The 116,720-nt window shown below is 53.6% G+C and overlaps 4 protein-coding genes across 5 annotated transcripts; all 4 read left to right on the top strand.

Annotated features, from left to right (window-relative positions):
• Nucleotides 36,030-57,914, top strand: ADAMTS10 (ADAM metallopeptidase with thrombospondin type 1 motif 10). Of its 2 annotated transcripts, none has more exons than XM_018050947.1 (26): nt 36,030-36,151; nt 38,241-38,321; nt 39,718-39,903; nt 40,116-40,462; nt 41,075-41,231; nt 42,522-42,739; nt 44,175-44,258; nt 44,369-44,514; nt 44,925-44,968; nt 45,120-45,225; nt 45,316-45,462; nt 45,632-45,773; nt 50,032-50,139; nt 50,485-50,630; nt 50,724-50,787; nt 51,481-51,583; nt 51,800-51,933; nt 52,030-52,153; nt 53,098-53,178; nt 53,265-53,428; nt 53,542-53,668; nt 53,766-53,895; nt 54,196-54,400; nt 54,643-54,819; nt 54,914-55,073; nt 57,089-57,914. In XM_018050947.1, the coding sequence occupies exons 3-26, from the start codon at nt 39,816-39,818 to the stop codon at nt 57,196-57,198; spliced, it is 3,312 nt and encodes a 1,103-aa protein (XP_017906436.1). In that variant the 5' UTR covers nt 36,030-36,151; nt 38,241-38,321; nt 39,718-39,815; the 3' UTR covers nt 57,199-57,914. The 2 variants fall into 2 exon arrangements, with proteins under 2 accessions (XP_017906436.1, XP_017906437.1); XM_018050948.1 differs by having other exon boundaries at nt 40,309-40,462.
• MYO1F (myosin IF) lies at nt 59,700-95,821 on the top strand. The gene is made up of 28 exons (XM_018050949.1): nt 59,700-59,981; nt 69,621-69,758; nt 70,223-70,312; nt 70,399-70,493; nt 70,863-70,950; nt 71,072-71,161; nt 73,161-73,292; nt 73,455-73,589; nt 73,852-73,984; nt 74,189-74,385; nt 76,059-76,139; nt 76,219-76,305; nt 77,287-77,373; nt 77,838-78,005; nt 78,722-78,807; nt 81,346-81,427; nt 82,955-83,061; nt 83,549-83,647; nt 83,824-83,968; nt 90,836-90,950; nt 91,050-91,219; nt 91,860-92,005; nt 92,323-92,469; nt 92,662-92,810; nt 93,717-93,800; nt 94,401-94,596; nt 94,677-94,846; nt 95,354-95,821. The coding sequence occupies exons 1-28, from the start codon at nt 59,979-59,981 to the stop codon at nt 95,428-95,430; spliced, it is 3,297 nt and encodes a 1,098-aa protein (XP_017906438.1). The 5' UTR covers nt 59,700-59,978; the 3' UTR covers nt 95,431-95,821.
• Nucleotides 99,937-103,627, top strand: ZNF414 (zinc finger protein 414). The gene is made up of 8 exons (XM_018050990.1): nt 99,937-100,060; nt 100,758-101,070; nt 101,401-101,508; nt 101,623-101,728; nt 102,276-102,622; nt 102,705-102,755; nt 103,172-103,345; nt 103,443-103,627. Exons 1-8 carry the CDS (start codon nt 100,058-100,060, stop codon nt 103,514-103,516), a joined length of 1,176 nt encoding a protein of 391 aa, XP_017906479.1. The 5' UTR covers nt 99,937-100,057; the 3' UTR covers nt 103,517-103,627.
• PRAM1 (PML-RARA regulated adaptor molecule 1) lies at nt 108,216-115,996 on the top strand. Its single transcript, XM_013965219.2, has 9 exons — nt 108,216-111,962; nt 112,057-112,102; nt 112,183-112,250; nt 114,933-114,990; nt 115,094-115,205; nt 115,317-115,479; nt 115,568-115,601; nt 115,695-115,729; nt 115,848-115,996. The coding sequence occupies exons 1-9, from the start codon at nt 110,498-110,500 to the stop codon at nt 115,874-115,876; spliced, it is 2,010 nt and encodes a 669-aa protein (XP_013820673.2). The 5' UTR covers nt 108,216-110,497; the 3' UTR covers nt 115,877-115,996.

Here is a 116,720-nt window from a genome sequence, read left to right on the forward strand (position 1 = left end):
GTAGTCACGTACAGATGTGCAAGTTAGACCATAAAGAAGGCTGATCATCAAAGCATTGATTTTTTCAAATTGTGGTGATGAAGAAGACTCTTGAGAGTCCCGTGGACTGCAAGGAGATCAAACCAGTCAATCCTAAAGGAAATCAACTCTGAACATTCATTGGAAGGACTGATGTTGAAGCTGAAGCTCCAGTACTTTGGCTACCTGATGCGACGAGCTGACTCATTGGAAAAGACCCTGATGCTGGGGAAAATTGAGCACAGGAGAAGAGGGCGACAGAGGATGAGATGGTTGGATGGCATCATCGACTCAATGGACATGAATTTGAGGAAACTCTGGGAGACGGTGTAGGACAGGGAAGGCTGGTATCCTGCAGTCCTTGGGGTCTCAAAGAGTTGAACAGGACTTAGCAACTGAACAACAACAATAAAAATGGGTTCAAGGGACCCTATCACATGCAGATGTTTTGAGAATTAAATAGTAAGTTGTGTGTACAAGACACCTGGCCTGTCCAGATGGTCTCACACAGAACACCTTCCTGGAGCTGAGCAAACTCCTTCCTTGAGCCCAAAGACATCCCAGGTAAGAACAAACTACAGTCATTTGGGGTCTCAACCACCAAGACAGGAGAGAGAAAAAAGTCTGAAAGGAAAATTTTAAAGATGAGGGGAAAAAAAGATGAATCAAAGAAGAGAGAGTAAGCCCATAAACTCCCCACCCATGTGGTCAAAAGGAGCCCACAAGTTTTCCCCTTGTTCTGTGCTAAGTGGGCAGCTACAAATGACCACAGACTCTCCAGTGGGTGTAAGACTTCTTAACACTTGACGGCAAGAGGTGGCATTCATGTGGGTGACGCACCTCTAGAAAAATGGTTTGCCCCCATCCTTTATAACAGGAATACTCTTTTTTTTTTCATTTACACAATGAGATACTGTTTTCTTCCAACTGAAATTGGCAAAGATGTTAAAAAACGATAAAACCCAATGCTAGCAAGGATGCGGTGAGATGGGCACTTCTAGATCTAGAAGGCGGAGGTGTCAATTGCTTCCTGGCAAAACAATTGGGCAATATGAAACACAGTTAGGCTTAAACCCTGTCTGAGGAATAAAAGTGCCCCTTTCTTCCCACCTGGATCACTGCTTCAAGCATCTCCATATTTTGCCCTCAGTAGCCCCAATATCCCTCCTCAAATACACCATTCCAGCCAGTTAGAACCTCTTTCATTTATTGAAAAGATGTTCTCTCATCTCTACACGCTATTCCTTCTGCCTGAAACATTCTTTCTCTTCCCTCACCAATTCCCTGGCCAAATCTTATTCATCCTTCAGAACTGAGCCTAGATGTTGCCTCATACAGGAAGCCCACCAGACTGATCCCTCTTATCTAGACCAGGAGCATCTTCTGGCTCCCTGTACCCGGGGCTTTCACCATCACCTCCACGGGGATCACTCTTGAGTCTGCCTCCCCGTGTCCACCGATCTCCAGAATTTGTCGTCCTTCAGTTGCCAAGTTGTGTCTGACTCTTTTGTGAACCTATGGACTGTAGCCCACCAGGCTCCTCTGTTCATGGGATTTCCCAGGCAAGAATACTGGAGTGGGTTGCCATTTCTTTCTCCAGGGAGCTTCCCTACCCAGGGATTGAACCTGTATCTCCGGCATTGGCAGGCGGATTCTTTACCACTGAGCCACCAGGGAAAATCCAATCTCCAGAACAGATGTTCAGTAAATGCAGGAGGAGTGAAACATTTGAAGAAGGGGTGTGCTCTGTGTAGTCCCAGAAGGCAGAGAAAGGACCACAGAGAGGGAGAAATTTTTCTAAAAATTCCAGCAGAGGCTATCTCAAGTGATAATGAGCTGCCTGCCACAAGAGCTACGCAATTGAGGGGGTCAGAAGCTGCTTCTCTCAGTCCCTCTCTCTGACGTCTCCACCTTTCCCTGCCCAGATTCAGGGCCTGGGGGTGCCTTCCTCCCCAATCTGTTCATGTGACTCTCCTCTGACTCAGAAGGTGACCCAGGGAAGAGAGAGGACTCACAGGAGCTGTTCCCACGGCCCTAGCTCAACCCAACCCATTCCACCGAAGAGTCGCAAGAGGCTACATCCTCACAGGGTTCAATGCGCCGAATAGCGGGCTGCGCACTCTCGCTCTGAGAGAACCCTGCTTCACAGAAGCTCCAGCGAAACCTACCTCTAAAACCGAGAACCCTGTGCGGGAACTCAGATTTCAAGGCGAAAAATGCAAGGCACTCTGGTCTGCGGCCAGCCCTCCCCTCTGCCCTCCCGGGGCGCAGGGAGTGGCCGGAAGCCGTTGGTACCTCTGTGCCCAGCCCACAAGCCCAGCTAGAGTCCCCGGAGCCAGGAACTGACAGGAAAGCGGGGCTGGGGGCGGGGGGGGGGCGGGGGGGGGTGGGGGAGGGGTGTCAGGAGCCAGGCCATGGGTTCGATCCTTGAGGTGGCAAGGCACATATCCTGACTTGACACAAATTCCTGGTCTTCGCCAAGCCTGTCTTTTCACCTGTCAAACGGGTACAAGGTTGGTGCCTGGGTTGGTAAGTAACCCAGGTACACACTTAGTCCCAAAAGGTAGTGGGTGTTGCTTGTCAATGCCAAGAGCTTCAGGGAGGCACCCAGGGCCCACGGGGAGGGGCGGTCTGATCCAAGGGCATGTTGGCTGCCTGTGAGTCACAGCCCAATGGAAATTCACCTCCTGCAAGTCACATGGAAAAAAAATCCATCTGCGGTACCTAAAGCCTTCCGCCCCTGGCCAGACAATTCCCTCAGGCTCTGCCTCCCCATCTCTCTAGCCCAAACCAGAACAACCCCCAAAACAAGAGGAACCCCAGCTTCTCAGTGCCTGGCAGGCTGGGGTCTGGCTGCCGGGCAGAAGCTCGAGGCGCCCTCCCCAGCCCGGAGGTGGTGTCACTGGGAGGGGCTGAGGGCACCTGGCCTCAGTCACCACTCACACCATGTCCAACCAACGCCAGGACCCAGCCAGCCCCTGGTCCCACTCAAGTCTCCTGCCAGGAGGAGACTCAAGTCTCTCTTCCAGGCAGCCAAGTCTGCAAATGACTCTGCAGGTGGCCAGACCCCATCCAGGCCCACCAGGGCCTACACACACCTACACCGAGCCTAGTAGCTCTGGCTCCCCTGGCTCACCCTGCTCTAGCCGCACAGGCCTCCTCACTTGTTCCCCCAACACACCAGGCCCAGTTCTGCCTCAGGGCCTTTGCACAGGCTGTTCCCTCTGCCTGAAATGCTATTCCTCCAGATACACACGTGGCCCCTCCCTTACCTCCTAATAGGTCTCCGTTCCTCAGCAAGATCTGCCCTGACCCCCCCAGGCTAAACTGCCCCCCACACCCCCATTCATCTTCCCTCTTGCTTTGCATTTATTGGATGAACTTTTTGTTGTTATTCACTCGCTCAGTTGTATGCAACTCTTTGCGACCCCATGGACTGCAGCACACCAGGCTTCCCTGTCCTTCATCTCCAAGAGCTTGCTCAGACTCATGTCCACTGAGTTGGTGATGCCTTCCAACCATCTCATCCTCTGTCATCCCCTTCTACTGCCTTCAATCTTTCCCAGCATCAAGGTCTTTTATCACTCCCTTATTATTACTTGTTTTTTTTTTTTGGCCTGCCATGCAGCATGTAGGATCTTAGTTCCCCAACCAGGGATCAAACCTGTGCCCCCTGCGTCTTGCCTTGGAAGCATGGGGTCTCAGCCGCTGGATCACCTAGGAAGTATCTCCCTTACTTTTTCATTACTGACTTATTTGCTTAGTGTTTCTCGGTTTCTAGAATGCCAGCCCCTGGGCACCCTTCTCTGTCCCCACAACAGCACCTGGCGTGCAGTACGTGCCAAATAACGATTCATATAGCTATTTATTGAGTGAATGAACCAACGTGAACAATCTTGTTTCATTCTCATAGCTTCCCTGGAAGTCAGGTTCTCCCTTTTTTTCCACAGAGGCTCAGAGAGGTACAGCATCTTGCCCAGAGTCACACAGCAGGTCATGGGTGATCTGGACCCTGGAGTCCACTCTCTGGAGCCTAACATACAGCTGGAGGTGGGGCATGGGAGGTCTCAAGACACCTTGAGGCTGTTACCCAGCTCCTGGCTCAGGATTCAGTGTCTGTGGAGCCCCAGGACCTCGGTCTCCCCGCTGAGCCAAGCCTGGGAGCGTAATGAGAGTAGCGGCTTCCAGCCCCGGGAGACCTGCCCTCCAGGCCAGAGGCACCGCTCCTCCGCCATCTCTGCAGCTGCCCTCAAAGCAGAGACACCCCACTTTCCCAGCCCCCACCCAGAGCTGGATACTCTGTGGTTGCCCGGGACAGGCTGGAGCTGTCCCTAGGGACCTTGACACAAGCAGTGACTGGACCCTGTGACTTCTCTGGGTTCCCCAAACCCTCACTGGCATCAACAGGGGCCCTATTTGGGTGCCCAACCCTGCCTGTGCTAAGCACTTTACAGTCACTATCTGTTGGAGCAATCTCTTTCACCACACAAATCAGATTATGCCACTTTCCAGTGAAAAACCCTCAACGGATCAAGACCAAAGCTCCCACGCCCCACCCAGTGGACCCTGCGCAGTCCAGATGGAGCTGGTCCCCTCTAAGCTCCCACCACACTGGCCTTCTGACCGCTCCAACTCACCACAGGGTCTTTGCACATGCGGCCCTTCTGCCCGGACCACTCTGCCTCGGTTCCCCTGGTTGCCCTGTTCTCATCCTAGGATCGCAGCCTCTCTGAGAAGCCCTTGCTGACCTCCCAGGATAGTTCATGCGCCCCTGCTCTGCACCTACTAAAACAAGGTGTTTCTGCCCCTTAGCATTCATTACGTTCACTTGTATAATTCATTGACTCACATCTCTCTTTCTCCTTCGAGACCAGGGCCTGGGTTTCTTCACCCCAGTGTTTTCCCACCCTTGGGCCAGGCACGCAGTAGGTGCTTGATAAAAAACTTGGCGAATGAATGAGTGCATGTACTGAATCCTGGCATCTCTCCCAGGCTCCCATTCTACAGGTGAGGAGACCAAGGCTTGATCACCTGAGGCGGTACCAGGACTCCTGACTTCTCTTCTGCAGAGCCTGCCCCACCCCCAACCCCACAGCATCCTCTCGCCTCCCACTCCTGCTTTAGGACAGTGGTTCTAAACCCAGGGGATGTTTGTCAATGTCTGGAGACATTTGTGGTTGTCATCACAAGGGGAGGGTGTCTCTGGCATCTAACGGTAGAAGCCGGAGATGCTGAACGTACTGTGATACGCAGGACAGAAGACTCTCCAGCACCAGTGTCAGTAGTGTGTGTGGAGAAACCCTGCTTTAAGGGAGGTGCCCACACCCAAGCCTGATTTATTAAGACCAGGTAGGTCTGGGACTTCTCTGGTGGTCCAGTGGTTCAGAATCCACCTGCCAACTCAGGGGACACAGGTTCAATTCCTGGTGTGAGAAGATCCCACGTGCATTAGAAGCCACAACTACTGAAGCCCAGGCATCTGGAGCCCGTGCTCTACAACAAGAGAAGCCACCACAATGAGAAGTCTGCACGCCACAGTGAAGAGCAGCCCTTGCTCGCCACAACTGGAGAAAGCCCGCACACAGCAACGAGGGCCCAAGGCAACCAAAAGTTAATTAATTAATTTTTAAAAAAGACCAGGTCTGGTCCCAGGGGCCATTTAATTGGGTCAGAAGTGGCACTGGTCTGGTTGGAACCCTGTGCTGTGCCAAGTCGCTTCAGTTGTATCCGACTCTGCGACCCTATGGACTGTAGCCCACCAGGCTCCTCTGTCCATGGGATTCTCTGAGCAAGATACTGGAGTGGGTTGCTGCGCCCTCCTCCAGGGGATCTTCCCAACCCAGGGATCAAACCCATGGTTCTGACTGTCTTCTGCATTAGCTGCTGCTGCTGCTAAGTCACTTCAGTCGTGTCCGACTCTGTGCGACCCCATAGACGGCAGCCCACCAGGCTCCCCCGTCCCTGGGGTTCTCCAGGCAAGAACACTGGAGTGGGTTGCCATTTCCTTCTCCAATGAGTTCTTTTCCACTAGTGCCACCTGGGAAGCCTAGGTCCCCAAGCTAGAGCTCACCTGGCCCCAACTTCCCAGGTGGCTCAAGTGATAAAGAATCTACCTGCCGATGCAAGAGACACAGGTTCAATCCCTGGGACAGGAAGATCCCCTGGAGGAGGAAGTGGCAACCCACTCCAGTATTCTTGCCTGAAAAATCCCAGAGAAGCCTTACAGGCTACAGTCCCTGGGGGTCGCAAACAGTTGGCTACAACTGAGCACATAACAGTGGAGCTAGTGATAAAGAACCTACCTGCTAAGGCAGGTTAGACATAAAAGACAGAGGTTCGATCCCTGGGTCGGGAAGATCCCCTAGAGGAGGAAATGGCAACCCACTCCAGTATTCTTGCCTGGAGAATCCCATGGACAGAGGAGCCTGGCAGGCTGCAGTCCCTAGCGTCGCACAGAGTCAGACACAACTAAAGTGGCTTAGCGTGAGCACACAACAGCACACACATGCACCCAGCTTTTGTGTATCAAAAGACACTATCCACAGAGTAAAAAGGCGACTCACAGATGGGAAAAAACATGTGCAAATCATATATCTGATGAAGGATTAATATCCAGAATATAGAGAGAGCTATGATTCAACCACACTCGATTTAAAAAATGAACAAAGAGCTTGAAAAGACATTTCTCCCAAGAAGATACATGAATGGTCAATAAGCACAGGAAAAGATGCTCAGCATCAATCATTGTTAGGCAAATGCACAGTAAAACCACAATGAAGTCTGAAACTAACACAACTTTGGAAATCAACTATACACCCATAAAATTTAAAACAGGAGAAACCACAATGAGATACCACTTCATACCCATTAGACTTCTATCGAAAGACAGAAAATAGTAAGTTGGCTAGGGTGTGGAGAAACCGGAACCCTTGTACCCTGTTGGTGGGAATGCAAAAGGGTGCAGCCATTGTGGAAAACAGTCTGGCAGTTCCTCAAAAAATTAAACGTAGAATTACCATATGATCCAGCCATTCCACCTCCAGGTATCTATCAAACAGAATTGAAAGCAGAGTCTGGAAGAGATAGTTGTGCGCCATGCCCATAGCACCATTATTCACAATATCTGAAAGGTGGGAACTACCCAAGTGTCTACTGATAGATGGATGAAAGCGTGAGATGGGGTCCATGCATGCAATGGAATACTATTCAGCCTTGAAAAGGGAAGGAGATTCGGACACTCGCAAAACATGGACAAAGCATGAGGCATGATGCTCAGTGAAAGAAGACAGACACAGAGGGACAGATGGTCTGATTCCATTTACAGGAGGTGCCGAAAGAGTCAGAGTCATCGAGACGGAAAGTAGGCTGGAGACAGGGGCTGGGGGAGGAGACCTTTCATACCGCGAAAAGAGTTCTGAAGATGGATGAAGTTTATGGGACCAAGCTTGCCCCGGGGTGGGAGAAGGTCTCTCAGCCACAAACCTCCAGCCCATTTGCTCCGGATGAACACGTGACTCCGCACTCCGTGCCCACCATTAGCCCCCAGGCGCCCACTGTGGCCAGATGGTAGCCGCATCATCAAGTGTGTGCATCAGTGTGGACTGCGGTGGGACACAGAAAGAGGAGGAGAAAGAGATGGACAGAGGAAGCAGAGACAGAAGGAGAGACAGGGCAAGTCAGAGAGCTGATGGCCACCAACCACACTCCACACACCCACACTCCGCAGACCCCAGCAAACAGCCACCCATATCTGCAAGCCGCCCGTATCCATCCTCCACGGCCGCCTGAACCTCATCGCCAACAGGCCAGAGCCCAGAGACCCTCAAATCCTTACAATAACTGGCTCCCCACGGTTATTACCTAGTCAGACCCCACAGCACACCAACCCTGAGCACAAATACCCACAGGTCTGCACTGAAGCTGGAGCCGATTCACCACCAGGTCCCAGAAACAGACCTGACGCTCCCCTACGGCTAGACCCCTTACAAGACCACCCAACAGCAGACCCTCCCTGGTCCCTGAAGCAGCCTCTTCTGAGACCTCAACCCCCCACCCAGTCTCCCGGCCACCCACCCCCATCCCCAGGGGGCTGCAGCCTCCCTTCAGGACCCACGTTCTTGGGTCCTGTATGGATATGCACCGAGCCTGTGTTTTTTCATCCCATTAGAGCTGACCAGGCTACAGCTAGCCAGACGTCAGCCATCAGCAGTTGCACCATGTGGGGGACAGAGACTGTGTTTTGGGAGGGTCGGCAACACCCATTGAAGGAGCAGAGACACACGACAGGAGGTCAGGAGCCCTGTGATGGGAGAAGCGGCAAGACGCAAGGAGAAAGGTGGGCTTCGGGGAAAGATGGCTGCAAAGTGGCCCCCTGAAGCCTGATGCCCCCACACCCAGCTCCAAGGGGCCTGGTCCTGGCGCCACCTGCACCAGGCAGCCGTCCTGGCCCCGTCACCAGGACAGCACCCTCCACCTTTGCTCCCCTTCATGGGCAACATGGGCAGAGGAAGCAGAAACTAAGAAGGGAGAGGAAGGGGACCCTAGGATGGGGGGAAGCCTGTTCTTCCCCGCCCCCACCGCTGGAGCGTGGGGATTGGATGGGACAGAAGGGTCAGAGGCAGAGAGAAACGCGAAGGGCAGGGTCAGGGTCACTCAGAGAGAAACGCGAAGAGCCACAGACCCTCAGATCCAGAGACCCAGAAAGAGAAAGCGTGCTAAGACGGGGAGAGAGACACATGAAGTGCCGGCTTCAGGTAGGAAAGCTGTCAGAGGGAGAAATCTCAGCAAGAAAGGACCTTGTCGAGAGAGAGGCTGAGATGCCAGGGGGAGGTGGTCCCGGTGTGGGTTCCCGAGCCCCCACCCCCGGCCCCCGCCACCAACCCGGTCCCGGGACGTTCACCAGCCTGGCTGGGCCGCTACCTGCCTGCGAGGATCACCTCCGGGTCGCAGCATCCGCGGCGAGTCCCCTGTGAGCCACATCGGCCGCGTGGGGCCTCAGACTCCTCCGCGGAGGAGTCAACCAGGGCTTCCGTAGAGGCGACACTCGGCCCCCGCCTGTAGTTCGTGGCTTTCCCTGCAGGGCTGTGCTCCCCCACACACCTGGTGTTTGCCCAGAGAGCAGGTGCTGTGGGCTGGCTCAGGCTGGGGTTGGGGGCAGGGGTATCACCAGGGAGCAACAGCCCCACCAGAAGGGCACATGGGGAAGGGGCACCCGCTGATCTAGCCACTGGGCGCCAAGGTTGGGGAGAGTATCGCGCTAAGCAAAGTTATGGCCTCTCACTTTCAGCCCCTGATGACTCTTCTAAGTTAGATCAAGGGGCACTTGATCTACCCGTGGGGACACTCTCCTGCTCAAGCACCTTCTATAGCTCCCCAGTGCCTGCAGATCTGATTCCGCCCTTTGGACGTAATTTATCTATCCAGGCTTCCCATCAGAAGAAACTGAGGCACAGAATACCAGGAGAAAGTGGGTCTGGAGACTTTACTGGCAGTCCAGTTGGTAACACATTGCTTCAAATGAAGGGGATGCAGGTTCAATGCCTGGTTGGGGAGCTAAGATCCCACATGACTCACAGCCCCAAAGAGAGAGAATATAAACAACGGAAGCAGTATTGTTCTGCATTGAAAATGGTCCACATTAAAAAAAAAAATTTTTTTTAAGGGAGTGGGAGGGGGCCTTCCCAGGTGGTAGTCCAGTGAGGTTGGGGAACTAAGATCCCACGTGCCACAGAGCAACTGGGCCCGGGTGCCACAACTAGGACCGGATGTAACCTAATTCATTAATTGTGTGCTTAGTAGCTCAGTCATGCCCAGCTCTTTGCAACCCCATGGACTGTAGCCCACCAGACTCCTCTCTCTATGGAATTCTCCAGACAAAAATACTAGAATGGGTTCCCATTCCTTTCTCCAGGGGATCTTCCTGACTCAAGGATGGAACCTGGGTCTCCTGCATTGCGGGCAGATTCTTTACCATCTGAACCACCCAGGAAGCCCCAATTAATTAATTAATTAATTAATTTTTAAAAAGAAAGTAGGTCTAAATCTTTTCAGTATGAGTTTTCTGAGTGAGCATCAATAAACAAGAATAAAGAACATTCCAGGAAGGGGAAATAGCTGAGCAAAGGCTCAGAGGTAAGGATCAGCAACTATACATTCAGAGAGTCCTGCAAGGTGAAGGGAGGTGGGCAGAATTGCTCGTGGGAAAGATCTCGTACGTGGCCTCTGGAGGGGAATGAACAGACTGAAGCAGGATGGGGACCTGGAGGGGGCGACCAATCGGAGGCTCCCTCTGCATTCTACGTGTGTGTATGGTAGTCGCTCAGTCACGCCCAACTCTGACACCCCAAGGACTGTAGCCCGCCAGGTTTCTCCATCCTTGGGATTCTCCAGGCAAGAATACTGGAGTGGGTTACCATGCCCTACTCCAGGGCATCTTCCCTACCCAGGGATCGAACCCGGGTCTCTTATATTGCAGACGGATTATTTACTGTCTGAGCTACCAGTGAAGTCCCTCTCCACCCTCCGTAGGAGCCCCAAACCTGGCCTGATAAGGCAGAATCATTCCGCGGTGGAATTAAGCAAGTCTTGATTTGGAAACAGCGACACCTGGTGGGAGAAGTGTGAAACTGCACCCTCATTCATGGGTTCCTTCACAGACCTTTGTTGCAAGCCTAGCGGCCTTGGAATGAAAACTGACATTTTCCAGTCCTGTGGCCACTGCTGATTTTCCCAAATTTGCTGGCATATTGAGTGCAGCACTTTAGCAGCAGCATCTTTTAGGATTTGAGGAAGCTCAGCTGAAATTCCACTAGCTTTGTTCATAGTAATGCTTCCTAAGACCCACTTGGCTTTGCACTCCAGGATGTCTGGCTCTAGGTGAGTGTCCACACCTCTGTAATTTTCCAAGTCATTAAGATATTTTCCGTACAGTTCTTCTGTGTATTCCTGCCACCTCTTCTTAGTCTCTTCTGATTCTGTTAGGTCCTTTCTGTCCTTTATTGTGCCCATCTTTGCCCTTGGTACCTTCAATTTTATTGAAGAGGTCTGTAGTCTTTCCCATTCTATTGTTTTCCTCTTTTTCTTTGTACTGGTCACTTAAGAAGGCTTTTTTTATGTCTCCTTGCTATTCTTTGGAAATCTGCATTCAAATGGATATATCTTTTCCTTTCTCCTCTGCCTTTCACTTCTCTTCTTTTCTCAGCTATTTGTAAGGCCTCCTCAGACAAGCACTTTGCCTTCTTGCATTTCTGTTTCTTAGGGATAGTTTTGGTCACCACCTTCTGTAAATGTTATGAACCTCCATCCATAGTTCTTCAGGCACACCGTCTACCAGATCTAGTCCCTTGAATCTATTAGTCACTTCCAGTGTATAATTATAAGGGATTTGATTTAGATCATACCTGAATGGCCTAGTAGTTTTCCCTACTTTCTTCAATTTAAGCCTGAATTTTGCAAAAACGAGCTGATGATCTGAGCAACAGTCAGCTTTAGGTCTTGTTCTTGCTGACTGTATAGAGCTTTTCCATCTTTGGCTTCAAAGAATATAATCAGTCTTATTTCAGTATTGACCATCTGGCGATGTCCATGCGTAGAGTCATTTATTGTGTTGTTGGAAGAGGGTGTTTGCTATGACCACTGTGTTCTCTGTTAGCCTTTGCCCTGCTTCATTCTGTACTCCAAGGCCAAACTTGCCTGTTACTCCAGGTAGCTCTTGACTTCCTGCTTTTGAATTCCAGTGCCCTATGATGAAAGCGAGCAAAAGAAAGAAAGTGAAGTCGCTTAGCCATGTCTGACTCTTTGCAACCCCATGGACTGTAGCCTACCAGGCTCCTCCATCTATGGGATTCTCCAGGCAAGAATACTGGAGTGGGTTGCCATTTCCTGTGATGAAAAGGACCTCTTTTATTTGGGGTATTAGTTCTAGGAGGTCTTGTAGGTCTTCACAGAATTGTTTAACTTTAGCTTCTTCAGCATTAGAGGTTGGGGCATAGACTAGGATTACTGTGGTGTTGAATGGTTTGCCTTGGAAAAAAAAAGAGATCATCCTGTTGTTTTTGAGACTGCACCCAAGTACTGCATTTCAGACTCTTTTGTTGACTATGAGGGCTGTTCCATTTCTTCTAGGGGATTCTTGCCCACTAGTAGATATAATGGTTATCTGTACTAAATTTGCCTGCTCCCATCCATTTTAGTTCACTGATTCCTAAAATGTTGATGTTCACTCTTGCCATCTCTTGCTTGACCACATCCAATTTACATTGATTCATGGACCTAACATTCCAGGTTCCTAGGCATATCTTTTTGCCTTTTCATACTGAAAAGAGATGGAAATACCAGACCACCTTACCTGTCTCCTGAGAAACCTATATACAGAACAAGAAGCACCATTTAGAACTGGAGATGAAGCAAGACTGGTTCAAAACTGGGAAAGGAGTATATCAAGGGCGTATATTGTCACCTTGTTTATTTAACTTCTATGCAGAGTACATCATGCGAAATACCAGGCTGGATGAAGCCCAAGCTGGAATCAAGGTTGCCCGGGAGAAATGTCAACAACCTCAGATATGCAGATGAAGTGAAAGTGAAAGTGAAGTTGCTCAATCATGTCAACTCTGCAACCGTAGTGACTATAGCCCGCCAGGCTCCTCCATCCATGGGATTTTCCAGCCAAGAATACTGGAGTGGATTGCCATTTCCTTCTGCAGGGGATCTTACCAACCCAGGGATCACACTCAGGTCTCCCACATTGTGGACAGACTCTTTACCATCTGAGCCAACAGGGAATCCCTCAGATATGCAGATGATACCACTTTAATGGCAAAAAGTAAAAAACTAAAGAGCCTCCTCATAAGGGTGAAAAAGGAGAGTGAAAAAGCTGGCTTAAAACTCAATATTCAAAAAATAAAGATCATGGCACCTGGTCCCATCACTTCATGGCAAATAGATTGGGGAAAACAGTGACAGATATTATTTTCTTGGGCTCTAAAATTACTGTGGATAGTGACTGCAACCATGAAATTAAAAGCTGCTTGATCCTTGGAAGAAAAACTGTGACAAACCTAGATAGCATAATAAAAAGTAGAGACATCACTTTGCCTACAAAGGTCTGTATAGTTAAGCTATGGTTTTTTCCAGTAGTCATGTACAGATGTGAGAATTCAACCATAAAGGAGGCTGAACATCAAAGAATTGATGCTTTCAAACTGTGGTGCTGGAGAAGACTCTTGAAAGTCCCTTGAGCAGCAAGGATATCAAACCAGTCAATCCCAAAGGAAATCAACCCTGAATATTCATTGGAAAGACTGTTGCTGAAGCTGAGGCTCCAATACTTTGGCCACCTGATGCGAAGAACTGACTCATCAGAAAAGACCCTGATGCTGGGAAAGACTGAAGACAGGAGGAGAAGGGGGCAACAGAGGATGAGATGGTTGGATAGCATCATTGACTCGATGGACATGGGTTTGAGCAAACTCAGGGAGATAGCAGAGAAGGTGATGGCACCCCACTCCAGTACTCTTGCCTGGAAAACCCCATGGACGGAGGAGCCTGGAAGGTTGCAGTCCATGGGGTCGCTGAGGGTTGGACACAACTGAGCGACTTCACTTTTACTTTTCACTTTCATGCATTGGAGAAGGAAATGGCAACCCACTCCAGTGTTCTTGCCTGGAGAATCCCAGGGACCGGGAAGCCTGGTGGGCTGCCATCTCTGGGGTCGCAGAGTCGGACACGACTGAAGTGACTTAGCAGCAGTAGCAGCAGGGAGATAGAGGACAGGCAAGTCTGACGTGTTGCAGTCCATGGGGTCAAAAAGGGTCAGCACAACTTAGCAACTGAACAACAACAGCAGTCTTCCTTGTGTATTAAATTTTTTTTTTAAGTTATGAATTGTTATAAATATTGTTGTTCAATAAGTGAAGGCTAAATGATATAATGTTCAAACAGACTCTCTTTGGAAGGAAACACACAAGCTCTTGAAAGTGCAGCCGCTAACTGTCTTATAATGACCACACAAAGACATCAGTGTTGTCAACAGGTTAAGTTTCAGTGCCAGAAAATCTACTTCTTTCATCATATAACCATTCAGTTCTGTTCAGTTCAGTCGCTCAGTCGTGTCTGACTCTCTGCGACCCCATGGACTGCAGCATGCCAGGCCTCCCTGTCCATCACCAAATCCTGGAGTTTACTCAGACTCATATCCATCGAGTCAGTGATACCATCCAACCATCTCATCCTCTGTCGTCCCCTTCTCCTCCCACCTTCAATCTTTCCCAGCACCAGGGTCTTTTCAAATGAATCAAGTCTTCGCATCAAGTGGCCAAAGTATTAGAGTTTCAGCTTCAACATCAGTCCTTCCAGTGAATATTCAGGACTGATTTCCTCTAGGATGGACTGGTTTGATCTCCTTGCAGTCCAAGGGACTCTCAAGGGTCTTCTCCAACACCACAGTTCAAAAGCATCAATTCTTCACTACTCAGCTTTCTTTATAGTCCAACTCTCACATCCATACCTGACTACTGGAAAAACCATAACTTTGACTAGACAGACCTTTGTTGCCAAAGTAATGTCTCTGCTTTTTAATATGCTGTCTAGGTTAGTCATAACTTTTCTTCCAAGGAGTAAGTGTCGTTTAATTTCATGGCTACAGTCACCATCTGCTATGATTTTGGACTCCCTCAAAAATAAATTCTGTCACTGTTTCCATTGTTTCCCCATCTATTTGCCATGAAGTGATGGGACCAGATGCCATGATCTTAGTTCTCTGAATGTTGAGGTTTAAGCCAACTCTCCTCTTTCACTTTTATCAAGAGGCTTTTTAGTTCCTCTTCACTTTCTGCCATAAGGGTGGTGTCATCTGCATATCTGAGGTTATTGATATTTCTCCCAACAATCTTAATTCCAGCTTGTGCTTCTTCCAGCCCAGCGTTTCTCATGATGTACTCTGCATATAAGTTAAATAAGCAGGGTGACAATATACAACCTTGATGTACTCCTTTCCCTATTTGGAACCAGTTTGTTGTTCCATGTCCAGTTCTAACTGTTGCTTCCTGACCTGGATACAGATTTCTCAAGAGGCAGGTCGAGTGGTCTGGTATTCCGATTTCTTTCAGAATTTTCCACAGTTTATTGTGATCCACACAGTCAAAGGCTTTGGCATAGTCAATAAAGCAGAAATAGATGTTTTTCTGGAACTCTCTTGTTTTTTCAATAACCCAGCAGATGTTGGCAGTTCGATCTCTCTGATTCCTCTGCCTTTTCTAAAACCAGCTTGAACATCTGGAAGTTCACGATTCATATACTATTGAAGCCTGGCTTGGAGAATTTTGAGCATTACTTTACTAGCATGTGAGATGAGTGCAATTGTGCGGTAGTTTGAGCATTCTTTGGCATTGCCTTTCTTTGGGATTGGAATGGAAACTCACTTTTTCCAGTCCTGTGGGCACTGCTGAGTTTTCCAAATTTGCTGGCATATTGACTGCAGCACTTTCACAGCATCATCTTTCAGGATTTGAAATAGCTCAGCTGGAATTCCATCACCTTCACTAGCTTTGTTCATAGTGGTGCTTCCTAAGGCCCCCTTGACTTCTCATTCTAGGATGTCTGGCTCAAGGTGAGTGATCACACCATCGTGATTATCTGGGTCATGAAGATCTTTTTTGTACAGTTCTTCTGTGTATTCTTGCCACCTCTTCTTAATATTTTCTGCTTCTATTAGGTCTATACAATTTCTATCCTTTATTGTGCCCATTTTTGCATGAAATGTTCCCTTGGAATCTCTAATTTTCTTGAAGAGATCGCTAGATCCTATTCTTTTGTTTTCCTCTATTTCTTTGCACTGACCACAGAGGAAGTCTTGCTATTCTTTGGAACTCCGCATTCAAATGCATATATCTTTCCTTTTCTCCTTTGCCTTTCGCTTCTGTTCTATTCACAGCTATTTGAAAGGCCTCCTCAGACAACCATTTTGCCTTTTTGCATTTTTTCCTTGGCGATGGTCTTGATCCCTGTTTCCTGTACAGTATCACGAACCTCCGTCCATAGTTCATCAGGCACTCTGTCTATCAGATCTAATCCCTTGAATCTATTTCTCACTTCCACTCTAGAATCATAAGGGATTTGATTTAGGTCATACCTGTCGGTTTAGTGGTTTTCCCTACTTACTTCAATTTAACCACTAGGTGGCAGGAATTCTTTATCTGACCCAAACTTCACTTAAACTAGAAGTACAGGCTAAGGAATCAATTTGTACATTTACTTCAAAATAAAAAATACTATTATCTTTATCTTGCAAATCATTATCTCAATTTTGCAGATGCAGAAACCAAGGCATAAGGAGATTACATCTCTTGATGATAAGGGATGGAGCCAGGGCTTGCATCCAGGCAGACTCTGCAATTAATAATTACATTGGACTGACACACCGAGCTCTATCAGGTTTTCTGTGTAACCCTGAGTAAGGTTGCTATGCTCTTGTGCCTCTGTTTCATTTCATATAAAATGAGAGAACCAAACTAAAATCAAAAGTTCCCAACCTGGAATGAGTAATCATGATAACATAACTGTCCAAGGGACACAGATGTGGATGCCAAGCGGGAAAGATGGGGGTGAGATGGATTGGGAGACTGGGCTTGACATACGTGCATTACTGATACTACGTATAAAATTGATAACTAATGAGAACCTACTGCATCGCTCAGGCAGCTCTACCCAGTGCTCTGCAGTAACCAAAATGGGAAGAGAATCCAAAAACAAGGGGATTTATGTATGCGTAGAGGTGATTCACTTTGCTGTACAGTGGGAACTAATATGAGCTTCACAGGTGGCTCTAGAGGCAAGGTACCTGCCTGCCAGCGCAGGAGACGTAAGAGATGTGGGTTCTCTCTCTGGGAGTAGCGTGGCGACCCACTCCAATATTCTTGCCTGGAAAATCCCAAGGACAAAGGATCCTGGAGGGCTACAGTCCACAGCGTCGCAAAGAGTTGGACATGACTGACGCGACTGAGGGCACACACACGGAAACTAACACAACACTGAAAAGCAACTATACTCCATATATGTATGGCCAAGTCTCTTCATTATTCACCTGAAATTATCACAATATTGTTAATCGGTTGTACCCCAATACAAAATGTGTTTGGTGTTTAAACAAAATATTTTAAAAACTAAAAAATAAAGCAACTATACTCCAATTAAAATGTTTTTTGAATTTTGGAGTAAATATATTTGGAGGTGGGGGGAGTTGGGAGGTCAATGGATTGGAGGTGGTCTTTCAATTCAATTAGATTTCCAGATATGTCTGTGATCCAGAGAAGGTTCAGAAAAGCTGCATGATATCCTCTCCAATTCTTATTCCAGGTGTCAGCTTCCTATTCGAGTTGATACCAAATGCTATAATTACAGCTGTGCAGAAACCAAGCAAACCTTACAGAGAGCAGTCTCAGGGACAATGAGGTCTGGCCCACGACACAGCAGCACTGAACGGTGGTCAAGACCAGGCATGACCCTGGTCTTAATCTCAGCCTTGAGTCGAACGCTTCTTTCTAACACACCCTCTGTTCTTACCTTGGACCTTAACCAGTTCTGGGCTTGTCCCCTGTGTCTTGGTGGGGGCAGGGGTTCAGCGAGGGGGGTTGTTCTCACCCTGCCCCATGCAAGGTTCTGTTGCTACAGCTTTAACCTCTGAGCCCTACGTCCGTATCCACACCCAGAACAAGCAGTTAGTGATGATCCGTGCTGCAGGCGGAGTCGCTGTAGGCCACCAGGCTCTTTCGTCCATTGGATTTTCGAGGCAGGAATACCGGAGTGGGTTGCCGTGTCCTCCCGCAGGGGATCTTCCTGACCCAGGGATGGAGTCCACGGCTCTTACATCTCCTGCACTGGCAGACGGGTTCTTCACCACTAGCGCCATCCAGCAAGCCCCAGCGATGATCACAAGAACTACCAAAAGAGTCTACAGCAGATTCCGTCTGAAGCAGCCCTTGCCTAATCTTCCAGGAGTCTGAAGTGAAGTGAAGTGAAAGTCACTCAGTCATGTCTGACTCTTTGCGACCCCCTGGAGTATGCTGCTGCTGCTGCTAAGTCACTTCAGTCGTGTCTGACTCTGTGCGACCCCATAGACGGCAGCCCACCAGGCTCTGCCGTCCCTGGGATTCTCCAGGCAAGAACACTGGAGTGGGTTGCCATTTTCTTCTCCAGTGCATGAAAGTGAAAAGTGGAAGTGAAGTCGCTCAGTTGTGTCCAACTCTCCGCGACCGCACGGACTGCAACCTGCCAGGCTTCTCCGTCCATGGGATTTTCCAGGCAAGAGTACTGGAGTCGGGTGCCATTGCCTTCTCCCGCATGGACTATACCGTCCATGGAATTCTCCAGTCCAGAATACTGGAATGGGTAGCCTTTTCCTTCTCCAGGGGATCTTCCCAACCCAGGGATCAAACCCAGGTCTCCCGCCTCGCAGGCAGATTCTTTACCAGCTGAGCCACAAGAATGCTGGAGTGGGTAGCTTATCCCTTCTCCAGCAGATCTTCCCGACCCAGGAATCAAACCAGAATCTCCTGCATTGCAGGTGGATTCTCTACCAACTGAGCTAGCAGTCCTGGAGTCTGACTCATTGTAAATGTTTCTGGTGGCTTGATGTTTCCCCTGAATAAGCTGCTATCTCTCACAGCTGCTCACCGCCCACCCTCACCCCCACCTCCGCCAGCCTCCTCTCTTCTGTGCCTGCTCCCATCTGCCCCTGCCTTGACTTCCGACAGCCCACTTTGGTCTTCCTACCTGCCTCAGGATCCTCACACCCACCTGACATCAGAAGCACCTACAGCTGTTCACAGCCACTGGCCTTAGGTGTCCCCCGCGAGATTCCCCCTCTGCCATGACAGCCCAGTTCACTGTAAGTTGCTCACAAACTCTGCTGTGTGGTGCGAGAAGCGTGCAGACGTTGGAATTTTTGCCAAGCAGTGTCTTACCGGAAACTCAAACCCTGCAAAAGGCTTTGGGATGGCAGGATCCCAGGGAGAGCATCCCATCTTGCAGGGGAAGGGGTGGGGCACCCACAGGCCATCAGGTAAGTATGCAGAGATCCCACGTGGGTGGTCTGTGAGAAATCATGAAAACAGAACTCATTCCCCTAAAGTGCTGGCCCCGGGGAAGGTGGGTTCCGTGGGGCAGAAACTCAGGCCAAGAAGCAAGCAAGAGAACACAGGTCCTGGGAATTTGCAGAAATCTACAGGGTGGGCTTGGACTCCCCGCAGGTTGTGGGACTGAGGCAGGCACCAAATCTCTGAGGCCTGAGTAACCCTGGCTGACATCTGGGTAACAGCTGTTATACAGAAGAGCCGGTCCCAGCCAGAGAGCAATAACCCCAGCAGGGCTTTCAAACACCCAGTATGGTGTGCGGGTTTTTTTGGTTTGTTTTTTGTTTGTTTTTTATAGGTTTAGAGAGATTCTTTCACAACAACAAACTCACTAGGAGCCACTCAGCTCAGCTGCAGGGTAGACACGCCCCGAGACACACATGTCCACCACGTATAATGATAACCTAATGTTTCACTTGTGGGCCGCGTGCATCAGATTCTGCACTATCTCTTTACAAGTAGTAATTTATGCAATTCTTTTTTTTTTTAAGGAACCATTTTTTAAAATATGTGTTTCTTTATTTGACTGAGCCGGGTCTTCATTGCAGCACATGGGGTCTTCAGTCTTCACTGGGGCATGCAAAGTCTTAGTTACAGCAAGTGGGATCCAGTTCCCTGACCAGCAATCAGACTCAGAGTCCCCTACATTGGGAGCAAGGAGTCTTAGTCGCCACTGGCTCATCAGGGAAGTCCTTCAATCATACAATTCTTTTTTTTAATATTTTAGTTTTTTTCTTAATTTTATTACTTTGGGCTGTGCTGGATCTTCATTGCTGGACACGGACTTTCTCTAGTTGTGATGAGGGGTGAGGGGCTACTCTTCCTTGCAGTGTGCAGGCTTCACATTGCAGTGGATTTTCTTGCTGCAGAGCATGGGCTCTGGGCTTCCCAGGTGGCTCAGTGGGTAAAGAATCTGCCTGCAATGCAGAAGACACAGGTTCAGTCCCTGGGTTGGGAAGATCCCCTGGAGAAGGGCACGGCAACCCACTTCAGTATTCTTGCCTGGAGAATCCCACAGACAGAGGAGCCTGTGGGCTGCGGTCCATGTGGTTGCAAAAGAGTCGGACACGACTGACCCTACACACATGGGCTCAGGCGCGCGGGCTTCAGTGGCTGCGGCACACAGGCCCATGGCTTGCTGGCTTAGTTGCTCCACAGCACGTGGAACCCTCCCAGACCAGGGTTCGAACCCATGTCCCCTGCAATGGCAGGAGACTCTGAACCACTGAACACCAGGGAAGATCCTAATTCATATAATTTTTATAACAACTCCTTAGAGTCAATGCTGTCATCATCCCCATAGCAGGCAGGGGACTTGCTTCAACACCCTCCCAGGGTGAAAGCCCAGGCCGCTCTTCCTTTCCCATAGAGACCTGCATGACCTGCCATGTCCCCTCCCTGCCCTCACCTCCTTGCACTTCCCTCCTCGCTCATTCTGTTTCACCCACAGGACTCACGGAGCCCGCCCCCTCCCTCCAGGTGTCACAGAGCACCAGCTTTGGGTGCCCTGGTCATACATCAAACTGTTGAGTTCTCACTGTGTTTTAGACCAGGTGTCGAGGATAGGGGATGAAGAAGAAGCAATCATAGTCTCTGCCCTCTTGAAGATAACACTCCAGGGGAGGGACAGAAGTGCAATGAACATGGAAGAGACAAAAATCCTAATGACAGATTGAGGTAGGTACCACCAAAGAGAGAAACAAGGATCAGTGCAAGGGAAGACAGGTGGCTGTAGCCCAGAGTCATCTTCTCTGAGGATGGTAGAGCTCACGGTTTAAAAAGCCAGAGGTGGGGCTTCCCTGGTGGTCCAGTGACTAAGAATCTGCCTGTCAATGCAGAGGACACAGGTTCAATCCCTGGTGGGGGAACTAAGATCCCACAGGAAGGGGGCAGGAGGTTGAGAGGGGTCTAGGGGGAGTGGGAGGGTGGGGGCAACTAGGACCACGCCCCACAATTACTGAGCGCACACGCCCTAGCGCTTGTACTCCACAGCAAGAGAAGCCACCACAGTGAGAAGCCAGACCACCGCGACTAGAGAAAGCCAGCCTGCAGCAACGAAGACCCAGTGCAACCAAAGACTAGAAAAATAAACAGCTAAAGGTGCTTCCTTTAAAATAAAATAAGAAGGAATGAAATGATGATACACCAAGACCAGCAGTGAATCTCCAATGCGTTCTGCCAAGGAAACCAAGCCAGACTCAAAAGGCTATGTATTGTATGATTCTGTGGGTACAGTATTCTGGAAAAGGCAAGCTGTAGCAACAGAGCTCAGACCAGTGGTTGCCAGAGGCTGTGTATGGGGCCATATTCTGTATCTTGACTGAGGTGGTGTTTTTGCAACTGTTGTTGTTCTGCTTCTAAGTCATGTCCAGCTCTTTGCTACCGCAGGGACTTCAGCACGCCAGGCTCCCCTGTTCTTCACTCTCTCCCAGAGTTTGCTCAAACTCATGTCCATTGAGTCAAGGCTGCTATCCAACCATCTCATCCTCTGCCACCCCCTTCTCCTCCTGCCCTCAATCTTTCCCAGCATCAGAGTCTTTTCCAATGAGTCGGCTCTTCGCATCAGGTGGCCAAAGTATTGGAGCTTCAGCTTCAGCAACAGTCCTTCCAATGAATATTCGGGGTTAATTTCTTTTGGGATTGACCGATTTGATTTCCTTGATGTCTAAGGGACTCTCAAGAGTTTTTCCCAGCACCACAATTTGAAAGCATAAATTCTTCAGCGCTCAGCCTTCTTTTATGGTCCAACTCTCACATCCGTACATGACTACAGGGAAAATCATAGCTTTGACTATATGGACCTTTGTCAGCAAAGTGATGTCTCTGCTTTTTAATACACTATCTAGGTTTGCCATAGCTTTTCTTCCAAGGAGCAAGTGCCTTTTAAGTTCATGGCTGCAGTCACCGTCCGCAGTGATTTTGGAGACCAAGAATATAGAATCTGCCACTGTTTCCACTTTTTCCCCATCTATTTGCCATGGTACAACTCTATGTATTTGCCAAATATCAGAACTATATACTAAAATGGATGGATTTTACTGTGTGTAAGTTATTCTTAACTTTTTCTTCATGAAAGGGGGGTGGGGGGAAGAGCCTATAGGCAAGGCACACTATCCAGTGAAAATAATGGCTGGATAGGAAAGGAAAGGCTATCTGTACTCCACAGACCCACTTCCTCTCCCCCATCGCCTTGTCCAGGCTCGCAGTCTATTCCTGATCAGACCCTGTTACCCTGACTGGTTGTGCTTACGCTTAGTCGCTCAGTCGTGTCTGAGTCTTTGCGACACCATGGACTGTAACCCACCAAGATCCTCTGTCCATGGGATTTTTCAAGGAGGAATGCAGGAGTGGGTTGCCATCTTCCTCCTCCAGGGGATCTTCCCGACCCAGGGATCGAACCTGTGTTTCCTCTGTCTCCTGCACTGCAGGTGGATTCTTTACCCGCTGAGCCATCGGGAAAGCCCTCCAGCGAAATGGCTAGGGCCATCCCCTCTCCCTGCTCATTCTCCTTGCCCCTCTTGTTGCTAAGTCCCATGGATGCTGGTGAATACTCTCTCCTGCCTGAGACTCAAAGCTCTCTAGGGTCCTTATGCAACTTCTCCAGCTTGCCTCCTCCATCATTGACAGCTCCTGTTGTGTCTCCTCCCCCAGCTCCTCAACATACACACCACCCCAAACCTGGGCCATCCTTTTTGTGGTTTCACAAATTACCAACATACCAACCATACCCAGGTCCTCCACACCCCATCCTGGTGTCTCTAGAGTTTAATTTGTACTGACATCACCTCCTTAGTTGTCCATGACATATTTCTATTCATACGACCTGGGATCCAGATTTGACTCACATTGTGCCTTGTGGTTGGCCAAACTCCAAGCCTGTTTCCCACCTAATCTGTGCTTTGAAGTTTCAAGATAATGTTTGCCAACGCTTCCCTGAACTTTCCTTGCTCAAAAACCTCTCATGGGATTAAAGACCTACAGTTAAGAGTTAAAACGATAAAACTCCTAGAAGAAAATATTGTGGGGATTCTTAGTAACATTGTGAGAAATCACGATGTTGAATTTGGCAACTGTTTCACCTATCAATGTGCCTGCTCAGTTGCTGAGTCCTGTCCAACCCTTTGTGATCCCCATCAGGTTCCTTTGCCCATGTGATTTTCCAGGCAAGAATACTGGAGTGGGTTGCCATGCCCTTCTCCAGAGGATATTCCCAACGCAGGGATCGAACCCTGGTCTCCTGCACCTCCTGCACTGGCAGGTGAATTCTACACCACTGAGCCACCTGGGAACCCCAGTGTGTCAAAATATGGCATTAAAAGCACAGGTAACAAAAGGCGAAAGTAGATAACTTGAACTTCATCAGAACTGAGAACTTCTGTGCGTCAAAAAACGCAAGAAAGCAAAAAAGACAACCTACAAAATGTGAGAAAATATTTCCAAATCACATACCTGATAAGGAATTAACATCCAGGATATATAATGAACTCTCCCAACTTGACAACAATAACAAAAATTCAAAACCGGTCAAAGAACTTGAAGAGACATTTCTCCAAAGATGGCCAATAAGCACATGAAGAGATGTATAACAGCATTAGTCCTCGCTGCTGCTGCTGCTGCTAAGTCGCTTCAGTCGTGTCCGACTCTTAGCAACCCCGTGGACTGCAGCCTACCAGGCTCCTCTGTCCATGGGATTTTCCAGGCAAGAGTACTGGAGTGGGGTGCCATTGCCTCTTCCGGCATTAGTCATTAGGAAAATGCAAATCAAAACCACAATAGGATACAACCTCACATCTACTAAGACGGCAATTAGAAAAAGAGAGAGAGAGAAAGCAAGTATTGATGATAATGTGAAAGAGGAGAGTGAAAAAGCCACCTTAAAACTCAACTAAGATCATGGCATCCAGTCCCATCACTTCATGGCAAATAGATGGGGAAACAATGGAAACAGTGTCAGACGTTCTCTGGGGGGGGCTCCAAAATCACTGCAGATGGTGACTGCAGCCATGAAATCATAAGACGCTTGCTCCTTGGAAGAAAAACTATGACCAACCTAGACAGCATATTAAAAAACAGAGACATTACTTTGGCAACAAAGGTCTGTCTAGTCAAAGCTATGGTTTTACCAGTAGTCATGTCTGGATGTGAGAGTTGTACCATAAAGAAAGCTGAGTGCCAAAGAATTGATGCTTTCGAACTATGGTGTTAGAGAAGACTCTTGAGAGTCCCTTGGACTGCAAGGAGATCAAACTAGTCAATCCGAAAGGAAATCAGTCCTGAATATTCATTGGAAGGACTGATGCTGTAGCTGAAGCTCCAATACTTTGGCCACCTGATGCAGAGAACTGACTTCTTAGAAAAGACCATGATGCTGGGAAAGATTGAAGGCAGGAGAAAGGGATGACAGAGGATGAGATGGTTGGATGCCATCACCGACTCTATGGACATGAGTTTGAGCAAGCTCTGGGAGCTGGTGATGGACAGGGAAGCCTGCTGTGCTGCAGTCCATGGGGTCACAAAGAGTCAGACACGACTGAGAGACTGAACTGACTGACTGATGTGAATGTGGAGAAACTAAAACCCTCACACATTGCTGCTGAGAACGGAAAACGGGAAACTATGGAAAACAGTTTGGTGGTTCTTCAAAGAACTAAACTGAGAGTTACCCTCCTGCTGCTGCTAAGTCGCGTCAGTCATGTCCAACTCTGTGCGACCCCATAGACGGAAGCCCACCAGGCTCCCCCGTCCCTGGGATTCTCCAGGCAAGAACACCGGCGTGGGTTGCCATTTCTTTCTCCAATGCATGAGAGTGAAAAGTGAAAGGGAAGTTGCTCAGTCGTGTCCAACTCTTCACAACCCCATGGACTGCAGCCCACCAGGCTCCTCCGTCCATGGGATTTTCCAGGCAAGAGTACTGGAGAGGGGTGCCATTGCCTTCTCCGAGAGTTACCCTATGACCCAGTAATTCTACTCTTCAGTATATACCTAAAGGAATAGAGAGCAGGAACTCAAAAAAAAAAAAAAAAAACTGGGGACTTGCCTGGTGTTCCAATGGTTAAGATGTTATCACTGCAGAGGGTATGGGTTTGATCCCTGGTCAGGGAACTAAGATCCCTCATGCTGTACATGACCGTGCATAGAAGCATAACTCACAGTAATCAAAAGGTGAAACAACCCAAGTGTCCTTCAACAGATGACTGAGTAAATAAAGTGTGGTCCATCCATACAATGGGATAGTATTCAGCTTCCAGAAAGAATGAAATTCTGACACATACTACATCACGGTTAAACGCTGTAAACGTGTAAAGTGGAAGAAGCCAGACATAGAGAACAAATATTATATGATTCCTGGTGCTAGTGGTAAAGAATCTGCCAGTGCAGGAGATGCAAGAGGTGAACACTGATCCCTGGGTCAGGACCATCCCCTGGAGTATTCTGGGCTTTCCTAGTGGCTCAGATGGTAAAGAATCTGCCTGCAATGCAGGAGACCCGCGTTCCATCCCTGGGTCGGGAAGAGCCCCTGAAGAAGGAAATGGCAACCCCCTCCAGTATTCTTGCCTGAGAAATCCCATGGACAGAGGAGCCTGGCAGGCTACAGTCCATGGGGTTGCAAAGAGGCAGACACGACTGAGTGGCTAACACACACACCACTTACACATGAGGCCCCGAGAAGTGTCAGGTTCACGAAGATAGAAAGTAGGATGAGGGGACCAGGGGGTGGGGGAGGGGATGAGGAATCAGTGTTTAATGGAGACAGTTTGAGTCTGGGAAGATGAGAAAGTCCTGGGACCGTATGGTGGGGACGGTTGCTTGGCACTGAAACTGTGCATAACACCAGTGAATTGCACACTTAAAATAGTTACGATGGTAAATGTTAAGTTAAAATTGTTAAATGCAATTTTACCACAATTTAAAATTTTTTTGATTCCCTGGAGGTCCAGTGATTGAGACTCTGCCTTCTAAGGCAAGGGGCACTGGTTCAACCCCTGGTTGAGAAACCAAGGTCCCACCTGCCTCGGTGTGCAGCCAAAAGAAAAACCTTTTTTTTAAGAGCCTGCTGTGACTCCTTCTTATCACTTCATTTACTCTTAAACACCTCAACCCTCTGCTCCAGCCAGCTCCTCGTCTTCCCTCTAACACTGGCTCCCCGAACCTTTGCCCACGCGGTGCCCCCCGCCCCCTCTCTGTCTTCCCAGATCAACCAGCCCTGCCTTGCAAACTCACAGACCTGCTCCCTCCTGGGAAATGAGGGCAAGGCAGCGAAGCGGGGGCTTGTCCCGGGATCTGAGAGGGGGTAGTAGCGACACTGGTGTCGGGGCAGCAAGCTGAAGCAGGAAACCATCCTTGGTGTATAGTTAGGCTGCTCCCCAGGACGGCCGCAGGTGCAACTTGAGAAGCCAGAGGTGGAGAAGGCAGAGGCAGGGGCAGGGGAGGATCCTCCGAGCCCTATCAAGGGCCCCCAGGTCAAGGCATCCCGGAAACCAAGCATTCTCTCTGCATCCTGAACTGTGTCCCAGCATCTGTCTCACTGGCAATAACAGCGACGACAGTAATCATAACAACAGCCCCGGGGCAGCCAGCCCTGCATCTGCCTCCACTTCCCTGTGCCTTCCTGGATGGCGCTCCTCGGGGCCACCCAGGGGGGAGACCTGGAGTGGCTGAGTCCCCGGGGTCCCCACAGCCAGAGATGGTGGGAGACGCCAGAGTGGGTGGGCAGAAGAAGGCGGAAGGTGAAAGGGGGTGGGCGGGGGGGGGGCTGACCTGCCAGAAGGGCTGCAGAAGGGGGCCGGGCACAGGTCTAGAGGCTGGACCGAGCGGGGAACCAGGCCAGCAGGGCGTGTTTACTTTCTGTGGCCTCCCACTGCCACCCGGGATTGGGGGCCCGCAGGGGACCAGATGTTTCTCTCCTGAGCTAATCTCTGGGCTTCATCCCAGGGGACTCTGCCGGTTTCCCAGAAGACACGCCCACCTGGAGAACCCTCCGACACCCAGAGCCGCGATCCGGTTCGCAATCTTGCTTCTCCGCCCCGCCCCCCAGGGGCCCGTTCCGCCCCGCAAGTCCAGCCCCCAGTCCTGCCTGGGCTGACCCCGTCCAGCCTCGTCCTGAGCTCCTAATTTGGCTGCCCAGAGTTTGCAACCCCGCCGGGCCACCCCAGAGCGAGCCGCGGGATGCCAGCCTTGTTCTCAGGTCCTGGGAAGAAGAGGGGGGGAGGAAAACTTTGATGCTCGGCCAGAGCCTGTGCCTGAAATTCCACCATTCAAGTTTCCCCTTTGGGTTAAAGCAGTTGTTTCCTTTACCTATTTCAGAAAAAAACCCTCCAGTCCCTCCCAAAAATGCTTCCGAGGGGGAAAAAAATGCCAAGGGGGCACATAGGTTGTGGAAAGCTGTGAGTGAATGAAAGGCTCTGAGAAAACCTGTGTGGAATGGCCCCATTTAGCTCTGCTAATCACCACACTTGGCTCCAGTTCCACAAAATATGCTCTGGACGTCCACAGCCCCAATTAAATGCCCATTGTGACAGGCCAGAGGGGTGGAGAGCCATCAAACTGCAGAGAGAGGAGGTCAGTTTGACTGGACCTGGAGGGAGGGAATGTGGGGAACAAAAGCCCCGAGAGCTATCCTCAGTGAGAGACCAGAAACGACCCCAGAGCGCAGGAGAGGGGGCTCAGCCCTCCTGCCCCCACCTTGGTCCTCGATCCAGCCCCTGGCTCTCTGATCAAGCCCTCAGTCCTGCTCCTGAGATCTCAGATTCCCCCAGTGCCTCCTGCTGTCCCTACACCCACGTGGCCAAGGCGGGGGCCACGCTGCTATCCAAGGCAAGCCAGGCGTTGTCAGCGACCCAGACGCCATGAGGGCACGTTATAAAGACCTGACAGCAGTTAGACTTTAATGAACACCCTCATCTCTTATTCCTGACCCCAGGACAGGCAGGTATGGATTCGAATTGTGAATGGAACATGATCAATCAGGGAAGAGTTAGCAGCTGTGTGATCCTGGGGCCGCAAATTAAGTCAGTTGTCAGACCTCATCTGGAAAATGGGGCCAGCAAATGAGTCCATCACTGGATGAGGACGAGGGCTCTGTGAGATACGGAATCTGCTCTTGTGCTATTTCACCCTTCTGTAGAGTCTCCTGTCCCTTCTCTACCACAGCCCTCCAGGGCTCCCACCTCCCTCGGGGTAAAAGCCCAAGTCTTTTCCCTCCTTCCTCTCTCCACCTCACTCACTCGTGCTCCAGACAACTGTGTTAGTTGTTCAGTCGTGTCCAACTCTTGTGACCCACGGACTCTAGCCCACCAGGCTCTTCTGCCCATAGATTTCCCAGGCAAGAATACTGGAGTGGGTGGCCATTCCCTTTTCCAGGGGATCTTCCCGACCCAGAAATCGAACCCCAGTCTCCTGCATTGCAGGCAGATTCTTTACCATCTGAGCCACACATTGGCCCCTTAATGAACCCAGAACAAGTCAGGCACATAGTCCAGCCTCACGGCATTTGCACCAGCTGTTACCTCTGCTTAGAACACTCTTGCCCCAGATCTCCCGCACTTCCATCAGGTCCTGTTCAAATGTCACCTCCTCCAGGAAGCCATCCATGATGTCCCACACTGAAATAGCCCCTGGACTAGGTTGGATAGTTGTTGTTGGTGTTATTTAATTGCTCAGTTGTGTCTGACTCTTTGCTACCCCATGGACTGCAGCACACCAGGCTTCCCTGTCCTTCACTATCTCTGGGAGTTTGCTCAAATTCATGTCCATTGAGTCAGTGATGCCATCCAACCATCTCATCCTCTGTCGCTCCCTTTTCCTCTTAAACATGTGGCTTCCATTTCAGGCCTGGAGGAGGCCAGACTCCCACTGATGGCCAAGACAGGAGGTTTTGCCAAGAGAAAGAGGTAGTAGATGGCCAGACTGGCTGGATGGGGGACAGACAGGCCAGAGGGTGGTCAGGCATGTGGTTCTAGGAGTCTAGACAGACTCCTAGATGAGCAGGAAGGCCATCCCAGCCATTCAAGACACTCACACTGTCACACACTAGCCTTTCTGAGCCTCCGGGTCCCTCTCTGATAATGGTTGTTGATGGAAGTGCCAGTGGGGCAGGATTTTAAATGATCACTAATGTCTGATGATAGGGGTTTTCCAGTTATCAAGGCTCTTCCTTCATTTCAGTAACAGCTAGGAAGATACCTTGGAGAAGGAAATGGCAACCCACTCTAGTATTCTTTCCTGGGAAATTCCATGGACAGAGGAGCCTGGTGGGCTACAGTCTGTGGGGTCGCAGAGTCAGACATGACTGAGTGATTAAATCACCACCATCGCTACTGGGTCCTGTTCTAAGTGGTAAGAGGATGGCGACTCCCCTGGATAAGCCAGGGGGCAGGATGGAAGTCCAGGACAAGAAAGGAGGCTGCATCTGAAGTTTACATCAAAGTGACAAAGTGCTTGAGTAGGATCACTCCCCACCAGCTCTGAAGGTGGCAGAGGAGGACAGCTGAGACTTCTGTGTCCCAGGAGCAGAGGGGAAACTGAGGCCAGCCCTCAAATCAACACTCTAGGATCAAGAGTGATGTCCCTCACATGCATTGCACAGTAAGTTGCTTCTGTTGTGTCCAACTCTTTGTGACCCCATGGCCTGTAGCCCTCCAGGCTCCTCTGTCCATGAGATTTTCCAGGCAAGAATACTGCAGTGGGTTGCCGTTTCCTTCTCCAGGGCATCTTCCCAATCCAGGGACTGGACTGGCAATTCTTAGATCTCCTGCATTGGCAGGTGATTCTTTGCTACTAGCAGAGGGGCAAAGGACCTGTGTTGGGGGTGACTGGGGAGGAGGGCGTGCTGGGGAGGCAGTGGGAGGGAAAACCTCCAGGGCTCATTGGAAACTGAGGGGGAAGGTGGGAGGGGTGTGTCACCTTTACAGGGCAGACTTTGGGGGTTTGGAGTTGTTTTTTTTCCTGAAGCTTTTTAAAAGTATGACAGTGCTTTTTAAAAAAATAATTTTGTTTATTTATCTGTTTACTTTCGGCGGTGCTGGGTCTTCATTGCTGTGCCAGCTTTTCTCTAGCTGTAGAGAGCAGGGGCTACTCTCCAGCTGTGCTAGTTGTGGTCTTCAGGCTTCTCACTGAGGAGGCGTCTCTTGTTTCGGAGCACAGGCTCTGGGGTGCACAGACTTCAGTAGTTGTGACTCTGGGGATCTAGAGCACAGGGTCAACAGTGATGCCACACAGGCTTAGTTGCTGTGTGGCATATGGGATCTTCCCACCAGGGACTGAACCTCTGTCCCCTGCATTGGCAGGCAGATTCTTTACCACTGAGCCCCCAGGGAAGCCCTCCCCCAGCTTTATCGAGATAGAACTGACATGCAACCTTATGTAAGTTTAAGGTCTACAACTGCGATAATGTGATACAATTCTGTGACATTAGCTAACACTTCCACCACAACACACGATTACCATTTCTTTCTTGCAGTGAGAACACTGATGGTCTACTCTCTTAGCAACTTTCAAGTACTCAGTACAGAGTTACCTGCAGTCATCATGCTGTCCATTGCATCCCCAGGGCTTATTCATCTTCTAATGAGAAGTTACCCCCTCTAACCAACATCTCCCCCTTTCCCCAAGCCCCAGCCCCTGGCAACCACTATTTTACTTCAAATCCACGCAGAAGTGAGACTGTACAGTATTTGTCTTTCTCTATCTGACTTTCGGGGAGGAGTTTGAGTAAATATTCACTCCAGACACAGGAGGGATCCAACATTCCCTTCCCTCTCCCACCCCAAGCTCTGAGCTTGCCGTGTCCTCAGCCTGAACTCTCTTACACAGATCTCTTATTGAATGTGGTCTCCAGAACTTCCCAGTGGTAAAGAATCGGCCTTCCAATGCAGGGGACATGGGTTCAATCCCCAGTCAGGGAACTAAGATCCCACATGCCGTGGTGTAATTAGAAAGAAGCCCGCATGCTGCAGAGAAGATCCTGCATGCCATAATTAAGACCTGACACAGCCAAAAAGATACTTTAAAAAAGAAGAAAAAAAAATCAACTTTCAATTTAAAATATATATGAATATGTATGGCTGAGTCCGTTTGCTGTTCACTTGAAACTATCACAACGTTGTTTGTTAATTGGCTATACCTCAATACAAAATAAAAAGGTTAAAAAAGTAAATCTGTATTTTAAAAAAATTGTAGTTTCCTCTGGAAAGCCTTTCCTGACTCTCCAACTTAGGACCTGCTGCTGCTGCTGCTAAGTCGCTTCAGTTGTGTCCGACTCTGTGCAACCCCATAGACGGCAGCCCACCAGGCTCCCCCATCCTTGGGATTCTCCAGGCAAGAACACTGGAGTGGGTTGCCATTTCCTTCTCCAATGCATGAAAGTGAAAAGTGAAAGTGAAGTTGCTCATTCGTGTCCAACTCCTAGCGACCCCATGGACTGCAGCCTACCAGGCTCCTCCGTCCATGGAATTTTCCAGGCAAGAGTACTAGAGTGGGGTGCCATCGCCTTCTCTGAACTTAGGAGCAGATGGTCCTTTTGTCAGTTTCAGCTGACCTTGAGCAGGTGCGATTTGTCTCACCATTTAAGGGGATACCAACCATGTGGCTGGGAAAAATATCTGGCAGGCGAGCTACAGATGGGGGTTCCAGACACCATGATCCTCTTAGGGGAAGCACACTGACTAAAACCATCCACCCTGGCCAGGCACCATAGTAACCATTTGCATAAGTTCACAGGAGGTCCCGGTAAGAAACACGGAACTAATAAGCCTCCACCAACCGGAAGAGTTCGCGAAAGGTCAAAAAGAGACACCACATGTCCAACCACCTCCCAGAATCCTCTCTGGTATCCATCTTGGCTGAACAAGGCATGCACCACCAGGAAGGACTCTGAGTCACAATGATTGGCTAAAGACAACCCAGAAACTAATCCCATCACCATAAAACCCGAGACTTCAAGCCACGTGGCAGAGCTGTTCTCCTGGGTTCCCTTATCCTGCTTCTCTCCACCCGATGCCCTTTCCCAACAAAATCTCTTGCTTTGTCAGCATATGTGTCTCCTCAGACAATTCATTTCTGAGTGTTAGACAAGAGCCCAGTTTCGGGCCCTGGAAGGGGTCCCCCTTCCTGCAACAATCCCTCTCTTCAATCTTAAAGCTCACTTGCCTTCCCTCTAGATGCTGCTGCTGCTAAATCGCTTCAGTCGTGTCCGACTCTGTGCGACCCCATAGACGGCAGCCCACCAGGCTCCTCCGTCCCTGGGATTTTCCAGGCAAGAACACTGGAGTGGGTTGCCATTTCCTTCTCCAATGCATGAAAGTGGAAAGTGAAAGCGACCCCATGGACTGCAGCCTACCAGGCTCTCCCGTCCATGGGATTCTCCAGGCAAGAACACTGGAGTGGGGTGCCATTGCCTTCTCTGCCTTCCCTCTAGGTTGTCAGGTAACTGGTGATTTGTACCTTGGTTCTATTCTGGTTCTGCCACTCCTCAATGAGCAACCTTGAGCAAGATACTCAGCCTCTCCGTAGCTCAGTTTTCTCAGTTGGGAAATGGCTAGGATAATAGTGCCCACTCCCCTGGGCTGATGTGGAGTTAAAACGATGCTTCAGCATCGCAGGCATCATCATTATTTTCCTCTTATCTTCCTGGTTCCTACAGTCCAACGGCAACAACGAGGATCCACTGCGCCCTCCTGTGGCAGCACTGGAGTACTGCATCCCTCCAGGCCCAACTCATTACATCACTCCAGATTCTAAAGGTTGCAAGTTACCAAAAAAAAAATCTTTTAAATCAGTCCAAGCTGGTTTAAATCAAAAGATGATGTACTGCCCATAACAACCTCTGCACTTGCTGTGCCCTCTTCCAAGAATGCCCTCGCTCCCCGCCCCCACTTCCTCCTCTTTAACATTCAAACCACAATGTCAATGCCACCTCCACAGGGAGCCATTTGCCAGCTCCCTGTTTAGTCAGTACTAAGCACCAACTCTGGACCAGATCCTGTTCCAGGCACGACAGATACTGCTGTGGACCACACAGATGAAGATTCCGTCCTCAGAGCTGACATTCTGATGAGAAAGATTGAGAATCAACAAATACAAGTATTCCATAGAGTATGTCAGGCGGTGACTCACGCTGAGAGTAAAATGTCAGGAAATGGGAGAGGAGGAGCGAGGGAGGCTGTAATCTTGACGTGAGGGGGGCACAGTGCAGGTCTCACTGAGGGGGCTACCCCTGAGATGAGACTTGAAGAATAATTGCTGCTGGCTGTGTCCGCAGTACCTAGAACAGTACCTAGCACAACACAGTGCTTAATAAAGATTCCATGAATGGAAGCCCAGCTAGGGGTTTCAGGAACAGCTGGTTCAGGGCTGAAATGAGGGCCCTGAGGCTACTACCCTCCTCTACCTGGTGGCCCCAGTCATTGTTTGTTTGTTTTTAGTTGAAGCATAGTTGATTTAGGCTTCCCAGGTGGCTCAGGTGTAACGAATCTGCCTGACAATGCAGGAGATGCGGGTTCAATTCCAGGGTCTGGAAGATCCCCTGGAGAAGGAAATGGCAACCCACTCCAGTATTCTTGCCTGGGAAATCCCATGGTCAGAGGAGACGGGTGGGCTACAGTCCATGGGGTTGCAAAGAGTCAGACATGACTCAGTGACTCAGTAACAACATAGTCGATTTACAGTATTGTGTTAATTTCTGCTATTCAGCAAAGCAATTCAGTTATACATACATACATTCTTTTTCATATTCTTTTCCATTATGGTTTAACACAGGATATTGAATATAGTTTCCTGTGCTGTACAGTAGGACCTTATTGTTTATCAATCCTATACATAACAGTTTGAATCTAGGAATCCCAAACCCCAATCCTTCCCTCCCCCACCCCCTTCTCCCTTGGCAGCCACAAGCCTGTTGGCTTCAGTCTTCCAAGACGTCTCTCCCATTGTCTAAGATGGGGCTGTTGTTCAGTCGCCAAGTCATGTCCGATTCTCTGCAACCCCATGGACTACAATACGCCAGGCCTCCCTGTCCCTCACGGTCTCTCGGAGTTTGCCCAAGTTCATGTCCATTGAGTTCATGTTCCCTAAGATGGGGACTCAGTTTCAAACGCTACAAAAGTCTGTTTCCCAGGATTCCACGCAAAAGCCCTGACATAGCTTATTAAGGGTGGTTTGCATGCCCATACTCCCATCAGTCCAGGAACCCAGGAGATGGGATGTGGGTGTGGCTTACAGCCAAGTTACACGCCCTACCCAGACCACACCTAGTGGGGAGAAGGAGCACCCAGAGGACATGTGGGCCTGTGGCATGTAAGCAAAGAGCCAGTTTCCCAGATAATTATGAGGTTTTACAGCTAGTAAGTGGCTGAGCCTGGGAGCTCTCCCGGCTGAAAGCAGCTCGGAAATTCTCAGTGCTGTCTGGTGGCCACCCATCAGCAGACTAAGGGCCTGTGGCTGGACCAGACTGGGCTGAAAGGAGGAGCTAGAAGCATCAGGGCCAACAGAGAAGACAAAGGCAGCCACCCCCCACCTCGGATGGAGAAAGAGGTAAACAGAAGGCAGCTCAGGGCGAGCTCCCAACAGGCCCACGAGGGGAACAGAGGGTCAGGCTGGCAGAGGCAGAGAGGGCTCATTTAGACTTGCTCCTCCCTGCCGCGAGTGGGTAGCAAACAGGAGGATGGGCTGCCCCTCCCCTCTGGCAGGGTTGGGGGGGGGCGGACAGGATGGGATGGAGGTGGAAGGTCAACTTGGTGGGAGCTCCAGGAAGACTGTGGTATTTACAGAGCACCTACTGTATGCAGGAGCCCTGATATGTCATTCCAAGTTCAAGGCAAAAACAAGTTTACTATGGGGAGAAACCCTCCCCCAGCGGCCCTGTAAAGGCTACTACCGGCCCCCTCAGCCACCCAGGGATGAGGAAGCTGAGGAGGCCAAAGGCAAGGCCAGCCCAGCCTCTGCATAGCTCCCTGGGGGCCAGGCCTGGAAAATACCTGGAATGGTGAGGTCTAGGGGTCACCGCCTCATCCTGTCCGGGAGCTTCAGCCTCCTGGACGGGCGCCCAGAGGCCTGAAGGGGAGCCCACCAAGTAGGGTTTGAATCCCAACCTTGCTCTGACCTTCACCCCTGTTCATGCATTAGCTCATCTATGGCACACTGACCCAGGGGTATCCAAAACCCACAGGGCCCCTCCTCTCAGAGAGCGTTCACTCTCCCCCCACTGTCTGCCCTCAGTTTCCTCTTCTGTGAAATGGGCCCAGTCAGGCCACGCCCAGGCTTAGGGCTGGTCAAACTCCCAGAGGGGAGAGCTGGGAGGGCGGGAGCAGGTTGAGATGGATCCAGCCTCCCTGGGCACTGTGCCTGGCACACGGGAGGCGCCCAATAAATGCTTGCTTGAGCGAGGAGGAGCCTTCAATAAATAACAGCTGTTGCGGACGCTGTGGATGCTAGCGAGGGAGTGGGCCCTGCCCTCCCCCTCCCTGTTCCCCCTTCCCTGCCTCTGATCCCCCCACCCGATTTTGCCTCCTCCCCCTTGCCCCGCCTCTTTCCCTTCCATCTCCCCCTCCCCCGACCAGCCCGTTGCTCCCCTTTCCCCGTTCCCCTTACCCCTACCCAATTCTCCCTCCCTCCCGACACCCGGACCCTAGTCCTCCTCCCCTCCCCCACTCCTCCACCCCACTCCGCTCGCAGCCCCCGCCCACTGTCCCCGCCCCCACCGTGTCGCCCCCCCTTCCCCCCCTCCCCCCGCCCCCCCCCCCGGCTGGGCGCGGGTCCGGGCGGGGCCGCCGGAGCTCCCGGGGCCCTGGCTCGGGTCCAGCCCGCGGCCCAGGCCGGGCGGCGGCGGGCGGGGTCCTGGCGGCGCGCGGTTTGGGGGTTTTTTATAACCCTGGCAGGCGGCTCAGGAAGTGCCGTCCCCGCGCCCCCTCCCCCGGCCACGCCGCCGCGCTCGCTCCCTCCCTTCCTGCGCGCGGGCCGGCGAGACCGCGGCGGGACAGCAGGCGGAGGCCCGGGCGGGCGGCCGGCCGCGGGTAACGGAGCGGGCGGGGCGCGGCGGGCCGGGGGGCTGCGGGCGACCCTGTGCGTCCGCGTCGCAGCCCGGGGGTGGCCCTGGGCCGCGGGACGGGGGACGTCGGGCCGTGGGGGCCGCCGCGGTGTGTGATGTCCCTGAGCGTGTGCGACACGCAGCGCGCCCCTGAGGTCCTGGGAGCTCCTGTCTGGGTTTGTTTGCTCCTTGTGTGCGTGTGTGTGTGGATGTGAATATCCACGTCTGTATAAATGCCGTGTGTCCGCGCCTGTGTGCCTACGTGAAAATCTGAATGTCTGGCTGTGTTTGAACTTGTGTGTGATGTGTGATGTGGGTGTTGTGTGTCTGCGGAAGTGTGAGTGTAAGCCAATGTGTGCACGGAGTTCAGTGTCTCCTGGGTAAGTGTCCCGATAAGTGTGTATTTGCACACATCTGCCGGCGTGTCTCCCTGTGTGTGTCAGGGTGTCAGGAGTGTGAAAATGCCTGTGGGTACATACATCTGGTGGGTCTCAAGGTTAGCAGGACTGTGTGAGTGTGTTCCTGGTCTGTTCTGAGTGTGTACGTGTCTGTGCACGTAGGCCTGGGTGTGTGTCTGTCTGTGGGGTGTGTGTGTGAATGAGTGTGTATGCACATAGATCTGGGGAGTGTGTGGTTGTGTCTCGGGTGTTGGGATGTGTGCGTGTGTACTGAGTAGGGGGTGTCTTGTGGGTCTGGGGTGTCTGGTTGTTGGTCCCCCTGCTGCACAGGTATGATCACCCTCAAGTCTCTGTATATGTGTGTGTGTGTGTGTGTGTCTGGGTGTGGGAGGGGCGCCGCCCACTTCCCCTGAGTTGGTGACTGGGGCCTCGGAGGTCTGTCTCTGGTATCTCCAGCCAGGGGCTCAGGGCCTTTAATTAGCGGCTGGCTGCGTACCCACCGGGTGCCTGGGTGCCGGCCTCCTCCCGGGCTGGGCCTTTGTCTGCTCTACTCTCCAGGCAGGGACTCTTGCCTGGCCTCTGCCCCCGGGCAGCCTCCATCTCGGCCTTGGCCTCCACTGGGAGGCTCTGTGGCCCTGGCCCCCAGCTCGGCTCTGGAGTCTGGGCGTAGAGCAGCGGGGATCCCCCCCAGGATCCCCAGGATGGGATGGAGTCTCCGTTGAGGCGGTTTCCGTCCGGCATTTCCTCCCCCAGCCTCCAGCGAGCTGGCACCCTCCCCCACGCAGGCCACCTCCCTCCTGCCTTCCAGGAGGAGGAGCTGGGGGGAAGGCCAGGCCTGGGTACACACACACACACACACAAACACACTCCTGCAGCCGCGCACAGGGTCACATGGCCAGACACCACACACAAAGTCACCCAGTCGCAGACGAGTGATCACCCCCCACATGCAGCCTGGGGGAGACACCCTGCTGACCTCCTGTTGCCCCCACCCCTAGAGGATCAGGCTCAGGAATCCTCTACCTGTCCCCAGGCCTCCTCTTTTCCCTGCTCCAGAGCAGCCAATCTGTTCATGCCCCCCACAAGCTGTCCCCCTATTGCAGATGCTGGCCTCCCCCTGGTAGACACCTCATACCTGTACCCTCCTCGAGGTTCCTCCCAACCCACACCCCACCCCACCCATCACCAGTGCTGGGTCCTCTACCCTCTCCACCACACCCCCTTGAGCTGGAGGCACCGGAGGCCAGGCCGGTGAGGTTGTTGGGGAGAGGGGCCCAGCTTCAGAGGAACGAGATGAGGACTGTACCAGGCCAGGCAGTGCTAGGAGGAGGAGAGAGACAGGACTTGGGGGAGGCCAAGCAGCTCCAGCCTCATTTGCAGTGAGAATGCTGCCACCTGGACATGGCGAGGTGGTTCAGGCAGGCAGGGGCTCAGGGGACCCACACACAGGGAGGGCTTGAATCCCAGAGCTAGTCAGGGATGGAGGAGATGGGGGTGGGGTGGGAGAGGGGGACAGAAGTGCGGGAGGAGGGAACTTTGGGGGAACGAGGGCTAGGAACCAAGGGAGGATGAAAGCCAAAAGGAGGTTGACCAGGGCTGGGGAGAAGGTGTCCTCAGTGACCCCTGAACTGCAGCCCCAGCTCCGCTCTCCTCACTGCCCCTTCCCACCCTGTGCAGGCTCCCAGAAGAGGCGCTGAGGCCCAGAGGGACCCGCACACAAGGGTTCGACACCTCGCCACCAACTGAAGCCCCCATAAGGTAAACAAGAGGGAGAAAAAGAAACCCCTGGGGTAAACATCAGCCTGTCTGAAAAGAGCAACACAAAGGCTGAGAGTGAGTTCCCCATCACTGGGTTGGGGGGTGCTCCAATCAGAAGAGGGGGAGAGGTCAGCTTCTAAGTCAGCATCTATCTGGCTTCATCCCTCAGGAGCTGAGCTGCCCTGTTTGGGGATCAACTCTCAGACTTGGCCAGGCTGCAAAGAAAACAAGACAGTGTGTGATTAGAGGGGAAATTGCACAGAGGAGGAGGGCGGAGACAGGAGGGGGTGGAGGGCTTGGCACGGGCGGTGGCCCCGAGCGGTGTCTGTGGCAGGCTGGCCCAGGGTAGATGCTGGAGAAACAGACCTGCCCCGCAGGCCTGGAGCTTCGAGGAAGAATCGGAAATGAGAGGAAGCCGGACTAAGGGCCAGGCTAGGGTAGGGTGGAGGAGAGGTCACGGGAACAGAGACCAGGATGCAGGGTGGGGTGAGTGGTGCTACCCGTGGCAGAGACTCCCAAGGCAGGACCCCTCACCCAAGGTGGGAGGGGCACCAGGCACTGGCCTTGGGTCATCTCTGGGTTGAAAATGCACCCTGACCAACCTTCACGTGTCCCAGGCCAGTCCCCCTCTCCCCTTGTGGTCCTCCTGCGCTGGCCCTCGGGATCGTGGGTCCGCACCAAGCTCCTCCCTGCCCCTGGGACCTTTGCCCCTGCTGCTCCTCCAGACCCTCTCCTGTCTCTTCATCCTCCCACTTCCACTTCCAAGCCTCTCGGTTATTTCTCATAAAGAACATGCCCTGTTCCAAATCATGTGTCTCTCCATTTACTGGTCATCTTGCTCCTGGGAGACTGAGTCCCCTGGGTTGAGGGGGGAGTGGGGCAGGGACTGTATTCATATTATCCATGGACTGTACCCCACCCGGCTCCGCTGTCCATGAGATTCCCCAGGCAAGAATACTGGAGTGGGCTGCCATGCCCTTCTCCAGGGGATCTTCCCAGCCCAGGATTGAACCTGTGTCTCCTGCATTGCAGGCAGATTCGTTACCGCCTGAGCCACCAAGGAAGCCTATATTATACAGTCACCACCTGATGAATGAATCCTAAGGGTTATCGTGGAGATGAATGTGCTTGGCCAGTAGCCAGCACATAGTAGGTGCTTGTGGAGTCAAGATCCTCGGCTGTCCTAAGAGGATAAGGGGGATGCTGGGGGCGTGGGGGGGGAAAGGGAGGGAGTTTACTGAGCTAGAGATGCGTTCAGTCTTCAAACCTGGAGTGGGGAGAGGGTTGGCTACAGGTGCCCTTGTCCACCTGGCAAGGGACCTTGGCACTGCTCCAGCCGGCAGTAGGGCGGGCCCGCCCCCCCCCCGGCCCAGCTCCCCACCCTTTCGCCTCCCAGGAGCCGGTGATGCTGCCCAGGCTGTGAACAGGGAAGGCAGCGCTGCGTGGGCTGCCGGCAGCCGGGGCTGGGGAGAGACATGTGGACACGTGGCCTCTATGGCTCCCGCCTGCCAGATCCTCCACTGGGCCCTCGCCCTGGGGCTGGGCCTCGCATTCGAGGTCACACACGCCTTCCGGTCTCAAGGTAGGCCCAACCCAGGGTGGGGGGTGGCGGTAGGAACTGAACAGGGATCGTGGGGGGTGGGGAGGCCCTGGGGTCCGTGAGGCCAGAGTCTTGCGGCCAGTGACCCAGATTCAGGGGCCACTGAAGCCAGCCTCACTCACCCTGCAGCCAAGCAGGCAGGACACAGGGCTCCTTCCCGGGGCCCACCCCAGGCCTCTGACCCTCACCCATAGATGAGTTCCTGTCCAGTCTAGACAGCTATGAGATCGCCTTCCCCACCCGAGTGGACCACAACGGGGCGCTGCTGGCCTTCTCGCCCCCGGCCCCCCGGAGGCAGCGTCGGGGCACGGGACCTCAAGCAGAGTCCCGTCTCTTCTACAAGGTGGCCGCACCCAGCACCCACTTCCTGCTAAACCTGACCCACAGCCCTCGCCTCCTGGCGGGGCACGTGTCCGTGGAGTACTGGACTCGAGAAGGCCTGGCCTGGCAGAGGGCCGCCCGGCCCCACTGCCTCTACGCAGGCCACCTGCAGGGCCAGGCCAGCAGCTCTCACGTGGCCATCAGCACCTGCGGGGGCCTGGTGAGTGGAGGGTTCTGGGAGATAGGGCGGAACGCCTGCAAGCTTGGGAGTTAAGAAAACACTTATATAGGTCACAGAAGGAATCACAGTGACAGGGTTTTTTTTTATTCCAATTTTTTTTTTTCCCCTCTCTTTCTTCCTCTCTGTCTTTATTCAGCTGCACCAGGTCTTAGTTGCAGCACACGGGATCTTCAGTCTTCATCATGCATGCTGGGTCTCTAGTGGCAGCATGCAAACTCTAAGTTGTTCCACGTGGGATCTAGTTTCCTGATCAGGGATCGAACCTGGGTCCCCTGCCTTGGAAATGCAGAGTTTTAGCTGCTGGACCGCCAGGAAGTCCCCCTCAGTGGGAGTTGTTGAAACATTTTGAGCTAACCAAGAGGATTAGCTATTTTAAAATGCAGCTAAAGCAGTGCTTAGAAGAAAATGTGTAGCCTTAGGTCAGGTTGAAAATTAATGAGCTGAACACCCATCTGAAGAAACTGAAAAGGCAATAGCAACGTAAACCAAGTGAAATAGAAGGAATACAATCATAATGACAGAGATAGGGTCCCAGGGGTCCTGGAAACCAGAACCTGACCGAACCTTCTGTCCCATTTTCCCAACCCCCAGCACGGCCTGATTGTGGCAGATGAAGAAGAATACTTAATCGAGCCCCTGCATGGGGGGCCCAAGGGGCACCGGGGACCGGAAGAGAGTGGCCCCCACGTGGTATATAAGCGTTCCTCTCTGCGTCACCCTCACCTGGACACAGCCTGTGGAGTGAGAGGTACAGCTGTCTGTCTGGGGCTGGGCAGAGGTCCTGCACAATACTGTGCCTCAAGATAGAGGTGCATGCCAGCATCCCTCCACCTGGAAGGTCAGCCGCATGCAGGGAGCAATGCAGATGGTCAGCAGGGCAGTAGGCAGTGGGACAGCCCATCTGTCACTTCCAGAGTCGAATGGCCCAACAGTGAGTTGAGTGAGAAAGGCAGCCAGATAGCCAGCCAGGTGCGGTAAAACCATCCATCTGTGGGATTATCGTCTGATCAGACAGTTAAGCAGCGGGATAGTCGTAGCAGATACTGGAGCAGTTGCGCATTGGAAAATGTCAGGAGAACTTAACCACCGTTTGGAAGATCAGATTTACAACCAGATGTGCAGGGGGACAGTTATAACATCAGATATTTAGGGGATGGGAAAGAAAGTAAAGTATTAGTTACTCAGTCGTGTCCAGCTCATTGCAACCCCATGGGCTATAGCCTGCCAAGCTGCTCAGTCCGTGGAATTCTCCAGGCAAGAATACTGGAGTGGGTAGCCTTTCTCATCTCCAGGGGAATCTTCCTGGCCCAGGGATCGAACCCAGGTCTTCTACATTGCAGGCAGATTCTTTACCATCTGTGTTACCAGGGAAGCCCCAAGAATACTGGAGTATGTAGCCATTCCCTTCTCCAGGGGATCTTCCGGAACCAGAGACTGAACCCAAGTCTCCCACATTGTGGGCAGATTCTTTACTGTCTTGAACCACTGGGGGAGCCAGCTGGACAACAAGGATTCACCAGGATAGTCATAGAGCTAAAAAAAATCATCTCTGTCCAGTGAAAATGCAGAACCACTGGAATGTTTTTGGTTGTATATATGAGTCTCAAAGTAGCATATCGTGGCAGACACACAACCACAGTGGGTTGTACTAACAGAAAAGTGGTGTCACAGTTGGATGACCAGTGAGACAGCTGGTCAGAAAAGACTGTCAGGCAGGGGAATTATTCTACAGCCAGACAGTTGGGCTGCAGGGTGAGTAAAAAGTTGCCCAGTCAGAAGGCCAGGGAGCCGTACCAGCGCATAGTTCTGGCAGTAGAACCTCTATTTGGGCAGTAGAATTGTCGGGAAGCTGTGTGGTCATGTTGACTGTCGTGGGATGCTGGGGCGGCTGTTCGACCAATGAGTTTGGCAGTGGGGCAGCCTCACCATTGTAGAACCAAGAGCAAAAGAATGAGGTGTTTGACAGCCAGATGAACTGTCAGACAGGGACTTGGACAGCTAGAGCAAGCAGCAGAATAACCAGAAATTGCCCATCCAGATGAGAAACCGTGGAAGGGGCGGCCGTGGTGGCTGCGCACCCTGAAACCGCCACCTGCCCGGCCCCTCGGGAATGAAACAGAGCGTGGCCAACCAGGCCTGAAGCGCTCCGTCAGCCGAGAGCGCTACGTGGAGACCTTGGTGGTGGCGGACAAGATGATGGTGGCCTACCACGGGCGCCGGGACGTGGAACAGTACGTGCTGGCCATCATGAACATTGTAAGTGCCTCCCCCTCCCTGGACAAGGACCCCCAAAAATGTGGAGCCCACCTCCAGAGTCAGGAAAAGGGCTGTCACCATCCCCCCATCACTGATCAAATGCCAGTGAAACAGAATGGGAAGGGGACAGGGTGAGTCAGAAAGAAAGCCTGTTAATGACAAGTAGCCTAGCACGGTGGTTGGGAGCATGAACTCAGGAGCTAGCCAACCTGGCCTTAAATCTCAACTTTGCCAATCTTGGACTGTGTGCCCTTGGGCAAGCTACTTTGCCACTCTGCCTTGGTTTACCCACCTGTAAAATGGGTTTAATAATAGTACCAACTTCATAAGGCTACGTGGATGCAGTGAATTGCTAAAGTGCTCACAGATGCACCTAACTCATAGTACTTACCCTATAATTGTTTGTTGTATAAAATTAAACAGGCAGCTTGCAGGTACTTGTTGAGGTTAGCAGTACACTTATGGGCGTGCATCTCTCTGCATGCAAGGCTCACCCGAGCGCCTTCCTGTAAACTCAGACAAGGTGAGCTGGCTGACTCAGACTCAGAGTCGGCGCCCATCTTGGATCTTGATCAAGACTCTGAACCTTTCTGAGCCTCAGTTCCTGCCTCTGTAAAATGGGATTATAATAGTACCTGTCACAAAACTGTGGTGGGAGGGAAGACAGCTAGACAACTTGGCACGTAGTCAGGGTTTGATGAGTGATGCTGTTGTTCCACTGAAGCAAAAAAGGAAGAGAGAAAGTTTAGCACAGACAGATGACCTATTATGTAGACATAATATCATGCCTAACCCCACTGTTTTCTGCCCAGGCTCTGCCTCCCTTCCTTGGGCTTCCAAGTTTCCTCAAACCTGCCAGGGTTTCTGGGGAGTTTCCACACGGGATGGTGATGGCTCAGGGCTTCAGGTCATTGCACAGAGTGGCCTCCGTCATCCACCTCCCCTCTGACCACTCCCTCCTTCTCTCTGACCACTGTCTCCAGAGCTTCCAGCCTCCGCACATCCACTTTCCAGTGGTGATGCTCAAATTGGTGCCTTCAGACAGTATGGAATGAGGCCGGATCTGCACATCTTTCAGGCCGCCTCTGGGCAGAGGCAGCTGTTGGGTGGGCATCGAGGATGGAGGACAAGCAGACAGGCTGAGCTGGGGGCTCGAGTCGGAAAGGCAAACACTAGCAGGCAGGCTTAGCCAGACTGGGGTTCCACTTTGAGCACCCACCAGCTGTGCGTCCTGACCTCTCTGAGCATCGGGTGGCTTACCTGTAAAATGGGAATGCTGATACCTGCTCCTGTGAAGACCTGGGCGGCAGGCATAGCCTGAGCCCCAGCACACAGTAGGCGCTTGATCGATACAAGCTGTTGTCCTCGTTTCTCTTTTTGTCTCCTATTCTGGGCCCCTCTTAAGACTCGGTCTCTCTTGTTTCTTGGAGGTCAGGTTGCCAAACTTTTCCAGGACTCGAGTCTGGGAAACATCGTTAATATCCTGGTCACACGCCTCATCCTGCTCACGGAGGACCAGGTGCGGGGGAGGGGGAGGTTCCGCCACCTTCCACCACCACAGAACTCAGCACTGCCTGCGTTGCCCCCTGGGTGGCTGGTACCCGCGTACCTCACTCTGTCCATCCTCAGCCCACCCTGGAGATTACCCACCATGCCGGGAAGTCCCTGGACAGCTTTTGTAAGTGGCAGAAGTCCATCGTGAACCGCAGCGGCCATGGCAATGCCATTCCAGAGAACGGCGTGGCCAACCATGACACGGCGGTGCTCATCACGCGGTGAGGGGCGAGGAAGGCTCCGGGGGGACCTTCTGTGGGGGAGGGTCAGGGGGAGGAGCGAATGGTCTAGGGAGCTGCCCACGTCCAAGCAGAGCTCACTTCTGCTGCGAGATGAGAGAGACCAGGACTATCCAGTCGCCCTGTCGGGGAGCCAGGGGAGGGGAGGGGCTGCTGCAAGCCTGAGAATGTGGGGAGGTAGGTGGGGGTCTGTTTGGGCACTGACGCAGCCTTCACTCTGTCCTTTGTTCAGTCGGCCACTCATGCACCCCAGCATCTCCAAGGCTGGCTGGGAGAAGAGCATGAGGTTTCGGTTCAGGGGCAGGACTCAGCCGTGAGAAGGGCCGGGTGTGGGGGAGGGCGGCCCTTAGGGAGGCAGCCCAGCCTCCTGACTCCCTCATCTCCTCCCACAGCTATGACATCTGCATCTACAAGAACAAACCATGCGGCACCCTAGGTACCCGGGTCCCCTGGGTTTCAGGCGCCTCTGAAGGCAGTGGGCTGGGTGACACTGGCCCGGTGGGGGTGGGGACCTGGCAGAGGGGACAGAGCTGACAGACACAGCCCTGAGCCCCCAGCCCCGCCCCACGCCCACGCCCATTCCCCAGGCCTGGCCCCAGTGGGCGGCATGTGCGAGCGAGAGAGAAGCTGTAGCGTTAACGAAGATATCGGCCTGGCCACGGCCTTCACTATCGCCCACGAGATCGGACACACGTGAGGCCGGGCTCACGGGAGGCGGCGGGCAGGAGGAGCAGGGAGTGTCGCCCGACACCTGGCGGAGCTGCTCGCTGCCCCTGTCCCCAGGTTTGGCATGAACCACGACGGCGTGGGCAACAGCTGCGGGGCCCGTGGCCAGGACCCAGCGAAGCTCATGGCGGCTCACATCACCATGAAGACCAACCCGTTCGTGTGGTCTTCCTGTAGCCGTGACTACATCACCAGCTTTCTGGAGTGAGGATCTGCCCGCCCGCCTGCCCGTCCCGCCCAGGGTCGCACACTCACGTTGTGGGGAGAGGGGCTGCCTCTGAGGAGGGTGATATGCTGAGGGATGCTCCCCAGGGGCCCCTGTGCGCTTGGCCTGCAGCCCTCCAGTGTGACAGCTGCGCTCTTCTCTCCACAGCTCGGGCCTGGGGCTCTGCCTGAACAACCGGCCCCCCAGACAGGACTTCGTGTACCCAACTGTGGCCCCTGGCCAGGCCTATGACGCAGATGAGCAGTGCCGCTTCCAGCATGGAGTCAAATCGCGTCAGTGTAAATACGGGGTAGAGAGAGCCTTCCTGCTTTCCTTCCTGGGAGGGGAGGGGGCCTGCCACCACCAGGGTCAGGGGTGGGATGGGGACAGGGGGTGGGGATGGGAGAGCTGGGAAGGGATGTGAGCCTCAGTGGCGGGTTCGGGGACAGAGAGGGATGGGAGGGTTATACAAATGTCACACGCAATCTCAGTGCTCAAAGACAGGAATGGGATCCCCTTGTTTCTCCAGACCCCTGTTTTGGAGGCTGAGCTAGGGAGAACCTGGGGGGTACCCCTTCTGTTGCAGTAGGACCAAATTCGCAAGATCCCTAACGGGGCCATTTTTAACCAAACATCCAGACTTGGTGGAAATAGTTTCCCAGGGGATGAACCATCTTCCCCACTTGGCAAAAAAATGGGACAGAGGCTTCCAGGGACGCCCTGTCTTCATTCCCTGCATCCCCCGCTGACTGGTTCACAAGATCTCTTGGCCCCAGTCCTTAGCTGGACAAGCTCTGAGCCTCCTGATCACGCCCCACTCTTTCTTGAGGCTTAGGCTTAGCTCCCAAAGCCCCTTCCACGCAAAGAGAAGCAAGCTGGGGGTGCCCTCCCAGCTCCTCCCAGGAAACTGGTGCCCCACTGGCTTCCCTGTTCAGCCACCAGGGACCCCAGGCTCATCTAGGGCCTGCCCCTCCCCTGCCCACCTTCTCCAATTCCCTGAGCATGCTCCCCAACTCGTTACAGCCTCACCCCAAATAGCCCAGCCACAGCCCTTCACATCTTTAAGACTCAGAAAGATCAGTTTGAATGTCCAAGCTGAGACCATATCAACTCAAAACAGGGAGCAGGGAGGTGTTAAAAGGCCTCACTTTATTCTAGTGCAAGACAGGGAAAGAAACCCTCACTCCATTAAATCTTTTTAAAGATTTAGTTTACTTATTTAGTTATTGTTGGCCGTGCCAGATCTTTGTTGCTGCGTGCAAGCTTTCTCTAGTTGCAGGAAGCGGGGGCTACTCTTCATTGCAGTGTGTGAGCTTTTGGTTCCAGTGGCTTCTCTCATTGCCGAGCACAGGCTCTAGGCGCCTGGGCTTCAGTAGCTGTGGTTCCCGGGCTCTAGAATGGTGGCTCAGTAGTTGTTGCACACAGGCTTAGCTGCCACATGGGATCTTCCCAGACCAGAGACCAAACCCATGTCTCCTGCACTGACAGGCAGATTCTCAACCACTGGGCCACCAGGGAAGCCCCTTTATCCATTTATATTCAACCCGCTCTTGCCACCCAAGTCTACCCAACTTGGCTGCCTCTAGTGAATTCCTAAAGAATTCAGAAGCCACTTGAGCCTCTGCTATGTCCCAGGTGTCCTAACTGTGACATCGGTGGCAGACACTTACTGAATGCCCACTACAGATCCAGCATGCCATACCTATCCTCTCAGTTAAACTCCTGACAGTCCTAACAGCCACACATTGCAGGGGGAGGGACTGAGGAATAGGAGGAATGCCTTACCCAAAGTCACAGTTAGAGAACATGGCGGAGCTGGTATTTGAGTCAAGCTTTTTTTCCGAATCCAAATTTTATAATGAGGTAGGGAGGTGGAGAAAGTGCCAAATTATCAAGCACAGACCATTGCTGGTTGTATGTTGAACAGACTTTTCCTTTTATTTTTCCAAGGAATATCTTCTGGGCCCTCCTGGCAAAGGGATAAGTAACTGACTACATGTAACTCAGTTAATACGTGTAAAGAGCTGGGCCTGAGGCATGGTCCGGAGGTAGTTGTGGCCTTTATTACTCCGTAACAAGGTGTTTGTGCGAGCCCTTTCGTATTGAGTCTGTCGTCCCATGCCTCTCAGCCATATGTAGGCAAGGCCCATCTTACAGGCAAGGCCCAGAGGAGGGGAATGTGTTGCAAATCGGTGGGGGAGTTAAAGTCTCCCAGAGTTAAATGAGACCCAGGACTCATTTCTTACCATGGCACCTCCTTGTAGAAAAGAGGATGAACAGAGCTGGACTAGGCAGTTCTCTTAAGAGGTGTCAGAAGTGGGATCTGTCATATCCTAACAAATGGCCAGGAGAATATAACCCAAGTGAAGCCAGAAAACCAGGCTGAGGTGTTTCTGGTTTGCTTTTTTTAGTAATTTTATTTAGTTATTTATTTTTTGGCTGTGCTGGGTCTTCATTGCTGTGCGGGCTTTTCTGTAGTTGCAGCAAGCAGGAGCTATTCTTTGTTGCAGTGCCGTGGATTCTCAATGAGGGAGCTTCTCTTGTTGTAGAGCACAGGCTCTAGGGTGAATGGGCTTCAGTGATTGCTGCACACGGGCTCAGAAGTTGCGGCTCCCGGGAACAATAGTTGGGGCGCACTGGCTTAGTTGTCCCAAGGCATGTTGGATCTTCCCAGACTAGGGATCGAACCCATAACTTCTGCATTGGCAGGCAGATTTTTTACCACTGAGCCACCAGAGAAGCCCCAGGCTGAGTCTTTAGATGAGAAGTATCCTCTGAGGGAGCAAGTTTGAGGACCACCTTGTAAGCTTTTCATAGGTGTGCAGTTGTCTCTCAGAGGCTGACACAGGAAACGTCCCTTCCTACAGCCACTGATGGGTCCAATCCCAAATCTTCAAAGCTTGGGAGGATCAGGTTCAAAGAGAAGATTACATGTGACTGTAAAATGAGGCAAGAAGGATTTCCATGTCTCAGAGGCAAGACTCTGGGAAATGAACAGGATGTAGGCTAGAAGGTCAGATTTGGCCACACCTGAACCCAGTAAGGCTTGTCCAGGGATATTAATTAACCTGGACCTAAAGGGTCAGAATGGCTCCCTGGGACTGATCCAGCTTCCTGCCATGGACAGGACCTGCTGCCAGAGTCTTTGTGTTGTGTGTTTAGTCACTCAGTCATGTCCAACTCTTTGTGACCCTTTGGACTGTAGCCCACCAGGCTCCTCTGTCCGCGGGATTTTTCAGGCAAGAGTACCAGAGTGGGTTGCCGGGATCTGGGCTAGCCCTAGTAAGACTCAGGAAGAAGATGGGCTGATTTTTCACTGGGAGAACTAGAGCAGCTTTCCACACAGACCCAGCCTGGCCCTATCCCCTCTCAACCTTTCATAGATTAACACTTGGCGGAGCTTCCCCAGTTTAGGTTGGGGAAACAATAAGAACCATCTGCTGGGGGAATAAAAAGTTAGAGGCAGGGCCCTTGACCTGAGCCATCATCAAGGCTGGATTTTTCAGAACCACAGCTCTCGAGGTGGGCTGCTTTGCCCACTCTAAAAAGAAATCCAGCATCCTTCCTCCTTATTGCTCAGCTGGTCCCAAATTTCCTTCTAGAAACTTGGGAAGTGCCAGGAGTTGAACTATCGAGAAGATCCCCCGGGGAAAGAAATGGCAACCCACTCCAGTATTCTTGTCCAGAAATCCCATGGATAGAAGGGCCTGCGTGCTAAGTCACTTCAGTTGTGTCCAGCTATTTGTGAACCCGTGGACTGCAGCCTGCCAGGCTCCTCTGCCCGTGGGATTCTCCAGGCAAGAATACTGGAGTGGATTGCCATGCCCTCCTCCAGGGGATCTTACCAACCCAGGGGTCGAACCTGTGTCTCTCACATCTAACCTGCATTGGCAGGCAGGGTTTTTACTGCTGGTGCCATCTGGGAAGCCCAATCCATGGGCTTGGGCTACAATCCATGGGGTCGCAAGGGTGGGACAGGACTTAGCTTCTAAAGAAGGTGCTGAACTACAGAGGGATTAGATCGTAGACCCAGCGATCGATTAAAGTTCTGGGATAGAATCCAGATTGCCTCCTTAGTAGCTATGTGACCTCTAGCAAGTGACCCTACCTCTCTGATCCTTGGTTTTCCCACAGTAAAATGGGGAATATAGTGCCTGAGGGAGCCTTGAGGGTCTCCTAGGTGTTTGATAGGACTTCCCTTGTAGCTCAGCTGGTAAATAATCTGCCTGCAATGAGGGAGACCTGGGTTTGATCCCTGGGTTGAGAAGATCCTCTGGAGAAGGGAAAGGCTACCCACTCCAGTATTCTGGCCTGGAGAATTCCATGGACTGTACGTATAGTCCATAGGGTCGTGAAGAGTCGGACCCGACTGAGCGACTTTCACTTTCACTAGGTGTTTGATAAGTGCTGCTTATAGCCCGAGAAGAGGTCCCTTCCTATACCCTGCCAGTGGTTGCAAAAAGAAACCCAGGAAAGGAAGGCTGGAGCCCCACTGCGCGGGTCTCCTGGGTTCTCCCAAGGAAGGTGGGAGGGAGGGTCCGAGCCTGAGCGGGCACCTTGGCCCGCAGGAGGTCTGCAGCGAGTTGTGGTGTCTGAGCAAGAGCAACCGGTGCATCACCAACAGCATCCCGGCCGCCGAGGGCACGTTGTGCCAAACACACACCATCGACAAGGGGGTGAGCCTCGACCGGCCTGGGCCACCGCCGGGGCCCTCCATCGGCTTTGGCCACGCCCACTGCCTGCAGGTCCCGCCCCCTGTCCGAGGCCACACCCCTCCCAGGCTACGCCCTGCATGCTTGGCTCAATACTAGCTCCGCCCACTGCTGGGGACTGTGCTTAGGCCACGCCCCAATATTACCCTGTACTATCCCGGTCTACGGACCCCACCTCCATCCTTCCCCTTTCGCCTCACCCCCAGAAGGCTTAGAGCTCCGGCTGTGGGGCTGGGGAGAGGGTGGGAATGATCGCCAAGGCCTCGAGACTGCAGAATCCGACTCACCCCCTCATCATCCCACCGGCAGTGGTGCTACAAGCGGGTCTGCGTCCCCTTCGGGTCGCGGCCGGAGGGCGTGGACGGCGCCTGGGGCCCGTGGACCCCGTGGGGTGACTGCAGCCGGACGTGCGGCGGCGGCGTGTCCTCCTCCAGCCGACACTGCGACAGCCCCAGGTCAGCCTTCAGGCCCTTCTGCCAGGAGAGGCTGGCGGCCCCTGCCCCCTATTCCCGCTGCCCCATTTGTCTCCTGTCCGCCCCCGCTTCCAGGCCGACCATCGGGGGCAAGTACTGCCTGGGCGAGAGACGGAGGCACCGCTCCTGCAACACCGAGGCGAGTTCCCCCAGGACCTCAAGCCGGGTCCCTCTGACACGAGGAAAGAAAGGCATAAGTCAGTTTCCAATGAGGTCTGACCGGGTGGCCACCATCTCTTTTGGAACCTGCAGCGGCCACCCACTCCTTTCCGGGCCCTCCCCACACCTGTCCTGGGTCCCAGCTCCTTCCAGCTCACACATTTGCAGTAGATGCGTCTCCCACTTGGAAATAACTGCTTGGCCCTGACAACCCTCTCCAGCCACAACGGGCCCCTTCCTTCACTGCCCAATTCTGCTCCCCACCAAAGCCCCACCCCTGCCCCAAAGTTGACCCTGTGCTCCTTGCCAATTCAGTGGCCAAGTTTTCACTGCATTCCTTTCTGACCAGGGTCCACTATCTCTTGTCCAAAACTCTCAGCCACAAGTCCCACACACTCATGAAGAGTGTGCTTGACTCCTTTCTAGGCCCTCTCTCTCAAGAAAGACCCCATGGTCTGAAACCAGAAACCAAGGTGTCATTCTTAGCTTGCCCACAAACTCGAGTGAGTCACCTACTCCCATTGCTGAGGCACCTGTCCCTTGGGCCTCCTCCCTGGCTTCCCTGCCTCCAGTCTCAGAGCATGAGTTCTCCAGCCCTGGGGCCTCTGCCCTAACTACATCCCCCCACGTTCTGTACCTGGCCTCCTGACTTCTTCCTTCTGGTGCTCCCCAGGACTGTCCCCCAGGCTCCCAGGACTTCAGGGAAATGCAGTGCTCTGAATTTGACAGCGTTCCCTTTCGTGGAAAATTCTACACATGGAAGACGTACCGGGGAGGTGAGCAGGGGACTGAGAAGGTCGTGAGGTGGAGGGGGCAGCTGCAGGTGGAGGCAGGATCGTGGGTTTTGTTTTGAGCAGCCCGTCTCCCAAGGAACCAGAGTGCCCATGAGTGCCTGAACTAAACAGTGGGGACCCCCACTTCCTCTGTGCAGCCTGCCTATCCTCGTTGGGTCTGGGGTCTGGCCTTTGGTCTAATGGGGCTGTGCCCCCCAGGGGGCGTGAAGGCCTGCTCTCTCACATGCCTAGCAGAAGGCTTCAACTTCTACACGGAGAGGGCAGCAGCTGTGGTGGACGGGACTCCCTGCCGCCCGGACACAGTGGACATTTGTGTCAGCGGCGAGTGCAAGGTGGAGGGGACTCCCAGACAGAGGGCAGGGGAGGCGGGTGGCTGGAGGTGGGAGGCGGCTCCCTGACTCCCCCTCCCCCACCACTGCCCTCCCCAGCACGTAGGTTGTGACCGTGTCCTGGGCTCCGACCTACGAGAGGACAAGTGCCGAGTGTGCGGGGGTGACGGGAGTGCCTGCGAGACTATCGAGGGGGTCTTCAGCCCAGCCTTACTTGGGACTGGTGAGAGATCCCAGCTTCCCTCCCACACTCCCCCATTTGGCAGCTGGGGGCACAGCTCACCCCAAAAGATTCAGGAGTAGTGCCCCAGGTCACAGTCAGGAACTGGCTTGGGCTCTGGTGCCTAAACCTTTGCACTGAAAGCATCCCAGGGGTGGGTACCTAAATCTCTCCCATGCCCCATGGGAGGGTCTCATGCCATCCCGAGGAGCCAAGAGCATGACTCTCCATGGGGCCTGAGGGGCTGTCTATGCTAGACCACAAAGCTTACTAGGGGCAAGGGTAGCTGCAGGGTGTGGTGAACTCGAGGGCTTCCCAGCCTTGGGCTGAAGGAATGAGACCCCAGGGAGTGTTTCGGGGACGGTGAGAGTGGGAAAGTGTTAAGGGCCCAAACAGGCACTGAAGGCCAAGTGTGGCTTCCAGGGGACAATGTGGGGGTCCAGGCAGGAAAACTAGTATGCATGGGGGATGCAAGTGGGCAAGGATAGAGGGTCCACAGGGGCCCAAGATCATCCACGTCATAAGTGATGGAGCCCACTGCAACCTGACTCTGACTGCAAGTCACCGTATGTGGCTCAGGAACCCCATGGTACCCTCTTCCCTCTGCCCAAAGCTCAGTCCTGCTGCTTGTCTTAGGGTGGGGGTGGGTTGGACCATTTTAGTGGTTTGAGAGGTAAGAGAGCTGGAGTTCAAATCCCAGCTGAACCACTTTCTAGCTATAAAACCTCGGCAAGCTGTTTCATCTCTTTGAGCCTCAGTTTTGTCATCTGTAAAGTGGGTATGATGACATGTCTACTTCACAGAGCCAGAGACACAGTGGGCCTCTCTGTCAGCGCTTAGCACAGTAATGGTTAACTGCTGTCATCAGGGACCAGGAGTGGGGGGTGGGGTGGGCAGGCAGGTACAGGGACAGACCAAGCCGGTGACACCTGAACTCCCCTGTCCAGGCTATGAGGAAGTCGTCTGGATCCCCAAAGGCTCCGTTCACATTTTCATCCAGGACTTGAACCTTTCCCTCAGTCACCTGGGTGAGCCAGAGGTGGGGGAATGAGGACTGGGGGTTAGCGGGGGTATCAGTGTGGCTGGAGTTCTGACCTCTCTGCTATTCCCCCAGCCCTGAAGGGAGACCAGGAGTCCCTGCTGCTGGAGGGGCTGCCTGGGACCCCCCAGCCCCACCGCCTGCCCCTGGCCGGAACCACCTTTCAGCTCCGACAAGGGCCGGATCAGACCCAGAGCCTAGAAGCCCTGGGACCCATTAATGCATCTCTCATCGTCATGGTAACGGCAGGGCTGGGAGCATGGTGCAGGAGGACGTTAGCATCCTTTTGGGACAAACTTGGCTTCTATTTGATTCTCCCCCGCCCCCCCATCCCCCACCGCTGCGACCCCAGGTACTGACCCAAACTGAACTGCCTGCCCTCCGCTACCGCTTCAATGCACCCATTGCCCGTGATGCACTGCCTCCCTATTCCTGGCACTACGCACCCTGGACCAAGTGCTCAGCCCAGTGTGCAGGCGGTGAGACCCAGGAGTGGGATGGGACGGGGCAGGTTCTGGTCACCAGGCTGACCTTCTGGGCCAGGCAGGGCTGAGCGGGCCTGTCACCCGCCCCCAGGCAGCCAGGTGCAGGCTGTAGAGTGCCGAAATCAGCTGGACAGCTCCGCCGTGGCCCCGCACCACTGCAGCGCCCACAGCAAGCTGCCCAAGAGGCAGCGTGCCTGCAACACGGAGCCCTGCCCACCTGAGTGAGTGCCGGCGGGGTTGCAGGGCCGGGGCGACAAGCTCCTGGGATCAGAGGAGTCAAGGCTCCCTAAGGTGCAGACAGCGGTGTCCCAGAGTCAGACTCAGAGCAGTGGTGCTCCCTGATGTGCCCCCTGCCCCCAGTGCGGGTCCAGAGTTAAGATGTTCTGAGTTTGGTGGGGGTGGCGGGCGCAGCAGGCATTCGGGGGCCAGTTTCCGTAGGATGCCGGGTGTCAGGAGGACCCAGTGCCCGGCGGGCAGGGTGCTGCCCTGCCTACTGCCTCAGACCGCCCCTCCCCCCACAGCTGGGTGGTAGGGAACTGGTCGCGCTGCAGCCGCAGTTGTGATGCAGGCGTGCGTAGCCGCTCCGTCGTGTGCCAGCGCCGCGTATCGGCGGCCGAGGAGAAGGCGCTGGACGACAGCGCTTGCCCGCAGCCGCGCCCCCCAGTACTGGAAGCCTGCCACGGCCCTGCGTGCCCTCCGGAATGGGCCGCCCTCGACTGGTCGGAGGTCAGCCGCCGCTTCCCGCCCGCAGCCCAGCCTCTACTCCCTAGGCAGAACACGGAGGGGCCGGGGTGGCCCCGCGTCGAGCGCCGCCCCACCGGGCGCCTCCCCACTCCCGCTGGCCCTAGTGGCCCCCCCGTGTGGTCCAAAGTTGGCTATACCGTCCTCCGTTCCCACTGAATCAGCATCCTTGTTCAAGTGGGGAGCAGGGCGCCCACTGAGCATGAAACACCCCCTCCCAACTGCAGTGCACCCCCAGCTGCGGGCCGGGCCTCCGCCACCGCGTGGTCCTCTGTAAGAGCGCAGATCACCGCGCCACGCTGCCCCCCGCGCATTGCCAGCCCGCGGCCAAGCCACCAGCCACCATGCGCTGCAACCTGCGCCGCTGCCCTCCGGCCCGCTGGGTGGCGGGCGAGTGGGGCGAGGTAGGCGCGTGCACCCTGCCGAGCGGGGACCCAGGGCAGGGGCGGCAGGGTGGGCGGCGGTGCCGGGCTTACGCTCATCGGCCACTCCCCACAGTGCTCTGCGCAGTGCGGCTTCGGGCAGCAGCAGCGCCCCGTGCGCTGTTCCAGCCACACTGGGCAGCCCTCGCGCGAGTGCGCCGAGGCCCTGCGGCCACCCGCCACACAGCAGTGCGAGGCCAAGTGTGACAGCGCGCCCCCGGGGGACGGCTTGGAAGGTTTGTGGGGCTGGGGGGCCTAGGGGCACTGGGAGGGCCCTGTCCAGAGGGTGCCATAGACAGGAGAGCTGAGGGTCCTGACCCTTGACCCTAGGGTGCCTCCAAACACTGACATCCCTTTCTCTGTCACCTCCAGACCATCTTTCATCACCTCCTGCCTGCCAACATGTATTGGGTACCACTGTGTGCCGGGCGTTGTAGGAACCTGATTTTTCTGGGGGCCCAAACTCAGGTCATTCCTTCAACCACCTCCTTGGGTCTCATCCTCCCTGTTCATCTCCACCTATGACATTTGCAGTTTTTCACTCACTAAGTTGTGTCTGACTCTTTGCGACCCCCATGGAAAAATTGCCCTCCACTCTTCCCCAGTGTGAGCTTCTCTTGTGGTTCAGACTAGCAGAGAATCCGCCTGCAATGCAGCAGACCCAGGTTCGATCCCCGGGTGGAGAAGATCCCCTGGAGAAGGCAATGGCAACCTACTCCAGTATTCTTGCCTAGAAAACTCCATGGACAGAGGAGCCTGGCAGGCTACAGTCCACAGGGTCACAAAGAGTTGGATAAGACAGCGACTAACCCTTTCACTTCCCCAGTAGCATATTGAATACCTTCTGATGGGGGGGGGAGGGGCTCTCTTTTTGCCTTTTCAAATTGTTCATGGGGTTCTTACAGCAAGAATACTGGAGTGGGTTGCCATTTCCCCCTCTAATGGACCACGTTTTGCCAGAACTCTTCACTATGACCTGTCTTGGGTGGCTCTGCACAGCATAGCTCATAACTTCATGGTTATGCAAACCCCTTCACCATGACAAGGCTGTGATCCATGAAAGGGATCCGCTGCATTATCCGCCTGATGTTTTCTTTCAATCAGTTTCTCAGCCTCAGGCACTATTGATGTTTGGGGCCAGAGGGTTCCTTGTCTTGGGGGCTGCCCTGTGCATTGTCAATGGTTCAGCACCCCTGACCCTGCTAGATGCCAATGGTACCCCTCCTCCCATTGGTGAAAACCGAAAAATGCTTCCAGACATCTCCAAATATCCCCTGGGAGGCAAAACCGCCTCCCTTGGAAACCACTGCTCTAAATATACCCATCTCTTTCTACCTAAGTAAATGTATATTTCATAGAGAGCTATAGGTTACTTACTCCAGGCACTGGGACCAAACTGCCTGGATTCATCTTCCATCTTTGTGTCTTGGTTTTCTTATCTGTCAAGAGGCGGAGGAGTGGTGGTATGTGTTAATATATTCACTGGAGGTAATACCACCTTAAGCTGCTGCTGCTGCTAAGTCGCCTCAGTCGTGTCCGACTCTGTGCGACCCCATAGACGGCAGCCCACCAGGCTCCTCCATCCCTGTGATTCTTCAGGCAAGAACACTGGAGTGGGTTGCCATTTCCTTCCCCAATGCATAAAAGTGAAAAGTGAAGTCGCTCAGTCGTGTCTGACTCCTCGCGACCCCATGGACTGCAGCCTACCAGGCTCCTCGGCCCATGGGATTTTCCAGGCCAGAGTACTGGAGTGGGTCGCCAGTGCCTTCTCTGTACCACCTTAAGGAGAGAGACTAAATCCACGTGGAGGCCTTTATTAGCCCGGGCTCTGTCATACATCAGTGACTGCTAAGTAGGAACCCTGGTCCATTGTCAGGAACAGACTGTCAGCTACCCTTGAACACAGAATACACATATATACCCTGAGAGGAAGGACCACACTGGAGTTCAAGGTCCCCAGTGTGTGACAAAGGGAAACGAACAAGGGTTATATACGCCAAACGGGTAATTGGAAAAGAACACTTTTCTCGTGATTTTAACACAGTGTCCAAGCCCCAGACCTTCACCCTCTTTCAAAATTCTACAAAGAGCCTAGTGACATGGTTACTGTTAGAAGCCCCACTTTGAGAGCTGAGAAGCCAAGGCACAGAGAAGCTAGGAAGCGGTGTGCAGCCATTGGTCGCCCTACGGGGGAGGGGGGAGGCGCTGAGACCAGATTCCCCTCCCCTTCCTCTTCTCCCGCCCCTTTCAGAGTGCAAGGATGTGAACAAGGTCGCCTACTGCCCCCTGGTGCTGAAATTTCAGTTCTGCAGCAGAGCCTACTTCCGCCAGATGTGCTGCAAAACCTGCCAGGGCCGCTAGAGGGCGCTCAGCCTTCGGAGCGAGCCCTGGATGTGCGCGGGCTGGGGGTGGGGGGAACCAGGCCTGCCGCTGACCAGCCTGAAGGAGCCCGAGGGGGCAGGAACTGGGAGTGAATGGTGAGATGGAGCTGGAAGTTATTTATTGGGAACTCCTGCAGGGCTCCTGACTAGGGGCGGGGGAGGGGGGGGTGGGGGGACGGTAAGGGAATGGAGAGGGGCTGGCCACGCCCACGGCCCCTCCTCTGCGCACCTCCCAGTTCACAGAGAGACCCCCCACCTCCAGGGTGAGCTTGAGTTGGGAACAGTTGCTCTCCCTAGAACTCTTGCCACCCACCTTTAGGGAGCCCCCCCCTACACAACACCCGCCTTTGATCGGAATACGTACTGTGAAGAGTGGGGGTGGGGAGGGGGTCAGCCGGTGCCCTGCCCCCCGCAGCACTGCCCTGCCCCTCCACTCTGAGCTGGGGTGGGGGGAGGGAATCTATGTCCGCTATGGGGGAGGGGATTAGCACCACCTCCCTGAAACCCTGCCCCCGACCAGACCAGCTAGCGGGGGGAGGCAGAGCTGGGAAGACCCACCCCATTCTCTGCCTCGCCTGCCCCAGGGGGACCCCGTCATCCAGGCTACCCCCATGATGGTGCTACAGGCCCTGCCCTGGGGCCCACAAACCCCCTCACCAGGAAGCCCTCCATCAATAAAGTTCTGTCTTGTGTAGATTTCCGTGCCTGGCTCTGTGTGTGTGTGTGTCCCATTCAGCTATCCCCCCACCCTGGAAGCGGCCACACCCCCTCACAGGTCAGCCCCAACAGCCCAAAGGGGCCTTGTACCAACACAGACTAGAGCCCAGTAACTTTAGGTCAAAAATACAGTTGCTTCTTGTACTTCCTCGGTGGTTCAGTGGTTGAGCATCCGCCTGCCAATGCAGCAGACACAGGTTAGATGCCTGGTCCGGGAAGATTCCACATGCCCGTGGGCCAGCTAACCCGTGCACCACAATTCCTGAGCCCGGGCTAGAGTCTGCGTGCTGCAACTACAGAAGCGGACCAGCCCCATACTCTGCAAGAGAAGCTACCGCAATGATAAGCCCACACACAGTAAAAAAGAGTAGCCCCCACTCGCCGCAACTAGAGGAAGCAGGGTGCACCAAGGAAGACCCAACAGAACCTAAAATAATCTTTTTTTTTTTTTTAATACAGCTTCTCACAGAGACTCCCAAAGCAACGCAATCTGGCACCCGTTACCCCAGCCATCACACTCCCTGTCACTCTGCTATCTCCAGCAGCCCTGGACTCCTGAAATTTCCTGAGTCCCCGCCAATCCTTCCATCTTAGGGCCTTTGCTAGAGCTGTTTTCCTCTGCCAGGTGTACCGTCCCCTTCCTCCTTCACCTGGTTAACTCCAGCTCACTTCGCAGTCTCAGCAAAAACAGTCGCCTCCTCCCAGAAGCTTCCTCTGACGCCCTCAACAAGGTAGGGGGCGAGGGTGTCGTCCTGACTTCACTTCTGGAGACATTGCTGAGGTTTGCAGGCACCAAGCCCGTCGGTTGAGAAACAGGCTGCTTCCCAGATGTGGCCACTAGGAGGCGCCGCGGCACTCCAGCCTCCGCGCAGGATGCGGTGTGTCGCCTGGAGCGCCGGGATACCCGGGTGTGCAGGCCTTCCTGCCAGGCTCTCCCAGGGTAGGTTTCTGCCTCCGCCCCTTCCCCACTGTGTGGCAGACGACAGCCTCTCGGAAATGCCATTTCCTCAAATGTCAGAAGGAAAGCAGCACATGGCCTACTGGTCTCCCAAACATCAAGCGATGGGCCAACATTTGATGGATGTCATGTGCTTCCCTGGTGGCTCAGACGGTCAAGAACCTGACGGCAACGCTGGAGGCCCGGTTCGATCCCTGCGTTGGGAAGATCCCGTGGAGGCGGGCATGGCAACCCACTCCAGTATTCTTGCCTGGGAAATCCCATGGACAGAGAAGCCTGGCAGGCTACAGTCCATGGGGTCACAAAGAGTCAGACAGGACCGAGCAAATAATACTTATGTGCGCGCCAGGCGCCCCCGGCAGGATCCCCAGCCCCACCGCCGCCGTTTTTAGGATGAGAAAATGAAGAGAGCTGGGGCGGCGGGGCGGGCGGGGGGAGCAGTCATTAATTCTAGACGTAACATCCAAAGCCTGGGACCTTCCAAATGCCCCGGCTCTCGGGACCCTCCACTTCCCCAGCTCTCTCCCTGGCAGAAACGCACCTGATTTCCAAGGTCTCTCCTGGAAGAAGGACCAGTGGAAGCAGCTTCGGAAGTGAGAGTTTGCCCCGGGATGCCCAGAGCAGATACACATCTCAAGTAGGTCTGGAAGACTCCTGAGCAGCCCAGGACAGAGCAATCAGTCCGCAGCCAGCTGATCCTTGTCCCGCCTGCTGCAGCCGCGTCCCGGGGGAGACGGGGCGGGGGGCCGCGAGGGAGTTGGAGACGCGGTTTCCTGGGGTCTGGCAGCTGCTGCCTTCCATCCTTAACCTCTCCCCTCGGGCTCTGGGCCCCAGACCAGCAGCTCCCTCGGGCCCGTCTGGGCGCTCTCCCCGCCCCCAGGCTCAGCTTCCCTCCCCGGTAGCAGCGGCCCCTCCCGCCAAAGGAAGTGAGAAGGGGGCTGTTGTAAGAGGAACTAGGGCCGGGAGTCTGCCGGAGGAGCAGGAGCAGGGCCATGCCCGAGCCGCCCCCAGGAGCTTCCTGAGCCTGCACCCCTCCCACGACCCCTCCAGGCACCTCCCCAGGGACCCAGACACCAGCCCCCACCATGGTAAGTCATTCAGGGTGGGCCCTGAAGTGCAGCAGTCGGGGTCACCAGTCAGATGGAAGTGACTAGAGGCCACCACCAGAAGGTGGGACCATGGGAATGGGCACAGCAGACCCTTTGGGATTCTGCAGTACAGCTCAGGTGTTCCAAGCATCCTACACCGGGCACCAAGCTCCCATTGGATGGTGGACAAGATGCCAGAGTGGGGATAGGGCACCAAGGATGGAGCAGTAACTGGAGGACAGAAAGTGGTTTTGAAGGCTCACACAGTGCCTGCAGGTGCAGGGACAAACCCCTTTCCTGGGGCGTGGGGAACCCAGTTCCTAGTCGAGTTTGGTGCCTCATCTCCCTGTGTGGCCTTGGGCCAGTCACTTCCCCCTCTGTGGGCCTCAATTCCCACGCATGTCATATTTGGAAGTCTCTCAGGATGTGGAAGGTGTTTGGGCGATCCTCTCCATTGGAACCTTCAGAGGGTCTTGGGATTCAGCCTCTCTGAGTCCACCACAATTGGGAGAGAAAGCTGGGTCAAAAGGGTGGTGGGTTGCCATGATGGTGGCATGCTGGCATCCCAATGTGGGTGACAGGGTGGTTTGGCAGTAGTCATCACAGAAGCGGGAGTAGGTGAGATGAAACCTGTCTACCCCACCACGGGTTCCTTCTGCTGGAGGGTGGCAGGGAAAAAACACTGCACCCAGAAGCATCACCACCTGGTGAGACTGAGGTCTGATGATGACCGTGGTGATAAGGTTGTAGAGATGGGCACGGTCCTCGGTCTAGATCCAGGAGCATCATGTCACACGCATGAGGAGGAGACTTGGCTGGCTATAAATGTCACACCTCCGTCCCCCGCAGCCCAAGTTCCATGGCTCTGCAAGCCACTTCAGCTTTCATTTTTTGTCAACCTGTCCATGAGGGCGTGTGGCTGGGGACAGTCACAGAGCTAAGAGTGACAACTGCAGGGTTCCTGGCAGTTGCCGCAATGTGGAGGCAGGGATTGCGAGATCACCCTATTTCAGAAAGCCAGTGATAAATGGGGCACCACGGGCCACGGACCCCTCTGGTTAATCTGCAAGCAAACCATCAGCTAGAGCTCTGGGCTTGAGACGGAAGCCCTTCCAAGACGGAACCAGGCCAGGAAGACTCCTTGATCAAAGAAACACAGGAAATAATTTGCTATTTGAGAGAAAAGCAACCCCTCCCAAGGAAACCATGTGAAATGCTGAGTCAATGATTTGCTTGGCCAACTGGGTCTGGGAAGGGAGAAACTCACTCAAGAGGATCATGAATTTAAAAAAAAAAAAAAAAGAGTGGGATTTATCCATGAGATTAATACCTCTGTCTAGAGGTGCTGACATCTTCCTGGAGGAGTGCTGGATGCCAGAAAGCGTGTTGAAAGATTCAGTGAAATGATGTTCATCAGGTGCTGCACAGAGCACATAATGTGCTCCATACACTCATGGTGGGAGTTAGCCATGGTGATGGATGGATGTGGCTTCACTCTTGGTTCCTGTAGCACTGGGTTGTTGATGTCATTGTTCATGACGGCGGTCGTTGCTGTCCATTGGCCCATGTTGGTGGTGTGGTGGTGGCCGTGATGGCTGCTTTCAGTGCCAGCTAGTGTTGAATATTGATGGCTGGTGGCTGCTTGTTTTCCCCTGGAGGGTAGATCTCTAGAATAATGGCAGTTGGCCAACGTTTGAAGTTGGGTGGTGACGGTGATGTTCGTTTGCTGTTGGTCATTCACTGATGATTTGGGTGACTGTCTTGGGACTGGTGGTGATGCAATGTTGGTTTGGAAAGGGGTGTGATTGAATGCTGAACTTCCTAGGTGGCTCAGAGGTAAAGAATCTGTCTGCCAACAGAGAACACTGCGTTTGATCCGTGGGTCGGGGAGATCCCCTGGAGAAGGAAATAGCAACCCACTCCAGTATTCTTGCCTGGAAAATCCCTTTTACAGAGGAGCCTGGCGGGCTACAGTCGACAGAGTCGCAGAAGAGTCTGTGACCACTAGTGACGATTTAGTGACTAGACAACAACTGCTGTTTCAGCGGTGGTAGGTTACATGTGGTTGTTGACAGCTACTTTTGTGATTGTGGTTGTCGATGGTGACTGGTTGTTATAGGTTGTTGATGCCAGTGGTAATGAGTGCTGATGGTGGTGAGTGATGGTAAGGAAGTAGGTGGAGGAATCTTTCGTTCTTCTGTTTGATATTAGCTGGCATTAAGGTTATCAGCAGTTTCAGTTTGACTTCAGCTCAGGGGCAGGTAAAGGCAGCAATTGGTTGTCCTCAGCTGATAATGGTGATGACGTGAGGATAATGGTGGTTGTTTTGAAAGTACAGATATGAAGCTGGGAGACCAGTAATGTGGCTGCTTGATCCAGGGGCAGCAGTCACGGGGATGGACAGAAAAGGCTGGAGGCCAAGAGAGGGTGAAGGAAAAGGATTCTAGAAGGACAAGGATCCCCTGATGTTGGAGAATGGCCTCTGGTTAGGGCTGAAGAAGCCTGAGACACCCCTCCCAAGGGAGGGGGAGACCTGAGAGCCATTTGGGGTGAGAATGTTGTTTGCATGGGGTAGAGATACAGGGTGTGGCCCCAGAGCCCCATAGAGCAGGACCCAGGCTCCAAGGGCACATCAGGGGGCCAGGGTGGGGCCAGGGGCTGAGGGCGGCTCCAGCAGCCACTGCTGCAGCAGCTTCACCTCACCACCGGCTGGCAACCACAGCACGCAGGACCCCGGCAAGGAAGGAAGTGGCTGTTTCGTTGTTCTCTCCAGTGTGGGGCTCTGCTCATCACCACCCAGGAGCAGGGAGGCCAGAGCAGTTGGAGCAGATTGCAAAAGCCCGCTCCTCCAGACCTTCCTCCTGGCCCTGTGTCCCGAGCCTGCGGGACTGGCCAGCTTAAGGCTGCTGCTGCTGCTGCTGCTGCCACTGGCAATGGGGAGAGAGGCTAGTGTTTCCTCTTGACAAGCTTCGCCTCGTTGAATCTGCACGGCTGCCCACGAGGCCCATAGTCCTCAATATACCCATTTGCCCAATGAGAAAACAGAGGCAGGGAGGTTCAGCTAGCGGCCGGACAACCCAAGATAGTAGAGGATTTCAACCAGTGATCCCCAAGGTCACACTGTGAACAGCCACCTTGATCAACAACCTCTTCCTCCTCCTTCCAACTGAGAGGCCACCTGGGGGTATGGGCTGACTCCTATAGTCTAGTTTTTAATTCAAGCAACTAGAATGCTGGTGTGCCACACACATCCAAGGCCTTCTGGCCCATCGCTCGCGCTGCCACCACTTACAACAATCTGAAACATTCATGTTTCAAGGTCTATCTCCTACAGGAAGCCTGCTCTGATTGCCTCAGCCTCCTACAGGAAGCCCTCTCGGATTGCTTCAGTTCTTCTTTGTGCAGTCTGATTGGGATCACAGTCTCCCCTGGACAACTCGCTTCTGAGCTACTCAGGAGCAGAGTCTAGGCCTGGTCCCCACAGACCTCCATGCACAGTAAGAGTTCAGAAAGTGTTTTCACTACAGGGCTCCAATGCCCCAGCCCTTGGTTCTCCCTTCTTTGGCACCAGGGAAGCTGCAACCCCATGCCTTTACTGTAAGTTGATGGGGGGGAAGCCTCTCTGAAGAGCTGAAGTTAGAAACTATGTTCTTCTTCCATCCCAGTCACCTCGCGCCCCTGACTATCTTTCACAAGAACTCCAGCCTGTTGAGTCATATCTGACTTGTGGTCAACTGTGACCACAAGCTCTCTGTTACAGCCTCACCCCCAAGGGAGGAACAAACAGCTTCAGCCTGACCCTCGGAGACTTGGGGGACACAGAGAGATGGACACCAATGACACAGGATAGGAGGCAGTCTTATCACAAAGATACTTCATTCATTTATTCATTCAACAAGTGTGCCTTGACCAGTTCCTCTATATCATCAAACACTGACCACTTTCACTAAAGGCTCTTGGGGACACTGGCTGCCATTTCCTGAGGCAACCCAGTGGATCTTTTCTCAGCACTGGCTTGTTTATTTTCCCCAGCAAGCCCACAGAGGAGATTTATTATGGCACCTGTTCTACAGATGGGGCAACTGAGGCTTGGAGAAGTGAAGTGGCCTCCCTGGGGTTCCATAGCCAAGTGTCAAGCCAGGCCTCACACCCAGTTCATCCCTTGCCAAAATTCTTGACTCTCCTCCCTCACACTATAACCTCTTGAGCAAAACCTCTCTCTTCGCCACAAACAACTCATGGGTTTTTTGTGTGATCGTGTAGAACTCAGCTGGATCCTGGAGTCCAGGCTTCCTGGGGCTGGACACAGAAGGAGAGGCTGCTAGAGGCAAAGGCCCATTCCACTGGGTGGGGAAAGAAGGGAAGGACAGGAAGAGGAACCAAGTTCTTGAGGCCAGGAGAGCCAGCCAGACACAGCCGGCCTCAGGGCCTCTGATCTCAGAGAAAGGAAGTGGCCTGGAGTCTCAGCTGAGCCCGAGGGGGTCCCAAGAGCATGGAGATCAGGATGACCCCAGAGAGGAAACCCTGGACAGGACCATGTGTGTCTCCTCCACATCCTCATCTGGCCTATAGCACCAACCCTGGCCATTCCCGACGCAGACTTGGCTTCCCTTTCTGCTGTGTGACCTTAGGGAGGACACCTAACCTCTCTCTTTGGGCCATAGTTTTCTCTCTTGCAAAATGGATCTAATCAGAGCAATGACCCAGATGTGTGCCCAGAGGATGCAATGAGATAATTCACGAAAAAAGCTTAGACCAGAGTCTGGCACAAAATAAGTGCCAGTGGGGCGTGAACTTTTGTTACCTATTGTTGTTCCCGGTTACCATAGCTACCACCCACGCCCCACTCTTTGAGGTCTGCAGAGAGAGAATCCACTTCTAGTTCGCCCACCCAACCTCCCCACCCCGACACAGGGAAAGGGCAGCCCCAGCAGGCCCCTGAATGACACCACTTCATCCCCTGTATTTAAAATTTCATCGGCTCTTCTCACCAACACACCAGCTGGTCTCCTTATTTTAAAAACAGAAAATACACTCCCCTGACCCCTCCTTCTCCACAAAGCCTCTTTCCCTCTTCCCCTTCTTGGCCAGACTGTCCAGAAGCAGTCCTCTCTCCCTGTCTATACCTCCTGACCTCCCAAGTTGACTCCTGACCCTGAGGTGTCTCCATGGGGGACCCTCTGAGCCTCCAGTGAGCGTGAAGTTCTTTAGCAGCTGGGGGTCCAGTTGACAGCTCCCTGCTTCTCCTAACCGGCCACCCCAGGTCCTGGCTGCCTCCAAACTCAGCCTCTGCCGTGGGCATGGTTGCTAACCCCTCCACGCTGCTGTTTCCGAAACCTTGCCCTCCCCCACCTACCCTTCCTGCTGTATCCCAGGGCTCTCAGAGCATCACACCCAGTTGTCGTTATTGCTCAGTCGCTGTTTTGTCCATCTCTTTGTGACCCCATGGACTGTAGCCCATCAGGCTCCTCTGTTCATGGGGTTTCCCAGGCAAGAATACTGAAGTGAGTTGCCATCTCCTTCTCCAGGGGATCTTCCCAACCCAGGGAGAGAACCCACGTTTCCTGTACCGACAGGCAGATTCTTTACCACTGAGCCACCTGGGAAGCCCATCACACCCAGCTCCCCCTTCTTGTACCAAACATCTTAGCAGGCCCCCTTGAAACACTGAAATGAAATTCACATGCAGCAAAAAAACACTAACTTCCATCTTTCAGAAACATTGAATGCGGTCCCCTGCAAGGCCGGGAGAGAGTCATTTAGAATAAGATGTGCACGGAAAGACGGAAGTGCTCAGGCCACTGGCCCGAGAACTCTCACTGGAGTGGCCAGGTGCTCACACCTCAACACAGGTGTGTCTCAGTCAGCGGCACAGCCCCACCCCCCCACCCCAAGTAGGACACATTAACCTCACGAGCAACGTAAGCTTCTAAACACTGGATGCTTCTTTCTTTTTCTTCAATTAATTAATTTATCTATTTATGGCTATGCTGGGTGTTTGTTGTTGCTTGTGGGCTTTCTCCAGTTGCCACGAGCGGGGGCTACTCACTAGTTGAGACAGAAGGCCTTCTCATTGTGGGGGCTTCTCTTGTTGCAAAGCACAGGCTCTAGGCACACAGGCTTCGGTAGTTGCAGCAAGCAGACTCAGGAGTTGTGGCGCATAGGCTGAGTTGCTCCGCAGCATGTGGGATCTTCCCAGACCAGGGATTGAATCCGTGTCCCCCGCATTGGTTGGTGGGTTATTAACCACTGGACTGGTAGGAAAGTCCCTAGAGTGGCATTATTAACCAGGCAGGAAGGATGTTCTGGGCAGAGGGCTCAACATCTGCAAAGACTCAGAGGCAAGGTAGTGAGGAACTGAAAGAGTTCTCCCTGAACTCTAGGTTACTGGTGCAGATTAGGTGCTCAAGAAATCTCTGCGGAGTGGCTGCATGGGGATGGCAGTGATGGGAAGCCACTGGCAGAGAGATGGGGCCATAATTGCCGTCGGAAAAATTCACACTTGGGACTTCCCTGGCGGTCCAGTGGTTAAGACTGCACTTTCAGTGCAGGGGGCGTGGGTTAAATCTCTAGTCAGGGAACCAGGGTTGCAAATCTGCATGACACAAGCCAATAAATAAATTAAATAGCAGTAATAATAATAAATAGTGTTCTTTTTTAAAAAAGAAAGAAAATCTCACTCTCAATAATCAGGCTAGAAGCAGTCTCAGGGGCTCCAGCCCTGCCCCTTCCTTCCCCCTACCCTCCCCGAAACATCCCTCCTCTGCTTTCTCTTCCTGCTTCAGTCACACCTCTGCATTTGCCCTGGCAGTTCACTGTCTGATGAACCTTTTCTCCCTGTACTTGATTAAAACCCTTCTCAGCTTTCACATACCATCCCCAAAGCCCTCTGGAGCCCAGCCGCTCACGAAAGTAGATGCAAAAACCTGGCCTTTGCTGTCAGATGACCCTAGATTTGAACCCCACATCCTTGGAACCACATTAGCTGCATCCTTAGTCAAGGGTCAAATCCCTCTCAGGCCCCAGTCTCCTTCCCAGACTTTACCACACTGAGCTATGATGATTGCCAATGATATAGGTGACAATTTGCATGGCTGAGTCCCTTCACTGTTCACCTAAAACTATCACAACATTGTTTGTTAATCAGCTATACCCCAATGCAAAATAAGTTTTTTAAAAAAATTGGCAACACCTGCCTCCAGTATCATGCATGTCATAGATGCTTGGTGAATGTTAATTCTGTCAAGTGTCCCTCTTCGAGGCACCCTCCCCCTACCCCACTTAGTTCCCCCGAAGCAGCTAATCTCTCTTATCAACCCTGGCTGATAAGGCTGCTTCTCCCATTTTACAGATGAAGTCACTGAGGCTCAGAGCAATGTTAAGTCACACAGCCAGGATCAGAACCCAGATCTAACCCACACCCAAAACTAGGCTCATTTCATGTCTCTGGATATTCTTCCATGAATCCCTCCCGCCCCCCAACTTCAGGGACTGTCAGCATGACCAGAATCTGAGCTAGCACCTCCCCTGCTCAGGAACCTTCAATGGCTCCCCAGTACTCCGGGCACTGGGGAGAGACTGGCTTCTCATCTATCTCTGCCCTGGAGTTGCCCATGCTGACCCTCCCGCTTGATCTCTGCCTCAATCCCTTCCCAGATGGGCCCAGCACACCATCTCCATTCCCCTGGCAAGTCCTGGTCATCTTTGAAGACCTGACTTTGATTCCCAATATCTTTGCTCTTGAGCTTCCCAAGTGGTGCTAGTGGTAAAGAACCTGGCTGTCAATACAAGGGACATAAGGACTGTGGGTTCGATCCCTGGGTCAGTAAGATCCCCTGGAGGAGGGCATGGGAACCCACTTCAATATTCTTGTCTGGAGAATCCCATGGACAGAGCACCTGGTGAGCTACAGTCCATAGAGTTGCAAAGAGTAGAACATGACTGAAGCGTCTTATCACATATGCCTTTTTGCTCTTGGGGGCTTCCTCTGAAGCTGGGTTTCTTTCTTTGCCGTTGTCCCTTGCCAGGTGCTCCCTGCAGGGGCTGAGAAAGGACTCAGTCCAGATCCCTGTCCTCCAGGAGCTCCAGGTCTGGGGCGTGTGCGGGGATTCCTGCAGGAGGGATACCTTGTCTGAGCATGAGTTACCAGCCACGAGAGCTCCAGGTCACCACCACTCTGTGCGCCAATCCCTCCATGACAGGGTGTATTGAACGGAGACAGAGAGGGCCTGCGAGAGCCAGTGTGCTGAAGTGTTTAAGGTGCTGGATGAGCTCAGCTGGGCTGAGAGAGCATTCCCGGCAGGCTTCCTGGAGGAGGAGTTTAAATGGGGAACCTGTGTCTGAGTCTCCTCCTTGGGGCCTACGGAAGGTGTCAGCTGATGAAAAGCTGAGGGAGAGAATTAAAAGGGAAAGTGGGAGCTTGGAATGTGCCAGAACTAGCTCTCTAAGGATGGAGACCACGGCAGAGGTGGTGGGAAGGCTGGGGGAGCTGAGGACCAAGGCCGTAGCAGGGCACTGAGGCAGAGATCACAGACACGTGGTGACTGAGAGAGTCTCAGGGGGATGGGCCAGGAGGACCCCAAGCTAGGAGGAAGCAAGTGGGCGGAAGAAGGTCATCTGGAGGTGAAAACGTTGTTGTTCAGTCGCTCAGTCGTGTCCGATTTCTTTGCGACCCCATGGACTGCAGCTCGCCAGGCTTTCCTGTCCTTCTCTATCCCCAGAGTTTGTTCAAACTCATATCCACTGAGTTGATGATGCCATCCAACCATCTCATCCTCTGCTGCCCCTTCTCCTTTTGCTTTCAATCTTTCTCAGATCAGAGTCTTTTCCAATGAGTCAGCTCTTCACGTCAAGTGGCCGAAGTGTTGAAGCTTCAGCTTCAGCATCAGTCCTTCCAATGAATATTCAGGGTTGATATCTTTTAGGATTGACTAGTTTGATCTCCTTGCTGTCCAAAGGATTCTCAAGCGTCTTCTCCAGCACCACAGTTCAAAAGCATCAATTCTTCAGGACTCACCCTTCTTTATGGTCCAACTCTCACATCCATACGTGACTATTGGAAAAACCATAGCTTTGACTATATGGAACTTTGGCAGCAAAGTGATGTCTCTGCTTTTTAATACACTGTTCATCATAGCTTTTCTTCCAAGGAGCAAGCGTCTTGGGTCAAATGCCAGGGAGAAGTCAGGAACTCAGCCTGGGCCAACGGAGGGAGAGATGGGCTGGGGATGTGAGAGAGAGGGTGGGTGAGCTCCCCCATCAAGCCTTCCCTGATCCCCTCCTCCCCTCCCACAGTTGCGAGATCCCCAAGCACACTCTACCCCACTGGACCAGGCATCACCCTCTGCTCCATGGCAACAGGATACAAAGTGGAGGGATGCTGGTACCAAAAGAGAGAGGGCTGAGGGACACATCCAAGCTGTCATTCTGTCTGTCCTCCTCTTTTGGGAGTAGACCTTGTCTCCCTCTTGTCATCCCTGAGATAGGGAAGGAGGGAGGGAGGTGGCAGGTGGGCAAGGGGACAGCATCAGCAGCTGATGATGTAGGTGAGCCAGGTGGGAAGGGGAGGAGTGCTCAGGCACCAGCCCCCACCACGCCCCCTGCAGGGTCTCACCGTCACCCCACCGCCCCCACCCCCAGGGCAGCAAGGAGCGCTTCCACTGGCAGAGCCACAATGTGAAGCAGAGCGGCGTGGACGACATGGTGCTTCTACCCCAGATCACTGAGGACGCCATCGTGAGCAACCTCCGCAAGCGCTTCATGGATGACTACATCTTCGTACCCTGGGCCGTGGGCGGGGTGGGCAGATGCAGGACTCAGGGACAGGAGTATGACTGACCAGCGGATGGAGGGATGGTGGGTGGATGAGGGCAGGGGAGGATGAAAGAGGCTGTAGCACGGAAGGGACACACATGCCTGAGCACAGGAACAGAGTGGGGATGGGCAGCAAGAGCACAGGGCGTTAGCGAAAGGGGACCGCGGAGTAACAGCAGGGCTCCAGTTGGGGGTGGCTGTGCCTCTCACGGCTCCCTCTGCTCAGGGGTAACTCAGGCACAGCACCCTCTGTTCCCTTCAATCTGGATCCGGCTCAGTTTTTTCCTAAGACGCCTGGAGTATCTCCATCTCTTCCTCCAAGCCACAGGGCTCTTGGAGGCCCCAGGGGAGCAGGAGGAGGGGACAGGGCCCCTTGAGGGACACAGCTTGCCAGCACACTGCATGGCCCTTAACCGTCTCCACCCTAGACCTACATTGGCTCGGTTCTCATCTCCGTAAACCCCTTCAAGCAGATGCCCTACTTCACAGACCGCGAGATCGACCTCTACCAGGGCGCGGTGAGGCGGGGGCCGGGTGGGAGCCACAGCCCCAAGGCCTCCCCCCCGACCTGAGACCGAGGCTGAGCCCTGCTCTCTCCCACCAGGCCCAGTATGAGAATCCCCCGCACATCTATGCCCTCACCGACAATATGTACCGGAACATGCTTATAGACTGTGAGAACCAGTGTGTCATTATCAGGTACAGAGTGGGAGCCCAGACCCTCCTCCCCAAGGCCCCTCAAACAGCATCACCACCCCAGGGAGCTTTAACTGGAATTCCTGATCCAGACAGAGCCTCGCTGTCCCTCTCCACCCCCAGCCACACTCTACTTAGCCTCTCACCCTCTGATCCGTGAGGTATTTTGTGCATTCATCCTGTTATTGCCCACCTGTTCCATCTAAGTGTCAGGAGATTTAGATCCATCTTGCTCACCATGGTATCCCCAACAGCCTGGGCTATTGCTTGGCACCCAATAGGCGTCAATGAATGAACGATCAGAGCCCCAGCTGGAAAGGGCACTTCCTCCACCCCTGGTCACTCATCATCCTTTTCCTCACGCATCCTCAGTGGAGAGAGTGGAGCTGGGAAGACAGTGGCGGCCAAATATATCATGGGCTACATCTCCAAGGTGTCGGGCGGAGGCGAGAAGGTCCAGGTAAGGCAAAACAGGAAGAGGGGCTGGGTATCCCCACATGGAATTTCATCTGCTCACCTCCAAACTCCCACACCCCACCACAGTCTGACCTCTTCCCGCCCCCACCTGTGTCTTTCCCCAGCACGTGAAAGATATCATCCTTCAATCAAACCCACTGCTGGAAGCCTTTGGCAATGCCAAGACAGTGCGCAACAATAATTCCAGTCGCTTTGTGAGTCTCTGTGGCCTCTACAGTGTTTGTCTCTGTCTCTGCCTCTTTCCTTTACATATATGCTCAAGAGTACAGGAAATACCTGCTCCTCAATAGGAGACTGGCTTCCTGTTCATGATCCCTCTGGAAAAAAAGTCCCCCATCAGCAGCTCTGTGGAGACGAAGACATGTTCATGTACCATTCTTGAATACTCCTCCCCTGGCTGCAACTAGGCTATGTCTGTTCCTATTTTCATTTCAGGTCCCATTTATCCCCTCATTCATTCTTTCTTTCATCAAATGCTTCTTGGAGTCCTTTGTGTCAGGGGCTATGCTGAGCCTAATGAAAGACAGAATAGGTAAATGGATTTGGGTTTGTCATCATTTTCAGTCACTGTTTGGATGTGTGGCTTGGACAAAAGAAAAAAAAAAAATGTAACCTTGTGGGTCTCCTCTGTTGGAATGGGATGGTGTGGTGGCTCAGATGGTAAAGAAACTCCCTGCACTTCAGGAAATCCAAGTTTGATCCCTGAATTGGAAAGATTCCCTGGAGGAGGGAATGGCAACCCACTCCAGTATTCTTGCCTAGAGAATCCCATGGACAGAGGAGCCTAGTGAGCTACAGTCTGTGGGGTCACAAAGAGTTGGACATGACTGAGTGACTAACACTTTCACTTTCATAGACTTCAATAATTTCAGTAAATGCTTGAACATGGAAATGGCTTAATGAATTCTGACACTAATGAGATTTTTTCCCCCTGGATATTAGTATCTATAATATTAATTATATTTTATTTTCTAATATATTTTCATATAATTATATTTGAAGTATTTTCTCCAACATTTTATTTTAAAATTTTTCATATACCTGGAAAAGCTAAACACTACAGTAAACACTTGTATGCTCATCTCCTAGATTCTACCATTAATATTTTACTATTCTTGCTTAATCATATGTACATCAATCCACTTTTTTTATGCACTGTAAACTATAACATCATACCTTTCCTTCAGACACTTAAGCATGCAGACGATTAATCAGTCCAATATAAATTTGCAGCTCTCTTTCATTTCTTTTAAAGTTAAGTTTGCATACAGCAAATTATGTAAATCTAAAGGGGACTATTCATTAATTTAGATGAGTGCATACGCCCATGCAACCAACACTCCTATCGGTATACAGAATATCACCATCTCTGCAGAAAGTCTCCTCTTGTCTCTTTCTAGTCAACCTCTACTTCTACCTTACCCAAGAAGAAGTCACTCTAATTTTTTTTTTTTTTTTTTTTTTGCACCATAGATTAGTTTCAGCAGTTTTAGAATTTCATATAAATAGAAACACACAGTCTGTGTTTTCGGACTACTAATATACAGCAAAACATGGATGAACCACAAGAACATGTAATTCTATTTTATTTTATTTTATTCTATTGCTGCTGTTGTGCTCAGTGGTGTCTAGCTCTTTTGCAACCCCATGGACTGTAGCTTGCCAGGCTCCTCTGTCCGTGGGATTTCCCAGGCAAGAATACTGGAGTGGGTTGCCACTTCCTTCTCCAGGGGATCTTTCCAATCCCCTGGATCGGACCAGGGGTCGAACCCGAGGTACCTATGTCTCCTGCATTGGCAGGCAGATTCTTTACCACTGGTGCTACCTAGGAAGCCCCTTATTTTATATAGTTTTGGCTCAGACGGTAAAGAATCCACCTGCAATGCAGGAGACTCGGGTTCGATTCTTGGGTTGGGAAGATTCCCTGCAGAAGGGAATGGCAACAGGGCTAGAGGCCCCAGGTTAGGGCTTGAATCATCAGGGAGGGAGGAAAAGGTATTCCTGGCCCAGGACCCATTTTAGGCAAAGACTGGAGGGAAGGAGCTGGTGAGAAGAACAATAAGTGGAAGTTGGGGAGAGAAGAGCTACTTGAGGTCACTTGGGGAAGAAGGCTCATAAGACCCATCCCCCGTCCTTCCTCACCTGCAGCCCTGGGCCCCTGGGCGGGGACTGATGTGGCTTTCTTGGGTTCAGGGCAAGTACTTTGAGATCCAGTTCAGCCGAGGTGGGGAGCCGGATGGGGGCAAGATCTCCAACTTCCTGCTGGAGAAATCCCGCGTGGTCATGCAGAATGAAAACGAGAGGAATTTCCACATCTACTATCAGGTGCAAGGAAGGTGGCCATGGGGCTGGGAGGGAGCCTCACTGGAGCCCAGGGGGGATACCATGGGAGGGTCGGTGTTTGGGAGCCCGTGATGGCAAGGACCCGGGGATTACGAGGGCTGCGCCCGTCCACCACCATGTGAATGAGCTTCACCCACCCTCCAGCTGCTGGAAGGGGCCTCTCAGGAGCAGCGGCAGAACCTAGGGCTCATGACTCCTGACTACTACTACTACCTCAACCAGTCAGACACCTACAAGGTGGACGGCACCGATGACCGGAGCGACTTCAGTGAGACTCTGGTGAGCACTGCTGCCACTTCAGCCCCAGGAAACCTTCTTGTGTTACAAATTGGGAAACCAAGGCCTGGAAAGGGACAGGGACTTGCCCAAGGTCACACAGCAAAAAAAAAAAGAGCCAGGAGAGGGGTCCAGGTGTCCTGACCGTCCCCCTGCCCCCACCCCCCCGCCCCGAATATTTGTGTTGTGGTCACTGAAGCCTAATCCGCGGGATGGCTGGAGGTCGAGCTTTGCACCACAGGCTCTGTGCCCCATGTGCCTACAGAGCGCCATGCAAGTCATCGGGATCCCGGCCAACGTCCAAGAGCTGGTCCTGCAGCTCGTGGCGGGCATCTTGCATTTGGGAAACATCAGCTTCTGCGAAGACGGGAATTATGCCCGGGTGGAGAGCGCAGACCGTGAGTGTGGGTGCTGCGGAGGGTGTGGTGGAGGCGTGTGTGTGTGTGTGAACTGCTTCCTCCCAGTTGTGGCCCCCAGAAGCTGAGGACCTAAGCGGACAAGATCGATGTCACCGGGCAAAAATGGGGAGAGACGGGAGCCTCCGTGTGAGGCCCAAGAACCCGACCGGCTGCTCCCTTTCTCCCCACCCCACCACCTGGCAGTCCTGGCCTTCCCCGCCTACCTCCTGGGCATTGACAGCGGGCGGCTGCAGGAGAAACTGACCAGCCGCAAGATGGACAGCCGCTGGGGCGGGCGCAGCGAGTCCATCGACGTGACCCTGAACGTGGAGCAGGCAGCCTACACACGCGATGCTCTGGCCAAGGGGCTCTACTCCCGTCTCTTTGACTTCCTCGTGGAGGCAAGTGAGGCTCTGAGGACAGGGGCAGGGGGAGAGGGGCTCTGGGGCAGCACCAGGCCCAGGGCTTGGACCAGCCAAGAGAGGGAGGGGGAGCGTTCTGAGTGTCCTGACCTTGCTAATGCCCAGCTTTGGGAGGTAACACACAGGGCAGGAGATGATGTGATGGGAGATTTAAGGTCTTCCTTAAAAACTGATCGGTAGGCTTCCCTAGTGGCTCAGACAGTAAAGAATCTGCCTGCAAAGGAATGAGATTTGGGTTCGATCCCTGGGTAGGAAAGATCCCCTGGAGAAGGGAATGGCAACACACTCCAGTATTCTTGCCTAGAGAATCCCATGGACAGAGGAGCCTGATGGGCTACAGTCTATGGGGCCACAAAGAGATGGACACAACTGAGCGACTAATACTTTCACTTTCACTTTGGCTGTTACATGGAGCCCAAGCAGGAGGGGCTGCTGGAAATTTCCAGGCCTGGATCAAGATGGGGGCTGCTGAAATGGAGAGGGGTGGGTGCCTTAGAGAGAGCCATGAGCACGGCTGTCAGAAGGACAAAGTGATGGACCAGGTGATGGTAGATGAGAACAGGATGTGTCAAGGTCAAGAATGGTGACTAAACGTGCAATAATTGCAAACAGCAGCCTCCTTGGTAGAGTAGGTGGCCTGTTGCCTAAGGGATCTTGGAGACAGTCCTTTCCAGGGGACATTCATGATGGGCATGCTGCCCCCCAGTCTAGGCTCTAGACAGCTGTGTGAGGTGCTTTGGACAGCCCCAGGGCCCAGTGGCCAGGTCATGATGCCCATCCACACCAAGCTGCAGAATAAGGAGCATATGTCTGAGGCCCTCCACAGGGCCAAGTTCAAGTTCCCTGGCTGCCAGAAGATCCGTATCGCCTAGAAGTGAGGATTTACTAAGTTTAATGCGGATGAATTTGGAAACATGGTGGCAGAAAAGCGGCTCATTCCAGATGGCTGTGGGATCAAATACAGCCCTAATCACTGCCCCCTGGACAAATGGTGGGCCCTGTGCTCATGAGAGCCTGGGCACTGTCCCCTCCTGACTCGGGCGTGCTAAGTCGCCTCAGTCATGCCTGACTCTTTGCAACGCTATGGACTGTAGCCCACCAGGCTCCTCTGTTCACAGGATTCTCCAGGCAAGAATACTGGAGTGAGTTGCCAGTTACTCCTCCAGGAGGTCTTCCCAACACAGGGATCAAACCTGTCTCTTGCACTGATAGACAGATTCTAGTACCACCTGGGAAGTCCACTCTTTACTCATGCACATCAATAAATCCCACTTTCCTATCAAAAAAAGAAAAAAGGATTGTGACTGTAGTAGCCAACACTCCATAGCAATTAATGCATGCCAGCTATGGTTCTGTTCTTCATGCACTGATTTATTTAATTCTTAAGAAAAAGCCCTCTAAGAGAGATGCTACTGTGAACCCATTTTAAAGATGAGCAAATAGAGGTGCAAAGTGGTTAAGGGGCAGAGCCAGCTCCCAAGGCAGGAACCCTAATGTTCTAACACCCGGTTTCTTGTAGGAATGATGAACAGGGTTGAGGGTAGGCACAGCGATGGGGAAGGCTGGAGACACACTGGTGGGAGGGGACAAGAGCATTTCAAGAGAGTGGCAGGCCTGTGTAGCCACTCACCTAGTGTCCCTGTGCATCACAGGCCATCAACCGTGCCATGCAGAAGCCCCAGGAGGAGTACAGTATCGGTGTGCTTGACATCTACGGCTTTGAGATATTCCAGGTATGACCCTCTGGCCCAGTGGGAGGGGGGCCTCCAGCATCAGCCCACTGAGTGAGGCATGCTTTTCCTCCCTTGGCAGAAAAACGGCTTTGAGCAGTTCTGCATCAACTTTGTAAACGAGAAACTGCAGCAGATCTTTATTGAACTCACTCTGAAGGCTGAACAGGTGGGCAGGGGAAGACAACTGGCCAGGGCCAGGGGTCACTGGGGAGGAGGTGTGGGACCATGAAGGTTGCCAAGCAACCAGGGACACCCCAGCCCCACATGGGCACATCCTTCTACTGACATGTCCAAGCTCCTTCTTCACAGGAGGTTTTCTACCTCTAAGGCTCTGATGAGGGCGGGAGCATTGCCTCTTTGTTCAAACCTTCAGTGGGCTTCCTGGTGGCTCAGACGGTAAAGAAATTGCCTGCCAGTACAGGAGACATGGGTTTGATGCCAGGGTCAGGAAGATCCCCTGGAGGAGAGCATGACTCCCCACTCCAGTATTCTTGCCTGGAGAATCCCATGGACAGAGAAGCCTGGCGGGCTACAGTCCATGGGGTTGCAAAGAGTCGGACACGACTGAGCAGCACCTGCTGTGTAGCAGGCACTGTTTGCAGTGCTGAGAAGACCCCCATGAATGGGATGGACAAAATCCTGCCATTTTCATTCTACCCATCCTGCAGAGGCAGAGCCTGAGACTAGGATTCAGGGCAAATACCAGGAGATGATTGAAGACGCGACAAAGGGATTTTTAAAATTATTTATTTATTTTTGGCTACCCGACACTGCATGTGAGATCTTAGACTCCCACTGGGGATTGAACCCATATGCCCTGCAGTGGAAGAGCAGAGTCTTAACCACCGGCTGGCTTTCAGGCTCTGAAAGGGATTCTTTTTTTAAGAGCCAAATGGGATGTATTCATGAAAAGATCACACTTCAGGCAACTGGGGCTCAATTCTGGGACCCCAGGGGGAAGGTCTGACCTCCAGGAAATGAGATTTGTTATCGGAGACCGTCCTAAGTGATGAGACTGGAAGGACAAGTTATGGGAGGGACATCTGTCACACTTCCTCCACCCATGCTTGTGAAGCTAACATTCTAGAAACACTCACATCTTTGCCCAGATGCCCGGTCCCATCCCTGCCCCCTTTGCCATCCCCAGGAGGAGTACGTACAGGAGGGTATCCGCTGGACCCCCATCCAGTACTTCAACAACAAAATCGTCTGTGACCTCATCGAAAACAAGCTGGTGAGGGCTGAGCCAGATTTGGGGGTTCCCACTGGGCCCCAGTCAGAACTGGGCTTGGGAAATCACTGTGCCCCTGAGCTGGGCTTGGAAGAGCTGGGAGAACCCTGGAGGTTCTGGGCCCCTATAGACCCTTCTAACCCACGCTCCCCCTTAGGCAGATGGAGACCCATCAGCCACCACGTCCATTCACTCTGCTCACCTGTCACTTATTCACTCCACAAACATCGCCCCCAAGGCAGGCTGCGGGGGAGAGGGGTCAAAGTTGACAGGTCCCCTTTCATCTCCATCTGGGGAAAGGATAGAGGCACGGATCCCTTATGGGGTTCCCCACCCCATCCTGTACCAGAGAGCTTCCACAGCATCCCCACACATCGGAGCTTCCCATCACTTCCGCTCCCTCCTAGGAGCGGCAAGGCTTTGGGGCCAGTCCGTGCTGAGCCCTTCCCCACCTCCTCACCTCACAGAATCCCCCAGGCATCATGAGCGTCCTGGACGACGTATGCGCCACCATGCACGCCACGGGCGGCGGCGCCGACCAGACGCTGCTGCAGAAGTTGCAGGCAGCCGTGGGCAACCATGAGCACTTCAACAGCTGGAGCGCTGGCTTCGTCATCCACCACTACGCGGGCAAGGTGCGCCCCGCCCCCCGTCCCTCGGACCCCGCCCCTCCCCAGTTTACTAGACTGCACACTCTCTCTTTGACCTTATCATGGGCGGTAAACAGCCCCAGTGGTTCCCTGACTGTGCTGCAGCCCACCATTCCTAAAGTGGGCTGGGGCTCCGTGCTCCTCATCCTGAGAGTAGCCCGACCAGAACTACAGGGAGCCTGCACCTTGGATGGCAGACCCAGTCTACAAGCCAGGCTGAACCTCCCTCCCACCCACCCACCCACCAAACTCCAGCCAGTGCTATAACCCTCCTGACACAATCCCCCAGGCCCCCAATGGACCAGAACACAGAGGCTCAATGTGACCTTTTGATTCCAAATTAATTAGCAGACAGCCAGGGACTGTTCCCCCCTACCCAGATTACAGCCCCTCACTCCCCAAGCTGGGCTACTACTGTCACCTCCTCCTTCCTCTGATCCAGCCTGCAGCTCCCTCCCCGAGTCTGGACTGTAACCCTCCATCTTCTCTCCCCTCTGACCCATACTACAGTCCTAACCCTCCAATCTCACCTTGAGCATGAGACCTCCAGGCTCCCCTCCAAGCCAGGCCCATGCTGCTCCCGACTGCCTAATATGAACCATAGATACTGCCCAGTCATCTCACCCCAGAGCGGGCCCCCATGGGACCCCCCCCATCCCTCACTTCAGATTCTCACTACCCCCCATGCCACCTTCCTCCAGGTCTCCTATGACGTCAGCGGCTTCTGCGAGAGGAACCGTGATGTCCTCTTCTCTGACCTCATAGAGTTGATGCAGACCAGTGATCAGTGAGTGGTCTCAGGCGTGGAGGTCTCTGGGCAACTCCCCGTGGGGATAGGGGAGGCCCAGGGACCACCTCACCTTCCCCAGAGCCCCCATCACTCCATAGAGTTTGTGGGGGCAGCTGTTTCTAGTGAATTTTGTTGTTCAGTGGCTCAGTCACTTCCGATTCTTCATGACCCCATGAACTGCAGCATGCCAGGCTGTTATTCACTGTCTTCTGGAGTTTGTTCAAATCCACATCCATTGAGTCGGTGCTATCCACCCATCTCATCCTCTGCCACCCCCTTCTCCTGCCCTCAATCTTTCCCAGCATCAGGGTATCTTCCAATGAGTCAGCTCTTTGCATCAAGTGGCCGAAGTATTAGAGCTTCAGCTTCAGGATCAGTCCTTCTAGTGAATGCTTAGGGTTGATTTTCTTTAGGATTGACTGGTTTATCTCCTTGCAGTCCAAGGAACTCCCAGGAGACTTCTCCAGCACCACAATTTGAAAGCAAATGGAATATAGCACACGGTGAATGTTCTAAGACAGTGGTTGGTAAAGTGCTGATATTGTGGTTTCTAGAATGGTGACATGAGCATCTTCTGATACAAAGAGAATCTCAGGCTCCACAGTAAACTGAATGACTCAGAGTCTGCATTTTAACAAGATCCCAGGAGCCACGTGCACATTCGAGTTTAGGAACCACTGATTTAGAGCAACACTGTCCAATATTATTCCACATGCAATAAAACTGAATCTACACATATACTTATTTTTAAATGGCCCGATTCAGATATAAATTGCCTACCATTAAATGCATCCATTTTTATAAATGATTTTTAATAAATATACAGAACTGTACAGCCGTCACCACAATCCAATTTGAAACATGTGCATTACCCTCAAAGATCCCTCATGCAAAACTGCGGTCAAATCCCCATTCCTATCACTTGTGTGGGCTTCCCTAGTGGCACCAGCAGTAAAGGAACTCGCCTGCAATGCAGGAGACGCAGGGGTTCGATCCCTGGGTCTGGGGGGAGAAGATCCCCTGAAGGAGGAAATGGCAACCCACTCCAGTATTCTTGCCTGGAGAATCCCATGGACAGAGGAGCCTGGTCCATAGGGTCGCAAAGAGTTGGACATGACTGAGCACGCATGTGTGCAAAGACATAGTCTGCATCTACTAAGCAGTCCACTCATTCTAGATTATAGCGCTGGGAGAAGATCTCATCAAAGGGGAATGTAACAATGATCATAACAATGTTGCCAAACCAAACTCAGGCCTGCCCACCCGGCTCCCTGCAAAGTCAACCTCCCAACGCTAGGAGGCGGCGATGGAAAGTACAGCATTAATTGCAGGTCCAAGCAAGAACAGGTAGCTCTACTCAAAAGACCCCAAACTCCCCGAGGGCTTTCAGGGAAGGATCTTTACAGATAGTGTGAGAGAAAGGGTCACAGGGTGTGATCCTTTCACAATTTTCTGATCAGTTGATGGTGAGGTAACAGGGTGATGTTTTAGGAATCTTAATCATCAGCCTGGTTCCAGCTGGTCTGGGGTCTACACGCTGGTGGTCAGAATTTATTTAACTCCTACCTGGCAGGGGTTTTAGTATCTGCAAAACAGCTTAAGGATATGGCTCAGGATATTATCTATAGCCCTTTGTTGTTAGTCGCCAAGTCGTGTCCAACTCTTTGCAACCCCATGGAACTGTAACCCCTGAGCCTCCTTTGTCCATGGGATTTCCCAGGCAAGAATATTGGAGTGGGTTGTCATTTTTTTCTCTCCAGGGAATCTTCCCATTCCAGAGATTGAACCCTTGAACCCTCATCTCCTGCTTTGGCAGGAGGATTCTTTACCAATGAGCCACCAAGGAAGCCCTCTACACCCACTGAGGAAGAATTGAAAGTCCTTAACTTTCTTTTACAGCTAAACTATCATTATTTTGTCCTGCTTGACTGCGTTCCTTTGTTTCTGTATTTTCTCACCTTTCTGATTAAATTTGCCTTCGGATTTTAGAGAAGGCCTAGGAGGCTAAAGCTTTCCAACAGAAAATAGGCAGGGGATATGGGAAGGAGGAGAAATTGTCTGTCTTTGGGAAGTTCCCCTCAAGGGTCCTGCTCAGGTTCACCAAAGTGAATTTAACCAATCCCCTATTGATGGACACTGAGGTTGTGCCCATCTGTGGCTATCACCCATGGGGCTGCAGCAGCAAGGTCCTTGTCTGTATTTCCCTGCAAGCGTGTGCAAGCCTCTGCCTGTAAGACGGTTCCTCCAAGGGGACTTACCTGTGATGCCAGAGATGCCACATCAGTTAAGTCGAACTGTTTCCTTTTACTTGCTACCCAAGTCATGGACAGTCACGGAGGAAAAAGTAACAGTACAAATAAATCAAGGAACCAAGAGGATGAAACCCACCCTCTGGTTCTCATCATCACACCCACCAACCTTCAGGGAGAACCACACGCGTACAGCATGATCTCTGGGACACCTCAACAGCCCCACCTCCAGGAGGGCACCCAAGGTTCACCTGCACCTCCAAACTCCGTCTCTTCCCCCTCCCAGGGCCTTCCTCCGGATGCTTTTTCCCGAGAAGCTGGATGTGGAAAAGAAGGGCCGCCCCAGCACCGCCGGTTCCAAGATCAAGGTGGGCACGGGGAGGGAAAGGTCCAGTTCTGTCGTTCCTATGTCCGTCTCTCCCCATCACAAAGCCTCTGCCCCTCCCTCTGGCATCTTCTATTCAACAAGGGCTTCTTCCAGTGCTGCGGCTGGGGAGCTTGGACCAGTTCCCTTAATGTCCCCCTAAGCCGCTAAATCCAGACATGAGCCATCATCCTAACGATTTTTTTTTTTTTTGGTCTTTTGGTCATTCGTCACTTTCTTCTTCATTATGGTAAAATATACATAAAGTGAAAGGGTTAGTCGCTCAGTTGTGTTCAATTCTTTGGGATCCCATGGACTGTCACCAGCCAGGCTCCCCTGTCCATGGGGTTCTTCTCCAGGCAAGAATACTGGAGTGGGTCACCATTCCCTTCTTCAGGCGATCTTCCTGACCCAGGGATTGAACACACACCTCCTACATTGTCAGGATTCTTTACCATCTCAGCCTTAACCATTTTTAAGTGTACATCTCAGCGGCATGAAGGACATTCACATTGTTGTGCAAACATCCCCACCATCGATCTCCAGAACTTTCTCCCCTTCCCAAACTGAAACTTTGTCCCCATTAATCGCTAACTCCCCATCCTCTTCCCCAGCCCCTGGCACTTGCCATCCTGCTTTCTGTCTCTATGGGTATAACTCTTCTGGGGACTTCCTATAAGTGGAATTGGACACTCATGTGGCCGGTTTGTTTCACTGAGCATAATATCTTCAAGGTTCATGCATGTGTCAGAATTTCCTCCCTTTTTAAGGCTGAATAATATACCATGGATATAATGGATATTTTCTTATCCATTCCTCCACTGATGGACACTTGGGCTGTTTTTGCCTTTTGGCTATTGTGAAGAGTGCTTTTATGAACATGGGTGTACCATCATAATAATATTTTAATAACAGTATATTGGGCACTTCTCAGTGCTGACAGCAAACACGAGACACTTTACAGACAGGAGATTAGTCCCACCTGGCAGATGGGAGGCCAAGGCTCAGAGAGGTGCAGTCACTGACCCGGATCGCACACCAGAACTGTGATCCACGCCAGGGTCTCTTCTACCAATCCTCCAGTCGTCCCCCTTGGAACGATGTCTTTTCTAGTCTTCTCTGCAGGACTACCTCACAGGCACACACGTGTGATTCTTTGCTTTTAAAACACCTGTGCCCCAAAGGACAGGCAGAAATAGCCAGGAAGTGTGTGCTCCCACGTGCTCAGCTATTCCATCAACAAACCTTCGCTGAGCACTTACTCTGCACCTGGCTAAGCAGCGAGTGCGGCAGACATGAGAGCTCCTGGTTTGGGGTTCAAGGATCAGGTACACACACAGGATATGAACCCCATGTGGTACGTGCTAACACAGCCACATGGGGACCAGGGATGCCTGGGTCCATCAGGTGCCATGCCCACGTTCCCATGCAGCATGTCTGGGTCTCTTGGGGCTGTATTCAGAATGCGAAGACAGAGGGGCCAGAGGGTCCCATCCGTGCCCCCCATCCCCATCTTCTCTCCCCACCTTAGAAACAAGCGAATGACTTGGTGTCCACGCTGAAGAGATGCACGCCCCACTACATCCGGTGCATCAAGCCCAATGAGACCAAGAGGCCCCGCGACTGGGAGGAGAACAGGTGACGCCGCCCCCCGCCCCGCCCCATCTCAGCCAGTCCACACTCCCTGTCCCTGAGACTGACCCTCCCTCGCAAACCTCCCCCGCCACCCAGGGTCATGGAATCCATCACAGGTCTCATCCAGGCTAACCCCTAGGACCAGCGCAAAACCCCTCAGGGCCCCGGGGTTACACCTAGCACTGACCGAGGTCCCCAGGGAGGATCCCAGACTGTCCGTGGAACTAATAATACAGTCCCCCTCATTCCCCAGACCCCAGGACCCACCCCTAGAATTGTTCCTAAAACTGACCACGCAGCAAACACTGACCCCTCCCCCTAGAACCCAGGCCCCCAGTGACAGAACTAACTCCAAAGTGGACCCCTGGACCAGCACTGAACCCCCTCCCTAGACCTCAGAACTCACCCCCTAAACTGCTCCCAGCATGAATCCAGACAGCCCCGAAGCGGTGAGGCCGCCACCAGGGGACTCAGGCTGCCCTCTCCCCAGGGTCAAGCACCAGGTGGAGTACCTGGGCCTGAAGGAGAACATAAGGGTGCGCCGCGCGGGCTTCGCCTACCGCCGCCAGTTCGCCAAATTCCTGCAGAGGTAAGGCATCCCTACCACACTCACCCACCTCCGGCCGGCCCCGCCCCGCCACTGCCCCGCCCCCACCACTGCCCCGCCCCCTGCCCACTCCAGTCGCCCCACCCACCACCCGCCGCTCCGCCCACCCTCCCCGCAGCCCCACCAGCCGCTCACACCCTCCCCGGCCCTGGCTTCAGGTACGCCATTCTGACCCCCGAGACGTGGCCGTATTGGCGCGGGGATGAGCGTCAGGGGGTCCAGCACTTGCTGCGGGCAGTCAACATGGAGCCGGACCAGTACCAGATGGGGAGCACCAAGGTCTTCGTTAAGAACCCTGAGTCCGTAAGTGTGTGGGAGAGACAGACACCAGCATCACTTGCATGGTCCTGTTCTTCAGGCGCCTGGATGGCCGTGGGCACGTTTCCTCCCCGCCACCCTCAAGCCTCGGTTTCTCCATTTGGAAATTGCGGAGAGTCCTAGTCACCCTGCAGGATCAACGTGAGAATTAAACAAAGTGGGAAGTCCGAGGCACAGTGCTCAGGAAAACTAAATTAGTGGGACTTCCCTGGTGGTTCAGTGGTTAAGATGCTGAGTTTCCAATGCAGCGGGTGCAGGTTTGATCCCTAGTGGAGTAACTAGGGTCCTTCATGCCATTGGGCATGGCAAAAAAAGAAAAGAAATTAGCTAGAGGGTCCTTGGGGCCAGGAAGCTGCTGGAGAAACACATATCCACCTGCGGTGGTAGCCCCTTGGAAGGGACCAGAATGTCTTTTTGTCCTTTCCTTTCTTTGTTCTTTCCTCCATCCCCATCTATCATCTTCATTCCTTCCTTTGCCTGCCTTCCTCTTGTCCTGTTTTCTCTCTCTTTTCTTATTTCATTCTTTCATTCATGAGTACCTGGACCAGAGATTCAGGTCAAAGTGGCAATTTTCTTAGCTTATTTTTATGTATTCTTTGGCTACGCTGCACAGCATGCAGAATCTTAGTGCCCTGATCAGGGATCGAACCCATGCACCCTGCAATGGAAGTGCAGATTCTTAACCACTGGCCTGCCAGGGAAGTCCCAAAGTGGCAATTTTCTTGTTATAAAACAAACCTCATTTCCCATCCTCCAATATAGAAATAATCCTTCTAGCACACTGTCATCAGTTTCTAGCCTTTTATCAAAGGCTGGAAGCACCCCAAACTTTATGCTGCCTCTGCTTTCAAGAGCATAAGCAACAATGACAGTTAAGTTTCTAGGGATCTAACATACAGGGCAGTGTGGTGATTAAGGCTGGCTGTGTTATATACAGGGGGCTTCCCTGGTGGCTCAGATGGTAAAGAATCTGCCGGCAATGTGAGACCTAGGTTCGATCCCTGGATTGGGAAGATCCCCTGGAAGAGGTCATAGCAACCCACTCCAGTATTCTTGCCTGGAGAATCCCCAGGGACAGAGGAGCCAGGCAGGCTATAGTCCATGGCATCGCAGAGTCGGACATGACTGAGTGACTAAGCACAGCGCATTAAATACTGGAAATTTGCTTAGGGAGTAGATCTTCAATTGTCTTGCCACAGGAAAGACATGGTAATTATGTGACAGGACAGAAGGGTTAGCTAACCTATAGTGGTAATCATTTTGCAACATAATATGTATATCAGATCAACATATATGTGTACACTGTAAACTTACACAGTGCTGTATGTCAGTTATAGCTCAATAAAGCTGGGAGGGGGCAAGTTTTTTAAAAAGCAACAGTGACAAGAATAACAAAAAGAAAGCAAGGTGAAGAAGCCCCTAAGGGCCTGTCTGGCCACCTGCTTTGGTACGAGGACTGGAAAGTACACAGAGGGATGCCCATCTCAGTGAACTGGGCTGGTTCACCAGACTTCCAAAGGAATCTTAGGTTCCAGAGAAGCTGGAGCATGGGGGCAAGGTGTGCTGGGGGTATGGGCCAGGCCCAGCTGGGTGCCCATCACATGCATAATCATGTCACCTGCTCCATAGCCTCTCAAGGACTTTATGAATACAACCAGGGGATTGTCTGCATGATTCCCTTAATGTTACCGTAACTTACAAGTAACTGTTCTCTCAGCAAAGCAAGAACATAACACAGTGGGGTGGAGGCTCTAGAGATTCCATAGCTACAACAGTCTTTCGTGGAAGATCCAGATTCTTCATCCCCTGGATATGTTGGCATCTTCCTCCTAGAGCTTTTCACTATGGATGTACTTTGCTCCAAAGAATAAAAACAGTGTAGAATCACATTCAAAATAGATATTGTTAGTGATAGAAACTTGGGCTGCTCTGGTGGCTCAGATGGTAAGGAATCTGCCTACAAAGCAGTGAGACCTGGCTTTGATCCCTGGGTCGAAGGGAATGGCTACCCACTCCAGTAAACGGTACAAACCAAAACTGTCTGAGGCTAAAACTGCACTTGGAAGAATTTAAGTGTTAACACATAAGAAAGAGAAGAGAGAGGGAGGGCTAGAAAAAAAGAGGAAAATGAGAGGGTGAGAGAGAGAAAGAGAATCCATCTTGCTGATTACGGGCAAATTGGAATATATGACTCTGAAAGGAAAAGATAAAAATTGACACACGCACACAGAAAGACAAAAGAATGCTCAGTTCAGTTCAGTTGCATCCAATTCTTTGTGACCCCATGAACTGCAGCACACCAGGCCTCCTTGTCCATCACCAACTCCCAGAGTTTGCTCAGACTCATGTCCATAGAATCAGTGATGCCATCCAACTATCTCATCCTCTGTCGTCCCCTTCTCCTCCTGCCTTCAATCTTTCCCAGCATCAGGGTCGTTTCCAATGAGTCAGGTCTTCCCATCAGGTGGCCAAAGTATTGGAGTTTCAGCTTCAACATCAGTCTTTCCAATGAACACCCAGGACTGATTTCCTTTAGGATTGACTGGTTGGATCTCCTTGCTGTCCAAGAGACTCTCAAGAGTCTTCTCCAACACCACAGTTCAAAAGTTCTTTAGTGCTCAGCCTTCTTTATGGTCCAACTCTCACATCCGTACATGACTCCTGGAAGAACCATAGCCTTGACTATATGGACTTTTGCGGCAAAGTAATATCTCTGATTTTCAGTATGCTGTCTAGGTTTGTCATAGCTTTTCTTTCAAGGAGCAAGTGTCTTTTAACTTCATGGCTGCAGTATAAAAAGAATGCTAGCACTGGCTAAGACAACAGAAGGTAAAATCAAATTTTGACCAAAATTGCGCTCTGCACATTTTGAGGGGGGAAAGGTGAACTAGCTGGAAATAATGAAGCTCATAAAGGTAAAAGCTTGGTGGGAAAGTTTTTAAACTTTAGTTTATTGAATTTTTGGCCCCACACTGCAGCATGTCGGATCCTAGTTCTCCAACCAGGGATCAAACCCACACCCCCTCCACTGGCAGGTAGACTCTTAACCTCTGGACCACTGGGGAGGTCCCTGGTGGGAAAGTCTCATAAGGAAAAAAAACAGACTAAAAATTTGCACAGGAAAAAAAAAAACAAAACAAAAAGAAAACTAATCCTAATGAAAATAATTTTAGTAAAATGGAAACAGTTTAACTGTGGTTTCTCAAAAATTGATCAAAGAATTAAGTTAATTAATGGAGTTGGAGCTTTCCCAACTACAGATGCGCTTATTTAGAGTTGGGTCTTGTTTCTTGTAATCATGAATTCAAAATTATCCCAAGCTTCCCAGGGATGCTGTAAGAGAGTACCACAAACTGGCTGGCTTAAACCTAGTAAAAATTTATTTTCTCACCTTTCTGGAGGCTTGTGCTTATGCTCAGTCATGTCCAACTCTTTGTGACCCCATGGACTGTAGCCCACCAGGCTCCTCTGTCCATGGGATTCTCCAGGCAAAACTACCGGAGTGGGTTGCCATTTCCTCCTCCAGGGGATCTTCCCAACCCAGGGATCAAAGCCGAGTCTTCGGCATTGCAGGCAGATTCTTTACCTTTGAGCCACTTGGGAAGCCCATTTCTGGAAGCTAGAAATCCAAAATCAAGGGCTGTGAGCCCTGTGAAAGTGCCAGGAAAGAATCTTTCTTTGCTTCTCCCTAAATTCTGGTGGTTGTCAGCAATCCTCGCCATTCCTTGGTATACAGATATATCATACTTATATTGTTGGTGTATAGTCTCTGCCTCTGGCATCACATGGCCTTCTTCTCTGTGTATCTGGGTCCAAATTTCCCTCTTTTTTATTTTTTGACACACTATGGAGCGTGTGGGATCATAATCCCTGGCCAGGGATCAAACCCACATCCCTTGCATTGGAAGCGTGGATTCTTAACCACTGGACCACCAGGGAAGTCCCTCCTTCTTATAAGAACACCAGTTAGATTGGATTTTAGATTCACCCTACTCCAGTCTGCTGTTGCTGCTGCATGTTAACTTGATTACCTTTGCAAAAACCCTCTTTCCACATAAAGTCACATTCACAAGTTCCCGCCAAGTGCACATAAGTTCGGGGAGAACGCTATTCAATGCACTACACCAGGTCAAGCTCAGATCTGGGGTGTATGTGTCATCCACCTTGAGCACACCCACCCCTGCCCTTAGCAGCATGAAAAGAGATGCCTTTAATACTGTGGAGAAAGAAAGATTTCCCAAGCTGAAACCAAACCCTCTCCCCTGGGCAGAAATAACAAGGTTGGAAGACACTTGTCCTGGTTGACTGGTCTGCCCCTAGTTCTGCATGGCTGGTCTCCCTTCACTCAGACTGCCAATCCCTCAGCAAACCACAGAATGCATGTATGTGCCCTCCAGACACCCTATACAGGCATTACTTGCACAAGATTTGCACACAAACTCCTGGATCCACAGAGTACTGGTCTGAGAAACAAAAGAATATGTAAATACCACTCCTTGGAAAAGACCCTGATGCTGGAAAAGATTGAGGGCAGGAGGAAGAGGGGATGACAGAGGATGAGATGCTTAGATAGGCATGAATTTGAGCACTTTCTGGGAGACAGTGGAGGACAGAGGAGCCTGGTGTGCTGCAGTCCATGGGGTCACAAAGCGTCAGACAGGACTTAGTGACTGAACAACAAAATACCCCTCAATCGCCTGCAACCTGTCGGCCTGAGATGATGTTGTTTTTTCTCTCTGGTGAGAAAGAAGACCCACTTTTTATGATCAGTTATAAACACGGTTGACTTAATAGTCACAGCCGAAAAGTTGAGAGTTATGTTTTATTTGGTGGGAATTTTTAGGACTTAAGCCTGGGGGACAGAATCTCAAGTGACCCTGAGAGAACTGCTCCAAGGAGTTAGGGGGAGGGTCAGGTTACATAGAAGTCTGCAACAAAGGGCAGGTAGTCTGAACCTCAAAAGTTATTTTGTGAGTTAAAGAAAACCAGACACCGGTGAAGGCATTTAGCGCTTTTCTATGTATGGGAAGATGCCAGAGTCTGGGCTCACCGAAATCACTCTTTTCATACACATCTCAGCTATCTGGGACCAATATCCAGTGCTTTCATATCCAGAGTCCCTCAGTGCTCACTGTAGGGAATGGCTACAACCTGATGACTCTCAGGTCACACAGGTATTCTCCTTCCTGAGTGCCCTTAGGGCTCAGGTATTCACATTTGGATGGCCAGAATCACTGAGAACTGAAATCCTTGTTTACTGACATGGCAGGAAATACTCCACACTCAGAGATCTACAAGCCCTCCAAGATATGTATTTTCAAAGTGAGCTTGAACAAAGTACCGGCAGAATTCTTTTAGTCCTGCCAGGAAAGTCTGGGGTTTCTAGGAGACATTAGCCATCATTGTCATCAAAATGGCAGGTTTTCAGCAGTGATGTGATATTTGTGTATTTGAGAAAACCCTCTGGCTGAAGTGCTAATTATTGTTTTCTAAATAAAGCCCAACTTAATTTTCAATTATTTTCCCGTCACTGGTTGACCATGCTGTCCTTTTTGTCACTAAATTTCCATTTGAACTACAGTGTTTTCCAGCCATCTGTCGTGGTCCAAGGTGGTTCTATTCTTTGATCAACACTCCCTTTTTTTTTTTTTTACTACTGTTGTTATTGTTGTTCAATGTCTTACTCTTTGCAACCCCATGGACTACAGCACGCCAGGCTCCCCTGTCCTCCACTATCTCCCAGAGTTTGCTCAAATTCATGTGCATTGAGGCAGTGATGCTATCTAACCATCTCATCCTCTGCCGCCACCTTCTCCTTTTGCCTTCAGTCTTTCCCAGCATCAGAGTCTTTTACAATGACACGTTGCAGCAGGTGGCCAGAGTATTGGAGGTTCAGCTTCAGCATCAGTACTTCCAGTGAATATTCAGGGTTCATTTCCTTTAGGATTGACTGGCTTGATCTCTTTGCTGTCCAAGGGATCCTTAAGAATCTTCTCCAGCACCATAATTTGAAAGCATCAATTCTCCAGCACTAAGCCTTCTTTATGGTCCAATTCTCACATCCATACATGACTATGGGAAAAACCATAGCTGTGACTATATAGGCCTTTGTCAGCAAAGTGATGTCTCTGCTTTTTAATATGCTGTCTAGATTTGTCATAACTTTCCTTCAAGGAGCAAGCATCTTTTAATTTTATTACTGTAGATTTGTAATATTTTATCCCATAGGTTCCTTCCCTGATATAGTCACTGGTTATTATTCCAGGTGACTTGCTCTAATAATTTAATCTCTATATCCCCTCTGGGTGGAGACTCTTAAAATTCAAATTTTCTCTGCTTTTCTATCAAAGCTTCCTTTCAGGGGCTGCTATGGATGGGTGTGCAGGTTGTACACTGTACAACCACATGGTCACTAGTCACATCAACAGGCCTGTCTGTCCAATTTTCATATTTACAGTACTTTTATTGGTTTTCCAAGATGCACATTGGTTCACATTTCTAACATCTCTGAAACGGATATGGACCTCCCACAGATGGTAGGCCATAGCTTAATAAGGGTGAAAAGTCATGATGTTATAACATTTCTTGCAAGACCACATAGGTGGTAAGTGGCAGAGCTGAGATTTAAACCCAGCAAGACAAATCTACAGTTGTAATTTAATCCAGAAGTTATGCTACATATTGGGAGGGATTCCTGGGTCTGGTCATTTGGAAGAAGACAAAATTTTTTGTCCATAATGTAAAAGCATGTGTGTAGGTGCCTGTCAGCAAAAGCACATGGGTGAGGTGGAAACTCAGAGGAAACTGGAAACTGTGCTATGCCAGGACCCACCAGCCCTCCTTCTTGTCCAGCTCTTCCTTCTAGAGGAGATGCGAGAGCGCAAGTTCGATGGCTTTGCCCGCACCATCCAGAAGGCCTGGCGGCGTCATGTGGCGGTCCGGAAGTATGAAGAGATGCGGGAGGAAGGTGAGAGGCTGCAGGTGGGAAGCTGGGGCTGAGGACGGATTGGCTTGGGGGAGCCAAACCATGACCTCTGTCCCTACCCTCGACCCTGTGCCCCCACAGCTTCCAACATCCTGCTGAACAAGAAAGAGCGGAGACGCAACAGCATCAATAGGAACTTTGTTGGGGACTACCTGGGGCTGGAGGAGCGGCCGGAGCTGCGTCAGTTCCTAGGCAAGAGAGAGCGTGTGGACTTTGCTGACTCAGTCAACAAATATGACCGACGCTTCAAGGTGAGGCACTAGCAGGCGGCCATGTCTGGGACCCTGCCCATGCCCCACCAGAGGTACTCCTGCACCTTGCCCAAACACATCTGCCCATGGATATAGGCTCAACTAATGTAGGTACGACTGTCCATCAGATATATCCCTGTATATAGCCCAGACACACTTGTCCATCACATATATCCTCACCAAGTCAGACACATCTGTCCAGAACTGCAAGCTTACCTTGTTCAGAAGCTCTGACCACAGGACCACCTTCACTTATCCAAGACCTACCTATCCATTAAGTATCCTCTCACGCAGTCTAGACAGGCCTCTCAATTAAACACACCTTCACCTAGCACGGATATACCTATATACAGGTAAACTCTCATCAGGCCTGGACACCCATGCCCAGCAAACACACCTTCACCTATCCTATACCTGTTCATTGCCCACACACTCCTTTCTAGCCAGCATAACCTTATTTAACCTCCTGTTTCTTATAAAAAGTGGCCACTCATATACTTTCATGTAGAGGGACCCTCCCCTGACCTGTCCTTCCCCTGACCTGCCGGCACTACCCCTCTGCCTGGTCTGATGCCCTGAGGCCAGGCTGCCCATGCCCAGGGCTCCTGGCACCAGCCTCTCTGGTCTTGCATCCTCATAGCCCATCAAGAGGGACTTGATCCTGACACCCAAGTGCGTGTATGTGATCGGGCGGGAGAAGGTGAAGAAGGGGCCTGAGAAGGGCCAGGTGCGTGAAGTCCTGAAGAAGAAGCTGGAGATCCAGGCGCTCCGGGGAGTTTCTCTCAGGTGAGGCCCCCTACTAGCACCCTTCATCATCAGCTGCCCTCCTGTCACCCCATCTGTCACCCTGAACATGTTACCTTCTGTACCTGCAACTTTCTCTTGGTCCTATCTGTCCCCTTCACTTGCCCTCGCATTCATGGTCATTTGCCAACAGCACCGGTCCCCTCCCCTGACTTCTCTATTACCACCTTTTCCAGCTCCTTGCCACCTCTCCCGTTTGCCCCCGCCTGTGTCACCCCTCATTTGCCCCTCCCCTGTTGCATCGCAAATATCAGCCCTTCTGCCAGCCTCACCTGCTTTTCCTCCCGCCCCTCCCCCAGCACGCGGCAGGATGACTTCTTCATCCTCCAAGAAGACGCGGCCGACAGTTTCCTGGAAAGCATCTTCAAGACTGAGTTCGTCAGCCTCCTGTGCAAGCGCTTCGAGGAGGCGGTGCGGAGGCCCCTGGCTCTCACCTTCAGCGACACGTACGACCCCCACCTCCCGCACCACCCTCGGGCTTGGCTTGGCACAGCGCCCCCTCCCCCGCCTCACACACTGACCGAAATGCGCCCTTGCCTTGCCCCCTCCCATCTCAGCCCGGGTCCGCAAGGATGGGATGAGAAGGTGACCCCTGCTTGGCGGGTGGGGACAACCACAGCTTCCTCCTCTCCTCACAGACTACAGTTCCGGGTGAAGAAAGAGGGCTGGGGCGGAGGTGGCACCCGAAGCGTCACTTTCTCGCGTGGTTCCGGCGACGTGGCGGTGCTCAAGGCTAGCGGCAAGGCCCTCACAGTCAGCGTGGGTGACGGACTGCCCAAAAGTTCCAGTGAGTCTGCGCAGAACCAGGAGATTGGCGCACAGGAGGCTGGCCCTGTATGGGGTGGGATCAGAGACAGGGACCAATCAAGACCGTGGGGCGGGGCCAGTGAGGGAGGTCAAGAGTGGGTAATAGAAGAGGCCACGAAGAAGGCAGGGCTAGAGAGGTAACCAATAAGTGAGCGAAATATGGAGGGGCGTGGCCATAGAGTAGACCCGTGTGTCAGTTGCTGAATGGGAAGATCTTTGGAGAGGGCGGGCCCAAAAGCCAATGAGGGGTGGGTCCTGGAGAGGCGGGGCCAATTACTGGGGCTTCCCTGATAGCTCAGCTGGTAAAGAATTCTGCAATGAGGGAGACCTGGGTTCGATCCCTGGGTTGGGAAGATCCCCTGGAGAAGGGAAAGGCTACCCACTCCAGTATTCTGGCCTGGAGAATTCCATGAACTGTACAGTCTGCTGCTGCTGCTGCTGCTAAGTCGCTTCAGTCGTGTCCAACTCTGTGCGACCCCAGAGACGGCAGCCCACCAGCCTCCCCCGTCCCTGGGATTCTCCAGGCAAGAATACTGGAGTGGGTTGCCATTTCCCTCTCCAATGCATGAAAGTGAAAAGTGAAAGTGAAGTCGCTCAGTCGTGTCCGACTCCTAGCGACCCCATGGACTGCAGCCTACCAGGCTCCTCCGCCCATGGGATTTGCCAGGCAAGAGTACTGGAGTGGGGTGCCATTGCCTTCTCGGGCCCGCAAAGAGTCGGACACGACTGAGCGACTTTCACTCACTCAATCAGTATTCCAGTAACTAAGGGGCTCTGTCCTGATGAGAGAGCCAGTGAGTTAGGGGGCGGGGCCCGGAGTAAACCGGACTTGGGGGTGGAGCCAAGAATCACACTCAATCCCTATCTTTTCCCTTTTCCCTTTCAGAGCCTACACGGAAGGGGATGGCACAGGGAAAATCTAGAAGGCCAGGCCAGACTGCTACCCGGGCAGCTCCCGGGCCCCCCAGAGGTGAAGAGACACCTGCTACTAAATGTCTTCCTTGCTTCTTGTGGGCTCCAAGGCCTAAGACAGACCTCCTGTCAACGAGATCTTACAAACAGTGGACCACTGTCTTCTTTTTTGTCCAGAACTCTCTATAGCTCCCAATCTCCCATAGAATAAAGGCTCAGCATTGTTTGGTATTCAAAAACCCTTCAGATTCTGACCCCCAGCTAACCACTGACCTCTTCTCTCCTCCCATCTTAAACTCCTGTCATGCAGGCTGCATCTTACTTTGCCAATTTACCAAATTTTGTCTTCCCTCCAGGCGTTTGCTTGAGCTGTTTGCTCTGCCTGTCTCTCAAACTCCTATTCCATATGAACTCCTATTCACCCTCTAAGACCCACCCATAAAAGCCCTCCTACAGAAGTAGGTGGGGGAGAATCTTACCCCTGGCAGTTTCAATCTATGTATGCCTTTCTTACCGCAGGGTCTCTTCCTCCAGGCCAGTCCTTATCATACAGTGTTGACAGTAGCTACCTCTTCCCTCAGGGAACTTGGAGCTAAGTCCTCCTCTAATCCTGCTAGCATCACCCTGACAAATGCTCCCATCCTTACTCTTGCTGCAGGCCTGGACCGCAATGGGGTGCCTCCCTCTGCCAGAAGGGGCCCCTTGCCCATGGAGATCACATCTGGAGGGGGATCCCAGAGGCCACCACGGGGCCCTCCGTCCTCAGCCTTGGGGGCCAGCAGACGCCCACGGGCACGGCCCCCCTCGGAGCACAACACAGAATTCCTCAATGTGCCTGACCAGGGCGTGGCTGGGTAGGTGGTGTGGGAGGGCAGCCCCAGGAATGGGATGGGGAGTGTCTGGGGCTGTGACAAGTGCCCTCATGTGCCCACAGCATGCAGAGGAAGCGCAGTGTGGGACAGCGACCTGTGCCTGGTGTAGGCCGACCTAAGCCCCAGCCACGGACGCATGGCCCCAGGTGCCGGGCACTGTACCAGTATGTTGGTCAAGACGTGGATGAGCTGAGCTTCAATGTGAACGAGGTCATCGAGATCCTTATGGAAGGTGTGTGTGCCAGGGCAGAAACAGAAGGACACCTCCAAGGTCTGGAGGTCACCTCCTAAGCAACCCTGGGAGCCTGGCCTCACTGCATCACACCCAATACCCCAGCCTCATTTTTCCCACCTGTTAAGCACTAGGGCCAATAACAGACCTACCTTGTGAGTTGGAAATGGGCCTTGTCTGGATGGCCCAGGCCACCTCCTACTTTGACCCTGGGTTGCACCTAGAGGAGCTTCAACAGCACCCTCTGCAGGTGGGTGGGGGAACATCTTAGGAGTTATTTCTGGGTCCCCCATGGGGATCATGGGGAGGGACCTATATAAGAAGGATGAGGGAATAGCACCAGTGGATGGTCTAGAAAATGAAAGTGTGAGCCAAGGGCAAGGCAAACGCACATGCAGCTCCATCCCTTTCTGTCTTAGAGAAGACAGTCTCTGCCCACACAGAGCCAGCATGAAGGCTTTTTCTGGGGCAAGCTGGGATGGGATCATATCTTCTCCTCTCCCACAGATTCGTCAGGCTGGTGGAAAGGCCGGCTGCATGGCCAGGAGGGCCTCTTTCCTGGAAACTATGTGGAGAAGATCTGAGTGGGGCGGGCACCTGGGACCCTGCCCTCCCACCTGCCCACCTGGATCCTGCAACATGGGTCTCGTTTCCCTCGGCTGCATTGGCCAGAAGGTCCAGTTCTGTGACCTCCAGCCCAGCCTAACCCAGGCCCTGGGGTCACCACTGGAGCTCCTGTCCCCCCGCCCTGGACCCTGGCCTCCCACAAGTCATACCTGTTCCCTCCTGTGTAAAACAGGGCTAACACGACCTACCTCACAGCTGCCTTGTGAGTAGGATATGAGCTGTGTCCCAGGGGCAAAGAGCCAAGCACATTTGGGAGGACCTTGACAAGCTTGACTTCCCTCCTCTCATAAACGAGGCAATAAATGTTTGCCGAGTGAGAATATGAATTAATTTACTGAGCACCAACAAGGACTGCCTTTTCATAACCTTATGCGGTAGGATCAGCAAACAACCCCATTTTACAGATGGAAGAATGGAGGCCCAGGGAGGTTTAGTCACTCACCCAAGATTCCAGAGCCAAGTCTTGAACTTGGATACACTCCCATCCCTCACAAAGCTTGAGCTTGTCTCACTTGCTGGCTTCCAGAAGCTACATGCCAGCTCTCCTGCAGAAAATGTTCTGGTGGGCCCTGTCAGCTTTTGAATCTACACATCTCCCCAATACCAAACCTAGCTGGGACCCTGAGGAAGGAGGCAGGTCCCACATGTCCCCCCATAATCCACTCAGAGTCATCCCTGGACCCTGCCCCCACCCCATGTCTCTTTCCTTAGCTCTCACTCACCCGGAGTATGGACCGGTTCTGACATTTGAGGGGTTTCTGCACTTATGGTGAAGGAGGGACAGCCTGGCTACCTGTCCACCCCTTCCAGCTGTCCTAAAACCAGTGCTGGAGTCTGAGCCTTTCAAACCTCCCCACACATGCAGGTGAATCCTTGGATCTGAGCCTAAGGATTTTGACTTTCTAAATGAATACCCGCTCTGTGCTCAGCCCCACAAAGGGCAGTCCATCTGGGAGAGATGGAACCAGATAAGTGAGGTCAGGACTGAGCCAGAGAAGGGACAGAGGCTAGAGCAGGGGACAGAGGTGCAGAGAGAGAGTGTAGGCATTGCTGGAGAAGCCAAGAAGGATGAAAGGGTCAGCAGACCTTGATGGCAAATACTACACAGAGTGATCTACGCTGTGATGGAAGGAATCCAGATGGAAGACACCTACCCACCTGGAGGATGGGAGATAGGTATCGAAGAAAAACTGGCCAGAAGAGCCTTCTTCAGGATCCACACCTACCTGGAACACTGAGTGTGGCTGGAGGAAAAAAAAAAAATCCCAGTTGTGCAACTGTGCCTCAACAGCCCTGTTATTAGTCAATCATTACACAAACATTTAACCTGTCTCTTGAATTGGGGGCTTCCCTGGTGGCTCAGACAGTAAAGAATCTGTTTGCAATGCAGGAGATCCAGGTTTGATCCCTGGGTCAGGAAGATCCCCTGTAGAAGGGAATGGCAACCCATTCCAGTATTATTGCCTAGAAAATCCCATGGACAGAGGAGGCTGATGGGCTATATAGTCCACGGCGTCCCAAAGAGTCAGACACAACTGAGTGACTTTTGCTTTCACACTTCACAAGCTCTTGAATGTTCCTGGTTCCCTCCATCTATGATTTTTGCCCCTCCACTGCCCGGCTACCACTGTGCATGTCTCTCAGCAACACTCAGATTGGGGGACAGACTGCGGGAGGACTGTGTGAGCCACAACACCATCAGCTGGGCATTTCCTGTTGCTGAAAGGGAATGAAGGCTTCTGTCTCCTTTCTCTGCCTTAGAACTCACCATGCAGGCTGCCCCTCTTCCCAATAAGGGGTATATCCCTGAGGCCCCACTGCAATAGCCATCACTTTTGCAGGAAGTAGGGCTATTCACTGGGGATGAAGAGAGTAGTTTTGACATCTAGCAGACAGCATCTCATATCTGCTGCTGCTGCTGCTGCTAAGTCGCTTCAGTCATGTCCGACTCTGTGCCCACCAGGCTCCCCCGTCCCTGGGATTCTCCAGGCAAGAACACTGGAGTGGGTTGCCATTTCCTTCTCCAATCTCATATCTAGGTTATAGCATCTTCAGACAGCAAACTTCAGTCATCTTAGCCCCGCCTATTCAGCAACATCCTGTTGACTGTGTTACAAAGTTTCTTAAATCGGCCCCTCCTCTCCCTTTCTTGGTTCTTTGTCCTTTCTGAGACCTCACTCCACCCTTCCCCAGATTGCACCAACCTCCCCTGCACACACCCACACGCCCACACACTTCCACCCTTCCTAAAAAGGATTTTTAATGAGTTTTTAACCATATTAATGATAATAAAAAGAAAAAAAATTTTTTTAATTCAGACAGCCCAAAAGTGTGAAAATTCTGTCTTCCCTCTCACTGCAAAATTCCTGTCCGTTCCCCCTCCACCCCAGTTTGTTGATGTCTCCTCCCAAAGATATTCTTGGCATATAAAAGCAGATAGGTACATATTAACGGAGTAGAAAATGGCAACCCCCTCTAGCATCCTTGCCTGCAAAATTCCATGGTCAGAGTCGTCTGGCGGGCTACAGTCCATGGGGTCGCAAAGAGCTGGACATGACTGAGCCACTAAGCACTCATGTGCTCATCTTATGTACATAGACGGAAATACATTGTATATAAAGCCAATACTTGCCTGCTGCTGCTGCTAAGTCGCTTCAGTCGTGTCCGACTCTGTGCGACCCCATAGACAGCAGCCCACCGGGCTCCCCCATCCCTGGGATTCTCCAGGAAAGAATACTGGAGTGGGTTGCCATTTCCTTCTCCAATGCATGAAAGTGAAAAGTGAAAGGGAAGTCGCTCAGTCGTGTCCGACTCTTACAGACCCCATGGACTGCAGCCCACCAGGCTCCTCCGTCCATTGGATTTTCCAGGCAAGAGTACTGGGGTGGGGTGCCATTGTCTTCCCCGATACTTGCTAGAACTCTCAAATGCTTAAATAATGTATTCCAGAGATCTTAGGTCAAAGATCCACCTTACGGTCCCAACAATGATACATCCTCCAAAGGACACCCAGCAATCAGATGGTGTTCCTCCCCCTGCTAAAAATTCATCAGCTAGAATAGAGACCACACACCTCTCTTTCCACAGTTCACTAGGTCCCTGAATGACCTTTCTTGAACCATGTCTACGTTCTGATCTTTACTCCCTGCCTCCACCTGGCTCCAGCAGTAAGCTGATCACTTGAACCAGCTATTCATTCTTCCCACAGCGATGTGGCCTCCTGAACTTCCACTGAATAACTGCCTCCTGACACTCACGCAACAGCTCAGAAGTCGTCTCACAGAGAAACTTCCCTGGCCCGTGACCATCACATCCTTCTGGGCTTTTTTCCCCCCTTTATTGTGCTCAGCCACTCAGTCACCACTGACTCTTTGCAACCCCATGGACTGTAGCCTGTTAGGCTCCCCTGTCCATGGGATTCTCCCCAGCAAGAATACTGGAGTGGGTTGCCATTTCCTCCTCCAGGGGATCTTCCTGGCCCAGGGATCGAACCAGCGTCTCTTACATCTCCAGCATTGACAGGTGGGTTCTTTACCACTAGCGCCACCTGGGAAGCCCTTTTTCCTTTATGGCACTTAATATAACCATAAGATCATTTCCCGCATTTGTTGATTCATTGTCTGTTTCCCCATTTTAAAACGCGAGTGCCCCCTGAGAGCAGGACTGTTGGCCTGTCCTGTTCATCTCTGGATCCCCAGACCCTAGCACAAACTAGGCACTCAAGGAACGTAAGTTGGATAGGTGACTCATTTCACGCCAGGGCTCTCCACCTATCCTGAAAACACACACCACTCCATCTTCAGGCTACACACGTTCCGGGTGTCCTGAGGACGGAAAGTGAACTTGTTTCCCGCCCTTGGCTATCTCAACAGATCCATTCCAATTTCCGGACTAAGTGCATTGAAAATGTTGACGTCCGCGGCAATTTCCCTCCAAAGAGGCAGCCCTCTAAACATGACCTTCTCAAAACTGAGAACTGCTGTTTATCCCCCTTCGAGATATGGTGACGGGACGGGAGCAAACGAAGATGCTCATTTTGCACAGGAGAACACAAAGGCCCGGGAAATTTTTAATCCTAGATCTCTGTACACATATTCTGGGCATTGCTGCTGCTAAGTCGCTTCAGTAGTGTCCGACTCTGTGCGACCCCATAGACAGCAGCCCACCAGGCTCTGCCGTCCCTGGGATTCTCCAGGCAAGAACACTGGAGTGGGTTGCCATTTCCTTCTCCAATGCATGAAGGTGAAAAGTGAAAGTGAAGTCGCTCAGTCGTGTCCGACTCTTCGCGACCCCGTGGACTGAAGCCCACCAGGCTCCTCCGTCCATGGGATTTTCCAGGCAAGAGTACCGGAGTTGGGTGCCATCGCCCTCTCCCTCTTGGCATAGCAGTTCCTGAAAATCCTGGATCTCAGGCCCCGCCTCCTCGCTGAGCACTGTGCGCGGACCCCGCCCCCGTTCTCGCGAGAGCTAGGAGCCGAAAAATGGCGCCGACGTGAGCGCGAGCCCGCGGCCACCGAAGGAGTCGCCGCAGCCTTAGTTGGAGCCGCCGGAGCCGCAGGAACAAGAGGGTGAACCAGGCTGAGGATGGTGAGCGCGGCACCGGGGATGCGGACGCGGCGAACAAGCAGGGACTGGCGGGGAGCGGCCTTCTAAGCCTCCAGCCGACCCCGCCTCCACATCCGGGCAGTCGCCTGCCGCTGTCACTCAGGGAGCACCCTACCCCCTACTTCCGGTCCTGGCTTCGACTGGGCCACGCCTACAGAGCTCAGGCACCGCCCCCTGATCTTTATATGTTTGGGGTCCCAGCACCTCCGGTTCGCCTGCACAGCTCGAACCCCTCTGGTAGATATATCTCGGTCCTCAAACACCCACTTGGCCGCTTCTGGCCCTCCAGAATCTTCCTAGCCGCGCCCTGTTCAGAGCCCCGCCTTTGCGACGCCCACTCCCTCAGGGCCACGCCCCTGCCCTGTAGTGGGGGGCCCCCCAGCTTTCCAAGTTAGGATCAGAGCATGCTTCTTATCATATAGGGGCTTCCTGGAAAGGTACCCCCTTCTACATTTGGCGCACCTCCCAACTCTCTTCCGAAGGACGGGGACACTGGAGGCAGACGTTCAACCCTCTCACCCACTGCTTCTCCCTAGTATGGGAGCCAACTGGGTGACGTCTCTGGGGCATTCGCTGTTTTAGAAACACCGAATGGTTATGGCGAGGTGAAGGTGTTCCCCTAGCTGGCGCAGGCAGACCCTGGGCCCAAGGGGTTCTCCCCACCTCTTCCTTCCACCAGGATGAGGAACCCTCGGGGCCCAACCCGGACATGCCGGCTACTGCAGAGCCCAGCTCCAGTGAGACCGACAAAGGGGTGTCCCCAGTTGTGGCTGCTATAGCCAAGTCCTCTTCCATGGAGGAGGAGCCGGGCCCTGACCGGGCACCCACACCCCCAATGTGGGAACGTGGAGGGCCCACCGGAGGGACCCAGCAGGGTGCCTCCCCAGCCCCAGACAGTGGCCATCCCGGACCTGGACACAGCCTTGGCCCAACCAGCACTGTCTCCAAGACCAGTGAGGACCTGCGGCCTCCCAGACGACGCCCACCACCAGGTGACACGTGATGGGACCTTCTGGGGGATCTCAGGCCTGGAACAACAGAAGTGCAGACTACTGAGTATCTCCAGACTGGGGGCCCACCTAGAGGGAATCACCACTTAATGAGCCCCATTGCGTGGCAGTCTGTGGCTCCAACGAGGAGCCAGGGAAACTCAGCCGCTACTTTCTGGTGGGGGAGGCAGAGGGTAAAGGCCCCAGTAAGAAACCATAGTTAGTAGTTGCAGGGTAGTTGCAGCCCCATAAATGCCCCTCTGAGACAGAGCCCTGGACAGCGTGGATGACGAAGGTATAGTGACCCTCCCCCTGCTTCTGTGCATCCTTCAGGGAAGCAGATACCATGCTCCAGCCCAGGCTGCTGCCTCAGTTTCCCCAGCGTTCGAGACCTGGCACAGCATCTGCGTACCCACTGCCCACCCACACAGTCCCTGGAAGGTAGGGCCAGGGTAGATGGTGGGGAGGCAGGTTAGGGTGGGAGGCGGGCCGAGCCTCTGGGCCAGTCCTGGCCACCCCACTCCACTCCTCTGTCATTCATCCCTGCGCCGCCAGGCAAGCTCTTCCGCTGTTCCGCCCTGAGCTGCACCGAGACCTTCCCCAACATGCAGGAACTGGTGGCCCACGGCAAGCTGCACTACAAACCCAACCGCTACTTCAAGTGAGACCTGGTCCACCGTGACCTCTGTTGGTGTGGGGGACCAGGCAGCTCCCCCTGACCACCGATTTTGACAGCTACTACCCGGGGTCCTGGCTTTTCTCCCTTTCTTTTCCGAGGGGGTTGAGTCAGGAAGAGGGCGTGATCTAGGGCCAGCTTTGCCCTTACCTGCCCAGAAGAGACTGGTCTCTAGAGCCAATCCCAGGGACCCCGAGGGCGGGGCTTGGGAGGGAGTATGTGTGTAGGGGGGAACAGAGATGGCACGACTCGGCCCAGTCCTCTGCCTCCCAAGAGGAAAACTGATCACCTAAGTCAAAATTGAGACTTCCTTCCTCATCTTCCCAGGGTTCGGACCTGGAGAAGTCCGGAAGGGTCGCGACCACTGTGGGCGGCCGCTTAGGGCAAACTCCTCCCCCCGCAGATGGGGGAGTCAGGTTATTTGGCCCCAGGGTCCTTGACCACCCTGGAGCGGCGGCTCTCCAGGTTACCGCGGATAGGCCCCTCCCTGGGTCCCCTGGGAGACCCAGCCCAGCCCTGTGCTGCCCCCCAGGTGTGAGAACTGCCTGCTGCGCTTCCGCACGCACCGCTCTCTCTTCAAGCATCTGCATGTTTGCGCCGAGCATGCGCAAAGCCCAGCCCCGCCGCCGCCACCCCCGGCCCTGGACAGGGAGTCGCCGGCATCCGAGCGCCCCCCGGAATCCGATCCTGCGCCGGCGCCTGGCCTGCCGTACCCGCTGCTCGAGCCGTTCACGACCCCTGCCCCTGCCCCCACTGGGCCCTTTCTGCCCTACCTGAACCCCGCGCCTTTTGGCCTAAGTCCCCCACGCCTGCGCCCCTTTCTGGCCGCCGCTCCTGGGCCCCCTGCCTCCAGCGCCGCAGTCTGGAAAAAGAGCCAAGGTGAGTGTGGGCTATCAGGGCCGCCTTCAGGGTGGGCTGGGCTCACTCTGACTTCTGACCTTGATCCGCCCGTTGACCGCAGGTGCAGGCGGCAGCCCGCGAAGACCCCAGGGCGGCTCCGACGCGCCCTCAGGTGCGTGCAGGTGACCACCAGGGAGGGTGGAGGGGATTTCTTTCCTGCGCCTGGTGGGACCTGGGGGATACCCACCCCCTTTCCAGGTGCCCAGAAATGTCTCCCCCGAAATACAGGATTTTGCCTTAAAAATTGCCGCCCCTGCTCCTTCATCTGCGCCGGCGTTTCCGTGTAAAACTCGCGCCCGGATCCGGAGCCCTTACCCCCCACATGGGTTCAGAGGATGGGAGGAGGGGACGCGGATAAGTCAAGTTTAGTGCCCCCAGACACTTGGGGAAGCGATCGGGAAAAGCGGATCGGCCAGCCCAGCGCCCCCCGCCCCGCGCACCCACTCCCGGGAGCTGCTGGGGAGGCTGGGAAGGGCCCGGCCCGCCCTCGCCCGGGGCCCGGGCTGATCGGGTCCTGCCTGCCCGCAGGGCACGCGGCTCCCAGCCGCATCGTGTGGGAGCACACGCGCGGCCGCTACTCGTGCATGCAGTGCGCCTTCTCCACGGCCTCGCGGCCCGCCATGACCCTACACCTGGAGGACCACCGCCCCGGCGGCCCCGCGGCCCCGGCGCCCGGGCAGCCGCGCCCCGGCGCGCCGGCGGGTAAGGCCGGGGGTAGCGCGCGGGTGGGAAGGGTGGGGCACCCTGAGGCGAGGAGCGGGGCTGAGGCTCAGGCGCCCCCCTCCTCTGCCCCACCCAGACCCGGCCCCGCTGGCACCCAAGGTATCGCAGCTGCTGTCTGAGGGGGAGTGCCCGGTTTTCTCGCCGCTCTGAACACCGCCACGTAGGGAGCGGGCTGTGGGTAATGGTGTCGTTTTATGGAAAGCCTGAGGTGGCAGGGGTCGGGGGCAATAAAAGAGGCAGATGAGCCAGCTGTAGATGAGATGTGCCGTGTGTCCGGGTCCCTTGCTCCTCCACTGCAGTCCTGGGGCACCGCCACCTTGGGAGGAGGCAGGTTCCCCCCCCCCACTGCCCACCTGTGTCCCGCCTCTCCTGTCACCTCACCCCTGGGACAACTGTTGGTGACCTTCCCTTCTGTCCCACCACTTCCAGAAACCAGATGAGATGGCACTTGCCAGTTTTATTTGAAAAGTCCCAGGAGCACCCAGCTGGAACCCCGCAGATCCTGAGGCCTGTGCCAACCCTCAGGGAGGTGACAGAACAGTCCTGGCAGAAGTAGGGTGGTGCCAGGTCACCTGGGGCTGGGCACTGTGTGGCAGGCTGGGGTGTAGGCCTCATAGCCATTCTCCCTGCCTGTCCTCTGGACTCTCACTGTGGGCTGCCCATCTCCCCTTTTCTCTCCAGCCCTGAGGATGAGGCTGGTTGTTGGCCAGTCCTGCAGAGCCTGGCTACCCCCCTCCTCCTCTCCCCCATATGTGTTCTCTCCTTCCTTTTCTTCCTGGGAGTCAGGTGGGGGCCAGGGTTCAAAATCTGGTCCCACAGCTGCTGTCCCCAGAACCCTGAGGGTCGAACCTCCAGGGTATGGAAGCCCCATCCCTCTGGGCCTGGCTTTACCGCCTGCATCTTTCTCCCTTCCAGCCCTGTGGCCCCCAGCCCAGACCTCATCTTGCTTGGTCCTGGGCACCAGAAGCAATCCTCCACCCCTCGCCCCCACTTGCATCCAGCCTGAAGACCCCTGGAAACAAGTCTCTTCCAGTCGTGCCCCTTCCCCTGCCTAGTACCCCTATCGCTCCTCTCAGCTCTCTGGATGAAGATCCTGTCCTCCTAGTAGCCCACAAGGCCCCATCCTGCACCTCTTCCTCTCTTCCTATCAGGGCCACACTCACTATCCCTCTCCTCTTCCTCCTGGGGAACCTAGACATCCTGTGAGCAAGAACCCAGCGACTCCTAGCCCCACCCCACCCCACCCCGTTTCATCCCTTACCTCCTCCATCGTCCAAGTCATCACGGTTGTCCTCTGTCTGCCTCCAACAAGACACTGGTCACCCCCTGGGGGGAAGTCGCCAGGCCCCACCCCTCACCCAGCAGCAGCCTCCTGTCTTCCCCTTGTCTCCTTTCCCGTCCTCCCCTGGTCCTCCTCAGAATCTTCATCTCTCAGTCTCAGAGCCAAGGAAGGTCCTCAGCATGGAAGCCATTGACGTAAAGCCTAGCTGGGGTATCGGCTCAAACACCTGCTCCCATTGGTGTGGCCACTGTGTCTCCTCGAAGTTGAACACTTCCAGGTTCTGAAGGCCCTTCGGCTTCTCCTGGGAAGGGCAGTAAGGAGATCTGGTGCCCTTAGGACCTACCCCACCTGGACCCCCAGGAGCCGGACCGCCTGCCCCTCCATCCTCGGCCTCACAAGGGGCTTCAGGGCTCCAGTGTTCTTGATGGGGTTGCAGCTGAGGCCCAGGTAACTCAGGCCAGGTGACCACGCTGCCACCATCTCCAGGCCCTCAGGCCCCTACTGAGGCAGCTGACACTGAACACGAGCTGTGGGACCATTAGGGAACCCTGGGGGCTCCAGACCCCCATAAGCTCCCCACGCACACACTTCTCAGCCAGAAGCCTTGGACTCACAGCTGGGTGACCCTGGGGAAGATTCAACCTCTCTTTTTGGGTATGACATGCAACATGTGGGACTTTAGTTCCCTCCCCAGGGATCAAACCCATGCCCCCTGCACTGGGAGCACAGTCCTGACCACAGGACTGCCAAGGAAGCCCCAAGACTGACCCTCTCAGTATCTCGCTTTCCTAGTCCTTAAAGTGGGTGTCATGACAGTCTGCCTTTGGTGTTCTTGTGAGAATTCACAGAGGGATGGGGAGAGAGGGAGGGGGCTTGAGAAACGTTGGCCAGTAGTTCACATCCCTCCAGCCACCAAGCCTGTGGCCGGCTGCCTGGGGCCCTCTCAAGAACCTGGGGAGGAGATGGGTCAAGGGCCCACTGTACAGATAGAGAAGGTGAGGCTAGGTTGGTAAGCTGACTGAGCCCGACTCTAGCCGAGCCCGGTTCCAAAGTCACACTGATTTCTACATGACCCCAGAAGTGGGACACAGTTACCACTGATGAGAAAACGCAGGCACTCTCACTTTTCCTGCACCTGCAAGGCCCTAGACACCTTTGGGAATATGGCCCTAGGCTCACCCTTTCCTGCATCTCCAGGGACCAGGGTCCCCCGGTGCCTAGGAGTTTTCCCCCTAAGGCCCTCATTCAGCCACCCTCGAATCCAGGCCATGCCCAGTGTGTCAGGACATCCCAGTGTGTCAGGACCTTTCCAGACTCAGAGCCAACATCTTGGCCCAGGTACCTGCCTCCCAACTCCATCACCCGCGTAGATGCAACTGCCCCTCCCATGGGTACAGTGGGTCCACAGTCCCTTTGCTCCCGGGCCCCTCGCTGGCCTCTGGAGCAAGCTGAAAGTGCTCTGAGGCCTGGGGAGCTGGGTCACTGGAAACTGCCTCCTACCCTCGTACATGTGTGTTCGGTTGCTCAATGGTGTCCGACTCTGTAACCAGTAGCCTGCCAGACTCCTCTGTCCATGGAATTCTCTGAGCAAGAATACTGGCATGGGTTACCATTTCCTCCTCCAGGGGATCATCCCAACCTAGGGATCGAACCCACGTCTCTCGTGTCTCCCACATTGGCAGGCAGATTCTTTACTATTGTGCCACCTGGAAGCCCCACTTCCTACCCTCATCCCCTCCCAACTCATGTCCCATCTTTGTCTGCTAGCTTGGGAAGTCTTACTGCTCCCAATGGCCCCAATGTGCCTTATGAGCCTCTGCAGCCCCTGGCCTCTCTGGCCAGCCAAGCTGTGACCTCAGAGGGTTCCTCCCCGCCCCCACCACCTCAACTCCAAGATGCCCGAAAGCAGTCCCTCTGAGGGCCCCAGCTCTGCCCAGCAGAGGGCGCTCAGGAGTGTCCACCTGAAGGGAGGATGAACGAGGGGCCGTGTGTCCAGGCAGGCTCCCGCCGTGTGCAGCTACCCCAGAGGGTGCAGGTTGGCCAGAAACTGCAGGTTCCCAGGCTGAGCAGCTTTGGGACACAGACCTCTTCATCCTCATCCTCAGCCTCCTACTCGAAAGGGGAACCCACACCCGGGAATGTGACCCAGAGTGCATGCTGGTCTGTGCAGGGACACACAAGGGCCCAGAATCCCCGAGCTCTGCTCTTAGAGCAGACACACAGGCAGAGTCACTGCCAACCGCTGTCTGTTGCCTTCTGGAAACTTCAAACATCCCTGCTAGTCTAGGTGTGATCCTTGGACCACAGTAAGGGCATCACCTGGGATGCTTCAGACTCTGACAGACCTGAGGCACAGCCCACACTTTATCGGGGTCCCAGGGTAACTAGTGGACACCAGTTCTTTCCCAGCTTCATATTAGAATCACTCTGAGGGTATGTAAGAAATCCCCAGGCCAGGAACCGACTTCCCTGGTGGCTCAGTGGTAAAGAACCTACCTGCCAGTGCAGGGGGCATGGGTTTGATCCCTGGTCCAGGAGGATCCCTCATGTTGAGGAGCAGCTAAGCCCCTGCACCTGTGCCCTACAGCCTGGGACCTGCAACTACTGAAGCCCCGCCCCGGCTCCCTAGAGCCTGTGCTCCGCAACAAGAGAAGTCACCACAAAGAGAGAAGCCTGCACGCTGCAACTAGAGTATCCCTGCTCTCTGCAACTTGAGAAAGCCTGCTCGAAGCAGCAAAGACCCAGTGTAGCCGAAGTTTTAAATTAAAAACAAAAAAGATCTCCAGGAGCTTCTGTTCCTCTGTGAACTCTTCAAGGGACCCCGATGGTGTAGCCAAGCTGAGAATCAGGGCTCTGCTCTCTCCCACTGGGTGTTTTCTCCTTTCTCCATGAGCCCCAAGGTCACTGACCTCCTGGGGACCAAGCCAAGCCATCAGGGTTTCCCTCTGGACAGCGCTGGTCTTGTGCCCCACCTTTACCCCCTCTTCGCCAGCCTCCCAGCCACCCCCATTTTCCTCCTTCCCTAGTCCTCTGGGAACCTGGACACTGCCCACCCACCCCCCCATCAGCAAATCTGCCACCCCACCTGGGCCATCGGCCTGTGTGACAGCTGTCCCCGCAACAAGAAGTCCTGAGTCCTGCTCAGAGCTGGAAATCGGGACTGCAGAGAAGTGTTGAAATGAGGAAGGCATGTTGAGGCAACAAGGGCCGGCAGGAGGGCCTCACCCACCCGGCTCACTCCGACTCCTGAGTAAGCGTGAAGCTTACCATGCCCCTTCCCTACTGAGAACTACCCCTCCCTCCCACGGAGGCCTTGGCTGGAGGTGTGCTTGGCCTGCCCCTGTTGGCAGGAGGCCCTCCTGGCCTGGCACAAGTCCTCCCTGGGGTTCGGAGGCCAGCACATGGCAGCGGAATCTAGAAATGAGTGACTGTTGGGAGGGATTCTGCTAACAGGATGCCCAAAGCTTGCAGGGCAGGACAGGAATTCAAGAAGCACTGACAGGATCTGAGACCAGGCTGGGGCTGTCCCCGCCTCTGCCCCTTCCTCCCCTCCCCTCCCCGCCTGGCCAGCAGACCCCACCCCGTGGAGCAGAAGCCACAGTCACTTCCTGAATGCAGCAGTCCTGACCTGGGTCCCACTCGCCTTGTGGTCCGTCACCCTCCTGCAGCCATGGTGAGTGAGTCTCCAGGGCCTGGGAGAGCCCCACACTGGCTGGAGGTGAGGGATGCCACGGGTGGAAACCAGAGGGGCATATTCCAAAAGCAGGGTGGCAGAGGGGCAGGAAAGCTGTTGGGGACATGAGAATGACCGCCACAAATGGCCAGAGGTTAAGAAGCAGCTGGGATCCACTTCTGGGACAACTCAGGCTCTGAGGGGCGGCGATGAGCTGAGGCTGTGACTAGAAGGGGAACGGGTGGGCCTGCTGGGGTGACTCCCCTCCCCCCAGGTCAGCATGAACAGCCACCGGGTAACAGGCAGCCAGGGTGAGTGGCAGGGGCTTCCTGTGGGTGACAAAGTAGGTCATGTAGCTGCTGCCCACCCCAGCAGTCCTCCAGGGCCTGACCTGCTGACCTGCCTTCTCCAGCCCTCTGGGTCACCTGGGAGCCTATCCCAGCCCAGCTTTCACAGAGGTTTCTCAGGCCCCAGGCAGGAACTGCCACCCTTCCTTGTTCTCTGGGTCAGGGGAGAGTGAAGCTCAGACAGGGCAGATGAGTGAGGTCCTGCCCTTCCCCTCCCCAGTCTCCTAGACCCCAGGTGAAGCCAGGCCCAGGGGCCTGTGGCAGGGCCACTTCTGGGGTCATTTGTCGGTCAGAGCAGCCCTGGCCTACTTGTGCGTCTCCTGTGTCTGTGACTGAGGGTGTGGGTCCTGTTGAGACAGGATTGAGATGGACTTCATGCGCCAGGGCTGGTGCGCCACATCGGACTGGATGTGGCAGAGTATATGCTGCTCGTCTCGGTGTCCGGTGTATATATATAGATAGATAGATACATATTTTGCCGTGCCGCACGGCATCATGTGGGATCTTAGTTCCCCAACCAGGGATCGACGCACCTCCTGCGTTGGAAGCATGGAGTCTCAACCACTGAGGCACCAGGGAAGTCCCTAGTAGATTCTTTATTTCAACAAATAGTTACTGAGCATCTTACTGAGTATGAGGCATTGGGAAGACTGCCCTCGTGTCACATTCAGGGGCAGGGGGGAGGCAGTTCACACACACACACACACACACACACACACCCCTAAATAGTCAAGACACATTTAAAAAACAGTATTGGGTGGCAGTGTAGCAGTTACGACTCCTTGCTTCCAATGCAAGGGGCACTGGTTCAATTCCTAGTTGGGGAACTAGCATACCATGTGCTACGTGGCATGCCAATAAATAGTAAAAAAAAAAAAACAATAAGTATTAGGTAAAAATAAATAGGATGGTATAGAGTGCTAGGCACTAAGAGAAAAATTAGGCAGGTTGGGGGGATCAGAGAGTCCTAGGGGAATCCTTTTTTTTTAAATCAGGGTGTTCTGGGAAAAAAGGCCTCTATCATATGGAACAAAGGAGTAGAAACCCCGAAGAGGAGAGACCGTGCAATGCGAAGTATGGCCCAGGCAGGCCAGGCTGCAGGAGCCGAGCAGGAGAGGGAGGCCAGGGAGGCAGCACCAGGGGGAGGTCAGGCGTGTCGTCCAGGGGGTTCGTGAGCTCTAGAGCTCTTACTGTGGGCAAGTGACAGAGCACACCCAGATTCGAAGCAGAGGAGTACAGACAGACTCAGGCCTCCTCTGGCTGCTGCGGGCGCGCTGACTGGGAAAGGGGGTGTGGGGCATCAGGGGCAGGAGAAACGAGGAGGAGCCTCTTACAGTAATCCTGTTGCAGGGGAGGCCGCCTCCCCTGGGTGGATTCCAGGACAGGGGTGCAGGTGGTCCAAAGTTGTTCAGTTCCAGATATACTAATATACATTTCTTGCTTTTGGCTGCACCGGGTCTTAGTGGTGGCACGCGGAGTCTTCCGTTGAGGCAGGTCAACTCTTCGTTGTGGCATGTGGGATCTACTTCCCCAAACAGGAGCTAGGAGACTTAGCCACCTGACTGCCAGGAAATCCCTCCAGATACATTTTGAAATGAGAAAAGTAAGGCCTAGGGACATGCAGGAGGGGAGGAGGAGCTTGAGGATGCTCCACGGAGTTGGGTTGGGGGCGGGAATGGGAGCAGAAGGCCACATGGCACCCCAGGAGCTCGGGTCCAGAGTGGGGTGAGGTTGGGTGCACATTCCAGGCTTAAGTGACGAGGTCAGACGGTGTGTGGTAGTTTAGGAAGAGAGCCTGGCACTCTCACGGGGAGGCTGGAGACAAAAACATGGGAGTCTGGTCAAGAGAAGAGAGTCAAAGGAAGAAGGCCGGGAAGAGGACGACAAGGGTGTGTGTCTGTGATTCGTCCGCTTATCCCCACATCCGTCTCTCCATGGCCCCCATGTGTATGAGTCCCTTGCCTGCCTGTGTCCCCCAGGGGAGTCATCAGGACTTCCGGAGCCTTCAAGCAAAGTTCCAGGCCTCTCAGCCGGAGACTGGCGACCTCCCCAAAAAGCCCCCGAAGCCTGAGTTCCACAAACTCCTCAAAAAGTTCCCACAGCCAGAGCTAGGCGAGCACCCCAAGAAGCCCCCACAGCCTGAGTTCACTGACCTGCCCAAAAAGCCCCCCAAACTTGAGTTCAGTGAACTCTCCAAGAAGTTCCTGCAGCCCGAGGCCACGCCACTTCCCAGGAAGCCTGAGGTCCCTGAGGCCCCCTCTCAGAAGACCCCGCAGCAGCCTGAGCTCAGCAACACCCCCAGGTCCCCCGTGGAGCCCAAGTTCAGTACTCCTCCCAAGAAGCCCCCGCAGCCTGAGTTCTGTGGGCTCCCCAGAAAGCCCCCGCAGCCTCAGGCTGGTGGCCTCCCTAAGAAGCCCCTGCCCCAGCCCGAGTCCAGTGAGGTCCCTCCAGTGCCCCTCTTAAAGCCCGAATTTGGTGAGCCCCACCCCCACTCCTCAGAGCCTAACTTCAGTACTCTTCCCAAGAAGCCCCCGCAGCCTGAGTTCTGTGAGCTCCCCAGAAAGCCCCCGCAGCCTCAGGTTGGTGGCCTCCCTAAGAAGCCTCTGCCGCAGCCCGAGTCCAGTGACATCCCTCCAGTGCCCCTTTCAAAGCTGGAATCTGGTGAGCCCCGCCCCCACTCCTCACAGCCCGACTTCAGTACATTTCCCAGAAAGATCGCCCGGCCTCAGCTGAATGACCTCCCCAAGAAGCCCCTGCCACCTGAGTTTGGTGACCTCACCAGGACGTCCTCGGAGCCAGAGGTCAGTGTGGTTCCCAAGAAGTCACGCCAGTGTGAGTTCAAGGCGCTCTCCAAGGAGCCCCCACAGCCCGAGCCCGCCAGCCTCTCAAGGACGTCCTCGGAGCCAGAGTTCAAGGTGCTCCCCTCAAAGTTTCTGCAGCCCGAGTGTCGGGGGTCCCCCCGCAAGTTCTCACAGCCAGAGCCCGGTTCTCTGCCCAGGAACCTTCCAAGAAAGCCCCTGCTCCCTGGCTCCTTCTCAGAGAGTTCGCTGCCCTCTGCTGTGGTAGGCTCCAGCCCCCGGGTCCCGCTCAGCCCAGGGTTTGGGGCACGGCAGCAGAGATCAGGAGCCCTCGCTCAGAGTGCTGGTTCCAGGCTGGGTCTCAGACCTGGTCACCTGCCCCGGCGGAGGCCTCTACCCCCGGCCAGCAGCCTGGGCCCTCCCCCAGCCAAGCCCCCACTGCCCCCAGGCCCAAGGGATATCCAGAGCTTCCGGAGAGCTGCGGTAGCAGACACAGGTGGGTGTGGATGGCCCAGGTAGAAAGCAGGGGCGGGGAGGTCGACACTCCCCGGCCTACCCGCGTCCCCACATCCCATCTCGTCTCTCCGCAGCTCTGCCCAGGACCTCCTCTTCTGCTGGCCTCCACTTCATCCCACAGTGAGCATGGGGAGTCAAGGAGCACAGGCATGGGTCACGGGGCTGACACAGGCCCTCACTCACTTCAGGTATCCCTGCAGGGACCCAGAAGAGGTGTACGATGATGTCGAGCCCACATACCACTCTGGACCCGGCCCCAGGAGCAGAGGTGACAGAGTGGGACACTCAGCCAGACAGTCTGCTGAAGCATCCGAGGAGGGGGAACAGTCATCACAGGGGCCTTTTCTGTCCGTGTTGCTAGTACCAGGCCCCATGACAACCCATATGCCTGAGGGATTGAAGCAGAGCTAGGGGAGAAAAAAAGAGAGAAAGGGGTCAGAGAGGTCATGGCAGCTCCTGGTGGAGGAACAGGAAGAACAGCCAGAGGCCAGCAGCCTGACCACAGTGCGGCCAAGCCAAGGGTTGTGTCCCAGGGTGGTGGCCGTGGACATGTAGAACAGGGGAAGAATCCAATAGAGGGGCATTTTCCTGGTTTAGTGCTTAAGACCCTGAACTCCCAACACGGGGCACGGGTTTCATCCCTGTTCCAGGAATAAGGTCCTGCAAGCAGCGTGGCCAAAAACAAAACCAAAACCGGCGAGGATGTAATGGTGTATCACCAGGGACGTAGCAGCAAGCTCAGGATAGGGATGAGGCTTAAATGTTGAGCCTGCACCTGGGTGTCAAGTGGAGATGACCCTGAGTAAGGAAGAGGTGTCAGGAGATCCACAGTACTGGAGGTGCCTGAGGGGAAGGGCTTCGGCCTGAACTCAAGAGGGAGGGGGCTGGAGCCAGGGTGTGGCCGACCCTCCAGATTCATGTGCTCTGGGTGTCCAAGGCCCCTTTTGTCTGTCTTCCATGCCTCCGCTCCTGGAGAGCAGGAGGAAGGCCAGGCAGGCCCAGCTCAGGGAAGAGGCATTCACCAACCTCATGTGAGAAATGCACCCCATCTCCCCACCAGCGCTTAATGGAATGTGCACTGTGCCCCCGCCCCATTTTACACAAGTGGAAGCTTGAGACATGATTTGCCCCAGCTCACAGCCAGCACATGGGAGCCTCTGCCCCCAGGCTGCTTCCTGCCCTTATCTCCTGAGGCTCTCCTGCCAGGGAACCTCTTGTCAGGTACCTGAGGGGTCCCCAGCTGCTGCCCCTCCTCACCTGCCCAGCCCCCAGTGCCTGCTGCCTCTATGGCTGTGACTCCTTCCTGGGCCCTGCTGCTTCTCCTGGGCTTGCTTTCCCCCGGGGGCTGCTTGCAACACCCCTGTGAGCACAGAGCTTCCTGACAGGGCCCCTCTTGCTTCCGCTCTAGTGAGGCTCTGTGGCTCGGGTCTGGAGGGGGCCGCCGCTCCTAGGGATGTGGACGCGGGGAGCAAGCACCTCTGAACGCTCCACCTCCAGCAGGCACAAGCGCACCCTTTTCTGCCCAAGTAGACCAGACGCATCCTTAGCTTAGCTCACTGTCCCCCATCCTGTGCCAGTCATTCTCCAAGACTGACCCAGCACCACACATTTGCCCAGCTCTCCCTCTCGAGGGGCGGGGGGCGGCGGTGGGTGCTCACAGCGGTGCGGACTGTCCCAAAGGCTGCTCTGCCCCTTTCCAGTCTGTCCCCAACCTGAGGAACTCTGAGTGCCTCCCTCCACTCTCTGCCTCACTCGGAGCAGTGGCAGCCCCGTGCACAGACAGGGAGCTCCTCGAGGGTCAGAAGCTGAGGGTAGCCCGCTCAGGATCTCACTGCCCAGGGTGCCGGGGCCACAGGGCGCCAGGGTCTGCCCTGCTCGGCTGCACCCCGGGCTGTGTGCTTAGGCTGCGGGAGGTGAATAGGAGCCCTGGGATGAAGTCAGGACTGCTTCCAGCTAGGTTACCATCTCCAGCCCGGGTGGCCTCTGGGTGTGACTGTCACTTCAGCACCAGGCTGAGGCTGGAGGCAAAAAGTGTCTGGGGAGGGAAGAGTGCACCATGCAGATATGCAGCCCCCTCCCCACCTCAGCAGCTTGATGGCGTTGGGGGCCTGGTGGTCTGGCATGCCCAGGGTGGCACTTCAAGTCATTCAGAGAGGACTGAAAAAAAAAGCTGGGGGCTGCAGGTTCTAGATCCTTCACTCATCCGGTGTTCCTGAGGCTCTCACTATAAGCAGACCCTCGGCCAGCAGTGCCCTCACCTAAAAAGCTGGTCATCTGGGAGACTCCTTCCAGTCCAGTCTCCTCATCAGCCAGACCAGGCAAGAACCCCAGCCCGACACAGCCCCTTCTCAGAGGCAGGCTTTGTTTGCTTTGAGGAAACACTTTTCTTGGCCTTCTTTTTTGACCCATACCTCATCAGAATTCCCCAAACCTACATGCTGTAGGAGGGAGGGGTGAAACCGTCTTAAAAGCTGACAGAGAAGCCCTGCCCCTACCATTTAATAGCTTGGTGGCCTTGGGCAGGCTGCCTTACCTCTCTGGCCCTTGCTACCTCCTCAGCAGGCAACTTGGGATGACAGCCATGAAGGAAGTTGAAAGAAGGGACTTCCCTGTTGGTTCAGCGGCTAAGACTTCACATTCCCAACGCAGGGGGCATGGGTTTGATCCCTGGTCAGGCAATTAGATCCCACATACTGCAACTAAGACCCAGCGCAGCCAAATACATTTTTTAAAGAAGAGAAAGTTGAAAGAAATGGTTAATGGTTTCTGCCGTGCCTGGCCTGTGGCAGGAGTTAGGAAAATGGAAGGCAATCTACTATGAGAGGCCTGGGCAGCAGAGGGTGAGGAGGAGACCCAAGTCCTGAAAACTGACCAGGGGAACATCAGGCCACCAGAGCCAGAGGCTCACACTCAATGGCCCTGCTCTAACTCGGCGCTCTGACTGTCCTAGATGAAGTGTTGTTGGCTCAGCAGTACCCGTGGAGACCACCTCAAGACCCAGAGCTCAGGTACCAGAGGGAGGTGGGCAGGGCGGGGCTGAGCTGGGGAGAACAATAAAAGGGGGTCTCTGAGAAGCATAAGCACCTAATTCCTTGGTGGGGGGGTGCTCAGGAGGGAGAAGGTGCCCCTCCAGCCACTGCAGGTGCCGCCCACGGACCTGAAGTCCCTGAAGCAGCTCCGGAAGGCAGAGAAAGCTGAGCGGGAGTTTCGGAAGAAGTTCAAGGTGTGAATGAAGAGTCCTGGGAGGGCTGGGCTCGGCCCCAGGTGGCCACCGCCCCACACGGGGTTCTGAGGGCAGCAGGGCAAGTGGCAGCTCTTGTGTCCCCCTCCCCAGTTTGAGGGGGAGATTGTGGTTCAGACGAGGATGATGATTGACCCCAATGCCAAGACCCGCCGTGGGGGCGGCAAGCACCTGGGGATCCGGCGTGGGGAGATCCTGGAGGTGATTGAGTTCACCAGCAAGGAGGAGATGCTGTGTCGGGACACCAAGGGCAAATGTGAGTCACCAATGGAGGGCAGCCTGGGAAGGCAGACCACCCCAAGGAGGGAAGAGACCTCACCCACCCACCCCTGCTCTCTTCACAGATGGCTACGTGCCAAGAACAGCTCTACTGCCCCTGTGAGTGCCAGTGCTGATTGGGGGCAGGGGGTGGGGGGGGGTGTGACAATGGGGCAAGGTGACCCTGGCCGACCCAACTGTGCTCTCCACCAGGGAAACGGAGGTGTATGACGACGTCGCTGCCTGGGGTATGTAGATGCTCTGCGTGGATGGGGCAGGTGGAGCGAGGTCCTCTGCCACTCCTCCAGGGGCTACTGGCTACCTGCTCGCGGGGAAAGGGTCACTAAAAGTCACCTTTCTTGGCAGATCCTTTGGACAGCCAACCACTGCCCTAGGGACAGTAAGGCCCGCAGGTGTGGGGATGAATGGACAGCCCATCAGTCCAATCACCTGCTAATAAGGAGCCCTGGACCCCAGCGGTTGCCTCTGTCTGGCCACGCCCACAGACCACATAAAGTTCCTCTTTTAAAGTGACTCCTGTGTCTTGTCTTTTCTTTCCCTCCTAGCGAGCACACACAGTGGAGCCATGATCAAATACTTGGGGGACATCTGTGAGGTCAGTTCTCCTCACCACTCAAGGATAAAGGCCAGAAGGGAAAAAGGGGGGCAGGGGAAGGTGGCAAGGGAGGGGACCACTTGCTAGAAGGTGAGCTGAGGGCCCCTCTGATGGCACCAGGTCAGCTGCAGTCAGCAAGGAGAGGGAGATGCTTGGGGGCCCTCCATGTCCAGCACGACAAGCAGCTGCTGCAGCTCCTCACAGGCAACAGCCCAAGTAGCCGTCACATTGTGGGGAGAATGTGACCCAGTTGTGACCAAGTACAGTATCAAGTTCAGCCTAAACCTCTGACAGGGCAGAATATGCTCAGAAACGTACACTCTCCTTGGTCTGTTTTAGCAAGGAAAAGCTGCTATGGACTGAAGTTTGTGTTCTGGCTGTCAAAAACAAATTCCTAAATTGAAAACCTACCCCTCTATGTGATGGCACAAGTAGGCATGAGGTCCGGAGGCGGAGGCCCCATGGATGGGATTCGTGCCCTGTGAAGAGGCTTGGGGACTTCTGTTGTCCAGTGGTTAGGACAATGTACTTCCATGGCCAAGGGCCTGGGTTCAGTCCCCATCCCGTTTGGGGAACTGAAGACCCACAAGTCGCATGGCACAGCCAAATAAACTATTGTTTTA

This window comes from Capra hircus, chromosome 7 (genome assembly GCF_001704415.2).
Source record: "Capra hircus breed San Clemente chromosome 7, ASM170441v1, whole genome shotgun sequence".
NCBI lineage: Eukaryota > Metazoa > Chordata > Mammalia > Artiodactyla > Bovidae > Capra > Capra hircus.

Bases quoted from the DNA above. Each gene is read 5' to 3' on its own strand.
- ADAMTS10 (XM_018050947.1), top strand. From the start codon at position 39,816: ATGGCTCCCGCCTGCCAGATCCTCCACTGGGCCCTCGCCCTGGGGCTG. The intron at 44,969-45,119 runs GTACCCGGGTCC...CCCATTCCCCAG, and splicing joins CAAACCATGCGGCACCCTAG to GCCTGGCCCCAGTGGGCGGC. The intron at 53,669-53,765 runs GTGAGACCCAGG...ACCCGCCCCCAG, and splicing joins CTCAGCCCAGTGTGCAGGCG to GCAGCCAGGTGCAGGCTGTA.
- MYO1F (XM_018050949.1), top strand. The intron at 76,306-77,286 runs GTGGGCAGGGGA...TGCCATCCCCAG, and splicing joins TCACTCTGAAGGCTGAACAG to GAGGAGTACGTACAGGAGGG. The intron at 92,811-93,716 runs GTGAGTCTGCGC...TTTCCCTTTCAG, and splicing joins CGGACTGCCCAAAAGTTCCA to AGCCTACACGGAAGGGGATG.
- ZNF414 (XM_018050990.1), top strand. The intron at 101,509-101,622 runs GTAGGGCCAGGG...CTGCGCCGCCAG, and splicing joins ACCCACACAGTCCCTGGAAG to GCAAGCTCTTCCGCTGTTCC. The intron at 102,623-102,704 runs GTGAGTGTGGGC...CGTTGACCGCAG, and splicing joins AGTCTGGAAAAAGAGCCAAG to GTGCAGGCGGCAGCCCGCGA.
- PRAM1 (XM_013965219.2), top strand. From the start codon at position 110,498: ATGGGAGTCTGGTCAAGAGAAGAGAGTCAAAGGAAGAAGGCCGGGAAG. The intron at 112,103-112,182 runs GTGAGCATGGGG...GTATCCCTGCAG, and splicing joins GGCCTCCACTTCATCCCACA to GGACCCAGAAGAGGTGTACG. The intron at 114,991-115,093 runs GTACCAGAGGGA...GGGGGTGCTCAG, and splicing joins CCTCAAGACCCAGAGCTCAG to GAGGGAGAAGGTGCCCCTCC.